This window comes from Hypanus sabinus, chromosome X2 (genome assembly GCF_030144855.1).
Source record: "Hypanus sabinus isolate sHypSab1 chromosome X2, sHypSab1.hap1, whole genome shotgun sequence".
In the NCBI taxonomy this organism is placed as follows: domain Eukaryota; kingdom Metazoa; phylum Chordata; class Chondrichthyes; order Myliobatiformes; family Dasyatidae; genus Hypanus; species Hypanus sabinus.
Genome location: NC_082739.1, coordinates 6,147,744 through 6,269,639, shown reverse-complemented (window position 1 = coordinate 6,269,639; position 121,896 = coordinate 6,147,744). Strand labels below are relative to the sequence as shown.

General features: G+C 41.7%; 1 protein-coding gene across 3 annotated transcripts; it reads right to left on the bottom strand.

Annotated features, from left to right (window-relative positions):
• Positions 1–3,781: 3,781 nt before the first annotated feature.
• Positions 3,782–71,032, bottom strand: LOC132385103 (transmembrane protease serine 5-like). Of its 3 annotated transcripts, none has more exons than XR_009509081.1 (15): positions 70,780–71,032; positions 60,572–60,681; positions 60,412–60,493; positions 46,752–47,196; positions 40,308–40,406; positions 27,538–27,654; positions 26,468–26,603; positions 23,265–23,378; positions 21,805–21,848; positions 15,097–15,259; positions 11,013–11,191; positions 8,102–8,200; positions 7,876–7,972; positions 7,620–7,772; positions 3,782–5,026 (listed from the first exon to the last, which is right to left on the bottom strand). XR_009509081.1 is itself a non-coding variant. In XM_059956842.1 (15 exons), exons 3-15 carry the CDS (start codon positions 60,481–60,483, stop codon positions 5,009–5,011), a joined length of 1,782 nt encoding a protein of 593 aa, XP_059812825.1. In that variant the 5' UTR covers positions 60,484–60,493; positions 60,572–60,681; positions 70,780–71,032; the 3' UTR covers positions 3,782–5,008. The 3 variants fall into 3 exon arrangements, 2 of the variants coding, with proteins under 2 accessions (XP_059812825.1, XP_059812826.1); XM_059956842.1 differs by having other exon boundaries at positions 7,876–8,018; XM_059956843.1 differs by lacking the exon at positions 60,412–60,493 and having other exon boundaries at positions 7,876–8,018.
• Between the last annotated feature and the right edge of the window lie 50,864 nt (positions 71,033–121,896).

The window sequence follows — 121,896 nt, the reverse complement described above, 5'->3', positions numbered from 1 at the left end:
GATGCATTTTTGTTCGGTACAGATTCCAAGAGCTTCAGGACCGAAACGATTTACTGGTACGAAGATGCAAATAAACCATGTTCCAGTTGAATGGTCTCACTATATTGACATCCGTCCTTGTATTTCACTGTTCTACTGGGAATGCCAGAAAGAAAGTGAATTTCAAGTTAGTAGATGGTGACATATATGTACTATCATAATAAATTGACTTTGAATTTTGAACTTTAAACTTGGGAGTATAGTCAGTGTGGAGACAAGGAGTCAAATTCCATTCTCAAAATGCAGATGTCAAAATGCTTTCTCCAAACCTGCATGGGTAAAATCTTAGGCCACGATCTTCCTACTGTTCTTTGTTTTTTAACAGCTTCCAGGACCCATCCAATGAAACTCATTCCTTCTTCTCTGTGCTTCACTTGTAATTTCTGATAATCTGACAAACATAGAACATGCTTTGGATTTATGTACTAATAATCAGGTAAATGACTGTTCTCTCATAAGACCATAAGTCATAGGAACAGAATTAGTCCATTATGGCTGATTTATTATCTCTCTCAACCCCATTCTCCTGCATTCTTCTCCCTGTAACCTTTACCACCCTTACTAATCAAGAACCTGTCAACCTTCACTCATGAAACGTTGATCCCATTTCCCTCTCCACAGATGCTGCCTAACTAGCTGACTACCCCCAGCTTTTTCTGCTTTCCTTATGGATCATATTAAATGTCAAAGTGGCCTCAGGGTATTGCATTGATCTATCCCTGCATCTGTTCCTTACATTCTTATTTTTTTTATCGTAGGATGTAGGTGAGACCCCACTGATTCTAGAAAGGAACTGTTGCAGTCTCTAGTGGAAAGAAACATCAGTAATTTGAAGAGAATATTCAGAAAAATGCATGTTGCACTGAACTATGTGGAAGACCACACTTTGACGCACCTACCTCTTTTGCTTGTTTTTTTTGCGGGAAGAGGGTCTTGAGGGTCGATGATTGCTCCGCCTTTCTTTTCTTTCTTGGTTTCATGGCAACCTGAAGAATTGAAGCATCTCAGAGTTGTATGCTTGGATAATAAAATGATCCCTTGAACCTTTGAAGTCCTTACACAACTGGGTGCCACTACTTTGCTGCTTTGAAAGGTCAAATGACAGATGTATGACTCCTGATTGATAGCTTATCTGACCTGAATTTCAGTGGGGCACTGAGTGGACTCCTTTGCACCTGGCATCCTGCTACAACCGAGAGGGAGGTGTCACTGAGCTCCTGGAAAGACGCGCTGATCCTAATGCCACTGAAGAATCTAGATGGACACTTGCTGTCCATAAGGGCAAACTCTGCTGTCTTGTGCATTTGCTTGACCACAAAGCTAATGTTAATGCTGTCATTCAAATTGGGTAGACATCACTGCAAATGGCAGCTCTGAGTAGCTGTGTAAACACTGTCTGGATGCTGATTGGTCATGGCACTGACTTGAAGGCTAGGGATGAGAATCAGAACACTCCCCTTCAGTTGGCTGTTAAGTGTCAGAAACACAGGGTGTTCAGTGTGCTCATAACTGAACAATTGACAATCGCTAATTTATAACTTACCTTGTTATGTGGCTGTTCTCAAACTCAAAAGACTTTGAGGTTAATAACCAACATGTTGGGGATATTAACTTTATTAGAGGACAGATCTTCCATATCAAGAATCTCGGCTTGACTCCAGAGTGCTAAGTTAATCTTCCTCATGATGCCAGGGTTCCTAATGTTTGGACCTTACCGACATTCCATTTTGCAATCTAATGCTGAGTTCATTATTTCAATTTTTAAAATTTTACACAGAGTGATTGTGAAATCATTCCTGTTCCAGATTTCAGGGCAATCCCGCTAAAGCAGGGGTTTCCAACCTTTTTAATGCCATGGATCCTTACCATTAACCCAGGGGTCTGTTGACCCAAATTGGAAAGCCCTGCATTAATTCCATTCTCCCACTTATTATCCAATTTCTTCCTCACACAATCATTAAATCCACCCCCTGAATCTTCCATTAGTCATCCATACTGAGGATAGTTTACAGTTGCCAGTTAACCTATAAAACATGACACCTTTGGGATGTATGAGTAAACTGGAACACTGGGGTGGGTGCAGAGTTGATGCAAGTTTCATATAGAGTGCATCTGAGGTCAGAATCAAACCTGTGTCACTGGAGCTGTCCCACATTCTGTTACAGACAAACTAGTAACGGTCGGAGCAACCTTGTTCATAGGCCTTTGAAAATTCACCCTTTCTTTATCTTCAGACTCTCTGTGCTGCTGCACTCTATTCTCTCTCTGAACATCCTCTCTGGGCAGCATAGTGGCAAAGTTGGATGAACCATTGTATCTCAGCGCCAGAGAGCTGGGTTCAGTCCTGACCTTGGCAGCTGTCTGAGTGGAGTTTGCATGTTTTCCCTGTGTTTCCTCTGAGAGCTCCAGTTTCTTCCAATATTCCAAAGGCATGCAGGCAGGCAGGTAGGTAGGTAAATTGCCCCTGCTGTGCGGGTGAGGGGTGGGATTTAGAGTGAATTGATGGCAATGTGAGGAGGTGGGATTGATGATCTGTGAGGTCTCATGGACTGAAGGGCCTGTTTCTGTACTAGACCTCTCTCTCACCTGATGACCAACACTCAGTGTAAAGAACGGTCTTATCATTAAAAAAGTTTCAATTATTGGGTTGAGTTGTTCTCTGATCTTGGCAATTTAGTTGCAGATGTTTTGTCCCCATACAAGAAGATGTCCAAGATCCATGTAAATTGCCAAGATTGGAGAACAACTCAACTGAATCCTTGACCACTCGAGCTACACATTTTCTGAATTGTTTCCAACAACTTCAATTGTCTAGACACCTTTTGGGGCTGGGGCGGTGAGGGGGGAGGATGAATTTAATAAAATCAGATCTCCTCCTAAAATTGTACCTGCATTGATTATGTCATCATGCCTATTGTAACACATCTACTCTTTTCTGGCAGAATCAGCATTGACAAACTTCACTCACATATTCTTACATTCACAAAGACCTCAACTAATTTCATTAGTATTTAGTGATTTATTTTGCCTTTCTGATAACGACCCTCTTCTTCTTGTTCTGCTTAGAGTAACATCTGGTGCCTTTTTGGGTAGTGTAGCATCCACAGGCATTCACAGAGGTGTTATCAAACAAGGCTTGATACTGAGACTCATATTGTAGCTTTTGGGGATTGTTACTGAGAGAAGAGGTAATGTAAGTGAGTTCCATGATTGAGAGCCTCAGCAGCTGAATTTACAGCCATCACTCATAGAACAATACAAGTTAGTGAGTGCACTGGACTGGACCCAACATAATAACACAAGATTAATTTTTCACCTACATTTTCTTAGAATGTATGATTCAACCAAGGTTTTCCTTGTACAGTACTGTGCAAAAGTCTTAGGCACATGCATATAGTTAGGATGCCTAAACATTTACATAGTATTATATTTGTCAATGTGGAGGGGAGAGCAAATTTGTAAACCTGGTGGGAAGGAAGGATGTTGGGAATGGTAAGGATGGAGTGCCACGGGAGGGGTGTGGGACAGGTGGCAGGGCAGGGGGTAGGGGCTGGCGCAGGTGTAGGCACAATCAGCCCCGAGACACCAGGCAAGGTAATCTGATTCCAAAAAATTAGTTTATTGATCATTACAGAATGTCTTTTTGGTGCCTCCCACTCTCTCCCCTCTCTCTTCCCCTTTTCCCAACCATGATTCCCCTCTCCCTGCCCCCCTCCCATTCCACAATAGAGACCCATATCAGATCATATCATCACTTACATATATCATGAAATTTGTTTTTTTGTGTGGTAGCAGTACATAAAATTACTACAGTATTGTGCAAACTACATGTGCTCAACTGTAGTTAATGGCCTAGGCTGCAGCTGTCTTTCAAGAACATGGCAATTTGAAAGACAGTATTTAGTTTGCAAGCTCTTGTATCTTTGCAGCAAGATCTATCACTGCAGCAATCCAAATTGAAGTGAAATGTAAACTAAAAAAGATAATTTTAATCTTATCTTCAATACTGCTTTGAACAATTCTAGGCAAACCGGTTTGAGAACCACTCATAAACAAGAGAAAATCTGCATATGCTGGAGGAACTCAGCAGGCCAGGCAGCATCGATGGAAAAGAGTAAACTGTCGACATTTTGAGCTGAAACCCTTCATCTGGACAGGAAAAATAGAAGAGAAGGTGGGGGTAGGGGGAGGAAGAAGTGCAAGGTTATAGGTGATAGGTGAAACTGAGAGACGGGGAGGGTTGAAGTAAAGAGCCGGGAAGTTGATTGGAGAAAGAGATAAAGGGCTGGAGAAGGGGGAACCTGATAGGAGGGGGTTGAAGATCATGGAAGAAAGAAAAGGGGAGGAGCCCCAGAAGGAGGTGATGTGCAGGTGAGGAGATAAGGTGAGAGAGAGAAACAGGAATGGGGAATGGTGAGGGAGAGGGGGGACAATTACCGGAAGTTCAAGTTTGAGAACCGTTCATCTTATTTTACAAATTTGACTCAAAACAGGGTCAGGTTGTCAAACAATGGATTGCGTCACAAAGTCAGACTGTTATAGAGCATGGAAACAGGCTCATCTGCCAGCTTATCATGCCAACCAGAAATTAATCAGGATTAAAGAAATTTGTAAAACGATGCTACCCAGATTGGTACACTTAGACCAGAATAGCTGCAAATAAATGATTTAATGAGGAGAAACCTCTTTTTACAACAGTTACTGACACAACGTTCACACAGGCTGTAAAAAGTCCTCTGACGTTCCATCTGGGAAAAACATTTTCTGGAGAAAAAACAATTGATGGTCCACACTCGGTGAGTCTGATGCAACAATTATCATTAACCTTCCTTGCACAGGGTATAATTTCACATAGGGTCGTAAAGTCTGATATCCAGAGACAGTGAAGATATAAAACCATCAGGTCTGCTGCTTTCTGCTTCTAGGCAAAACATGCTTCTTGTTGTTTCAGAAGATTGCAGAACGTTTTCTAAGAGATAGAGTTGTCCTATGCATAAGAAAGAGAAAAAGTTACAGGATCAAACTGATAATCATTTAGGCACAAAGGAACAAGTATAACTCTTAGCTACACGAATGAATCTGCAGATGCTGGAAATAAATAAAAACACAAAATGCTGGCAGAACTCAGCAGGCCAGACAGCATCTATGGGAGGAGGTAGTAACTCTTAGCTACATCTTATAGGAAATAGGATCAGGAATGGGTTTTATTCAGGAATCTATTCAGATATTAAACAATATTATTGCATTTTTAAACTGTCCATTCCACTTTCCTGCATGTTTCAAGAGCCATTGATAATCCTACAGTCTAAAAATCTATGCCCTGAGGATATTTCAGGGCAACTTCTGAGGGTGGAGAAACTGTGGAATTATTGTCACAGAACGTGGTGGCGACCAATTCAATATGTGTATTTAAGGCAGAAGTTGATAGGTGCTTGATTGGCAAGTGGATTAGTGGTGAAAGGAAGAAGGCAGGGGAATGGGTTTGAAAAACTATCAGTCTTGATTAAATAGTGGAGCAGATTTGATGGGCCAAATTGCCTAATTCTACCTGAATATCTATGGAGGAATACTGGGCAAACAGGGGATAGTGTATGTTAAGCAGGTATGAATGGACCTATCATGGTATGCTACAAAGAAGGCCACCATTCAGCATCTCTTCCTGAAAGGTTGTTCTACCTGAATTTGGACAAAGTACCCACGTTTCTCTGAACAACATTTAATGATCTCATACCGGGCAAATAATATGCTTTTCTATGAAAGTGGATAATGCGCCTTACCTTGTTATACCACATTCGCCAGCTTTGTGCCTATTCAGTTATCCCTATCCTCTTTCCCTTAACTTACTTTTTCATCATTTTTGTACTATTGGTAAGTTTGGGGATGTAGAATTCTGCGTACAATATCATTGATACATTGATGGTTAAGTTATGGTTTAATTAGTAGTGACATAATTGCTCAGTTTGAGGTATACACTGCATGAACATATTAATTATGTAATATAATAACACTGTTATCACTTATGCAAATTTGATGCTCCCTCAATAAGCAGTGTTTAGTATAAAGTGGTAGTGTTAATATAATAATCAACAAAGTTGTTGTGGATTCCAATTAAATATAAACCAAACAAGGCTTGACTGGAATGCAACCTGTTTTTATTTAAAGCAAACTAGAGAGGCTATGATGGGTTTAGTTATACAAAAAAAGAACAAACTCTAAACTCTGGGATTTATTCCCTGTTGTGCTTGTGTCTCTTTCACCATTAGACTCTCCTTCATCGTCGGTGCTTTTGACAATCTGCCTTAATAGTCCAAGGTCTGTTCAACACACACAAAATGCTGGAGGAACTCAGCAGACCAGGCAGCATCCACGGAAAAGAGTACAGTTGACATTTTGGGCCAAAACCCTTCAGCAGGACTGGAGGAAAAAAGCTGAGGAGGAGATTTTAAAAGGTGGAGCGGGGAGGGGAGAGAGAAACACAAGGTGATAGGTGAAACCTGGGGGTGGGGAGGTGGTGATGAAGTAAAGAGCTGGGAAGTTGATTGGTGAAAGAGACAGAAGGCCATGGAAGAAAGTAAAACGGGGGGAGGAGCACCAGAGGAAGGTGATGGGCAGGCAAGGAGATAAAGTGAGAGAGGGAGAAGGGGATGGGAAATGGTGAAGGACAGGTGGGTAGTGTTTAAGGAATCAAAAGTTGGCACTACATGATGAAAGCCAACAAAATTTGCATGTGCCATCTTGGGCACCCATGCCATAGGTTCACCACCCTGTTTTAAGCTGATAAGTTACAGTTATAGCAGGTTTTGTCAAGTCCAATGAGTATTACTGTAATGCCCTGGTTCATATTTTTACTGTTATGCTGTATGTATTTCACTTAGAAGTTCTGTAAGAGCAGTCTGTTCTGTTTTCAGCCTGTTTGGGTTATTGTTGAAAAGAGATGAGAAGAAATGTCTGACATCCAATAAGGATGGTCGAATCAAGAGGAGCTTTCTCTGGTGAGGGACACTAAGGCTGGGCTTGGGGCTTTTGTTTATGAGGAGATGAAAAGGGAAGACGCAGGAGAGAAGAGGCCATAGGATTTGACCCAGAGCGGGACCGTGATTCAATGAGGCCAGGGGTGAGATTGATTGAGGATCGGTGACTATGGAGGAACCATGAGTTCCAACTTGTGCACAGTTGACTGTTTCAATAAAATGGGCCCTTTTCTTTTTTTTGTTCTTTTCTTTACTAACCCTTTAGTTAAATTAAGGTTCATAATGCGGTGTACTGTCTGTTATTTTGAGGCACTGATTTGTAACAGGGTTGCAAATTACACAGCATCCACACAAAGAGAGCTGTCTTGATCTTACGAGATTGGCGGGGTCAGAGATTGTCTTACTTAGACTTACGCAGCCAAGGAAACCAGGGGTATCACTACCTTGTAAGTGTGGATGTGTTAACTTATGGGGATTGCATGAGAAAACTAATGTTGCTCACGTGGCTAGACAGAGAATAAGATTAGATACAACTGAATTTATCTTTCGGTTAATGGAGGATACAATTTAATATACTGTCCACTTATTCTGTAGGAATGTGTTCCTTACCTCAATAACGCTGTATATCCATTCTCGGAGCTCTGAAATCTTTGCATAAACTCCTGGGTGATTGGCTTTGGCGCATCCGATCCCCCAGCTCACCACGCCGGTCAAATGCCAGGCACTAATTCCCTCACATACCAAAGGGCCACCACTGTCACCCTGCAATGCATATCCACGTTTGTCATACAGTATCTTGTGCATCGGGATAACTGCATCAAACTGTCCACAGCTTAAGTATTGGATCCAACATTGCTGCCCTCACCTGGCATGCGTCAACTTTGCCCTCCCTGTATCCAGCGCACAGCATTCTGGGAGTAATGGCACCATTGTACATGCAGCTGCTGTTACATCTCTCGGTGCTGATGAGAGGGACAGAAGCCTCCTTTAAAACATTTTCTGTGAAGTCTGAAAGATGAAAAGTCTGAATAAAACACATCCACGCATCCCCCTGCATGAACTCCCTCAAACCCACTCTGCCTAATACTCACCGGCATCTTCACTTGTTTGTCCCCAGCCTGTTATCCAGCACTTTTTACCCGGTATGATCTGCTGGTTGTACTTTGGCAGACAGATTGCCTCCACAGTATCTGTAACAAAAGCAATGACATGAAGATCCTCACAAGTGATGAAGATGTGAAATAATGCGAAGAAAGGAGCAGACTGCAATGTGATATTATCAGTGAATTAAAAGGTAGCTCAGTGTCTGCGGACCTGCAGCCTGAACAATGACCTGTCTTGTTTTAATAGATGCAGAGAGCTCTTCTACACTCAATGCACTGATTGTTTGTTCGATGTCTTCTGCTGCTGTAACCCATCCAATTCAAGGCACAACATGTTGTGCATTGAGAGATGCTCTTCTGCACACCACTATTGTAATGTGTGGTTACTTGAGTTACTGTCACCTTCCTGTCAGACTGAACCAGTCTGGCCATTCTCCTCTGACCTCTCTTGTTAACAAGAGATTTTTCCCACAGAACTGTCACTCACTGGGTGTTATTTTTGTTTTTTGCACCATTCTCTGTAAACTCTAGAGACGGTTGTGTGTGAAAATACCAGGCGGTCAGCAGTTTCTGAGATACTCAAACTACCCCATCTGGCACCAACAATTATGTCACAGTCAAAGTTGCTTAGATCATATTTCTCCCCCATTCTGATATTTAGTCTGAACAACAACTGAATTTCTTCACCATGCGTGCACGCTTTTATGCATTGATTAGATATCTGTATTTATGAGAAAGTTTGCAGGTATAGTGGCTACTGAATGTATGTACTCGTATCATTTTCTGTTCTTTTTTATGAAAGAGGTTTGTACTGAAGTTGTTTCAGTGACTTTACATTTGATCCACGTTTATGAAATTGGTTGAAAAAGGCACCACACAGAAAATGCTGGAGGAACTCAGTAGGTTAGGCAGCATCAATGTTCATGGTGAGGGCCTTTATCAGTCCTGATGAAGGCTCAGTTCTGATAACGAGTCTTGGCCTGAAATTTCCAACTCTTTATTCCCCTCTATAGATGTTGCCTAACTTGCTGAATTCCTCTAGCATTTTGTGCCTGTGACTCAAGAATTCCACCGTCTGCAGAAACTCTTGTGTTTGAGAAAGGCATGTTGTCCAGGTCCTGCTACTGTTGGAGCCTGTGATCTATGTTTTGGTGGTGTGTTTTTAGGCTGATTGAGCGATCTGGTGCTTGGCTGTCTCTGAAAGAGTTTGTTGAGTCTTTCGAGTGAAGTATGTGGCCTAGAGGCCAAGAAGTTTGGAGATGGGGCACAAGTCCATAATCAACTCTATTTCTCACCAATCTCACTGATTAAAGCATCAGGGAAGACTGAAATCATTGAGGCAAGAACAGAAAATGAGCGGGTGAAAGGTGTCTGTACGTGACGCTCTCTCTCTCTCTCTCTCTGTCTTGTCCTCTGCTCCTGGAGAAAGTCCCTACATTCGAATGGTCTATCTCTCTTGCCCTCTCTCCCTCGATGTTGTTGGAGAATGGTGCTGGAGTCCTGGGTCTTGGTCAAGGTTTAATTGATGCAGTTTGTGGGTTGGAATCTGTAGTTTTTCATGTTATGATGTGCTTCTAGTTGCTCCTTTTTATTGTTGCTATTTTGTGCGATTTTGATCGGAGTAGCGTGCAGATAATGAACAATGCAACACTAGATTGAACTAGAACTGAGCTAAGCTGAACATGCCTGGGCTCTTTTGATTTGCTGTTTTATTTTCTGTGTTTTTCGCTCATTCTTTTGCCATTTGCGCAATTTGTTGTTTTTATTTGCGCGTTGGGGGTTTGATGTTTTTCTTTGAATAGATTCCATGGTGTTTCTATCTACGTGAAGACAGATCTCAGGGATTGTATACTGCATAAATACTTTGATAATAAATGTACTTTGAATCTTCGATATGTTGCTCCTGTGAAAGACAGGATGGATATGGTTCAAAGGAAAACAGCAAAGAGCATCTGAGGCCATTTACTTTGAAATTGGCCATTTAGCGCCTCAGATTTAAGATCTTTGACATAAAGCATTAGCTCTATTGCACCCTGACCTCGATGAGTGCTCCCAGCACTTCCTATTTTTTTGCAGGGTTCTAGCATCTGCAATGTTTTGCTCTATGCATCCCAACTCTATTGTTTCAACCCTTCCTCCAGCCCCCCCCACCCAAACTCTTCATACAACAACTTCAGTTAGTAAAATTTTAATAAATTCCCATTATCATTACCTCCCTTGTGGGGGTGGGGGGGGGGAGGGAGAGAGAAAGAAATTTGTCGAATAGGCGTTCATAAAATAATCTTGGAAGTACAAGTATGGGTCCTTTACTTCTAGTGTGATTGAGGACGTCAGCATCAGAAAGGCCATCGTTTGACCTCCTGTCTGTGCTGAGATGGACAACACAAGACAACAGAATTGGTTCATGCATCTGATGGAAAAGTAATAATCAAGCATCAGAAAATTCATTCTAGAAGCCAGGCATCTATGTTTTCCAAGAATGAACCGGCTCAAACATTTCTGCGGTGTGTTCTATTGTTAAACAACTTGTCGATGATAACAACGCAGTTGAATATTTGATGCATGTGCACAGCCCGCACATATTAACGAGTGTTTGGGAGATTCGCAGGTGGATTTGCTGGCCACTGTGGGGCTGCAGGCACCCTCTGTTGTGTGGGAACCCAGTTTGTGGCAATGTCGTGGCATCTCGAAGAGAAATCTGAACAGTTGAGTTAAATACCCTGGTTTAACTCTACATTGTCATTGCTTAACCAATGTTTTCATTTAAATATATTGCCGAAGGAGCTTACTTCTGGCTTGCAAACTGTTTGGGTTATGAACTGCTGTCAGGAATGGAATCTTTTAGTAACCTGGGGAGGACGTTTACACTTCAGGCACACGCTCAAACTAAAGTTCATACCAGTAAATGTAATTGGTTTCCTCAGCTTCATGAGCGCAATGTCATAGTCGTGAGTGTCATCATTATAGTCATTGTGGTAGATAATTTTGTCGACCACGTAGGTGGGAATGCTGGTGAATAGAATGATCTGTCTGTCCACAATCCCAGCATACACGCGCCAGTTGTGAGCAATTGATAACCTACAATGGAGAGAGGCCATTAGCAACGTAACAAATAATATCAGAGATAGGATCACTGAGCTCAGAGGTACACTGTACAACAATAAGGCCTTAAAATATAGGAGCAGAATTAGGCCATTTGGCCCATCGAGGCTGCTCCATCATTTCATCATGCCTGATCCAATTTTCCTCTCAGCCCCAATCTCTTGCCTTCTCCCCGTATCCCTTCATGCCCTGACCAATCAAGAATCTATCAACCTCTGTCTTAAATATACATAAAGACTTGGCCTCCACAGCTGACTGTGACAAAAAAAAATCCACAGATTCACCACTTTTTGGCTAAAGAAATTCCTCCTCATCTCTGTTTTAAAAGGACACCCCTCTATTCTGAGGCTGCGTCCTCTGGTCTTAGACTCTCCCACCATAGGAAACATTCTCTCTCCACATCCACTCTACCAAAACCTTTCACTATTCGATAGGTTTCAATGAGGTCACCCCTCATTCTTCTGAATTCCTGTGAATAATGTATCCTGTACCTCTCGATCCCACAACTCCCCACTCCCAAGTATCCACTGATTCTTTAGGTATCAGCCTTGAATCTTAATTGGCATGGTAGTGTAATGCTTCTACAGACCAGTGACCATGTTTGAATTCTGCCACTGCCTGCAAGGGTCTAACTATGAAGATTTAGTCTTCTTCATTTTTTCCTTAGTCACCTTGACTGAGATTTTGCTTTCCATTACTCTGTGGAAAATGAAGTGCTGATCTTCAAAAAATATAGCCCTTAAAGTGGCAGGGTAGCTTAACGCGATTCCAGAATCAGTAACTTGGATTCAATTCTCTGCTGGTTGTAGGGAGCTCCTATGTTCTCTCAGGTGATTGTGTGAGTTTCCTCTGGGTTCCCTGGTTTCCTCCCACATTCCTCATGTGTACAGGTTAGTAGTTTAATTGGTCTTATGGGCGTATTTAGGTGTTGCAGGCTCGTTGGCCCAGGATGGCTTGTTATTATACTGAATCTCTGAATTAAAATATATGCAGTTTTTGTACCATCATTGGTAGAGAATTCTGAAAATTTGTAACTCTCTTCATAAAAATATTTGTACTATATAATTGATCTCTTTTCTTGAGGCCCTGCAGTTGGAAGACCACCTAGTCTGTTAATCACTTTCAGAATCTGATGAAACTTTAATTTTTCTAAGCTTCAAAGTGGAAGAGTTAAGAACTTTGTGAATCTAAAAGTCTGTCATGTTGCCTGTGAACAGATTCTTATCCTAGTGGTATGTAATTCTAGGAACTTAATCGGTAATTGTGAACTGCTGAAATATGTATATTTTTTTTCTTCCACTCTCCAAGTATTCTGCACTAATTGTCACATCTCCTCACTCATTTATCCTCTAATGGGTGGGAGCAAAAACGTTTCTCAACCATATCTCTTAATAAGGTTAAATAATAATAAAATTAATGATAATTCTCTCAGATCAGGAAGTGCCTTTGGAATAAATTTCTTTCTGGCTTCGTGACTCTCAATTAGGACAATTAGGATGCCCGAGTGTATAATATGGAAATGTGAATTTGTGCACTAAAGTTAAGGTACATTGTTGAAGTAACCAAGTATTAGGCTGCTAAAGCAAAAGATATGGCTCTGAAACTGAGTGACTAAGATACTTTTTTCTCAGTACTCAGGTATCTTTCATTGAAGAGGAAAATAACATTAAAGTAAATAAATAATATCTGCCAACATCTGTCAGATAGATAATTGACTCTGATTGCTTTTTCTAGCAGGGCTCCATGGTTTAGGCTTCACATTCACCATCCCACACTGCTTCTCCTCAATAGCTGGTTCCACTAAAGCCATTGGAACTGAATAATGGAAAACCAATGAAGTGCACAACCTGATTACCACCAAAGACCAAAGACAAATATTTACAATGTGCTGTAGGAACTCAGACAGCATCTATGGATTGGAATAAACAGCCGATATTTCAAACCAAGACCTTTCACCGGGATTCATCGGGTCCTGGTGAAGATTTTTGGGCCGAAACTTCGACTGTTTATTCCAATTCGTAGATATTGTCTCTCCAGCATGTTGTGTGTATTGTTCCAGATTTCCAGCATCTGCAGAATCTCTTGTGTCTAGGCAAATACTGACATTGTAGTCTATTGATACTACAGTATCAACTGATGTTCTCATAGTGAGAAATGAATTCACAGCAAGCAATCTATATAGCAGGATCAGATTCAGAATCAGCTTTATAAGCACTGAACATCATGACATTTGTTTTGCGGCAGGAGTACAGTACAATGCATAAAATACGATAGGTTACAATAAGAAAAATAAAATAAATAGTGTAAAAGGAGCACAAAATAGTGAGGTAGTCTTCTGATGGCACAGGAGAAGTAGTTGGTCCTAAAATGGGCAAATGATGCTTGCTAACTCACTAAACAGAACACTACAGCTAACAGTCTACAGAGCCTCACTAAGATGCAAAACCATAACATATTGGAGTCCTGATGTACATCAGGTAGAAGTAAAATGATTTTATCAGAAAAATGCAGATTATAGAATAGCTACAGTTGCATAAAGTCGATCCTCAGTCACCAACAGTGCTGTGACCTCCAGACGTGAATGATGAAGCCAGGAGTTCTTTCTGTCATCGGCTCATCTGGGGATCAATACCAAAGGTTGATCAGAAGTCTGGAAGTCAAAGACCAGTGGTTGAAGCCTGGATGCTGGATGCTGGAGACTGGAGGCTCAGCGGCCTGTCCTTGTTCTGCTGAACATTGTGGACATACTATGCTGGCACCAGAATATGTGATGACACCTGCAGGCTGCCCCAGCACATCCTTAGTTAATGCAAGTAACACATTTCATTATGATAGATAAATCTGAAATTGATGTGAAAACCTTTTGGAATTTCATGGAGTTACTTGTTTGTTGGATTTGATGTCAGGAAAGAGGCACAAAACTTGTTGCTTCATGATGGTTTTAAGTGTTGATAGAACAAAGGAAAGTTGGACAGACAGCGATGGAGATCTACTAAGCAAAGAGAGAGACAAAGGGACTAAGAAGATATTGAGATTAAGATGGCACTGCTTTGTGTTTAGCTATTTTATACCCACAGATAAAGAAATTTCCATTCAAACCTATAGGTTAGAATTAACCAATGAGAAAGACATTATTCATCTTATGTGTCCAATGACATTACCTAATGATTTTCCATCTCTTTATGCATTTCTAATGATGGTCTATGTGCTTCTTTATTCCATGCATATTAGAATAGCTCTGATGTTTGTCCGATTTTGACTCCTCACCCAAAAGGTCAGGTTTTTCTGAGCTGTGCTGGATTTTAATGTTTTAATCCAATGTTCTTTTAGAAGTCAGGAAAGAGACACAAAACTTGTTGCTTCATGATGGGTTTATTAAATGTTGATAGAACATGTTAAAGGAAAATTGAACAGTCAACAATAGATGTCTACAAAGTAAAGAGAGAGACAAAGGGACTAAAATTTTGCCTAGCCTAGAAGAGTTATTTTTATATCACAGAGAAAAGAAAATTCAGTTCAAATTTATAGATTGGAATTAACCAATTACAAAGCTACTATTCAATACTGCAGTACCAAGCTAACCAATGAGAAAGTACTTATTCAAATAACGCAGAACAAAGACTTCCAGAATTATATTTAGCATAGCTACTAGAGGCACATTAAACTGTTACATACTGTATATATAAGAACTATTTAAAATACAAGTAGATAATTAATTGTTAAACTGCAAAGAAAATTAACAATTAAACAGTCTAATCTAAGAATTAAACTGTTGGATCCAATGTGTCAAAACATTAAACTAACAGACATGCTCTGGAATTTGTAAGAAGAGTGATGCTCATGCAGAGAACATCAGTCTCATGGATCAAGGGTTGACTTACCTGTGCACACAGTGAGCTGCAGTAATGAGCCAGTACTCATCGAGGATGGACCCCCCACACGTGTGCTGGTAGTTATAGTACAGCGTCACCTGCCAGGGCCAACTTCCCAGTGTGGCGTCCTGTCCTCCAACAATCATGGAAAAGTCATGCCTCTCCCCGCATGCTTCATAATGAGGAAGACAGTAAAGTTACAAGTTAGAGACTGAGTAAACATACTGTATGTTTGACTTAAACTGCAGGTGGACGCGATGAGAGACAAGTGCTCTGGGTGCTGGTTGTCTACGGTGGAGATCATGGGAACATTGCTCATTACTCTTGCTTCACAAAGAAACCAATATTGCCCCAGTACCTTAATGAACACAATATTACTGCTTCTATGTCCTTATTTAATGGGGGAATGAGATTTTTTGCAGTTGTGATACCAAGCCATGATGCATCTGAATATGATGCTTTCTATGGTGCATCAATAAAAATTGTGATGGTCAAAGAGGACATGTCAGATATCTGTGGCTTCCTGAGGAAGTAGAGGCACTGGTGAGCTTTCTTGACCATGGTATTCATATGATTGGATCAGGAAAGGCCATTGGTGATGCTCACTCCTAAGAACTTGAAGCTCTCTGCCCTCTCAACCTTAGCACCATCGCACTGCCCCCCACCTCCTTCATGAAGTCAATCACCAGCTCTTTTGTTTTGCTGGTATTGAAGGAAAGTTAATTGTCATGACACCAGGTCACTAGGCTCTCTGTCTCCCTCTTGTACTCTGACTCATCAATATTTGAGACACAGTCCACTATGATCACCTACAAACTTGTAGATGGAGATAGATCAGAATTTGGCCCCACAGCTGTGAGTGTACTGGAAGTGGAGTATGCAGCTGAGGACACTGTGTTGAGGATAGTCACGGTGGAGGAGTTGCTGCCTATTCTTACAGATTGCAGTGTGCTTATTTGTCGTGGGATGGTAGAGGCAGGTTTGTATTCTTGAGTCTTCAGTAAAAATGTGAAATGTGGAGCTTAAACAATGAATGTGTTTATGCCGGCATCTCTGCAATGTGTAACAAGGAGACAAGCTTGAGCAAATTCTAAACCATCCCTGATAATTTTTTTCACTGGTTCTAAAATGGAGGTGACACAAGATGAAAGTTTCTCATTTGTCCTGACCAAACAAACTTATTTCAGTAAAGACGGAACATTATGTGATGGAAAATTTAGAAAATTACCGGGGCAATGAATGCAGCCCTTCCCAGTAGAGCCAGTATGCACTGAGATTAGGTATGTCGTGGGTCCGTTGGTTCAGATGCTGGTCTGCATGACATCATGTAGAGTTTAAAATGGAGACATTACAAGATTTTGCGGCAGCCAGTTTTTAAGAAGATCCATAATTATTTTAGTTTTGTCTCTGATCAATTTTAAATTTGTTTGCTGATCCTATCAAAGTATTAAGAAGTTTGACTGCCTGTACTAGATCTCCTATTTATCTGTTCAATGTTAACAACAATCCCAGATGCGTTCCAACTTCATATAGGTAGGGGTGAATCGTTTGAAAGATCAGGACAGTAATAAACATGATTTTAGTTCTGAATCCTTTTTGTAAATATATAGGAAGCTGCTGTCACTATGGAACACACACAAAATGCTGGAGGAACTCAGCTGGCCAGGTAGCATCTATGGAATGTTTCAGGTTGAGACCCTTCAACAGGACTGGAGAAAAAAGATGAGGAGTAGAGTTAAAAGGCGGGGGGCGATGGGCAGGCAAGGAGACAAGGTGAGAGGATGGGGACTGGTGAAGGGGTCGGGGTGGGGGCATTACCAGAAGTTTGAGAAACTGATGATCGTGCCGTCAGGTTGGAGGCTACCCAGATGGAATGTAAGGTGTTGCTCCTCCAACCTGAGTGTGGCCTCATTGCGACAGTAGAGGAGGTCATGGATAGACATGTCGGAATGGGACTAGGAAATGGAATTAAAATGTGTGGCCACTGGGAGATCCCGCTTTTTCTACGCTCCATCCACCAGGTGCTTGGTGAAGCTTTAGCAATGTGGCCGCACTCAGGTTGGAGGAAGAACACCTTATATTCCATTTGGGTAGCCTCCAACCTGATGGCATGAACATCGATTTCTCAAACTTCCAGTAATGGCCCCCCACTCTCCTTCACTATTCCCCATCCTCTTTGCCCTCTCTCACCTTCTATCTTTGCTTGCTCATTGCCTCCTTCTGGTGCTCCTATCCCCTTTTCTTTCTTCCATGGTCTTCTATTCTCTCCTATCAGATCCCTCCTTCTCCATCCCTGTATCTCTTTCACCAATCAACTTCTCAGCTCTTTACTTCATCCCCCCTCTCCTGGTTTCAGCTATCACCTTGTGTTTCTCCCTCCCTTCCCCCGCCTTTTAACCCTACTTTTCATCTTCTTTTCTCCAGTCCTGCTGAAGGGTCTCAACCCAAAATGTTGACTGTACACTTTTCCTAGATGCTGTCTGGCCTGCTGAGTTCCTCCAGCATTTTGTGTGTGTTGCTCGGATTTCCAGCATCTGGAGATTTTCTCTTCTTCGTTTGCAGACTCACTCTGCCACCAAGTGGGGAGAGTCAGTATAACACTTAAGGCTTCACAATTGGAACCAGTAGTGGATCTTCAACAACTTTCTGGAATGTTCAAATAGTTAAATATGCAGGGTAGAGTGAAGAAAGGAGGAATGTTGATTGTGTGGGGTATTAGCAATGGCACTAAACAGTTACCTTTGCTGTAAATTTTGCCTTATTCCATCCATGTATCTATTTTCTAAAAGCCCATTTCCTATGTGAGGAACATTTCACAATAGATCTAGGATGTGCAGAAATCAACCAGTGGTGTAATGTAACTTGGAAGCACTTTTCTTCAAAATCTAATTTCTTAGTGATCAGCAGTATTCTTCTGTATCTGAAAGTACTTGTACCAGTTCATGCTGAAATGGGGTTCCTAATAAGTCTCTAAAGCTAACCTCTTCCTCTTGTGAGTGATACTGAGATGCACTGGGACACATCATCAGTGATGTAATCAGGGCTCATCGGGTGTTTTGGGTCTTTAAACGTCAGACACTCTTACTGAGGCGACCCAGCCAGGGCTGATCAGGCCCTGGTTTCTCTCCCAGCAGCACTGGTCCATGGGTCACACCTCTTGATCTACAGCTATCTGGAGACTCCCTCAGCAGCCCCTGTGATGGTCCTGAGGGCTCTTTTCTTTGCAGCCTCCATAATGCCAAGGAGAGAGTAGGTTCTGCAGAGTGAGCAGCCAGCAAAACCTCTACACTCCACCTCTATAGGCTCACATTGTACCCTCCACCCCTGTCTCTGGCACTGCTCTACCTGCTCCTGGACCCTGTCTTTCTTACACTCAAATGCCTCCTCGATCCTGTTTTCCTAAGGTACTGTCAGTTAGACCATGACCATCTGCTTTGAGGTTTCTGAGAGAATGACCATGTCAGGCCTCAGGGATGATGATGCAATGAATAGACAATAGACAATAGTCAATAGGTGCAGAAGTAGACCGTTCGGCACTTCGAGCCTGCACCGCCATTTTGAGATCATGGCTGATCAACTACTATCAATACCCGGTTCCTGCCTTGTCCCCATATCCCTTGAATCCCCTATCCATAAGATACCTATCTAGCTCCTTCTTGAAAGCATCCAGAGAATTGGCCTCCACTACCTTCCAAGGCAGTACATTCCAGACCCCCACAACTCTCTGGGAGAAGAAGTTTTTCCTTAACTCTGTCCTAAATGACCTACCCCTTATTCTCAAACCATGCCCTCTGGTACTGGACTCTCCCAGCATATTTCCTGCCTCTATCTTGTCCAATCCCTTAATAATCTTATATGTTTCAATCAGATCCCCTCTCAATCTCCTTAATTCCAGCGTGTACAAGCCCAGTCTCTCTAACCTCTCTGCGTAAGACAGTCCAGACATCCCAGGAATTAACCTCGTGAATCTACGCTGCACTTCCTCTACAGCCAGGATGTCCTTCCTTAACCCTGGAGACCAAAACTGTACACAATACTCCAGGTGTGGTCTCACCAGGGCTCTGTACAAATGCAAGAGGATTTCCTTGCTTTTGTACTCAATTCCCTTTGTAATAAAGGCCAACATTCCATTAGCCTTCTTCACTGCCTGCTGCACTTGCTCATTCACCTTCAGTGACTGATGAGCAAGGACTCCTAGATCTCTTTGTATTTCTCCATTACCTAACTCTACACCGTTCAGATAATAATCTGCCTTCCTGTTCTTACTCCCAAAGTGGATAACCTCACACTTATTCACATTAAACGTCATCTGCCAAGTATCTGCCCACTCACCCAGCCTATCCAAGTCACCCTGAATTCTCCTAACATCCTCATCACATGTCATACTGCCACCCAGCTTAGTATCATCAGCAAATTTGCTGATGTTATTTTCAATGCCTTCATCCAAATCGTTGACGTAAATTGTAAACAGCTGTGGTCCCAATACCGAGCCCTGTGGCACCCCACTAGTCTCCACCTGCCATTCCGAGAAACACCCATTCACCGCTACCCTTTGCTTTCTATCTTCCAACCAGTTTTCTATCCATGTCAATGTCTTCCCCCCGATGCCCTGAGCTTTGATTTTACCCACCAATCTTTTATGTGGGACCTTATCAAATGCCTTCTGAAGATCGAGGTACACTACATCCACTGGATCTCCCCCGTCTAACTTCCTGGTTACATCCTCGAAAAACTCCAACAGATTAGTCAAGCATGATTTACCCTTGGTAAATCCATGCTGGCTCAGCCCAATCCTATCACTGCTATCTAGGTATGCCACTATTTCATCTTTAATAATGGACTCTAGCATCTTCCCCACCACCGATGTCAGGCTGACAGGTCGATAGTTCTCTGTTTTCTCCCTCCCTCCTTTCTTAAAAAGTGGGATAACATTAGCCATTCTCCAATCCTCAGAAACTGATCCTGAATCTAAGGAACACTGGAAAATGATTACCAATGCATCCGCAATTTCCAGAGCCACCTCCTTTAGTGCCCTAGGATGCAGACCATCTGGACCTGGGGATTTGTCAGCCTTCAGTTCCATCAGTCTTCTCATCACCGTTTCCTTCCTAATGTCAATCTGTTTCATTTCCTCTGTTACCTTATGTCCTTGGCCCATCCATACATCTGGGAGATTGCTTGTGTCTTCCTTAGTGAAAACAGATCTAAAGTACTCATTAAATTCTTCTGCCATTTCTCTGTTTCCCATAACAATTTCACCCAATTCATTCTTCAAGGGCCCAACATTGTTCTTAACTATTTCCTTTCTCTTCACATACCTAAAAGAGCTTTTGCTATCTTCCTTTATATTCCTGGCTAGCTTGCGATCGTACCTCATTTTTTCTCCCTGTGTTGTCTTTTTAGTTAAGTTCTGTTGTTCCTTAAAAACTTCCCAATCATCTGTCCTCCCATTCACCTTAGCTCTGTCATACTTCCTTTTTTTTTAATGCTATGCAATCTCTGACTTCCTTTGTCAACCACTGTGGCCCCTTTCCCCCCTTTGAATCCTTCCTTCTCTGGGGGATGAACTGATTTTGCACCTTGTGCATTATTCCCAAGAATACCTGCCATTGCTGTTCCACTGTCTTTTCTGCTAGGCTATCCATCCAGTCAACTTTGGCCAGCTCCTCCCTCATGGCTCCATAGTTTCCCCTGTTCAACTGCAACACTGACACCTCCGATCTGCCCTTATCCTTCTCAAATTGCAGATGAAAACTTATCATATTATGATCACTACCTCCTAATGGCTCCTTTACTGCAAGATCGCTTATCAAATCCTGTTCATTACATAACACTAAATCCAGAATAGCCTTGTCCCTGGTTGGCTCTCGTACAAGCTGTTCCAGGAATGCGTCCCTTAGGCACTCTACAAACTCCCTATCCTGGGGTCCAGCACCAACCTGATTCTCCCAGTTCACCTGCATGATGAAATCCCCCATAACTACTGCGACATTACCTTTGCCACGTGCCAATGTTAACTCCCTATTCAACTTGCACCCAATATCCATGCTACTGTTTGGTGGCCTGTAGACAACACCCATTAGGGTCCTTTTGCCCTTACTGTTCCTCAGTTCTATGCAGACAGACTCCACTTCTCCTGACCCTATGTCCCCCCTTGCAAAGGACAGAATCTCATTCCTCACCAACAGGAAACTTCAATTGCTTGCTAAGATCAACTTTCAGTTGCCACTCAGATGCTGTAGTGAGCAAGCCTGCTGGTGATCTGGGCTAAGGCTGTGGTTGCTCTCCAGCTTTGACAGAGGCTATGGGTTTTTTGGGTTGCCGAGGAGATACTTTCTGCCACTGCCTTCAGCACCTGGTCATGGCGTCAGTGAAAGCGGCCTTCTCCCAGGGCTTTTGGGCAGCTGCTGAGGATTTGTTCCAGAGTCCCTCTGCCAGTGCAGAGAGGACATGATGGTGCCTCACTTTTACCCCAAGCACAAAGTTTCACTGGACCAGGCAGTGCAATTAATAGATGCAGAGTTGTGAGGGGGTTAGAATATAGGGTCACTTTAGTGTATTGGAAGAATATAATGATACAGTATACATAGCTCTGTAGATGATAGTTGAACAAGTGAAACAGTACCTGTCTTACAGCTGCTCTATGTTCCTTAGTTTAAGTTTACTGATTGGAAAACAGTGATTTTAAAATGCTCTATTTTAAGCAGATGTACTTACCAGAGCACTTCAATTTTACTACTTTTCCAGATGTACAGTTAGTCCTGGCAAGAAAGAAAAGAAGAAACTATATTCACTGAGATGCCAGGAGGATTGCACCAAAAGAAAACTATTGACTAAGTTGATGGTGGGTGGATTTTCTAATTGTTTTGGTGATTTGCAAGAGAGACAGTTTCTTAAGGAGGACAATCAGTTCTAGAGTGCTTCCGCAGATCTGTGCCTTCCCAAGCTGCTTAACAATTAGACAATTTTGATGGATAGTCTCTATTGTAATGAAGCAGCACAGACACAGGGCTGAGTTAATAACCTGATAAATCTATTTTAGTGAAGATGTTTAGGGAATAAGGATATAGGAGAGAACTCTATTGCTCCTCTCACATTCAATTGCGTAGGATATTTTATCTTTGTCTGAGAAAGCAGATGAGCCTCAGCCTAGCATCTTATTCAGATAACAACACTGTGCCCCTCACGAGAGCACTGATTAACTCTATGGGAAGTGATGAATTGGCTGATGAGTGTAGCTGACAGGTTTGCTTCAGGCGTGCAAGAAGAACTTTTGTAGGTAACTGTTCCAGACTCCATGTTGAAAGCTCTTATTTATGCTGTTGGTTGAAGGAGTCAAAGAAGTTGGTGGATACAGCCCAGCCCATCACAGGCAAACCCCCCCCCCCCCCACCATTGAGCACATCTGCAAGGAGCGCTGCCACATGAAGGCAGGATCCATCGTTAAGGACCCCCACCACCCAGGCCATCTCTCTTCTCACTACTACCATCAGGCAGGAACTACAGGAACCTTACGTCCCTTACCAGCAGGTTCAGGGTCAGTAATGACCCTTCAACCATCAAGCTCTTGAACCAGTGTAGATAACCTCATTCACATTAATGCTGAACTGATTCCACAACCTATAGGCTCACTTTCAAGGACTCCACAATTCAGTATTATTTATTTGCTGTTTTTTAATTATTTGCACTATTTGTCTGACATTGGTCGTTTGTCAGTCTTTATTTATAGTTTTTCATAAATTCTATCTTATTTCTTTATTTTCCTGTAAATGCCAGCAATAAATTACCAGACAGTATATGGTGACAAATATATAGTTTGATCATAAATTTACTTTGAACTTTTTAAACCTTGAATATATAGTATTTACTTAATATGCAAATAACTAATATGAGTGTCAGTCATTAGCAAACTTTATTCTGATTTCGCTTGAGAATTCTGGTAAGTAGGCATGTATTTATTAAAGGACTTCATCACAACCTCTATCTACAGTGACATGTATCACTGTGTTTAAAGCACATGTGATTATGTTGAACCTTTGTGCTGTCAGTTAAAAGGAGGAACTAGAATTTTTAGGAACAACAAGACAGCCTGTTTTAAAAGGTTGAGTCCAATATTTTGGCATTCTAACCCTGTCATGTGATTATACATTGTATAAGTCAAAGGAAATGTGGCAAACCTGTAGCCCCAGATGTTTTCCAAATTACTGTCCTGCCCATTAGCAATCTCAGCGAATCCCTGTGCATAATTGCGTTCAATCTCACTCACACTAACTACATCAGAACTCAGGTATCTGTGGGATAAAACACATGATAAGATTCACATTTCACTGTCTGCACTTGCAGACATAACTACTACTTCTCCTGTTTGTTTAATGTGCATCGCTGCCACAAAATAAGCCTTCCTTTCCAATTCAATGCGTTTGATTCTTAGAAAGTGACATTGTTAGAAGATCCTCTAGTGAACATTTGAGATTGGGAGATTGATGTAGCTGGCTGAATAATGTCACAAACATAAGAGATTCTGCAGATGCTGGAAATCCAAAGAAACACTCATAAAATGCTGGAGGAACTCAGCAGTTCAGGCAGCAGCTATGGAGAAGAATAAGCAGTTGACATTTCAGGCCAAGCCAAAACCTTTCTTCAGGACTGGAAAGGAAGGGAGAAGACGGTTCTTCCTTTCTGCATAGTGCCCCTTATTCTTCCCTTTCTTCCATGGTCCGCTCTCCTCTCGTATTAGATTTTTCTTCTTCAGCATCTTTCTTCATTTCCCCCTCCCTCACCTACTGATCTTCTCCCTCACCTGACTTCACCTATCACCTGCCAGCTTGTATTCCCTCCCCTCCTCCACCTCCTTATTCTGACTTCTTAGCCCCCTCCTTTCCCATCCTGGTGAAAGGTCTCAGTCCAAAATGTCAACTGTTTATTCCTCTCCATTGATGCTCGCTGACCTGCTGAGTTCCTCTAGCATTTTGTGTGTGTTAATCTGAGTAACTTCATTCATTAATTTCATTATTTATACATCACAGGCAAGGATAGCATTTAACTGTCCTCAGGAAGGTAATGGTGGCAACTGCTACAATTATTAGAGTGAAGGACATTTCATAGTGTTGCTGGGTAGGATGTTTCAGGATGATGAATTTTTAAAAAAACATTGTTTCTCTCCATGCCATGTAGCGCATCAGGCAGCAATTGCCATTTCTTAAGCATATTTATCATTTTTTAAACGAGGCTGAGTTTCTATCTCAATGCTTCACCCAGCATGGATGGAAAGCATGCAAGGAGTCGGCTGGATTCGAACCTGGCACCACTTGCTTCAAGGACCAGTGCGGCATAATGGATGATGAATGGATGTTGATATATTTCCAGGACTGATGGGGATTTTATTTGGAAGGGAAACTGTTGATAATGACATCATTCATGCAACTTTTAGGTGCCTGTAGGGAGTTTGTATGTTCTCCCTGTGACCGCGTGAGTTTCCTCTGGGTGCTCTGGTTTCCTGCCACAGTCCAAAGATGTACTGGCTGGTAGGTGAATTGGTCATTGTAAATTGTCCTGTGATTTGGCTAGGGTTAAATCGAGAGATTGCTGGGTGGTATGGCTCGAAGGGTTGAAAGGGCCTGTTCTGTGCTGTATCCCAATCAATAAATAATTAAATGCTCCTGAATATGATACCCTATGATGGATACTGCTCTCTGTGTAACATACATAATTTCCCTTTTATCATACTCTGTTACTGAATGGTGTCCTACAAGTTGCAGATTTATGTAGTTTTCTTTATGCTACAGCAATTGGCATCAACAAGGCTGCTGAGGTGTAGATGGATTGAATTTTGTCTGGAGGCAGCTTTGTTTATAAGATCACTGCCATGTCCCAGTGTAAGGTGAGGGATCACTGGAGGGGTTTGCCTGGTGAGGTCAGTTCAGGGTCCAAACACACCACTGTGATAGAGGGGCCAGCTGTAAATGGACAGACTGCAGGACTGGGAATGTGAACAGCTCCAAGGAAAAATGCAACAGTATTTATAAAAAAAAGCTTGCAAACTGTTCTTACAAGCAGGCGGAGAAGATACTAGTTTAGTTATTTCAGTAATGGTGGTGAATTCTATGCGGGCAAGAACATAAGTCTGAGCCATATACTCCCTCTCTTTTGCCCCTCAGGTGCCACTTTTCCGAGCATTAATGCTCATAGGTCCAATGATGTCTTTGGAGCCACATCTACAGTTCATGTGCACTCTGCAAAAGAGGATGCACAAGATGATAAGAGGCAAAGATGAAGTGGACAACCAGAGACTTTCTCAGGGCGGAAAGGGACAGTTTTAAAGGGATTAGAGAGAAGTATCGGGGAGATGTCAGAGGTAGGTGTTTTACGCAGAGTGATAGGTGCACTGCTGGGGGTGCCAGCAGAGGAAGAAACATTAGGGACATTTAAGAAGTGCTTTGATAGGCACATTGATGATAGAAAAATATGGGCTATGTAGGAGGGAAGGGTTAGTTTGATCTTAGAGTAGGTTAAAAGGTCAGCACAACACCGTGAGCCTAAGGACCTGTACTGTGATGTTCTATGTTAACTGAGGAGCCTTCCCCAAATCCTGTGAATGGGGAAAGCGGGAGTGGAATTGCAGGTGGGTAGACCACAGCAGTATAACAGTGCTTAGCTGTTTGGATTTTGAGGGCCTTTTACAGCATTTTAATATTAACGATCTAAATATAGAGGATGAGAGGGATCTAGGGAAGCAGATACAGAAACCATGCAAAGACGATCAAATTTGACAAGATAAATGAATAGGGATTTAATTAATATCAGAGCTTTAAGTAATAAGATCACAGTTCATACTAAAATATCCACCCTACCTTAACTAATATAACAGCAACTCAAGTTAGAAAACCAACATGCCCAAAACAAACCCTGGGGTTCATTTCTAAAGAGACAGGACTGAAAAGCTAAACAGTTATGTTAACAATTGGTTAGACCTCCTAGAATAATTGTGAATTACACAGTTGATAGAACAGAGAATATATAATCAATAGAAAGATGGAGAGGCCTAGGACACTTGGGGGTCTTTAAAATTATGCAAGGTTTTCATGGATGATCTTAACTGGCTTCTGACATGGCCTAGCAAACCAGTTAGCTTAAAGGTGATTTAGCATTATATCATTGAATAAACAAGAAAGGATACAGGGAAGCAGGTCTGAAAAGAGGATAATATAGCAGATATAAACACTAACAGAGAATGGTTGGACAAAAAGGCTAGCTTCTGTGCTGCATTTTTCCTGTATTTTTCCAATGAATTGGCACCAAGACATTGTGAAAAAAGGTTTAACTCCCAGATGATTCAATTAAAAAATTCTCAGTGATAATTGAGTGTGGAAACACAGCATACTTGATATGTCCCATGTATCTGCACATCAGTTCACCCAGAGAGGAATTCCACTTGGTGCCACATACAGGAAGCCAGCCTTGCCATGAATGGTTACGTATCTCCAATAGCAAGTTCTCAGAATTAACTCTGAAAGAAACTAGATACAAAGTACAGGTCATTACAAACCAATCAGACATCACATTCTCAGCTAGGATGCGAGTTTCTCTGTTTCATCCCCTCCCTCAAATGGGGCATTGAAGAACATTCTCAGAACACATCATCTCCAGGCGCAGACTACCATAGATCAATACCAGATATATTATCTCTTGGGCAAACCGACTACAGGAAAGATTGACTCTGGGACAAGCTAGAATTGAAAACCAGTTCCAGAAGAAACTTAACACAAGTAATGTAACTGCAGGAACAGACAAATATCTGGAGTTTTACTTCTAGGACCACTCTATCATGGTGTGAAGATCAAACTAATACTAAGTGTAAATTATGGTTGCAGTTTGGCAGTAGAACAGTGTGACAACAGGAATTGACCAAAGATAGAAATAGTCCTGATGAAGAATTGCAGCCTGAAATGTCGACTGTTTACTCTTTTCCATAGATGCTGCCTGGCTGTTGAGTTCCTCCAGCACCTTCTGTGTGTTGCTCTCATGTTAATGATAGAAATATGCTTCGTGTGGAAACACCAGTGCCCAGGAACGGAAAAAACATATTTATGTATGTATGTTTGTATGCATGTATTTGCACATTCATTGCTTGTCAGTCTTTGTGTGTAGTTTTTCATGGATTCTATTGTGCTCTTTTGTTCTACTGTGAATGCCTGTGAGGATATGAATCTCAGGGTAGTCCATGGTAACATATATGCACTTTGATAATAAATTTACTTTGAACTTTAAACTTTGATGTTAGCTGCAGAAGTTGATTAAGTTTAGTATGTGATTAACGCCAGGAGTTATCCAACTCCAGAAGCAACCTAACCTCTACCTTCTTGAGATCACAGTAGCTCAAGCTTTGTTCAAGCAATGGCGCTTTGCAAATTGGCCTAGTACTTCCAAAGAGCTGTACAATATATCACCAACCTGTGATTGGAGCTGTGCTGCTGAACTCTTGGTCAGTTGCATTGCAGTTGGTTGTGGGAGGATTGCCTCCCGTTGGAATCAGGTTTTTCTTTTCAATGGGCCTCTCCAAGTGCCTCACTAATGCAAAACATAAAATTGAAGTGAAAAAGGCTTTTATTAACGGCTCATCAGGTGAGGATCTCCACCTCTTTCATCATGCACATGGGCATTGTTGGAAAATGGAGAGTACACCATGTACATGATGACATTCCAAAATCATCAATATGACACTTAGTATTCTTATCTGCAGTCACTCTCATAGAAAAGCTACCATTAGCTGAAAACTAGAGCCTTCTGATTTACCACTGGAACTACAATGAAGAAATTACAACCTTCATGGAAGTTTAGAAGTGATATACATATAATAGTTTGTGTGTAATACATACATATTATGTATTTCTTGTAATATTTCACACATTAAGAATTGCATTGAGGTATGTTGGGTTGCCCACAACCCAGCCTGTACAGTAATTTAAACTAGCCCAGGCTCTGAATTGGATTCAACCAAAACCCCAAAGCATAAACAGAACACAAAATTATCCCGAGCCAAACATTCACAAACATAATTATCTCAGACCCAATCTTAACACTGACAATACTTATTTTTTCCCAGATCCCAACTCCTAATCCAGTTCCTCGTTCTAAAGCCAAGTTAATTAAACAGGGCAAAATACTGTATAATTATGATGATGCTGGTTCTTCACTTGTGAAGATCAGGAGGGAAGAAGAGTCCTCAGGAGCGATGGCATGATTGTTGGTGACTGTAGAGGCCAATTCTGGATCTGCCCACTCTGTAGCAGTAAGGACACGGCAACAGCTGGGATGCAGGTGCTTCGATAGTAGGATCTTACCTTGTGTTTCCTCTTCTCTTCAGTAGTCGCTCTTCTAGACTCCCAAAATTCTTGGCTGCTTCATGGATCAGCGTTGTCCAGTGGTTTCTGTCACAAGCCAGCCGCTGCCATTCATTGACCTTGACACTTGCCTGTGAGAACTGCTGCTTAAGTTGGTCTTTGTACCTCTTGCACAGGGCACCACAATCTCTCTTTCGCTGAGAGAGTTCTCCGTAGAGTACTGCTTTTAGTAGCCTGGAGTTGTCCATGCGAGACATGTGGCCTGGCCAGCGGAAGCTAAGCCCTCTCCAGGACCTTACGGTACAAGTCTCAGGCTTCAGAGCCGTATGGCAGTGTTGTGATGACAGCAGCCCTGTACGCCTGGATTTTGTGGACAGATGCAGCTGGTGGTTCTTCCACACATGTTTCTGGTGGTGCCCAAAGGCACTGCTGGCTCAAGCGAGTTGATTGTCAACATCTCTTACTATCGTGGCTTCGTTGGAGATGAGGCTGCCCAGGTAGGTGAACTGCTCAACTGTGGGAGAGGGTGGTCATCAAATGATGACCAATGTATATGCATAATTCAGAATGATATAACATCGTGGATCTGGACCAATCCCATGATACTATGTCCAAATATTTACAGAGTAACAGGACAAGATCTAATGAGAGGAGTGTAGTCTAGCTGTGGTTGGCTCCAGTTATAGGAAAATCTATCAGTGCAAGGGAATATGACCATTGCACTTACATCTACATGTCCAAGAATTGAATCCATGTATCCTGTGTGTTTGATACAAACTTTGTTGCTTGACTCTAGAGGTGTACTACTATCTGTTGATATAAATCCCATAAATACAGAATCAATTAGATTAATAAGCAAGTATGCATTTATGCAGCATTATTCAAAACATCAGGAAGTTCTGAAGAGTTAAATAAAGAACTTGTCCTCAGCAGTGACTGTAACAAATACAAAATCCATTAACCATTTGAATTGAATGGATTGCCACAAATAAGAATGTCAAACCAGTTAAATGGCTGGAAAATTCAGCCCCATTAGTTGTACTAAATGTAATATTAAATAGCATTGATACGTTCACATAATGAAAAGGATTTCAGAAGCGAAGTACAATAAACTATTGATAGCAGAAATTATGGGGGACGAGCTTCCAGCTAAATCTACATTGATGATGTTTGCTGAGATGTAATTAATCAGAATCAGGTTTAATATCACTGGCATATGTTGTGAAATTTGTAACCTTAGCAGCAGCAGTACAATGCAATACATGATAAATGTAGGAAAAAACTGTGAAATGCATTAAGTATATAATATACAAAATAGTTAAATAAGTGGTGCAAAAATAGAAATTAAAAAAGTGGTGAGGTAGTGTTCATGGGTTGAATGTTCACTTATAACGGCAAGATACTAAGGACTTTGTTACTTTTTAAGTAGGGCTAGAGGATTCTGGAAATCCAGCTGGGGCCTTGGTCAGAGATTAAGGCCACGTTCCAGCTCCACCCTGGCAGTTTATGATTCAGAATGATTGCCCTTAATGCTCAGGGTGAATATATAAGGATAAAATATCAGGGTAGTATATGCCTTTGATAACCTCCTGCTGGAAAGTATACATTTAACTGTTGGGTAAGAATGATTGATTCAAAAGTGTTAATTCTTGAATTGTACCCACTGAGAAATTCTGGATAAAAGAACTTTTTTGATTGGAATCCCTTCCATGTTCAGTGCCATCACTACATAGTGGCTCGGTATTCCATCTGAAAAATTCGCTGTAGGAACTTGACAACCCTTGCTCAATAATACCTCCCCAACTAATATATCATCCATATCAGGAGCAGCAGGCACTTGGGAAGACCACTATTTCCAAGTTCCCTTTGAGGTCACACAATGTCTTAAGTTATGAATGTAAAACCATTACTGTATAGTCATTGGCTTTACAAGTCTTGATGAGTTGGTAAATTGGTTTATTGTCACATGTACTGAGGTATAGTGAAAAACTTGTCTTGCATGTTGTCAACAGTTCATTGAAGTAGTACAAGGGAAACCAATAATAGAGTGCTGAATAAAGTGTTACAGAGAAAGTGCAGTGCAGACAGACAATAAGATGAAGACCATCTGAGGTAGATTGCAAGGTCAAGAGTTCTTCTTATCTTTGATGGCTCTGGAGCATTTTTTTTTTGGGGGGGGGACCTCATTGAAACCTATCGAATATTGAAATGCCTAGATAGAGTGGAGATGGAGAGGATTTTCCTGTAGTGAAGGAGTCTGCAACCAGAGGCCACTGAAAGGAAGGACGTCCATTTCGAACAGAGATGAGGAAGAATTTCTTTTTCCAGAGGGTGGTGAATCTGTGGAATTCATTGCCATGGATGACTGTGCAGGCCATATCATTGGGTACGTTTAAAGCGGAAATTGATAGGTTCTTGTTTAATCAGGATGTCAAAGGTTATGAGAAGAAGGCAGGAGAATGGGGTTGAGGGGGGGATAATAAATCAGCCATGATGGAATGGCGGAGCAGACTCGATAGGTTGAATGGCCCAATTCTGCTCCTATGTCTTATGATCTTATGGACTTATTGTACAAAGACCAATCAATAGTCTTATAACGCCAGAATAGAAGCTCCCTTTGAGCCTATGGTATTTTCTTTCAGGCTTTTGTATCTTCTGCCAAACAGGAGAGTCGAGCAGAGTGAATATCTGAAGTGAGTGGGATCTTTGATTATGTTAGTTGCTCTCAACCCTCTAAAAATGAGAACTCTTGATGTAAGCAGAAGTGACTGCACCCCCTTCCTGAAGTCAATGACCAACTCTTTTGTTGTGCTGACATTGAGAGAAAGGTTCTACCATGGCACCATATCTCAAGGCTCTCTATCTCCTTGATCTCTACTCAGGTCTTGACCTCTACTCAACAGCGTTGCCCACGATAGTAGAAAATGGCTTCTCTCTAATTTGCTAGGAGCAGTTGTAGACAGACAATAATTGCTGTCCTTTTCAATGATACTAAAGACTAAAGTGCATGCTAAATATTAAGTAAACCAACATGACCACATATCTGAGTTTAAGATAGACTGTTACACAATGACTATTTTTACCTATACTCCTCCCTGACATTACTCATCTAATGAAAAGAGACATGATAAATAGAATTTCACTGAGTTGGCATTTTGGTTACTTTACTAAAGGGTGGAATATGTGATTGCTTTGTCAGTCACTTGTGAAATATTGAACTTGGGCGGTCTTGAATTAGATAACTGAAGGCTTTTGCTGAATTATATTTTTTAATTGAATGGATATTACTCGAACTCGGTGTGATCTAAGACTACACTTGAAACAATTTAATTGTGATGTGAGTAATTCTAAAAACTACATTCTGGGAATCATATTCCTTTGAAAGTAAAGACATTCTTTTGCCAGTAGCACTTATAATGGATTGCCATCTATTTACTTTTCACCTCAAACCCAGACTTCACTTTGCCGTGTGTCACTACTTTCAAGTCAAAAGTTATGGATTCCTGTCCTTGTCCATTATTCAGAGTGACTGACGGTGTCCTGTCTTTTAGAGTTCCAGTGTGCTGGGTGAGATGTTAAACTGATGCCTTAGCTGACCTGCATCCCTGTCTCTAATTCAAGAGGCCAAGTAATTTCTCAAGTTCAAACCTCTCTAAATTATACAGATTTTGCCCTAATGTGGCACAGTAGAAATGGACACAGGAAGCAGACAGTGTTTACGAATGAGCCACAGAACATTTTCTTTTAATACAAGAATGATTTCTTGTATTAGGGGAATATCATTCACCTCATGATTTGTACAATTATCCTTCTGTGCTTATCTGGACAATAATGGTCATTGAACTTCAGGCTAATTGTAAATGGAGTGCTTTGAGCTAGTTGAGGGCTATCTTACGTAGATTAAGAATTTTTTTCAGTTGACTTTTCATTCCAAATTTCTTTCAGTGCTTTAAATCCCCAAAGCAATCAATCAATGATAATCATTTGTGCCTTATTTGAGACCTGGAACATGTTTTCTCTCCTATAAAAAAGACTGTAAAGATACTGTACAGCTTAATATCTGAAAACTGGTTTAACCAGTTTACTAAAATTATGTATAATAAATTTCATATATGGTTGCAACCCATTTGTGTAAGTTAAGTAAATTCCTTTCCTCCCTGCCCACACATCAGTAGTCACTTTATTAGGTACGCCTGTACTCTTGCTCGTTAATGCAAATATCTAATCAGTCAATCAAATGGCAGCAACTCAATGGATAAACACGTGCAGACATGATCAAGAGGTTCAGTTGTTGTTCAGACCAAACATCAGAATGGGGAAGTATTGTGATGTAAGTGACTTTGAATGCAGAATAATTTTTGGTACCAGATGGGGTGGTTTGATTATCTCAGAAACTAAGGATCTCCTGAGATTTTCACACACAGCAGTCTCTAGAGCTTACAAAGAATGGTGTGAAATTAATAAAATAAAACATCCAGTGAGCAACAGTTCTGTGGGTGAAAACACTTTGTTAATGAGAGAGGTCAGAGGAGAATGGCCAGACTGGTTGAAGCTGCCAGGAAGGTGGCAGTAACTTACATAACCACACGTTTCAACAGTGGTGTGCAGAAGACCATCTCTGAATGCACAGCATGTTGAACTTTGAAGAAGATTGGCTACAGCAGCAGAAGAACACAAATGTACACTCAGTGGCCATTTTGTTCGGTACAGGAAGTATCAAATAAAATGGCCACTGAGTTTATATTAACAATTCCCCTTTTATAAAAGTCCTAACTTGTACACCTAGACTGAGATTTTAACTTCCTTTCTGAACTTTGCTTGTAATGAGCAATAACTCAACCACAGGCAGTATGTGGAGTAGTATCAAACATCAAGGTGTGGTATGGTTAATAAATAACTTGTGAGTTATCCATGCTTTGTTACCGTGGAAACAAAGGGAGGAAGAAATTAATGTACCAGCTACCTTGTTAAATGGCTTAAAATGAACAAGTTTAGAGGCTGGGTCATCTAGACTTGATATTTAAAGGTTTGGAGCTTGTTCTGAATTTGTGGTGCCTTTTTTTGTGACAATGCTTCAGAAAGAACCAGGGAATGAGACTGAAGGGATTGCTCCACCAACAGCCAGCCTAAAATCAATGGGCTGAATGGTCTCTTGGCAGTGCCTAAATAAATACATCAAATTACTTTGTTGATTTAAAGTTCCTTGGGATATCTTGAAGTTGTGAATAATACTCAAAATATTTTTTCATGCTCCTGCTTATAGAATTTATATTGATTTTATTAGTTCTCTTGTGGGAACTAAGGAGTCATTCCTATCAGCAGGTTTATCTTCTAGTCCCCATCCAGCATGAGATAGTTCTCTCCCAAATGAGTCAGTACAATTATTGGTAGTTTTTGGGAGGACTGATAAGAGATCAGATTAAATTGAATCACCCTTCCCAACCTGAATCTTCACACTAGTAAATTAACAGTTGTAAAGCTGCTTTTCATGATTTGTTCATTGGGTATGGGTTTTGGATCTCACTGAATTAGAGAACAGAGAATAAGTATCACAAGAGATTCTGCGGATGTTTGAAATCAAGAACAACACACATACAATGCTGGAGAAACTCGGCAGGTCAGGCTGCATTTATGGAGTGGAATAAACAGTTGACATTTTGGGCCAAGACCCTTCATCAGGACTGGAAAGGAAGGGGGAAGAAGCCAGAATAAGAAGGAAGGTTAGGGGAAAGAGTACAAGCGGACAGATGATCGGTGAAGTCAGGTGTGGTGTAATATTGTGGGCAGGGGAGGTGGGTGTGATGAAGTGAGAAGCTGGGAGGTGATAGATGGACAAGTGAAGAAGGAATCTGATCAGAGTGGAGAGTGGACCATGGGAGAAAGGGAAGGAGGAGGGGACCCAAAGGGAGTTGATGGGCAGGTGAGGAGAAGGGAAGGGGTAAGAGCAGAGCCAGAATGGCAATGGAAAAATAAAGAAGGGGGAAGGGGGATACATCATGGAAATTAGAAAAATCAATGCTTATGCTGTCAGGTTGGAGGCTACCCAGAGAGAACATGAGGTGAGAGTGGCCTCACTGCGGCAGTAGAGGAGCCCATGGACTGACATGTCGCGATGGGAATGGGAAGTAGAATTAAAATGTGTGGCCACTGGGAAATCATGCCTGTTGTGGTGGATGGAGTGAAAGTGCTCAGCGAAGTGGTCCCCCAGTCTATATTGGGTTTTATTGATGTAGAGGGGGCTACATCAAAGGCACCGGATACAGTAGATCACTCTGACAGACTTGCAGGTTGCCTGACCTGGAAGGACAGTTTGTGACCCTGAGTGGTGGTGACAGAGGAGGTGAAGGGGCAGGTGTAAACGTTTGTCCCACTTTCAGGGATAAATGCCAGAAGGGATATTGGTGAGGAGGGACATGTGGACAAGTAGAACAGCCTTAAGCACCTCTACATACTTCTGTTTACAGGAGGACCTCTTCCCATAATCTTATGCATAATTAATTTCTGACCATTAAAGGCAAAGCTAGACACAAACGTAAAGGGCATATTTTGTCCTGCTTTATCTGTTGCTTTGTGATTCCAGACAAGAATCCAAAGGTCTGGACAACTGATCTGGAGACGAGCCTGAATCCGAACACAGCGGCTTAAAACCAAAATTAGTTGATAAATAGGATCACCCATTCCTAGCTACCACCTTGTGGGGCAATCCTGTCAAATATTGTCGATTGTTCCTCTTATGTGCTTACCCAGTTCCGTTTTGAAGTCACTGATTGACTCTGTTTCCATTTTGCCTCATGGAAATGCATAAAATATTTACAGAGCTGGAGTGCATTAGTGAAGGGGGGTGGGGGCGGTTGGGGTGATATTTCGTCAAAGTGGGTGTCCGAAACCATTCTCAAAACTAGGGGTTGGCTCTTCTGAACTTAGACGAGAGGAAATTGCTTCACACGGAGAGAACTGAATTTTTACAACTGTCTTCCCAAGAGAATATGAAGGTGCAGCCAGATTATGTTCAATACTGACATCAATTGATACTTGGATATTGGGAAAATCAGGGGTTAGAGGATAAGAGGGCAATAGCACTGAGATAAAAGACAGGCATGGTATTGATAGAAAGAACAAGTGTAATTAGCCAAATGTCCTACTCTTGCTTTCATTTCTCATGTATTTTACTGACAATTAGCCTTAATAGTATCGAAATCCAGATCCTAGCTACATGGTGAACCCCAAACTAAACATGCTCATGGGAGCAATTTCACTCTATCTAGCATACGTAGAACAGCTGCACTAACTTTCCTATCAATCTCCTTTGGCAAAAAGCAAACAGTCTAGTTTCTCCTTTTTAATGCACGCAAATAATATATAAATAAAATGATGTCATTAAATCCACCTGATTCACTGATGTTTGAAAGGAAAAGTTATCTACTCACCTTACAGCATCTAGCCTAAAAACCTCTAACACTGCCACAAACGTTATTTCCCTTTCTCACTCTCAACTTGAACTAATGTTATCACGCTTATTTTGTCTTGTTAGTTGCTGGAGTTCTGGGTCTTAGGGAAGGTTTAATGGAAGTGGTTTGTGAATGGGACTCTGTAGGTTACGTTGTGATGTGTTTCTGCTTTCTGGCCACTCCTTTTCTTGTTGCTATTTTGTGCGGTTTCGATTGGGCCAAACTGGCTCTGCAGCCTGCAGTCAATGAACAACATGGCGCTAGAATGAACTAAATTGAGCTGAATTAAATAGGCCTGGACTTTTTTGATGGATTTGTGGTTTGATGTTTTATATTCTGTGGTTTTTGCGCTTTTTTCCCATTTGCATGATTTTTTTTTGTGTATGTGTTGAGGGTTTGATGTTTTTCTCTGAACAGGTTCCTTGGTATTCTTTGTTTCATGGCTTTCTCCGGGGAAGACAAGTCTCAGGGTAATATACCACATACATAGTTAGATAATAAGAAACTTGAATCAATGTTATTTTAAGTTTATGTTAACTTAAGCATGTCATGTTTGTAATTACTGTGTTGCTGCATATGCAAAAAGCTAGCATATATACCCTGTGTACGTATGCTTCACTGAACTTGACTTTGAGTCACAGGAAGATGCAGCAGAGAAATAGGCCCTTCAGCCCATCAGGTCCATGCCAGCCACCAACTACCCTTTTTTATTCTCTCCCCCCCACATTCTCCCCTGATTCTACACAGTAGGGACAATTTATAGTGACAAATTAACCCACAAATCTTTTTGTATTGTGTGAGGAAGCTGGAGCACTCAGTCATAGGGAGAACTTGCAAACTCCACACCTGCAGCAGCAGAGGTCAGGTTTGAACATGGGACAGCACTTCCACTAACAGTGGCCATAGAAGCCACCAAATTTACACCAATACGGCCAGGCAGCATCAATGGAAAAAAGTACATTCGATGTCTCAGGCTGAAACTCTTCGGCTGGACTGGAGAAAAAAGAAGCTGAGAAGTAAACTTGAAAGATGGCGGGAGGGCAGAGAGAAAGGCCAGGTGATAGGTGAAACTTGGAGGGCGAGGGATGAAGCAAAGTGCCAGTGAGTTGATTGGTGAAAGAGACAAACAGCCGTGGAAGAAAGAAGAAAAATTGCTTCGCCGAGCATCTACGCTCTTTCCACCTGAACAAGCAGGATCTCCCAGTGGCCACCCATTTTAATTCCACTTCCCATTCCCATTCCGATATGTCCATCCATGGCCTCCCCCACTGCCGGGATAAGGTTGGAGGAACAACACCTTATATTCCGTTTGAGTAGTCTCCAATCTGATGTCATGAACATCGATTTCTCAAACTTTCGTAATGCCTCTACCCCACCTTCACCATTTCCCATTTTCTTGTCCCACTCTCATGTTATCTCCTTGCCCACCCATTGCCTCCCTCTGGTGTCCCCACCCCTCTTTCTTCTTTCTTCCATGGCCTTCTGTCTCCTTCCCCAATCAACTAGCTCTTTGCTTCATCCCTCCCCCTCCGAGTTTCACCTATTGCCTGGCATTTCTCCCTCCCCTCCCCCCACATTTTAAATCTACTCCTCAGCTTTTTTTCTCCAGTCCTGCTGAAGGGTTTCAGCCCGAAACATTGAATGAATTTTTTTCCGTTGATGCTGCCCGGCTTGTTGAGTTCCTCCAGCATTTGTGTTGCTCGTATTTCCAGCATCTGCAGATTTTCTCTTGTTAGTGACTTGATTACATCAATAAGGTTACCTCTGAATGGGGCAATATTGGATGCAGGATAAATACTGGCTGAGATCATGGTATCTGCATTCCATGAATGAACAGGCAAAAACAAATAAGCTAGGCCCTTACTTATAGTGACGCCATGTTCATATGCCAGCTCTTATGGCGGTACTTTTTCCAAGCTGGGTTCTAGCACAAGCTCACATAGAGTCATAGAGCACTACACAAGCCCTTTGGCCCATCTGGTCCACTCTAACTCAGGTCCTCAAGTCACAACATTTGTTAAACTTTCTCTGCACTCTTTCAAACTTACTCAGGTCTTTACTGTAGGCCAGTGACCAGAAATGCATCAAATACTCACCTATAATAGTACATTTTGGCATTGACTTAACTTCAAATGTCATGCTTAATGTAAGTGCTCAGCCAAAGAGAGATCTTTGAAAGTTAGGGCATGAGAAGAAGCTTTGCTCATGTGGCTGACTCCAAACATGAGATTATAAGAACAAGAAGTCAGCAGCACATTGAATAACAATTCAGGAGGGTCCTCTCTACCAGGTTATGACTGGAATGTGCAATTCACTACTAGGGGGAGTTGAGCAATAAGGATTTGATGCAGTTAAGAGGATGCTGGATATGGAAATGCAGGATGTGTTGAAGGGGTTAAATGAATGAGGGAACAATAAGGTTCCTTGGGGATCTGTGTGAGGAGTAGATCTGTTGGGGTGGAAGAATTGTTCTTGCGCTCAGCAGCAATTATAGAGCTAACACACGCCCGAGTGTGGATGCACTTAGCCAGTAAGGCAGGTGTTTGTGAGCAAAGGCATGTTGCTGCAACCGCATTTAGGGCGTGTAAACATCACCTGATATGTTAATCCCTGCCCTTGGGTGGTTTCTGGGAGGACTGAATGCTATGAAAAGATTTAAGCGCATCCTTCACATCCAACGTTCTCAAGCTGAATCCAGGGAATAATTTCATAATTTAGGTGGGAAGGAAGACAAGATTAGAACCCAACCCTAATAAGATCAAGATTCCAGCATTCACGGTCTCTTGTGTCTCCAAACGGAATTATTATACAGTATTTGATATTGAACTCACTGAAATCAGACTCAGGCTTGTCACCACTGACATAAGTCATGGAATTTGTTCTTTTGTGGCAGCAGTGAATATTTAAAAAAGATAGTGCAAACAGTCAGAAAGTAGTGGGGTAGTGTTCATGGGTTCATGCACCATTCAGAAATCTAATGGTGGAGGGGAAGAAGCTGAGTGTGCGTCTTCAGGCGCCTGAACCTCTTCACTGATAGTAGTAATGAGAGGAGGCGGGTCCTTGATGGTAATGATGGATAGCATCTTCTTGAGGCCATTCCTTTGGAAGGTGTCCTCGACATTGGGGAGGTATGTGAGGACACGAGGAACCCTATCCTTGGTGTGGCAGGAGGATGCCGTGAGCGTAGATATGTGCAAATCAATCAAAGTTTCTGTTTCTGTCAAACTGAGCCACTGCTGAAAACGCTTTCTACTGAATAGTAAATTCCCAAATTGGTCCCTGGATGCCACAGAGGTAAGCGACCCCAATTACGTAGGCAACAGTGGTGGGGAGGACAGGTTGAAGGCACACTGCAACCAACTTTCATCCTGGTCTGGCTTAGGGAGGGGAATTAAATTCAGCAACAGTCTACAGTACTGTTTAGCTACACCTACTCCTATCTTGAGGAACGACATTCAAAAACACAGGCCATTTATGGGAGCTGTAATCCATCACTTCAAGAGAGCAGGAAAATGCTTTTCATCTGTTCACTTATTGCTTTATACTGAGGATCAATGACTAACCCTTTAATATGTTTTTGACCAACACGCGTAAAGTGCTGGAGGAACTCGACAAGTCAGACAGCATCTGTGAAGGGGAGTATACAGTCGATGGTCTGGGCTGAGACCCTTCATCAGGACTGGAAAGGAAATGGGCAGAAGCCCATTTAAGAAAATGGAAGGGGGTGAAGTAAGAAGATGGGAGGTGACAGGCTGAAGAGGTAAAAGGCTGAAGGAGAAGAAATATGATAGGAGAGGAGAGTTGACCATGGGATGAGGGGAAGGAGGAGGGGCACCTGAGGGAGGTGAGGAGAAGAGAAGGGTGAGAGGGGAAGTAGAATGGAGAATAGAAAAAGAGAGAAGGAGGAGAGGAAACAAGTTACCAGAAGTTAGAGAAATCCATGTTCATGCCAACAGGTTGATGGCTACTCAGATGGATTATGAGGTGTTGCTTTTGGCATGAATATTCTGGTTTTTGGCCCTTTCCCTTGTAGGCCCAAAATAGATGCTGCCTGATTTCCTCCAACATTTTGTGTACATTGCTTATAGATTTCCAGCATCTGCAGAATATCTTGTGTCTGTTTTTGACAAATGTTTTGGGAACCATATTGATGGTTGACAGAGGAGATGAGTGCATTAGTGACTCAGCTTATTCTGCAACATTTCACAGAACTGCATTCTTTGCTGCAGCTGCATTTCCTACTGCTGTGTGAAAACATGTAATGCTGTTGTGATGCACGAGATGGACAGTCACTTGGAGGAAGGAATGCCTATTGTGGAATAAATGTAAGAATTCACAACTGATTAGTTGTTGAATCAAAATTCTAGATCAACCCTTCAAAACTTTCCACAGTTATTTTATGTTCTTCAGAACAGTATTTTAGGAGTCTTACCAATGAAGTAAATTCCAACTGCAATCATAGCAAGGATGGTCACTAAACACAGGATTGCTAGGATTTTCTTGGTTGCACGTGGTGGCCTTCTATGGGGTCCTGTAGGGCAGGAGCACAAATGGATTTACGGTTACCTTCAGCGGATCAATAATTCTTGGAATGTACAACAAAAAGCTGCCTTTATATAGCACCTTCTCATCATAAAGCAGCACGAAGTGTACTCTGTGAGTGTTATCAGACTAAATTAGGCATCCATCCACTAAGGAGATATTAGGTTGTGACCAAACGCTTAGTCAAAGAGGCAGGCTTTAGGGAGAGTGTTAAAACAAAAGGGTGAAATAGAGAGGCCAAGAGGTTTTGAGTGAAATTGAGGAGCTCACGGTCTTTGGATAAAGACATGGCCACCAACACTTGAGCAGTTAAGAAGATATGATAGATGGTAGGTGTAGTGGTTTGAGAAAGCACTGTTAATTTGGACTTAGTTCCAAAGACATTCTACTCTTTGATATTTCTTTATCTTCTGTCTGAAACTGTGTAGATTCCATTAAGAATAAACTCTTCTCGGGCCTCCAGCTGAGTACAGGTATCGATTTTAAATGACATTTTGATGACAAACTCTGCCATCTTCATCAGGGATAATACCTAGGGATGTCTAGTGTGGTGGTATTTATACCCCCGATGTCCTTCCCTCCTGATTGGTTAGTCCTCATCCAACCAGTTTTCTGCCTATCCCACCTTACTTACCATCAAATTTCAATTCTTACTTAGATCGAGACCTCTGTCTCTGTTAAAGTTCTTTAGGTTTCATTTCAATGGCATCCTTCACCAGGCAGTCCCAAAACCCATTGGCATGGCACAATAGTTTTGTGCCATCAAAGTCAATCCTATGACCATTGTGAATGCAATGTTCTGCTACCACCGCTTTCTCCAAGTAACCCAAATGGATACACCTCCTGTGCTCCTTGATAATGGTTTCCACTGTGCATCCCATCTGGCCGACATACACTGCTCCATGTTCACAGAGAAATCTGTAAATGCCAGCCATCTTGAGTCCCAGGTCATCTTTGACCCGCATAAGCTGTGATTTGAGCTTTGGCAACTATCACTGGATACCACGGAGGAGATAAGATAAAGGTTTGCATGGCCCTCAAAAGGGCTGTTTTGCTGAAACCAAACATTACAAAAGGAGAGTGACTGGCCTTCCAGGCACTATGGTGAAACCAAGACATCATGATTTTACCAGCGGACAAAGGAAATGTGACTGTCCTGATGTCCTCGGAGGAATAGCACAGGAAAGTCCAACAGATTCTGGACGATCCTGTGTATAGAGTTGTATAGCAGGATCCCATGGATTCAATTGTGAGGATGACCTTCGCTTACTGAAGAAATCTGAACTGCCAGCAGATATATGCAAGACATTTCTACCTCAGGCGCCACTATCACCAAGACTTTATGGGCTCCCTAAGATACACAAGGAGGGTTCTCCCTGAGGCCTGTCATCAGTGCAATTGATTCTCTGAGTTACTACCTCACTAAGCATTTAATGACCATGCTGTCTCCCTTTGTTGGGGGCTGTAAGCATCACGTCACAAATTTGACCGATTTTGTAAAAATGATAACCAACATCCAGCTGAATGCGGTTGACATAATGGTCAGTTTTGACGCGGTGTCCCTTGTCGTGACTGTTCCCATTAAGGACAGCTTGGTCCTCCTGCGGTCAAGGTTTGATGAGGGTTCCATTGACCTTTCTGAACACACCCATACATCGACATACTTCCTCTATGAAGGAAACTACAATGGACAACAGATGGAGTGGCTGTGGGATTGCCCTTGTCATCAGCTATTGTTAATTTCTACATGGAGTACTTTGAGGAGCAGGTACTGAGTTCATCGCCTTTATGCCCAAATACTTCTTCATGATTAATGATTAACCATATGAAAACTATTTTGGACCTGGAGAATCTCCCAGAAGAAATAAGATGATTGCACACAATGTTCCTACAGAATGGCTACAAGATGAAGGAAATCAATCGGGACAAGGGAAAAGCCAGGAAACCTGACAACGAGGAGGAACATGTCAGCGGCGGTTATTTAAAAAGGAAGTTTGGAAAGCATTTGTCCACTGTACGTGGCCTATCAGAGGCTATAACGAGAGCACCAATCGTGAGTTAAGTAGCAGGGAAGGTTCAGCCATAACAGCAGTCATCGATGGAGTGATCTGAGGCAGAGGGGTAGGGCTTTGGTTCAATGGGGCTTCAGCAATAACGGGTCAAGGCAAGGTAAGTTACCTGCGAGGAATAGAAACAGGAAGTATGTCTGTGAGGCCGGTGTTCTGTACTGGGTGTCAGATGTGGGATGTCCGGGAGACTCCCGGCCTCCCGGACAGCCACATCTGTGCCAGGTGCATTGAGCTGTAACTCCTCAGAGACAGTGTTAGGGAACTTGAGATGCAGCTCGATGACCTTCGTGTGGTCAGGGAAAGAGAGGAGGCGATAGAGAGGAGCTATGGGCAGGTAGTCACACCAAGGCCTGGGGAGACAGATAAGTGGGTAACAGTCAGGAGAGGGAAGGGCAAAAGGCAGATACCGGAGAGTACCCCCAGTGGCTGTCCCACTTAACAATAAGTACTCCTGTTTGAGTACTGTTGGGGGGTGGGGGGGATGGCTGACCTGGGGGAAGTAACAGTGGCCGTGCCTCTGGCACAGAGTCTGGCCCTGTGGCTCAGAAGGGTAGGGAGAGGAAGAGGATGACAGCAGTGATAGAGATATAGTTAGCGGGTCAGACAGGCGATTCTGTGGATGCAGGAAAGAAACACAGATGGTAGTTTGCCTCTCAGGTGCCAGGGTCTGAGATGCTTCTGATCGTGTCCACAATATCCTGAAGTGGGAGGGTGAACAGCCAGAGGTTGTGGTACAAATTGGTACCAATGACATAGGGAAGAGGTCCTGAAAACAGACTACAGGGAGTTAGGAAGGAAGTTGAGAAGCAGGACCTCAAAGGCAGTAATCTCGAGATTACTGCCTGTGCCACACGACAGCGAGCATAAGAATAGAGTGAAGTGGAGGATAAATATGTGGCTGAGGGATTGGAGCAGGGGGCAGGGGTTCAGATTTCTGGATCATTGGGACCTCTTTTGGGGCAGGTGTGACCTTTACAAAAAGGACAGGTTGCACTTGAATCCCAGAGGGACCAAAATCCTGGCTGGAAGGTTTGCTAAGGCTATTGGGGAGAGTTAAAACGAGCAAACATGAGGAAATCTGCAGATGCTGGAAATTCAAGCAACACACACAAAATGCTGGTGGAACACAGCAGGCCAGGCAGCATCTAGAGGAAGAAGCACTGTCGACATTTTGGGCCGAAACTAGAATTGCTGGCGGGGTGGAACTGAATTGAAGTGACGGAGGAAGGAGCTGTTGGCTCACAAATAAAGAAAGCTTGGAGACAGTGCGAGAGGGAGGACAGGCAGGTGATAGAGAAGGGATGCGCTCAGACCAAAGGTTTGAGATGTGTCTATTTTAATGCAAGAAGTATTATGAACAAAGTGGATGAGCTTAGGGCGTGGATCAATACTTGGAGCTATGATGTTGTGGCCATTACAGAGACTTTGACGGCTCAGGGACAGGAATGGTTACTTCAAGTGCCAGGCTTTAGATGTTACGGAAATGACAGGGAAGGAGGCAAAAGAGGTGGGGGTGTGGCTCTGCTGATCAGGGATCGTGTCATGGCTGCAGAAAAGGAGGAAGTCATGGAGGGATTGTCTATGGAGTCTCTGTGGGTGGAAGTTAGAAACAGGAAGAGGTCAGTAACTCTACTGGTTGTTTTTTATAGACCACCCGATAGTAACAGGGACATCAAGGAGCAGATAAAGAGACAGATTCTGGATGGTGGGAGATTTTAATTTCCCCAATATTGATTGACATCTCCCTGAAGAAAGGGGTTTAGATGGGGTGGAGTTTGTTAGGTGTGTTTAGGAAGGTTTTCTGACACAATATGCAGATAAGCTTACAAGAGGAGAGGCTGTACTTGATCTGGTATTGGGAAATGAACCTGGTCAGGTGTCAGGTCTCTCAGTGAGAGAGCATTTTGGAGATAGTGATCACAATTCTATCTCCTTTACCATAGCATTGGAGAGGGATAGGAACAGACAAGTTAGGAAAGCGTTTAATTGGAGTAAGGGGAAATATGAAATTATCAGGCTGGAACTTGGAAACATAAATAAGGAACAGATGTTCTCAGGGAAATGTATGGCAGAAATTTGGCAAATGTTCAGGGAATATTTGCATGGCATTCTGCATAGGTACGTTCCAATGAGACAGGGAAGTTATGATAAGGTACAGGAACCATGGTGTACAAAGGCTGTTGTAAATCTAGTCAAGAAGAAAAGAAAAGCTTATGGAAGGTTCAAAAACTAGGTAATGATGTGGCTCATTTTGGTAGGTCAAATATGATGGCAGAATATAGTATTAATGGTAAGAGTCTTGGCAGTGTGGAGGATCAGAGGGATCTTGGGGTCCGAGTCCATAGGACACTCAAAGCAGCTGCGCAGGTTGACTCTGGTTAAGAAGGCATATGGTGCATTTGGCCTTCATCACCCGTGGGATTGAGTTTAAGAGCCGAGGGGTAATGCTGCAGCTATATAGAACCCTGGTCAGATTCCAGATTACAGTACAATTCCCATTTGGAGTACTGTGCTCAGTTCTGGTCGCCTCACTACAGGAAGGATGAGGAAACCATAGAAAGGGTGCAGAGGAGATTTACAAGGATGTTTCCTGGATTGGGGAGCATGCCTTATGAGAATAAGTTGAGTGAACTTGGAGTCCTTTTCTCCTTGGAGTGGAGCGACGGAGGATGAGAGGTGACCTTTTAGAGGCGTATAAGAAGATTAGAGGCATTGATCGTGTGGATAGTCAGAGGCTTTTTCCCAGGGCTGAAATGGCTAACACAAGAGGGCACAGTGTTAAGGTGCTAGGGAGTAGGTACAGAGGAGATGTCGGGGGTAAGATTTTTACGCAGAGAGTGGTGAGTGCGTGGCATGGGCTGCTGGCGATGGTGATGGAGGCAGAAACGATAGAGACTTCTGGATTGGTGCATGGAGCTTAGAAAAATAGAAGGCTATGGGTAATCCTAGGTAATTTCTAAGTACATGTTCAGCATGGCATTGTGGGCCGAAGGGCCTGTATTGTGCTGTAGGTTTTCTATGCTTTGTGTTTCTACGTTGCTTCTGCCTGTTTTCTCTATATTTCCATGGTTTCTGGAAGGATCACCAGGGTCCTGAAGAAATACTGGATTAATACCATCCATAAACCTGTAAAGAAGCTCAAATCACAGCTTATGCAGGTCAAAGATGGCCTGTGTCTCAGGACAGTGGGCGTGTACAGGATATCTTGTGAATGAAGAGCAGCAGTGTATATCCTCCAGGTGGGACACACAGTGGAAACCCGCATCAAAGAGCACAGGAGGTGTAACCGTTTGGGTTACCTGGAGAAACTAATGGTCACTTAACATTGCATTTGCAATGGCCATAGGATTGATTTCGATGGCACAAAACTACAGTGCTGCGCCAATGGGACTGCCTCGTAAAGGAAACCATTGAAATAAAACTAGAGAAAAGAATTTTCACAAAGACGAAGGTCTTGCTCTGAGTAAGAACTGGAATTTGAAAGTAAACAAGGTGGGGCAGCAGAAATGTGATTGGATAAGGTCTAACCAATCAGGATGGAAAGATGACAGGAGTGTATATGCTGCTGGACTGGACTTGCCTGGGCATCATCCTTGATGAAGATGGCAGAGTTTATCATTGAACCGTTGCTTAAAATTGATACCTGTACCTGGCTGGAATGCTCAGAAGAGTATATTTTTCACATAACGCTGGGAAAGCACTAGATCCTTTTTCAGATTCTATTATCATTATGCCAGAAATTGGCTAGGAAGGGTGATATATTCAATGGGGTTGTCCAATACTTTGCATCCATTCCATAGAGTATGGAATCATTTTGTTTTGTTTTAGTTTAATTTAGTTTAGATAAACAGCAGAGTAATAGGTCTTCTGGCCCAACAAGCCTGCACCGCCCAATTACACCCATGTGACCAATTAATCAACTGACCTGCATGTCTTGGGAATGTGGGAGAATACTTGAGCATCCAGATGAAACCCACATGGTCACGGGGAGGATATACAAACTCCTTCCAGACAGCAATGGAAATTGAACCCCGATGTCTGGTGGTTTAAAGCATTACACTAACCTCAACACTACCATGCTCTCTTGGTTGTTAATCTTAATGAAGAGAGTAGACATGAGTACTGTATAATGCGGAGAGGATGCTCTTCAGGTTTGTAATCTGTGGCAGAATTATCAACCCATTAGAATAAAGGACTCCAGGAGCCCTGTGGCCCATCAGCTGGTGTGTGCAATACAAACACAAGATTGGTTTTTCTATACTTACTGTACCGATGGCGCCAGCGTCTACGGCGGACTGATTCTGAAGGACCTATGGATGTTGCTACTGGTGGCACTTCAGAAACTGTTCTCTCTAACAACGGCACTTCCACCTCCTTGGGCTCGTTGGGTTCAATGGTACAAACAACATCATTCTTTAAATCTGATAAGTTTGGTTCAGAATCCTGGGTGCTGTTTTCAGAGCAAATTTTGGGTGGTGCTTCTAAACTCTTCCCTTCTAATGTGGGCAGTCCCAGCTCTTGTATCTCAGTGGTATTGGCAACTTGGGGAGATTCATCTTTTGAATGCACCGGTACTGATTCAGAACTGTAGCTGGGATCTGCTGAAGACTGTACAGATGGTGCATCAGTTTTCATTAGCTCTATTAAAGGTACATCCTCTTGCTGTTTTTCCACAGGTCTTGATGTCCCAGGGGACTCTAGGTTCAAATCCTGCAGTGGTAATTCAAAATTTTAGAAATTCAGAGTTCAAGGTAAATTAATTATCAAAGTACATATATGTCACCATGTACAACGCTGAGATTCATCTTATTATTTAGTTATTTTGCTTATTGAGATACAGGGTGGAATAGATCTTTCTGGCCCTTTGAGCCATACATGCCCTGATGTATCCCTATATTTAATACGGGAAATTTACAATGATCAATTAACCTGTCTCTTTGGACTGTGGGAGGAGAGAAAACCAACGTGGAGAATCATGGGGAGAACGTACAAACTCCGTACAGGCAGCTGTGGGAATTGACTCCAAGTCATTGGTACTTTAAAGCATTGTGCGAACCACTACTCTACTGTGCCACCCCAGTTTTCTTGTGGGCATACTCAGTAGGTCCAAGAAACAAAATAGAATCAATGATAGACTGCACCCCACAGGACAGGCAAACAACAAACATGCAAAAGTTGGGAAACAGTTTCTTCCCTCAGGCCATTAGGCCTCTGAACTCCCTGCTGCATTGCATTCAAAGTGTCACTGGTTAAACTGTTTTGTACCTGACAGTATTTCATGTATGCACTTTAGTGTGTTTATTTATGTGTAATCTCTCTGTAGATTTCATCCATAAGTTATTGTGTGTTTTATGTACTATCGTGCTTTACACCCTGGTTCAAAGAAACATTTTTGACGGTATACATGTATATAGTTAAAATGACAATAAACTTGACTTGAAATAAACAAATAAGCAATAATTATCGAGAACATGAGATGAGAAGTCCTTGAAAAAGAGTCCATAGGTTGTGGGAACATTTCAAAAATGGAGCGAGTGTGTCACGATCCCGACTGTTAATTCCCCATATTCTCTTAATTCCCTTTGATTGCAGCACGCCTGATTCTCATCTAGACCTGCAGCGTAAATACCCTGGCTTTGCACCCACTCATCACCAGCTTGTTGTTTCAGCCAGTGTGGTAATTCATGTTCCCAGCCGCTTAGGATTATGTATTCTAAGTTTTACTTCAGTACCAAGGTTTACCTGTGTAACTCCGAGTCAAGGTAAGTGTTGCCTGCCGCTTGTCTCCTGTTTACCGTTCAGCTCCAGCAACGCCCTGTGCCAAGAAAAGTTTTGCCTGCCTCCTGCTTTTCTGTTCACCCTCCTGTTTGTCGATCAGCTCCCGCCACGCTCGCGTCCTTGGCTGCACCCTAACTCTATCTCCGTGCTGGTGTCCTGTGTTTGGGTTCGCCCGTTCTTTGCAACAGAGTGAAGTTGTCCCCTCTGGTTTAAGAGCCTGATGGTTGAGGGGTAATAACTGTTCCTGAACCTGGTGGTGTGGGTCCTGAGGCTCCTGTACCTCCTTCCCAATGATAGCAGTGAGAAGAGAGCATATCCTGCGTGATGGGGGTCCCTGATGATGGATGCTGCTTTCCTGGAACAGTGCTCCATGGTGGGGAGGGCTTACCCATGATGGACTGGGCCATAATCACTACTTCTTGTAGGATTTTCCATTCGAGGATATTGGTGTTTCCATGCCAGGCTGTGATGCAGCCAGTCAACATACTCTCCACCACACATCCATAGTATTTCGTCAAAGTTTTAGATGTCATGCTGAATCATTGCAAACACCTCTGGAAGTAGAGGTGCTGCTGCGATTTCTTCGTAATTGCACTTGTATGCTGGGCCCACGATAGATCCTCTGAAATAATAACATCAAGGAATTTAAAGTTGCTGACCCTTTCCTCCTTTGACCCTCTGATGAGGATTGGCTCATAGACCACCAGTTTCCTTCTCCTGCAGTCAATAATCAGCTCCTTGGTCTTGTTGACATTGAGTAAGAGGTTGTTGTAGCACCATTCAGTCAGATTTTCAATCTCCCTTCTATATGCTGATTTGTCATTATCTTTAATTCAGCCGCGGGAGAGTTTCTTTCTCTGACTTCTTATATTTTTTCCAGTCCTTTTGAAGGGTCTCGGACTGAAACGTTGACTGTTTACTCTTCCACAGATGCTGCCCGACCTACTTGGACTTTATTGATTAGTTTTGAGGGGATGACAGTGTTGAATGCTGAGCTGTAGTTGATGAAGAGCATCCTGATGTGTGCATGCATCTTCACTGTCCAGATGTCTAAATTAGTAGGTACTTTCAACTTTGCCAAATCTTTGGACAACAAGGATTTTGTTTCCTGAATATTTTTGGGTGTATCTTTTGGACTTTGGGCAGCTGATCATGAAAATCCCCATGAGATTTCCCTGTCATGCACCACTTATTTCAATTCATAATTCAAGTCAGAATAACTGATGCCAAGATTAAGGAAGGCATTTTTGTTGGTCCACAAATCAAACAGGTTATCAATGACAGGTAATTCGAAGAACTTCTAGTGGGACTGGAAAAAAGTCACGTCGAAGCCATTCACCGATGCCGTTGAAATTTTTTGGGGGAGCTACAGAGCTCCAGACTACATACAGCAGGTTGACAATATGCTTCTAGCATACAAAACCATGAAGTGCAACATGTCACTAAAGATTCATTTTCTGTATTCACATTTAGATTTCTTCCCTGCAAATCTTGGCACTGTCAGTGCCGAGCACGGGAAAAGGTTTCACCAGGATATTGCAGTCATGGAGAAACAGTATCAGGGCAACTGGAATCCATCAATGCTGGCTGATTATTGTTGGAAACTTAAGCACGACCCTTCAGACACTGAGTAGAAATAAAAATAAACGAAGCATTTTTAGCTTAGCTGAATTGTTGCTAAGCATCAGCACAATTATGCAATTAAATGCATTATATTCAATAGAAGTTAATTTCTTCTTTCTCCAAATTCCTACATAATACAAATAGCCTGAAATTATATTTGTGTTCAGCTTCAAGTGGTCTTTTTCGACAAAGAATTTTTGACAAAGCAGTACTTTCAAAAAATTTGTTGTCCAGCGATATATATTGTATTTCAACTCCAATTTGCAACCAATAGTTTGTAAAACGGTAAAGTGTTCCAAGATATTTAAAAACAGGCAAACAGTCACAGAGTTAGACAACACTTCTGGGGCCCAAGTCCATGCTGGTGATCAAGTCAGCCTATTTATCAGCACTTGCTTTGTTGAATGTGTCCAGATACTTCTGAAATACTTGCTTCCATCTCTTCATGCAGTGCATTCCAAATTCCATCTGTCCTCTGGGTGAAAGATGTTTCCTCGGATCCCCTCGAAACCAATTAACCCTTGTCCTCTTGTTTACAAACAAGAGAATATCTGCAGATGCTGGAAATCTGAGCAACATGCACAGAATTGCTGAAGGAACTCAGCAAGCCTTGTAGCATCTATGGAAAAGAGAACAGTTGAGATTTCAGATGTCTTGCCAAAGGGTTTCGGCCCGAAACATCGACTGTACTCTTTTCCATAGATGCTGGCTGGCCTGCTGAGTTTCTCCAGCAGTTTGTGTGTGTTCCTCTGGTTTAGTTATCTTTGCTATTGTTAGATGTTTTCTACTCTCCACTTATCTATTGTATGTCCAATATGAGTTTCCCACTCAATTTTCTCCACCCCAAAGGAAGCAAATAGTGTTTCTACAGTCTCTCCTCATTTCATTCCAGGCACCATCCTGATGAACCTCCTCAACACTCTCTCCACTGTAATCACTTCCGTTCCATAGTTTGGTGACACAGTTCTCCAGCTATGCCCTGATCAAATGTACCATAACCTCCTTGCTCTTATATTCCATAACCTGCCTAATGAAAACAAGTATCTCATAAGCCTTCATCGCCTATGCTACTAATCTTCAGGGATTCTTGGACTTGCACACCAAGGTCCCTTTAAAACATAGAAACATAGAAAACCAAGAGCACAATTTAGGCCCTTCGGCCCAAAATGCTGCGTCAAACATGTACTTTAGGAATTACCTACGCTTACCTAGCCCTCTATTTTTCTAACCTCTATGTACCTATCCAGGAGTCTCTTAAAAGATCCTATCGTATCTGCCTCCACCACTGTCACTGGACCTCACCACTCTCTGCGTAAAAAAAAACTTACCCCTGACTTCTCCTCTGTACCTACTTCAAAACTGTGCCCTCTTGTGTTAGCTATTTCAGCCCTGGGAAAAATCTTATCCACACGATTAGTGCCTCTCTTATACACCTTAATCAGGTTACCTCTCATCCTCCATTGCACCACTCCAAGGAGAAAAGGCTGAGTTCACTCAACCTATTCTCATAAGGCATGCTCCACAATCCAGGCAACATCCTTGTAAATCTCCTCTGCACCCTTTCTAGGGTTTCCACATTCTTCCTGTAGTGAGGTGACCAGAACTGAGCACAGTACTCCAAGTGGGGTCTGACCAGGGTCCTATATAGCTGTAACATTACTCTCGGCTCTTGAACTCAATCCCATGGTTGATGAAGGCCAAGGCACCATATGCCTTCTTAACCACAGAATCAACCTGCACAGCAGCTTTAAGTATCCTATGGACTCAGACCCCAATCCCTCTGATCCTCCACACTGCCAAGCGCCTTATCATTAATCCTATATTCTACCATCATATTTGACCTACCAAAATGCACCACCTCACACTTATATAGGTTGAACTCTATCTGCCACTTCTCAGCCCAGTTTTGCATCCTATCGATGTCCCGTTGTAACCTCTGACAACCCTCCACACTATCCACAACACCCCCAACCTTTGTGTCATCAGCAAATTTACTAACCCATCCCTCCACTTCCTCATCCAGATCATTTATAAAAATCACAAAGAGAAAGGGTCCCAGAAGAGATCCCTGAGGCACACCACTAGTCACTGACCTCCATGCAGAATATGACCCATCAACAACCACTCTTTGCCTTCTGTGAGCAAGCCAATTCTGGATCCACAAAGCAATGTCCCCTTGGATCCCATGCTTCCTTACTCTCCCAATAAGCCTTGCATGGGGTACCTTAACAAATGCCTTGCTGAAATCCATATACAACACACCTACTGCTCTACCTTCATCAATGTGTTTAGTCACATCCTCAAAAAATTCAATCAGACTCGTAAGGCACTACCTGCCTTTGACAAAGCCATACTGACTATTCCTAATCGTATTATGCCTCTCCAAATGTTCATAAATCCTGCCTCCCAAGATTTTTTCCATCAACATACTAACCACTGAAGTAAGACTCACTGGTCTATAATTTCTTGGACTATCTCTACTTCCTTTCTTGAATAAGGGAACAACATCCACAACCCTCCAATCCCCCGGAACCTCTCCCATCCCCATTGATGATCCAAAGATCATCACCAGAGAATCAGCAATCTCCTCCCTCGCCTGCCACAGTAGCATGAGGTACATCTCATCCGGTCCCAGAGACTTATCCAACTTGATGCTTTCCAAAAGCTCCAGCACATCCTTTTTCTTAATGTATATATGCTCAAGCTTTTCAATCTGCTGTAGATCATCCCTACAATCGCCAAGATCCTTTTCCGTAGTGAATACTGAAGCAAAGTATTCATCTGCCATCTCCTCCGGTTCCATACACACTTTTCATTGTCTTACTTAATTGGTCCTATTCTCTCACGTCTTATCCCTTTGCTCCTCACATACTTGTAGAATGCCTTGGGGTTTTCCTTAATCCTGTTTGCCAAGGCCTTCTCATGGCCCCTTCTGGGTCTCCTAATTTCATTCTTAAACTCCTGTCTGCTAGCCTTATAATCTTCTAGATCTCTATCATTACTTAGTTTTTTTGAACATTTCATACGCATTTCTTTTCTTCTTGACGAGATTTTCAACGAGATTTTGTACACCACGATTCCTGTACCCTACCATCCTTTCCCTGTCTCTTTGAAACATACTTAATGCAGAACCCCATGCAAATATCCCCTGAACATTTGCCACATTTCAGCTGTACATTTCCCCGAGAATATCTGTTCCCAATTAATGCTTCCAAGTTCCTGCCTGTAGGCTTCATATTTCCCCTTACTCCAATTAAACACTTTCCTAACTTATCTGTTCCTATCCCTCTCCAATGCTATTGTAAAGGAGATAGAATTGTGATCACTATCTCCAAAATGCTCTCCCACTGAGAGATCAGACACCTGACCAGGTTCATTTCCCAATACCAGATCAAGTACAGCCTCTCCTCTTGTAGGCTTATCTACATATAGATAAAGGGTGGAGGCGAGGTAAGTTACCTGGGTAGAATAGAAACAGGAAGTATATGTGTGAGGCCGTTTTTCTGCACTCAGTGTCAGATGTGGGAGGTCCGGGAGACTCCCAGCCTCCCAAAAGGCCACATCTGCACCAGATGTGTTGAGCTTCAGTTCCTTAGGGACCGTGTTAGGGAACTGGAGATGCAATTCGATGAGGTGATAGATAGGAGCTATAGGCAAGTAGTCACACCGGGACCTCAGAAGACAGTTAAGTATGTCACAGTCAGGAGAGGGAAGGGCAAGAATCCGATATTAGAGAGTACCCCTGTGGCTGTCCCCCTTAACAATAAGTACTCCTGTTTGAGTACTGTTAGGGGAGGAACAGCCTACCTGGGGGAAGTAACAGTGGCCTTGCCTCTGGCACAGAGTCTGGACCTGTGGCTCAGAAGGGTAGGGAGAGGAAGAGGATGACAGCAGTGATAGAGATATAGTTAGCGGGTCAGACAGGCGATTCTGTGGATGCAGGAAAGAAACACAGATGGTAGTTTGCCTCTCAGGTGCCAGGGTCTGAGATGCTTCTGATCGTGTCCACGATATCCTGAAGTGGGAGGGTGAACAGCCAGAGGTTGTGGTACAAATTGGTACCAATGACATAGGGAAGAGGTCCTGAAAACAGACTACAGGGAGTTAGGAAGGAAGTTGAGATGCAGGACCTCAAAGGCCATAATCTCGGGATTACTGCCTGTGCCATGTGACAGTGAGTATAGAAATGGAGTGAGGTGGAGGATAAATGACTTCACTGGGTAGTTTTTATAGACTGCCCAATAGTAACAGGGACATCGAGGAGCAGATAGGGAGACAGATTCTGGAAAGGTGTATTAATAACAGGGTTGTCGTGGTGGGAGATTTTAATTTCCCCAATATTGATTGGCATCTCCCTAAAGCAAGGGGTTTAGATGGGGCAGAGTTTGTTAAGTGTGTTCAGGAAGATTTCCTGACACAAAATCTCTTTGTTCCTCATTATTCCACAGGACCTTCCATTTATTATGAATGCCCTACCTTTATTCATCTTCCCAAAGTACATTGTCTCACCAACATTCACACCTGGCCTCAGAAGCTATGTTAAGATTGGTGCCGAAAAGCTAAACATTAACCTCAGTCTGCATTGAAAATAGGGATTTTAAATATTGACTCAGATAGATTATAAATCAGATCTTAAAATGCACATAAGCCTCCCAGGTTGTGGCTTTGAAGGCTTAATATTTTAGATGATTCCAGTCCTTGTTTCAGAGATAAACTCTGCACCCTGAGGAAGTGCTGTTTTACTGCATCATAGAGGCCAAATTTAGGCCAGCATGTCGGTTTGAGCTGAGCTTCGGCATTGGCTATGTACACTGCTGCCTACTCAAGGCAGCTTTATCTACTGCAAACTGCAATGTCAATCTTAAATTAAAATAGAAAATGCTTGAAATCCTCAGCAGCTCAGGCGGCCTTTGAGGGAGAAATTGAATTAACACTTGAGATTCTGCAGATGCTGGAAATCCAAAGCAACACACATAAAATGCTGGAGGAACTCAACAGGTCAGGCAGCATCTATGCTTTCCCACCACCAAGCATATCTTTACCACCCTCCCACCCCCGCTTTCTGCAGGGATTGCTCCCTCTGTCCATTTTGTAATCCCCATTAATCTCCCTCCCGACACTTATCCCTTCAAGCAGCCAAAGTGCTACACCTGCCCACTCACCTCCTCCATCACCTCCACTCAGCACTCTAAACAGTCCTTCCAGGTGAGGCAACACTTCACCTGCAAATCTGCTGGGGTTGTCTATTGTGTCTGGTGACCCCCGACGCGGCCTCCTCTACACTGGTGAGACCCAACATAAATTGGGGGACTGCTTTGTCAAGCACATCCGCTCCATCCGCCAAAAGAGGTACTTCCCGGTGGCCAAACATTTTAATTTTGATTCCCATTCCAGTTCTGACATGTCAGTCCATGGCCTACTCTTTTGCAAATGATGAGGCCACCATCAGAGTGGAGATTATATTCTATCCAGGTAGCCTCCAACCTAATGGCGTGAATACTGATTTCTCCTTCCAGTAAAACAAATTTCTTCCCCTCCCCGGTTCTTTTCCCCACTCTAGCCTCTTACCTCTTCTCAACTGCCTACTCCCAGCTTAAAGAAGGTAAACGTAAAAGAGGCGGGCAACAGAAGAGATTCAAAGATGTCTTAGGAGCCAACGTGAAGAAATGTAACATAGACATCAACAATTGGGAACCCAATGTCAAGGACAGGAAACTCTGGCAAGCCATCATCCGAGAAGGAACAGCAACTTTCGAAGCCAACAGATGTGCAGAATTAGAAGAAAAGAGAAGAAAATGGAAAGAGAGGCAGCAACAACCAAAGCCCGATCTGCCGTCTGGAACTACCTGTGCTGAATGCGGAAGAACTTTCAAAGCCAAGATTGGACTCATAAGCCACTTGAGAGCCCATAAATAGATCAACAGAATGAAGACCATCATCCTTGACCTCGAGGGATAGCCACAATGACAACGACCTGCTTATCACCTCTGCCTGGGTCCCCTCCTTCGCTTTCTCCTGTGGTTCACTCTCCTCTCCTATCAGAATCCTTCCTCTCCAGCTCTTAACCTATTCCACCCATCCGGCTTCACCTATCACCTTCTTGTGACGCTCCTTCCCGTCCCCCAACCTTCTTATCCTGGCATCTTTCCCTTCCGTTCTAATCCTGATGAAAGGTTTTGGCCCAAAACATCAACTGTTTATTAATTTCCAGAAATACTGCCTGACCTGCTGAATTCATCCAGCATTTTGTGTGTGTTGTATTGAACTAACTTTTCATTAGAACCAAGATGATAAATCATAATTTTAAAATGATATACTATCTCTCTTCCCACAGATAGTGCCCGATCTCTGAGTTACACTCAGCCGTCCCTATTCTGATCTCAGTTTTCAGTTTTGCTTTTCAGCGATGATCTTATTTGTTTACCTCTATCCTATACCATCAAGGTCAACTATTAACACTGTTAACTATTGCCTGAATACATCTTAATGCAAATATATACAAATAATTCATTATTTATGGAACTATACCTGCTTTTGGACTTGAATTAATAATAATAACTTACTGAGAGCACATTTCTTGCAGACAATGTAGTTTGAAGTGTTTTAGAATGGGAAAAAGTGTAAACATAAAAATAAAAGACAAAATGACGTTAGTTAAAAGCAACGTTAAATAAATAGGTTTTGATTCGGCATTTAAAAAGGTCAACTGTATCTGCTTCCCTTATCGTTTTAGGTATTGAACTCCGTAGTTTAGGAGCTAGCTTAGGATCTGGACAGTCATGAAATCTGCTCAGCAGCCACTTTATTAGGTGCACCTACTCATTAATGAAAATATCAAATCAGCCAATCACGTGGCAGCAACTCCATGTATAAAAGTATGCAGGCACGGTCAAGAGGTTCAGTTGTTGTTCAGACCAAACATCAGAATGGGAAAGAAATGTGATCTACGTGACCTTGACCGTGGAATGATTGTTGGTACCAGACAGGGGGTATCTTGAGTATCTCTGAAACTGCTGATCCCCTGGGATTTTCACTCAGAACAGTCTTTAGTGTTAATAGAGAACCATGTGCAAAGCAAAAGAAAAACATCCAGTGGCAGCTCTGTGGGTGAAAACACTGTGTTAATGAGAGAGGTCAGACTGGTTCAAGCTGACAGGAAGGTGACAGTAACTCAAATAACCACACGTTACAACAGTGGTGTGCAGAAGAGCATCTCTGAATGCACAACACGTCGAACCTTGAAGTGGATGGGCTACAGCAGGAAAAGACCATGAGCGTACAGAAGTACACACAGTGGCCATTTTATTAGGTACAGATCTGTTTCTGTTAAACAAGCTTGATACACATTAATGTGTTGAATTCTTTTAGCTCTCACAATTACTTCTCTAAAACTTTACAATCCACAAATTCAAATAGGGTAAATCAACTAAATATGTTCAAGTCTTGAATATATTTCAAGATTCAAGTACATTTATTGCCAAAGAATGTATAAATTATACAACCTTGAGATTTGCTTGCTCACGGGTAGCCACAAAGCAAGAAACATGAAAGAAGCAAATTAAAGAGAAAGAAGAATAAAATAAAAAATAAAAGACCAACACTCAATGCACAAAAGAAAGAAAAAAATATAAATCATGCAAACTATTGAAGCAAACACCAACGTCATAAAATATATAAGACTATAAAATATGCAGTCTTATGTAGGGAAGATGTCTGAACCAGGGAGGTGAGAGAGGTGGAAGACGAAGCAGGGTGTGGGAGAATGGGTTTGGAGCGAGAAAAGGGCTGTTGGAAAGGAGGGATTGAGAGTGTTTGCATAGGGAATAGAAGGACAAAATGATGGGTGGATGGGTGAGAATGAAATGGGAAAGAGAAATAAGGTTGGGAGAGGTGAACAAGTGGAAAAACATGGCTGAGAAGGGATGGACCAGAGAGATGGAGGAACCAAGGAGTGTTAGAGAAATAGTGGAGAATTGAGAAGGATGGAGAGCACTCTGGACATTCCTACTGTAAAGTCATAGAGCCATATAGGAAGGGATTAGATCCTCTGTCCAACTTATCTATGCTGAACAAGGTGAACCATCTCATAGGCCAGTGTTTAGCCCATATGCTCCTAACCAATTCTTATACATGTGCCTGTAGAAATGTCTCTTAAATGTTATATTTGTTTCTAATTCTACCTCTTCATCTGGAAGCTCATTCCACATCCCTACTATTTTCTGTGTTAAGAACCTGCCCCTCACTTGCCCCTTTCACTTGAAGTGTATGACTACTGTTTTTATACTCTCCTAGCCTGGGACAAAGACTGTGACCATTCACTTTATCTATACCCTCATGATTTTATAGATCTCCATAACATTACCCCTCATCTTGCTTGACAGAAAACAGGCCCAGTCTATGCAGCCTCTCTTCATATTTCAATCACTCCAGTCCCAGCAACATCAATATGACTCCTTAAAGCAGCCATTCCAACTTAATGACATTTAGTCATAAAGTTTCACAACGTATGCTGGTGATATTAAACCTGACTCTGATTAATGAAGGCCTTCATATAGCTGGGTGAGCAGAACTGCATACTTGTTCCAATTTTGAGCGAAGCTATTTATCATAGTGTGTGCTGAATATTCACCAGTCATTTTATTAATTTCTGCTCTGAATCTCTGTTCACAGATCTCTGCTTATTCGTCATCCCTCATCCTGGTGGGCCACACGTCCCAATCATTTCCAACCTCACCCATTCATTCATACTCCCACTTGCTGCACGCCTTCTCCAGTTTCATTCATTCTCTGGTTTCTGCAGCTGGCTGCAGCACTAAATGGCATATTGAAATGAGATGGATTGGATCCTTCGCTTCAAGCAAGTGATATTTGCAAATAGGGAGTGCCTGTTAGTTAAGTTAAGCTTTTCCCTGTTGCTCTACAATATACAGTACAAGATTAGACATCCTGAACATCAGAAATCACGACATTCTAAATACCTTTAACTCGTGCTCAACAAGGACCTTTATTTATTTAACATCTTTAACATAGTGGGACATCCCAAGTTATTTTTTGCACTTTCTACAATGTTCAAATCACACAGGCTTTTGTATGATTGCTTATACTAGGACATTCTATCTTGTTGAACGATGTTGGAATTAAAGCTTTACATAATCCTTCTGCCACACCTTCCCTCATTACCATCTCACCCTCTCATGTGCTTTGTCTAGCTTCCCATTAAATGCATTGATACTGTTCCCTAAGTTTACCCTGTGCATTTACCCACAAGTCCGACAGGGTTACCATTAGCTGACAGTTGCAGCAGCTTATAACAGAAGTAAAAGTCATATTAGAAAATATTGTATTAGACTGAATGTCTCCACATTTTAAATGACAAACTATTTAACCATATTTGGACTGTATGCAAATAAATCCATTAGATGTTGCTGCTTTGGGAGTGCATGGAAATTGCCAACAAAATTCAACAGGGCTGATTCTTCTGCTCAAAAAGTGTCAGAATTCTATAATATCGTGTATAGTAAAACCCATGCGCTCACAGGAGAAAATACAAACTCCTTAGACGCAGTGGTAGGAGTTGAACCCAGGTCACTGACACTGTAACGCGTTGTGCTAACCACTGTGCTACCATGCTGCCCCAAATTGATGTGTGTTATAGAAGCAAATTCCATTTATAGAGCACCATTCATGATCTCCGTACTAACAGAAACATAGAAACATAGAAAACCTACAGCACAATACAGGCCCTTCGGCCCTCGAAGTTGTGCTGAACATGTCCCTACCTTAGAAGTTATTAGGCTTACCCATAGCCCTCTATTTTTCTAAGCTCCATGTACCTATCTAGCAGTCTCTTAAGAGACCCTATCGTATCCGCCTCCACCACTGTTGCCGCCAGCCTATTCCACACACTCACCACTCTTGAGTAAAAAAACTTACCCCTGACATCTCCTCTGTACCTACTCCCCAGCACCTTAAACCTGTGTCCTCGTGTGGCAACCATTTCAGCCCTGGGAAAAAGCCTCCGACTATCCATACAATCAATGCCTCTCAATCATCTTATAGACCTCTATCAGGTCACCTCTGTATGCATCAAATTGATTTAATGACAATGAAGTACTTTTATACTTATAGTTGCACTGTTGGACACAGAGAAATCCAGATAATCTAATTCAGTGACAGAGGTTGTGGAAGAAATGTTGGCCGAGGTACTTTTTCAAATGAGGTAATTTAAGGACGCTCACATTTACAGAACAAAAGGAAGCTTGGTTTAAAATTTTATCGGTATGATTCACACAATATTGCATGAAAGCCGTTTAGTTTAGATATTGTCCTTAACTTTGGGGGGGGTGGTGCTAAAGGCTTGAGCCCAGAACTTCTGACAGATAAGGGAAAGATTATTCACTGTAACCAAAATGTTTTGACTTGAAGTAAGATCACTCTACAATATTGGAAGTACAAAATAGATTGAGAGGCACTCAACAGGGCAGCTTAACACTATGAAACACCATTCAAAACGGGAGATAGCACCTGATTGAAAGGATGGCTTGTCCAAACTCTTTCAAGAATTATTCTGCAAATCCAGCCACTGCATAAATCCATATTTAAGCCACTGCAAAGGAAAGTACTTTTGTAAAGTATTGTAATTAACCGTGGAGTTACACACCAGTTAGTAATTTTAAATGCTTACCATTATAGGTTTCAGTACACGCAATTCATGGCTGTCAGCTGTTCTTGTGTGGAAGTTCTGAACGTTTTTTGGTTTGCGATTACAAAGCAAGCGTCTATACCTGTGTCATTCTGAGAGATAATAATATTATCATTACAATACAGGATGAGTTTTGTTTTCAAAGAGAAACTCAAGAGTTACTCAGCTGGTAAAACTAGTTTTCAAATATCAAGCTGTAGACGCAAGCATAGCTCAGTTTCTGCTTGGCAACCACTTCATTTAACTTCAAGTTTTCTAAATGATTCAATATATTAATTAAAAAAAAAAGAGTTGACCTAGTTATAAAGACCAAAGAGACTGGTAGAAAACACAAAATATTCCAATTTTTATATCTTAGTCGCTGATCTCTCCCACAGACATTTGCAGGATGACAGAACACTCTGAAGCACTTGACTCCTAGGGATATGCAGCACATATGAAATGTAAGGTGAAATGATTGGCCTCTGACTATGGCAACAAGATTTGGGTGCTGGTTGCAATCTACAGTTCAGGATCAGAATCAGAATCAGGTTCATTATCACCGGCATGTGACGTGAAGTTTGTTAACTTAGCAGCAGCAGTTCACAGATATATTCATGTAATCTGCCTGAAGTCACAGTGAATAGTCTATACAACAGGACCAGGTTCAACATCGTTAAGAGAAGGATCTGTTGCAATATGCAGGAAAAACATATCCATTGAGTTGCCAACTAGAATTTGCTACACAATGTTGTGTTTTGGAAATAAATTATATATTCTTTTCTGGAGGGAATATGCCAATGCTCAGAATCAGAATCAGAAATCTATATATGTTAAATTAGACCAAAAATAATGAGGTGGTGTTCATGGATTGGTTCATTGTCCATTCAGAAATCTGATGGCAGAGGGGAAGAAACTGTTCATAAAGCATTGAGTGTGTGTACTCAGGTTCCTGCACCTCTGCTCTGATGGTAGTAATAAGAAGAGAGCATGTCCTGCATGCTGGGGGTCCTTACTGACATATGCCAGCTTTTTGAGGTATTACCCTTTGAAGATGTCCTCAATGCTGAGGAGGCTAGTGCCCATGATGGAGCTGGTGGTGTTTGTAACTTTCTGCAGCTTTTTCTGACACTGGATGAAATGGTAGAGATGTAGGGGAATAGTAATAGATGATGAGGTGGAGGAGAGGGTGCTAGCTGTTTCAGAAAACCAGCCTGACAGAATCAATGGCCTACTTCCACGGTGTATCATTAACAGACCACCATAGGAGCCCAGCTACTCTAATATCACAACAGGGGAGGAAGTAATTGCCAAGAAAATGATTGAAGAAGTTAGAACTGCTGCTTGGTTATGAGAAACGCTAATAAGTGTGAATACTGTGAGGGTGAAGTGACTGGATGTTTGAACATTGCTTTGTGTAGCCCAGCTGCTGAAGGCAAAAACATGGTGTTCCTGATCACCAAGAGTTGTAGTATCAATGACTTTGGCAGTGTTTCAAAATCAAAGACAAAATAAATTTATTATCAAAGTATGTATATGTTTTGCTATTCTACTTTGAGATTCATTTTCTTGTAGGATTCACAAGGGAAATAAGGAAATACAAAGTAATTTATGAAAAACTATATATAAACAAAGACTAACAATGTGCAAAAGAAGAAGAATTGTGCAAATAAAAAATAAATTAATAAATAAAAATAATACTGAGAACATGAGTTGTAGAGACCTTCAAAGTGAGTCCAAAGGGTGTGGAATCAGTCAAGCATTGAGATGAGTGAAGTTATCCTCGCTGGTTCAGGAGCCTGATGGCTGAAGGGTAATAACTGTCCCTGAAGCTGGTGGTGTGGGACCTGAAGCTCCTGTAGCTCCTGCCCGATGGCAGTAGTGAGAAGAGAACATGGCCTGGATGGTTGGGGGGGGGGGGGGGGTGTCCCTGATGATAGATGCTACTTTTCTTGTGGCAGTACTCCATGTAGATGTGTCCTATGGTGGGAGAGTTATTCCCACCCACCCCCGCCTTTAGTAAATGTACTAACAGACATTTCTCAGAAAAGAAACTTTATTTCAAGGAGTTACATATTAGGAATAAACAATAGGGCATTTGACAATCGTTCAGCAGTGAATGTATATATTGTACTGTAGATATGGTGCGTTGTATGGCATCAGCTTTTAAAAAAAAAACTATTAATGGGATAGTACTATTAATAGCAAGGGTACTCATTATGAACAATTCCTCATTACTTGTGAAATGGCACTGATGAATTACCACACTGAACACGCGGTCTGTATGGTGTATTTACTCCAACTCTGTGTTCCTGAATTCAGCCTAGTGGTAGGTCAACTGCTTTGTGAGTTCTGTTTCCATTTGTGTTAGCACTTCGCAGTAAAAAGCAGCTTTAAAGTGGACCTTATACAATAAATCTCTGGAGGAAAACAGCATTTAGGAAGAATTTGACATGCACTATCCTCCTTCACTCAGTGTTACTAGCAGCCAATCCCAAATCAAGTGGAACAGAATGAGGTAAATTCCAAAAAGTAATTTCACTCTGCCCCAGTAATCTGCTTTAGCGTTAGAGATTATTGTCTAGTTATCTTTTCTTACTCACACAGGGCTCTCTAACTGAAATTGGCAACTTAATGGCAGTTACAAGAGAGGAGTAAATATGGACTTCGAACAAAAATTTAGGAAGTGAAGTTATTTCCATAGCTCTAAGAGCTAACGCTCGTGTTTAACCCTTGCAATCAATGGAACTCTCAGCCAATTTATTGCACTGAAGTTACCTTGTCAGGGGTAAGTTCATTATCAATGAGTAATCGATAATGTACTCCAAATACTGATAATTGCTTCAAAACCATGAGAGATCCTGCAGATAGTGGAAATCTTCAGCAACACATACAGAATGTGAGGGAAACGCAGCAATCAGGCAGCATCTATGAAGAGAAATAAACAGTCGCTGTTTTGGGCTGCGACTCTCCATCAGGACTGGGAAAAAGGGGAAAGAAGCCAGAATATGAAGGTAGGGATAGGGAGAGGAGCTGGGAGGAGATAGGTGAGACCAAGTAAGGGGGAAGGTGGGTGGGCAGGAATGAAGTAAGAAGTTGGGAAATGATAGTTGGAAGAGGTAAAAGGCTGAAGAAGCAAGAATCTAATAGAAGAGGACAGTAAACTATGGAATAAAGGGAAGGAGGTGGGAAACCAGAGAGAGGTGATGGACAGGTGAGAAGAGAAAGGGTGAGAGGGTAACAAAAATGGGGAATGGAAAAAGAAGGCTGGAGGGGGTCGTTACCGGAAGTTAGAGAAATCAATGTTCATGCTTTAGGTTGAAGGTTACCCAGACAGAATTTGAGATGTTGTTCCTCCAACCTGAGTTTGGCCCAATCGTGTGCTCGTCCATTATACCTACAAAATAATATCTGGAAGTTTGTTTGTATTCTAGTTCTGTTCTCATCTATTTGTCTGAAGTAAGTTGCAAGGAATAAAAAAATTGTCTTCATGTATTCAGTGAAAGCTGGATCCATAGCTTGAAGCCCCTGCTAATAATATTTAATTGTGACCATAAGGATGTATAGCACATTTATATAATAAGTATTATATTCCAAATTAAATCATTTTTGGAATCATTTAACAAAATGCAATTCTCAATGGATATGTTACTTTCTAATCTATTATTTAAACCAGCAGGATATTGACTAGATATCGATTGAAGAATTAATGTAAATAGGGAAACACAATTAAAATTCTAATTGAAGGGATTAAATCTCTCTCTTTCCTCTGGATATTTCTTCAGTCTGTGTGTATACTCTCTCTCCACTGAGTATTTTTGTGGTTTGAGATCCACCCTCTCCACTGGATCTCTCTGCAGTCTGACATTCCACATCCTTTATCCCTGCTTAGAATTAAACAGTTAGCCTCTAGTAGAGGTTGATTCTGAAATCTTCCATCTTCAACTCATCCTGTGTGCGTGGGGTAAGCTTGAAGCCTTTGTCTTTATTGGAGGCACTAGGCAAATGCCAACTTTCCAAGATTATCCCAGATTTAAGAAACAAAGTTTCATGGATATTGTTGTTGCCTAGTCCTGAAAAGAAAATTATTTAATAAGTGCCTTTTTCTTTTTTTCTTCTTTATTTAGAACTATATTGAAGATAGCTGGGGAGAAAAGGTCCCTGGACTCAATTTATGAATTATCCAATCATGTAAAATTGAATCTATTTTGTAATTGTTGGAAGAAGTAAAGCATTGTTAGAGGGCCATTTGAGTAAGTTTACCCTACAGACCCTTTTAAAATTGTCATCTTACTTTGGTCAGAGAGGACTCTTGGGATCTTTCCAGGTGAATTGATACGTGGAAGGATTGGATAAGTTAGAGTTTCTCTGGGATGGTAGCAACTGAGTGGTGACTAACTTGAGATGTATAAGATTGGCAGAAGAAGAGAAACAGAAAAAAAAGTAAAGCCTGTTTCTTTCAACAATGGATCAAAAACTAAAAGGCAGAAGTAATGTAATTGATAGGCAGATGAATCAAGAAAAAAGTAAATGTCTTTTCATCCAGAGGGTGGTCAGGGTCTTGAAGTCACTTCCCGAAAGAGTGATACTGACAGAACTTGTCAAGCTTAAACCAACTGTGATCTTCAGGCTAGAACCAAATGCAAGGAGGTGGCATTGAGTCAGGAAAGCTTTCTTGCACCAACACAGACACAATAGACCAATTTCCTTACAGCCTTGCCTGTTTTGAGGTGACCCCTCCTGATTGAAAGGATGTTGTATTTGCTGAACATAGTATGATGGATTCTGCAATGCCACATACTATTATTTGCAATCAATAGTGTTTTAGTTATTTCTGTCTAATTTCCTCTTAAAAGAATAATTTTACAGATGGGTTGCTAAAATTGTAATAGATTGAGATAAGCATTGGAAACCATTGGGAGAATGCCCTGTGGTATTTTTTATACATAATTTGATGGGTTTTTTTTGCTTTCACTAAGAAGGCTGCCATTTATTACCCATCAAATGATCTGATCCCTGTAGATCTGCATTTACTTGTCCAAGTCTCATTGGAAAGGCAGTTCTAGGATTTTGATCAAGGCTTGAAGTGGTTGATGTATGCCTGAATTGGGATGACACATAATTTGAAAGGGATTTGGAGGTGGTGTTTCCTTGCTGCTCTTGTCATTTGCGGCAGGCGTTGTCACAGATACTGCCACATCATTGCCATCAAAGTTCGATTTATGCATGAATATTTCCTTCTATCAGTGTCAAACTTATTTTTTCCATTTATTGTTGTGATGGATATTCATTTCTCAGGGCACGAGAAGCTTATTGGCACCACAGTATGATCTTTCCAAAATTCTTTTGCTACCCTTCTTGTTGTAAACAAGTAAACAGTGAGGTCTTGTAGGCCCATTTTTAATGAATGCAAGATAGCGGGGTTAAGCTAATTGGCCTGCATCAAACCAGACAACATTAGCTAAACTATTTGTGCTATTGTGACTGAATTCAAGTAAGCTTGCAGTCCAGGCTTATTCTGTCACTTAGTATATCAAAAATGGTCACAGGTATACTAGATTAATCAATAATTGTGATATTTAGGTACTCATATATTCAGCATTAACTTTGTGTGTTTGGGATTTCTGTCCCCTGAAGCTTTTAGACCATCTGTGTGAATTATTTTGTCCCAGCAATGGTATCCAGAAAACATCACATGCAGATGGTGTCAACTATTAGTAGGGCAGTATAAATGTTAGAAAGCTTTGGGGATTGTTAGGAATGCCAAGGAGAATGACAGAAAGAATGGGATGACAGAAAGAAGAACTGGAATTCATTCCTCACCCTTCAGTTTCTGCGATGGATAACTCATCTGTCTGCAATTCGTTGGTATGTTCTTTTAATTCATAAGAATTGTGTCTGTGTTAAGAAATCCTTTGTAGTTTATAAATCTTCTGTAATTTGGAAATCGTTTATAGATCAGAAATCCTCTGTGAGATATAAATATGTATAAAACACTGTTTGTCTAAATTTAAACATGTATCATTAATAAACTGTGTTTAACCTATTTCATTAGCTGGAAGTATCTCCTTCTTGGTGAGGAGGGGGAACACATCACTCAGATAGAGGGTATAGCACTAGACCTTGCCACTGATTCTAGACCGGGAAATAAGCTAGTCTCTGAAGAGTAAGTTAATACAGTATAATCTCCCTATAGTGAAAATACCTGTAGATACCTATATTGGATAAGGCTTAAAATCTCCTTTTGAGTTAGGGATTTGCAGATAGGAAACTCAATCCCATCTTTGGAGATTTTAAGCTCTATCTGATATAGTTATCTACAGATATCCTCGCTATGGGCAGGTTTTACCTGCTGAATTTCTCCAGCATTTCTGTGTGTAACTATTACATTGTAACAGTATTGTTAGCAAGTATGAGAGTACTGAGCAATGATTGAAGAGAGACCCCTCTAATCTTCCTATGAAGAATGCTTGCCCTGGATTTTGGAAAAATGCCGTTCTTAAGCATGATTGAAAACTGACGATACAATTTGCAAAGGGAATGAAATGAGAGCAAAGCTATCAATAGTCCAGTGGGATAAGTTGATATTTACCCTCAGGAATGATTGAAGCATCTATTTTCATCTTTGGTGCAAATACTTAGTTTTGATGGATTAATGTGATGGTGTGTTGACTCTGCAGCTGCAGAAGTTGTTTATATGGAAGGAAGCCAGAGATCCCTTTGTCAGGAGGTTGCTTTAAGTGTAAGCAGAGGGGATTAGTTTAGATGACCATTTGATTACTAGTTTATTTGGTTCAGCACAACGTTGTGGGCTGAATGGCTTGTTACTGTGCTGTATTAAGATACTCTCTATCCCATCTTCAAGGTTTGGCAATCATTCCATCAATACTGCATCAAAGCACTGGAATGACATAGCAAACTATAGGAGAGCCTTTAGTATTGTGATCCTGTGATTCTAGGCTACCTTTAATATTCCAAAAATTATGGCGAATAGAGATTCCTAGTGTATCTGATTTCTATCATTTTAATTTTAATTCTGTATTACAGTTATATACTGTGATCTTTCTATCCTAAGCCTTCCACACAATCTCACCTATGGTAAGGTCCATTTGTCTTCTGATATAAAAATTAAATTCAACATTGGCAGTTAATTCTTTTCTAGAACCATTACTTATTTTTCCCTTCACAAAACTGTTAGTATTTTATCTGCCAGTATTGCCATTTACTACCTCCTCTCCTTAAAACTTTACTTTTAACTAGAAGATGATAGTTTGTTGACTTGAAGCATTACCTCATTTTCTTTCTCCATCGATGCCACCTGAAATATTGAGTATTTCCACCAATTTTAGTCTTTTATTTATTTTGCAGTTTAATAACTGAATGCAGCAGTGTTCGGAGGAGATCAGAAAGAAAATTTTCAGTTACCTTTCACAGATACACTGATATGCATAAGTTGTACAGAAACTGGAGCCTAAAAACTTTTGTTAATTGCCCAAAGCTTATAGTTAATTGAAAATAACTGTGATACTGACATATTTAAACTTTAGACCTGGATATGAAACTTAGATCTTTAGAAATTTCATATAGACAGCACAATAAACCAAACTATTTACATTGAAAGCCTTAGCAACATCCAGACAATGCTCACTTTGTTATGCAGGTAACAAGAGACACAATGTTTGCATATCTAAATTCCATTTACTTCAAGTTGTTACCTTTTCATGTTGGAGGGTTCAGATCTTGTAGGGCATTGTTTGTAGAAATTAGTATTGCTCTCCAGACACCCAAATATATGTTTGAAAAGTTAATTAAATTTAAAATCTTGAAGAGATTCTCAGTTAAACAGAATTCTACCCTGTGCGGACTCCCTGGACTATAATCTGTTTCTTTGGTCAAGTGTCTAGTGTCATAAGTCATGACAGATAATTCATTGACATGAAAACATCAGAAAAGAACAGTTGATTGTGGTTATGCTCATCCAATCATCAGGCACAATACAGAGTTAATTGCATTAGCTCAACGAATGGCCAATGTCCCCTAGGCAGGCTGCAGCTTCCCTCCTTTGAACTATGAATTAATTAACTTTGTGCTTTTTCAATGCTAACTCAAAATATTAATATGTCTACATCATTTTTCATGAAGGCTCTGGCTAATAAGCTTAAAATTCTATAGTCAGAGTAAACAACTTTTCTGCAGCACGGAGATGCCTTCTGACCAATTCAGTCCACCTGGTGTTTACGTCACGTAGAAGTCTCCTTACCATCAAGGTCCATCAGTAATACTATTCATCTCTCTACTTTGATTTAAAGACATCCACCCACTTCAGCTATTATTTCACACAATGCAAATTCCACATTCTACCTGCTTTCTGGGAAATGAAGCTTCCTATTATAGAGTGTCTTCGATCTAGATGTGTAGTGGAGAGTATCCTGACTGACTGCATCGAGCCTGGTGTGGAAACACCACTGCCTAAGAATCGAAAAGCCTACAAAGGTGGACACAGCCCAGTTCATCACAAGCATGCCCCCTTCTACCACTGGGCTCCTGAACTAGTGTGAATAACTTCACTCACCTCAACTTGAACTGATTCCACAGCCTATGGACTCATTTTAAAGAACTCTGCAGCTCATGTTTTCAGTATTATTTATTTATTAGTGGTATTTTTTTGTATTTGCATTTTGTCTGCTTTTGCACATTGATTGCTTGTCAGTCTTGCTTGTGTGTAGTTTTTTCTTTGATTCTGTCATAGTTCTCTGCTCTACTGTGAATGCCTGCAAGAAATGAATCTCGGGGTTGAAAATGGTGACATATACATACTTCGATAATAAATTTACTTTGAACTTTTAACTTTTTAAGTGAAAACTTTCTCACAGGAATTTCTCTTCATCCTTGCTTACAGTTGCACAATGTTAAAAATGGTTTTATATCTATTTTTATACTTTTTTATATTTTCTGGAGAAGAAAGCCTTGGTCTTTTCAGGCAGTTACAACCTCCCATTTCTGTTAACAACATTCACTTGTATATATTTTCTTTTTCTACAGTGAATACTGGAACTGAGAAAAGGGAAAATGCAAGTAGAGAGGCCACAGTGGTGAAGTTGGCTATTTTTTCCAACATCAGAGAACCTAAAACCAATTACTGCATTGTTTTAAAGACCTAATAATAATTTGTGAATCTTTCCTTATTTTCAGTAAATTAGCAGACACATAACAATGCATAGATAAATGGAAAATAATGGAAACACTCAGCAGGTTAGACAGTAACTGTGGAAGGAGAAATACAATTAATATCTTGTCTGAACCCTCCGTCAGACATTCTAATGATGAGTTTTCCTACTGAAATATTAGTTCTATTTCTCTTTCCACACATACTGCCTGACCTGCTGAGTGTTTCAGTTTTAATTTTAGATTTCCAGCATTTGCAATTTGCTTTTTCATTTAGTAAGGATGCACGTATTTTCCTTGACATGTGCAAAAGCTCAAAATAGTTTTGAGAAAGCTGGTCTATTACTACATGCTAGCAATTCACAACATAACATTGAAATCAGATAATTCGAACTGCTGACTCGGCTAAGGCAAAGCAAGGAGGCATGTGCTTTATAGTCAAATCTTGCTGCTGCTCCAACGTGGTGGTATCTTGAACTACACTCACTTATCTTTCAATTCAGATGTTTCCACAACCAATGATTGCACTTTAAGGACCCTTTATCTTGTTATTTCATGTTCTCGATACTTATTGCTATTTATTTATGTTTGCATTTGCACCATTTGTTGTCTTCTGCACTCTGGTTGATCTTTCATTGATCCTGTTACAATTCTATAGATTTGCTGAGTATGCCTGCAGGAAAATGAATCTCAAGGTCGTATATGGTGACATAAATGTACTTTGATAATAAAATTTACTTTGAACTTTTTGAACTTTAAGGCAGATAATAGATAAATATTTGGAAGAACAAGTCATTGAGAGGTATGGGGAACTGGCACAGAAGAGCTGAGGCCAGCACAGATCTGCAAGTGGCACGCATATTTTGGCATCAACCTACATGTCCACCATGTTCACAAAACACACAAGCAACAACATTTATAATGCTTCAATCACTGTATAACTTTTTGATGCTGCTGTAATTTAGAAGCAATAGCTGTTTCTAGTCAAAGCAATGTTAAAGAAGACAATGAGTTACTCTATCATAAAGAAAGATGGGATGACTTACAATGTTGACCTGATCTGGTCTCTCTCCCCAAAGATCTCATCCACTCTGGCACGCAGACAGCTGACGGCACAAAGACAAAGTAGATTGTGATTGAAGCCTTGCATCTGGGAGTCACATCATCATTTGGCAGTGGAGTCACCATCTGCATGCATGTATACTTTTGATTTGGATTGACCTACATGTAATTGGACTGCTAAAGATTGTGAAGGGCATTTACAAAATCCACAAGATCTTTGCTGGTGATATAAACCTGATTTCATGCAGGTTTAATATTTAACCTTGGAGGTATTTATTTTTGCTAGACTCCTTGTGGCTAAACTTCAGTATCACTTCTAACTAATCAGAAATTAATCTGTAAAATGCTACACTTTAGCAACACCTTTGTTTACACTGCACTGTTTGTCTCAGATCCCCTGGTAACAACACATTCCATACATTCAGCCACTCAGCAGCTCATAGCACGTCACAGTTTTATACCGGCAAGTCTCCAGTTGTCAAGAAGACCCTCAGTTTGGCGATCATCTCTTTTCAAATGCATTTTAAATTGTTCCTTTCAGTGTATTTAGATAGAACTTAAATCAGCAGCTGATTACAAGCATGCATTCGCAAAACTGCATGGTACTGTCTGTAAACAAGAAACAGCCTATCCTAACGGATTTCAAATTATATTTGGTGACTTTAACTAGGCCTGTTTGAAGAAAACCCTGCCCAATGATCACCAGCATATAACCTGTTGCACCAGAGATCCCAACACACTAGGCCACTGCTACACTATGATGAGGAATGCCTATCGTTCCTTCCTGAGAGCACATTTTGGCAAGTTGGGTCATTTGGCTGTATCCTACTACCTGCATCCAGACAGAGCCTAAAGAGCAAGGCTCCAGAGATCAAGACAACTAAGAGGTGGTCACAGGAGGCAGAAGAGCAGGTACACGATTGCCTTGAGTCAGTGGACTGGGCTGTGTTCAAGAACTCATCCGAGGCCCTGTATGACTATACCAGGGTTTTAAAGACTTTATTAAAACAGCTGTGGATGAGTGTGTCCCCACAAAATCATTTAGGGTTTTCCCCAATCAGAAGCCCTGGATGTGTAGTGAAATCCAGGACCTGCTGAGAGCCACATCAGAGGCTTTCAGGTCTGGAGATCAAGAACACAAGAGGTGCACGTATGATCTCTGGAAGGCCATCTCTCGGGCAACGTGGAGATTCTGGGCTAGACTGGAATCAACGAGAGATGCTCGACAGCTGTGGCAGGGTTTGAACGCCGTAACCTCCTACAAAGCTAAAACCTGTGAATATGGGGACAGCAGAGCTTGGCTTCCAGATGAGCTCAATGCCTTCTACGCTCGGTTTGACACAAGAACAGGGAGGAACCATTGCGCACCCCCATGTCTCCCAGTGATCCTTTGCTCTCAGTATCTGAAGATGATGTGCAGGCTGCCTTCAAGAGAGTGAATCAAAGGAAAGCATCTGGTCCAGAGGAGTACCTGGCCGAGTACTGAAGACCTGTGCCAGCCATCTGCCTGGTGTATTCACGAATATCTTCAAACTCTCGCTCTGGCAGTGTGTGGCACCCAGTCGTACCGGTGCCCCAGAAGAGCATGGTAACCAGTCTCAATGACTATCGCCCAGTGGCATTTACATCATCAGTGATGAAGTGTTTTGAGAGGCTGCTGTTGAAGCATATCAGCTCCTGTCTGAGTGGTGACTAGGATCCACTCCAGTTCACCTACCGAAGCATCTGCTGTGGACCTTTTGCTATCTTGTTGGCTTTTCACACAACCCTGGAACATTTGGACAGCAAAGATGCATTCATCAGGATGCTCTTTGCCGATTACAGCTTGGCATTTAACACCATCAACCCATCAAACCAGTAAACTCCCAAGACCTGGGCCTCAATATCTCCTTGTACGATTAGATCCTGAATTTCCTCATTTGCAGACCCTAGTCAGTTTGGATTGGCAAAAACATCTCTTCCACAATCTCCATCAGCACAGGAGCACCACAGGGATGTGTACTTAGCCCCCTGCTCCACTCACTTTACACCTAGGACTGGGTGGCTAAGTACAGATCCAACACCAGCCTCCATGTCCAGCACATAATTCTTTGAAAATTCCACCATCTCCAATGGGATCCCACCACCAAGCACATCTTTCCCTCACCCCCAACTTTCTGCTTTCCACAGGGATCACTCCCTATGTGACTCCCTTGTCCATTTGTCTGTCCCCACAGATCTCCCTCCTGGCACTTATCCTCGCAAGCGGAACAAGTGCTACACCTCCTCCCTCACTACCATCCCCCCCATCCCTCCCCACTGATCTTCCTCCTGGCACTTATCCTCGCAAGCGGAACAAGTGCTACACCTCCTCCCTCACTACCATCCCCCCCATCCCTCCCCACTGATCTCCCTCCTGGCACTTATCCTCGCAAGCGGAACAAGTGCTACACCTCCTCCCTCACTACCATCCCCCCCATCCCTCCCCACTGATCTCCCTCCTGGCACTTATCCTCGCAAGCGGAACAAGTGCTACACCTCCTCCCTCACTACCATCCCCCCCATCCCTCCCCACTGATCTTCCTCCTGGCACTTATCCTCGCAAGCGGAACAAGTGCTACACCTCCTCCCTCACTACCATCCCCCCCATCCCTCCCCACAGATCTCCCTCCTGGCACTTATCCTCGCAAGCGGAACAAGTGCTACACCTCCTCCCTCACTACCATCCCCCCCATCCCTCCCCACTGATCTTCCTCCTGGCACTTATCCTCGCAAGTGGAACAAGTGCTACACCTGCCCTTACACCTCCCTCCTCGCTACTGTTCAGGGCCCCAGACAGTCCTTCCAGGTGAGGTGACACTACACCTGTGAGTCTGTTGGAGTCGTATACTATGTTTGATGCACTCGGTGTGGCCCCCTGTAGACATGACGTAGATTGGGAGATCACTTTGCCGAGCATCTACACACCGTCTGCCAGAAAAAGCGGGATCTCCCAGTGGCCACCCATTTTAATTCACTCCCCATTCCCATTCCGATATGTCTATTCATGGCCTTTTCCACCAAGGCCACACTCAGGTTGGAGGAACAACACCTTATATTCCATTTGGGTAGCCTCTAACCTGATGGCATGAACATCTATTTATCAAACATCCAATAATGCCCCCCCTCCTCTCCTTCACCATCCCCTTTTCCCTCTCTCACCTCATCTCCTTGCCCTCCCATCGTCTCCTTCTAGTGCTTCTCCCCCCTTTTCTTTCTTGCATTGCCGTCTGTCTCTTTCACCAATCAGCTTCCCAGCTCTTTACTTCATCCCTCCCCTTCCAGGTTTCACCTCTCACCCTGTGTTTCTCTCTCCCCTCCCCCCACCCTTTAAATCTACTCCTCAGCTTTTTTCTGCAGTCCTGCCGAAGGGCTTCAACCCAAAACATCGACTGTACTCTTTTCCTAGATGCTGCCTGGCCTGCTGAGTTACTCCAGAATTTTGTGCATGTTGCTCAGATTTCCAGCATCCACACATTTTCTCTTGCTTGTGAGTGGATTTAGCCCAGTACGTCACGGATAAAACCCTCCCGACCATTGAGCACATCTACATGAAACGTTGCTGTAGAAACGCATCGTCCATCATCAAAGATCCTCACCACCCAGGCCATGCTCTCTTCTCACTGCTGCCATCAGGTAGAAGGTACAGATGCCTCAGGACTCACACCACCAGGTTCAGGAAAAGTTACTACCCCTCAACCATCAGGTCCTTGATAAAAAGGGGATAACTACACTCATTTACTGTGAGGACTGTTACCTTATTATTTTATGCTCAGTATTTATTGTTATGTATTTAATACCTGCATATGCAGTTTGTTTACAGTTTACAGATCCTGTTTACAGTTACTATTAAGCGTTGAGATGAGTGAAGTTATCCTCGCTGGTTCAGGAGCCTGATGGCTGAAGGGTAATAACTGTCCCTGAAGCTGGTGGTGTGGGACCTGAAGCTCCTGTAGCTCCTGCCCGATGGCAGTAGTGAGAAGAGAACATGGCCTGGATGGTTGGGGGGGGGGGGTGTCCCTGATGATAGATGCTACTTTTCTTGTGGCAGTACTCCATGTAAATGTGTCCTATGGTGGGAGAGTTATTCCCACCCACCCCCGCCTTTAGTAAATGTACTAACAGACATTTCTCAGAAAAGAAACTTTATTTCAAGGAGTTACATATTAGGAATAAACAATAGGGCATTTGACAATCGTTCAGCAGTGAATGTATATATTGTACTGTAGATATGGTGCATTGTATGGTACTCTGGGAGAGCCACCACTATTTTGATTCCATCTATCTGGTAATTGCAATTCAATAACACTGCTCAGTAATGAATTCCAGAATTTTGACCTCATGATGTAATGTCTAAGAGGAAGACAGCAGGTCCAAGACTGCAGTATTCTGTCAATAACATGTCTGTTGTTGGTTTTGCTAATGATTTTGTCTGATTGTGCACCTGTGAAATATGGTGAGGTTTCACTAAATTTAAGCTGCTTTATGAGCTCAGGTTGTTGACTATTTGTTCCTGAAGGTTGTTATAGCCAGGGTAGTCATGGGAATAAGCTCTCACTACCGAGTAAATGCTCCCAATGGCATGCACCTCAAATAGCCTCTGACAACCACATCCAGCTCCTGGCCTTCACATGTGACTTAACTACAAAGTCTGGTGGAACCGTTTCTACTGACATGAGCCTTAAAACCAGTCACTCTGGGAAGATGGGGCTCATCAGCCGTGGTTGGCAGCTCATTTAGGAGAAGGAAAACTCTGATCTCAAAGCTCCTCCGCCTTGCTACTGTACCCACTCATGGGGAAGGCTTCGGGAGTGAACCCCGAGGGGAAATTCCAGAGCCGGAGTCCTTAAGGCAGTCTTACATTGAGTTCCAAGCTGATTGGTAACCCCTGGGACGCTGCTGGTACCGAACTACATCAGTCTCTGCCGTTCCTTTGGGTTCATCAGATGTGTGGAGAGGGGGAGCTTGTTACATGGGCAACATTTGCTCTCCAAATCGTACAGCCCAGGCTTCTGCACCTAGACAGCTAGAACACAACATCCACGGTCGACCCTGACCGATGCAGGCCTCATCTCATCTGTTGACTAAATGCCCTCAGGTCATTTCCTATTTTTTAGGCATATTGAAGGAAAACTACAATGAAGTTTCTTCGCTACGCTGGTTCTGTCACCTTTGCTTGAGTTATATTCAATAGAGTTTATTGAGTATGTATATATCACTGCTGGCAAAGCATAAACTGGCAACACAAAGCAGCAGTGTTATTAATGTTGGAAGTGGGCTGATCATTTTACATTCAGTATGGTCCAATGTTATTGCGCTTGTGTTCACTGATAGAATGACAATAAAGGAGAGAAACTAGGATCATAAGGATCCAATAAAGCCCTTGATTATGTTCGATTGCATAATTACGATCCCTGCAAGTCAACATTTCTTTTTTCCAATCATTTAACAAAGATAACTTTTTATTTACTTAATGGTGTGTTACAGTCTAGAATATACAGTCTGAAATAGTTGTAGAAGCAGGTGTTATAGCATCTTCCGAGTGAGAAATGAGTAAATATTTGAAGGAGGAAATGTTACAAATTGCAGGGCTGCTTGGGAAAAAGCAAGATCTAATTGGCTCCTTTAATAAGCCATTACAGGCACCAAAGTTCAAATGGTCTCCTTTGTGTGTGTACTTCTGTGCTTCAGTTCCTGGAGCACAGCAGCGTAGAAAACACATCAAAAAGCTTGCTGCTTGTTAGCTTCCTTAACAATGTATTAAATAACTTGAGCTAATCATTTCTTCATTTTAGCAGTCCTGTGAGGCTGAAATCATCAATTATTTCAGCGTGACCTCTGAACACTTCACTGAAACGTGGAGGTGTCCTAATAAGTCAGTGACTTGCCCCATACCCACAGAATGTATATTATGTATCTGCTTGTTCCTGCAGTTAGATGTGCAGGCAGTTTTTCACAAGCCCTGCAGATGAAACAGTGTGTGTAATGATCTCTACCTGACATTTAATTTGTCTTCTTCTATGGCTAATTCAGTGTTTGGTGGTTAAAATCAGCTTAGCCTCCTGAGAAGGCATGGCCCTACAGTCACGTTCATTGCATCAGAATCGTCACACTTGCAGCAGGCAGGATATGTCAGGCAGAAAACTGAACGCAAACAGACATGCACTTACATTGTACCATGCATTTGCAATCCTGCAAGTTGCAAAGTACTTTACAATTAAGGAAGTACTTCTGATGTGTAATCATGTTTGTGGTGTAAGAATATAGAGTCATAACACAGAAACAGGTCTTTGACCCAATTGGCCCATACTAACCAAGATGCCCATCCAAGAAAGTCCCATTTGCCCATGTTGTGCCCAGACCTTTCCTATCCATGTACCTATCCAACTGCCTTTAAAAAGTTATTTTAGTAGCTGCCTCATTCACTTCCTTTGGCAGCTTATTCCATATACATGTGAGATACCCTGGTTTCCTTGGCTGCGTAAGTCTAGGGAAGACATTCTCCGGCCCCGCCACTCGTGAGATTGAGGTGCGCTCGATCCCACCCCAAACCTCGGTTTGTGTGGATGCTGTGTCATTGCTACCCTGTTACAAATTAATGCCACAAAGTAACAGACAGTACACTGCACACAATTAAAGGAATTATATGTATGAATCTTAACTAAAGGGTTAGTAAAGAATAACAAAAAGAAAAGGGCCCATTCTAATTAAAATGTCCAATGGGCACAAGTTGGAGCTCATCTTGAACTTCTCTGTCACTCACGCACTGGACCCTCGGTCAACGTGAAAGAACACCACCTTTCGAGTATTGCTCACAATCCATCTCTAACAAACGGGTCTCCCACCAGGTTATATGCTATGACTGGTTCCAAAGGTATACAGGTTAGCATTATTAAGTAGTGGGCATGTTAAGCTGGCACTGGAGGAATGGAGAAACTTGTGAAATTGTGTTGGTCATCGACACAGAGTGATGCATCTCACTGTATATTTCAATGTGCATGTGCAAGCTCTCCCTCTCCCTCACACCCTTCTTTTCCCCTTCCCCCTCCCCCTCCCTGTGCCCCTCCCTTTCCTTCTCCCAATCCCCCTCTCTGTTTGCCTCTCTTCCTCACGATCTCCCACATCCTTTCTATAGGGTAAACAAAAGTGTACACAGTACTCCAAATGCAGCCTCGTGCAACTGCAATATCTCAGTTGTTATATTCAGTGCCATGAGTGATGGCCAGCGCACTAAATGCCTCTTACCCTGTCTATCTGTGATATCGCTGTTACAACGTGTGTACTTGGACTCCCAAGTCCCTTTGTTCTTTAACACTTTCTAGTGCCTTACCATTCATAAAATAAGTCCTTTGCTGGTTTGATTTCCCAAAATGCTCCTCCTCACACTTATCTCTAATCTATGATAGCCTTCTGTATTATCAAAAATGCCTCGCAATTTCCTGTCATCCACAAACTTTTATTGAGCAATGTGCATTCACATCCAAACCGTTTATATGAATATTGAATAACAAGGATCCTAATACTGACTCCTGTGGCACATCACCAGTCACTGGCCTCTGTTCCAGGGGGAGAAAAGCCATCAATCATCACACTTTGCTTCCTACATCTGAGCCAGTTTTGAATCCACCTAAAAACTCTTCCTGCATTCAATGGGCCTTCAAGATCAGTCTACCATGCAGGACTTTGTTGAAGGCCTTGCTAAAGTCTACATAGACACCATCTACTACCCTACCGTCATCTGCCTTTTTAGTTTCTTCAAAGAACTCTTAAATGAATTATAAAAGGCTCTCATCCTTCTTGCATGTGGATTTTCTTTGATTGTAATTAATATAAATTATATTAATAATGAATGAAATTAACCCCCGCATGATAAAACCTTGTTTTACATGAGTGTTGACAACTTGGCAGCACTGTATGCTTCCCATATGCCATCTCTGGGTCTGTTGTAGAATCATTCAGAGAGATTGATGGTTTATAATTAACAACATTTCATTATCAATGCCTCAAGCAATTACAGGATGAGAGGACATAAACCAAATGAGCATGTTTCATTGTCTTGAGGTTTTAATGATGTTAACACACCTACATCACTGAACGGGCAGCAATTTGAGTTTTGATTTAGTTTTGGTTTTACCATTACTTGCGCATGGAGATAACTCTTGAAATATTTTCTATATACTCTGACAAGTGAGATCTTTTCCACATTTCGCCAAATGTTATGAATTTATCTTCTTGCCCATTCTCCACTCCTCAGTTTATTTCTTACCCCATGGCACAGATTGTACACTGTACTGGAAGATGATTTGTTTAATGTGTCCACTCCATACTATGCTGTAAAATTCCTTTTATTCTCTCTGGTGGGAGAGGGCGGGGGACGGAGAGAGATGTATTTTAGCCAGCATGGACATCATTGACTGAATCCATTCTTCTGTGCCATGAAACAAAGTCTGTTGAATTTTCCATTAATACTGTATATGTGACTCAAAAATGCTGTGTCCTGCATACTACAGTGTACCTCACTCTGCAATCTAAAATTCACTCCTCAATGCACCAATAGAAAACTCACATGCTCTGCCCCTATCATTCTTTTAATTTACTGCATTACTGTGTTACACTTCTCCAGGCCTGGCTTGATAAGAACGTCCTGTCTGAGAAGAACTGCCTGAATGGAGGAGTAATTGGCTGGAGAGTTCGGAGGTCTGTGTAGGCAGGATACAAGAAGGCCAATGACTCATAGGTCAGCAAGTCAGTAAGTCTGAAGTTCGAGGCCTGGAATTCAGGGTCCTGTCATCAGTGAACCTGGTGTTCAAGGCCTAGAGTTTGGGGTCACGTCATCGGTGAGTCCTGGGTTTGAAGACTGAGGTCAAAGGCAAGTCTGGAAGTCAAGGAACAATGGCTGAAGCCTTGAGTCTGCAAGTGTGCAATTAAATTAAATTAAATTAGTAGTGCAAAAGAGAGCAAAAATAGTGGGGTAGTGTTCATGGGTTCATTGTCCATTCAGAAATCGGATGGCAGAGGGGAAGAAGCTGTTCCTGAATCACTGAGTGTGTGTCTTCAGGTTCCTGTACCTCCTCTCTGATGGTATCAATAAGAACAGGGCTTGTTCTAGGTGATGGGAGTTCTTAATGATAAAAGCTGCCTTTTTGAGGCATTGCCTATAGAAGATAGACAATAGACGATGGGTGCAGAAGTAGACCATTCGGCCCCTCGAGTCTGCACCGCCATTCTGAGATCATGACTGATCATTCACTATCAATACCCAGTCCCTGCCTTGTCCCCATATCCCTTGATTCCCCTATCCATCAGATATCTATCTAGCTCCTTCTTGAAAGCCTCAATGTCCTCAATGCTTGCTAGCTAGTGTCCATGATGGAGGTGGCTGAGTTTGCAAACTTCCACAGCTTTGTTTGATCTTGTGCAGTGGCCCCTCTATACTAGATACTAGTGGAACCAGTTAGAATGCTCTCCAGTGCATTGTAGAAATTGGCCAGAATCTCCTTCAACTCTAAATGAAATATGGCCACAGGCGTGCTTTTTTGTAAATGCATCAATTTGTTGGACTTCAAAAATGTTGACATCCAAGAACTTGAAACTGCCCAGCCTTTCCACTGCTGACACTTAGATGAGGACTGGTCATTCTGGCCATTATTTTTTTCATACTTCTTATATACTTTATGCAGATCTGTCAAATCTCTACCCTGTTCACTGGTTCTAAGATTCCAATAGAATACGTTTCATGATTGTTGAATGGTTAACTGGATAACTAAATTTTGGAAAGCTCCCCAATGTTTGCAGTGTGATATTTACACACCGAGAGTAATGTCAGGCAACTCTATAAATGTGACATGAAGCCCATTGAAGCACTTTTCAGCAATTGAGAAAAAAGGTTCAACAGTTTGGTTGTTTTCTGTTCTCTTTCTAAATGTGCTAATGTGTAATGTACCAGAACACAGATGGGAATTTGTAGCATCTTTTTGTGGAAAACTATCGCAGTGAGATCCTGCAGCCTGGACTGAAATAAACACTCCCTGCTCACATTCCAAAAGCACTGTGTGTTCTGAAGGGGTTCAGAATCAGAATCAGGCTATTATCACTGGCATATGTCATGAAGTGTGTACAATATACAGAAGTACTACAAGTTAAAAACATATATATACACATATGTACACACAGTGGATTCCAGTTAATTGGGCCATTCATTAATCAGGAAAGTTGCTTATCTGGGCCAACTCTTAAAGAACAAATACGAATTGAGTAAGTAGCCAGGATTCCCTTCATTTATTGTCTCTCTGTGCCACTTAATTGGGGCCGCAGACTGTTGCAGACAATTTCTAGCTAGTGTCAGTCACGTGCACTTGTGTGGCTGTTAGACACTATACCATGCCTCGAGCTAAGATTTAAATAGAATCACTTGCGTATGTTTGTGTTCAAAGAGCGGTGAGTTTTGTCACTGGTAGTTGGTGTGAAATAAGCAGCAAGACAAATCAGAACGGTTTTGCTCACTACAGTTTCAAGCATTTAGACTTGGAGATACCATAACGGTCATAAGTGAAAATGAAACTATTTCACCAAGGGGCTACAAAGAATTTGAAGGTATTGACAGTCACCTTGAATGTTACAATGAAAATGAAGATTTGAAGGATGCAATAATCAAATATTGCTTGAAGGCAGTCCATTATCTACACTAGGTTAATATTAATGTTGTTAAATAAGTAGAACAAAAAGAGAGGAAAAATAGTGAGGTCATGTACAGAAATCGGATGATGGAGGGGAAGAAGCCATTCCTAAAGCATTGAGTGTGTGTCTTCAGGCTCTGTATCTCCCCCCCCCCCCCAACAAAGGTAGCAATAAGAAGGGAGTGTGTCCTGGGTGGTGGGGGTCCTTAATGATAAATTCTGCCTTTTGAGGTATTACTTGTTGGAGAAGTGCTCGATGGTGGGGAAGCTAATGCCCATGATGAAGCTGGTTGTGAGTCAATCCCTAGATGCGGGTGCAATTGAAAAGGTGGCATTTATTTTCCATCCCACACCATTGTCAGATAACGTTGGGGGAGGCAGGGTGATGCAACAGCTTGTTACCATGATTTGGAGATTAAATATCAACTACATTTGTGTGGGCTTAGAGTCACATGGGCAGGATGATGGGTTCTTTCCCTACAGGTCATTGGTAAATCTATTGGTTTTGGCTTCGTTTTTCTTGGAGCCTTTCCTGATGCCAACATTCTATTTAATATATTTTTAAAAGTATTCAAGTTCAAAAGTAATTGGATTGGAACTCACACTCTTGAAGTTATTTGGACTGACCACAGCAGATCGCTCAACCTTAGGCAGTCCAGCCTTTAGCTTTTGGAGATAGCAACACAGGGACAGAGTCCCCACTGGACTTTCAACATCATGACTTCGGTGATACTCAAGTCAAATGTAGATTTTATTGCTATTTTACGCAAAGGGTTGAAACATTGCTTAATGAAGTGTTGTTGCTAATGTACAATAAGGTTCTGCCAAGAAACCAATGACAATGTCAAAGTTTTCATCTTTTCCAGCCTGTGTTAGGATCAGAGATGCTTCAATTGCCTGGGCTTATTTCATTCAAAGATATTATGGCTGATAGGTACATAATGCCCTAATGACTATCGCCCGGTAGCACTCACATCTACAGTGATGAAATGCTTTGACAGGTTGGTCATGACTAGACTGAACACCCACGTCAGGATGCTGTTCATCGACTATAGCTCAGTATTTAATCCCATCATTCCCACAATCCTGATTGAGAAGTTACCTAACTGGAAGACCACAATTTGTGCAGATTGGTGATAATATCTCCTCCATGCTGGCAATCAATTTTGTATACCTCTTTAAGATCTCCCCTCATTCTCCTGCACTCCAGGGAGTAAAGTCCTAATGTATCCAGCCTTTCCATATAACTCAGGTCCTCAAGTCCTGGCAACATCCTTCTCTGCACTCTTTCAAGCTTATTAATATATTTCCTGTAGGTAGGTGACCAGAACTGCAAAAACAATGCTCTAGATTTGTCCTAATCAGTGTCTTGTACAATTTCAACATTACACCTCAACTCTTTGTACACAAAGCCTTGATTTATGAAGGTCAAGGTGTTAAAAGCTCTTTTTACAACACTACCTACCTGTGATGCGGCTTTGAAGTAATTATGGATCTGTATCCTTTGTTCTACCTCACTCCTCAGAGCCCTACCATTCACTGTGTAGGTCTTACCCTAATTTGTCCTCTCAAAATACACTGTCACACACTTGTATACATTAAATTCCATTTGCCATTTTTCAGCTCATTTTCCCAGCTGATCCTGATCCTGCTGCAGGTTTTGATAGTCACTGTTCACTTTGCCCCCTATCTTGATGTCATCTGCAAATTTGCTGAAGTGGTTTACCACATTATCATTTAAACTATTAACGTAGATAATAAACAATGACAGACACAGCACCGATCCCCACGGAACACCCCGAGTTACCAGATTATAAGTTGCAAGATATTAAATATCTGCACATTTTAGAAAACAGCAAGCACAGGGGAGGTGATATTTTTGTTTAATTTCCCTGTTGTACTTGGGTTCTGAGTGTATGTTATCTGGAGTTGTAAAAATGATTCTCTGGAGTTTAGACATTTATTAATATGAATTACACAAACCAAGAGCAATCATAATTTTTTTCCAAAAAGATATTTTCTAATTAAATTCTAATGCAAATGTAGATTTTTGTGTCATCTCTAGCAACCCAAAATTTATTGGATCTCCACATTAAATAAACATTTATTTAAGTTTCATTTCTTTTTACCATTGCCTTCTTTTCTTCGCTCAAACCCACTCACACCCCCTTCATAAGGCAGACCAAAATTCCAAAGAAATATGTTTAAAGGCAAGAGTTAGGATTGTTTTCATTCTTCCCGTTTTAAGTGCTGCCTGAAATTAGGGATTACTCTTCCTAATTGCTGAAAATTACAATAATTCAATAGGCTGGTTCCATATGAAAACAGTGGAAGCACAGGGAATATTGTGTGTGGCTGGAAGGGGGTCAAGGGGCTTGTTATTGTTTTGTTGCTTGTTGAGTTTTGTGTTGCTCAGCTGAGTATTGTGGCACTGGGATGTTTGGCAACCTTTTTGAGCTGCCTACAGCACAGCATGTTGGTTGTGAACACAAACAGTGTACTTCACTGCACACAGGACAAATAAGCTTGCATCTTGAGTGTTGAATATTTTAACCTGGAGATAGTGGTGGGTCTGGAGCATGGTGATTGAAGGTACCAAAGAAAACTAGAAAAAGGAGAGTCTTAACTCCCTAGTCCCAGCCCAAAACTGGGTTAGATATGTTTCACTTCAAGGGGAAAGAGTATCTGAAGGTAGTGGATTGATGCTTTTTGTATCACAGACTTCTTAAAAAAAAGAAAAGCTTCAATTCATCACTCATTCACTAGTATTTTGTCAAATATGGCTCCTCTGAGGGGTTGATCATGGGGAAAAGGGGGCCACGGTGCACAGCCGGCAACTCTGAGGTTCTTTAGTTTTTTGTTTTTTTTTAAATTTTGAGATATAGTACAATGACAGACCCTTCCAGCCCAATATACCAATTACACCCATGTTACCTATTAACGTACTAAATTGAACGTCTTTCGAATGTGGGAGGAAACCAGAGCACTTGGAGGAAACTCATGTGGTCATGGGGTGAACATACCAACTTCTTTACAGGCGGTGGCAAGAATTGAATCTGGGTTGCTCACACTGTAATCGTGTTACGCTCACCTCTACACTACTGTGCCACTTTAAGGACTGTGTGTATGAACATCAGCATCTCATTTCCCACAGAGTAATGGAAAAAGAGATCTCTGTCAAGGTGACTAAGGACCAATTGAAGAAGACTAAATCTTCACAGTCAGCCCCCTACTCGGATTTCTGTAATACCTATCTCAAGGAATGAAGAGAGACTAATGAGTTGATGTATTAGGACACTTCTGCTGAGAGCAGAAGGGAGAAAAATCTGAGGAATGGTAATTGCATTCAGTTAAAGGGAGTCAGGCACAGTCCTTCACAAGGGTGTTACTGGAACTGGAGTGTTTGTGTTATCAGGAGAGACTGGATAGGCTGGGGATTTTTTTCCCTGGAGTGCAAGAGGCTGAGAGATGACCATATAGAGTTAAATAGAGTCATGAGGGGCAAAGGTAAGGTGAATAGTCGCTGTTATTTTCCCAGAGTAGTGGAGTCTAAAAATAATGGGCCTAAGGGGCAGAGAGGGGAAAGACACTGGAGCTCAGGAATCTGTGAGGACTGACCCGGAAGGATAACGCGTTGTTCCTGGTATCTAGCAGGGCTTGTGACATGGAGACCGAGCACTTATTCTGGATGCCCTCAGTTTTCTTTAGTACTTCATATTTATTGTCTATTCCTTAAAGAATATACCACGTGACCAAATACTCCACATGTACATTGTTTATATTAAATTTGCTGGAACAGATGTGCTGTCTTGTAGTGGGCACTCAAGTAAAGAATTTGCTTGTTTACAAAGGGACAATTGAGGGCTCAGTGGCCTAATTTATCTATTTTTGGAAATGCCAGTGATGTATAATGTGAGTGGAAGCTTATTAATGTTCATTTCAAGTCTGCACCTGAGATCACTCTGTGCCCCAACATCCTGTTCCTATGAATTTACTCTGTAAGATAGCAGTTTAAAATAAATCTTGCCTTGCAAAAAGCATGGAATTGATGAGATTGTGTCCTGCAGAGAGTTATATTACAATCTTTGGCCTGTTTATGGTTCAGAGGCTTTCAGGGAAATTTCTACAGATGTACCGTAGAGAGCATTCTAACTGGTTGTATCACCATCTGATATGGAGGGGCCACTGCACAGGATTGGAAAAAGCTGAAGAAAGTTGTAAGCATAGCCAGTTCCATCATGGGCACTAGCCTCCCCAGCATCGAGGACACCTTCAAAAGGTGGCATCCATCATTCAGGACCACATCACTTAACTTTGATTCACAGATGACACATCTTTGTTCAGCTTCATTTCTAGTGGTAATGAGACAGAGGAGAGGTTGACACCTTGACACAGTGGTGCCAGGATAACAACCCCTCCCTCAATGTCCAAAAAAACAAAAGAGCTGATCATGGATTACAGGAGGAACGGAGACAGGCTTTCCCTGATCAACATCAATGGGTCTGCAGATGAGAGGGTCAGTAGTTGCAAGTTTCTCGGTGTACACATCACGGATGATCTCACGGATGATCTCACCTGTTTTGTGGTTTAAAAAAAAGCACAACAGCATCTCTTCCACCTCAGGCGATTGAAGAAGATCTTCTACAGGGGCGCCATTGAGAGCATACTGACTGGCTGTATCACGGCCTGGTACGCGAACTGTACCTCCCTTAATCGCTGGGCACTTCAGAGAGTGGTGAGGACAGCCCAGTGCATCTGTGGATCTGAACTTCCCTCCACTGAGGACATTTACAGCGGCAGGTACATAAAGAAGGCCTGGAAGATCATCAGGAACACCAGTCATCCCAACCAGAAACTGTTCCAGCTGCTTCTGTCTGGTAAACAGTACCAGAGCATTAAAGCCAGGATTGACAGGCTCCGGGACAGCTTCCTTCTACAAGTCATTGGACTTAAATTCACGTGTCTGTACATTGCGACGGAGTCATAACGCAAATATTTTTACTCCCTCATGTTATGGGATGTAAGATTTAAATAAATTCTAATTTCTAGATTAGAATACAAAGGAGATTTACTAGAATGTTACCTGGGTTTCAGCATCTAAGTTACAGAGAAAGGTTGAACAAGTTAGGTCTTTATTCTTTGGAGTGTAGAAGGTTGAGGGGGGACTTGATAGAGGTATTTAAAATTATGAGGGGGATAGATAGAGTTGACGTGGATAGGCTTTTTCCATTGAGAGTAGGGGAGATTCAAACAAGAGGACATGAGTTGAGAGTTAGGGGGCAAAAGTTTAAGGGTAACATGAGGGGGAATTTCTTTACTCAGAGAGTGGAGGCTGTGTGGAACGAGATTCCAGTAGAAGTGGTAGAGGCAGGTTCGATATTGTCATTTAAAGTAAAATTGGATAGGTATATGGACAGGAAAGGAATGGAGGGTTATGGGCTGAGTGAAGGTCGGTGGGACTAGGTGAGAGTAAGTGTTTGGCATGGACTAGAAGGGCCGAGATGGCCCGTTTCCGTGCTGTAATTGTTATATGTTTATATGGTTAAATACTTTTCATTGCTACCATCAAGGAGGTGGCACAGGAGCCATAAGATGCACACTCAATGTTTCAAGAACAGCTTCTTCCCCTCCACCATCAGATTTCTAAATAGATAGTGAACCCATGAACACTACTTCATTATTTTTCCTCTCTTTTTGCACTAATTTAATTATATATACTTTTACTGTAATTTATAGTATTATTATGCATTGCAATGTACTGCTGTCGCAAAACAACAAATTTCATGACATATGCCAGCGATGTTAAAGCTGATTCTGATTCAATGAACAAAATATCTCAAATGGGTAATTCTTGAAATTGTTGTCCTTCAGCTTTTTAAAATAACTATTTTCTCTCTCAGGAGGTGTACAATTATAAACATCTTTGGAAGCACATGCTATTATTTCTGAACTTCCATATGCGCTGCAAGATTAATGATGAACTTTAATTGTCTCAGCACATTGTTTATCTTCTGTTATTAAAGTGAATTAAAGATAATGAGTCAAATAGATGCACAGACCAAAATACAAAAGCATTTCATATACTGGAAGGAAGAATTCGCATTAGGGAATCTTTTAAGACATTAATATATCTGCCTCTACCACCACCCCTCTTAGGCACACGGAACATAGAAAACCGGAGGGCTATGTAGGAGGGATGCGTTATATTGACCTTAGAGCAGTTTATAAGGTTGGCCAACGAGCTTGTACTATGCTGTATATTCTATGTTCTGAATTTTTTGTGAAGCAATGGGTCCCTTCTGCCATTTATGTAAAGTTTCTGTATGCTCCCCATGCATGGACTCCAGCTTCCCAAAACCATTCCAAATGCTCCTTTTGTACTTTGAGCGGTCATCTGTCAGGGATTCCCAAGTAATAGTGAGGATGTTGCGATTTTTTTTCAAGGAAATTTCAATCATGTCTTTGAATCACTCCCTCTGACAAGTTTATTGTCATATGTACAACTGTGGCAAAGTAAAGATTCAATGAAAAACTTGTTTGTAGCAGCATCACAGGCACATAGCTGGAGGTAACAACTACAAAACATAATTTATAGTGAATAAAAAACTTCAAAGCAAGACAATAATGCGAGAAAAAAGAAATTCAATTAGAGACAAATCCATTGTAGTGCAAAATGATCCTTGGCTGATGTAGGTTTATGGTTGTGCAGGTTGTGTGGGACTTTATGTTCCTCCACTTTCTACCTGATGGTGGCAGGGAGAAGATGGTGTGACCCAGATGGCAGGGATCCTTAATAATAGATGCCACCTTCCTGAGGCAATGCTGCCAGTGGTAGGTTCCTGTATGCCCATGACAGAGATTGGGGACTGATATATCCTGCTCAGCAGAGCCATTTGAATAGAACTGCAGTGTCACATTGTACGCTCACAGGACTGGACACACGTGTGGAGGAACGGCAGACTCTTCCTGTCACAGTGGTCACTCAAACCAAGTGCAAAGGATGGCAGACTGTCACGGCGAGCTCCAACAACAACTCAGCCCAGGAGCGGAGGGATAGCGGAATCCCTATGCAGAGATGGAAACAAAAGGTTCGAGGTAGGAATGCCAACAGGGCCTCGGAGCACCGAGCAACACCACAAGGCAAGTCGCTCTCCACAATCACATGTGGGTTTTTGCAAATAAAGTGAAGTGAGGTGTTTTATGTTTAATGAACCCTGTAACACATTTTATTGAACTCAAAAACCTAAATACAAAAGTGTGCTAAAAGTCTTTAAATAACAATGCCATCACATCAGACCAACCTCTTAGACACTCCACACAGGCGGCAGTCCAACCACATATGTCCTTTCTGAGGCCGTGCCAAGCAAACTTTAGTGCGATCAGTTTCTGTGAGGCTTTCTGACCCAGATGTGAGAGGCCATGTATAGAGTTGAAAACAATCCATCTCCAGTTTGCGGGCATGATGGGGCGAGGCTGATCGGTTGAGATCCCTGAAGGATGGTTTGACCATGTCAATGATGTATCAACCACAGTCCAATGGCTTATGTAGGTGATTTTACTGTTCCTTAAAGGCCCATGACTACTGTTCAGTAAGCCTGGACCTCTGGGTCAGCTGCCATGCCAGCATAGTCAACCCCTATGTGTACGGCCTAGATGACTGGCCATGAGAGGCCATCAGCCACAGCATTATTTTTCCCCTTGATATGTTGTATATCCGTTGTGAACTCGATATGGTCATCGTGCATGAGGGTTTGTGGTCAATGAATACTGTGAAATGGCGACCCACTAGAAGAACACAAAAATGGCAGACAGCCAGATAGAAACTAAGAAGCTCACAATCAAACGTGCTGTACTTACCAAGTGAGTGTGGTAAAAGCACAGACCTGGTGTTGGTTTTTTTGCAGCCGAGTCAGGGCGCTAGAGCAGGGATCCAATCGCAGACCCAGTACTGTGCACACAGTGATATTAATTGAGTAATAAATCCCAGGGCACGAGTAAAGTCGGCATCAAAGTTCAGGCAGAGATCAAAACATCCAGAGAAATCCACAAACCAGAATCAGCAAACAGGCAGGGTCGATACTCAGAAGGACAGAGTTTAGATACGAATGCTGAAAAGGCCCAGGAAAACTCACTGGCACAATCTGGCAACAAACAGGTGAAAACTCAGGACTGAAATACACTGAGCAATAAACAGAGAGGCAGATGATAGGTGGAGCACAATGAGACAGAGGTGGCAGCAAAACCGGTAATAATGAGAAACAGATGAGAGACGGAGTACTCAGTGATACAGGGGCCGGAGTAGAGCAGGAGCGGGGACAGGAGCACATGGGGCATGAAAACAGACAAGATCACCCGGTAATACAAAACCACAGACTGATGGCTAGGGGGATAACACTCAAAAAAACAAAGTTCAACTGGAGGTACTGACAAGTCGTGAGTGTCCTTATGTTGGGAGCCTTGCTGACTGGGCTTATTGAGGTAGAGAAAGGAGGAGGGATGATGCACCGCTGACCAGAGATGATCAGCCATTTTAGCAAGCTCCCTATAGTCCTTCATGGGTGCATTAACAAGGGCTCTGCAAACTTGCTGAGGCATTTGCTGCATGATGAGTTCTTTAAAACTAAAACAAGGATGGTGATTTCCCAGGAGAGACAGCATGTAGTTCATTAGCTCCAAAGGCCTAGTGTGACTAAGACTGGGCATGGAGAGCAACTGTTTGGTGTGCTTAGACTCCGATAGTCCAAAAGTCTGTAAAAGGTGAGCTTTCAGCGATCGGTATTAATAACTCTGGAATTGTCCTAAAGCATTGGGGTCACCAACATAGGTTTGCACAAATAAAATGAAGTGAGGTGTTTTACGTTTAATGAAACCCGTAACACATTTTATTAAACTCCAAAACTTAAACACAAAAGTGCACTAAAAATCTTTATGTAACAATGTCATCGCGTCAGACCAGCCTCTTAAAGCAAAAGCCCAACTCAATGTTGGTGGTTGTGAATTACTGTATGGACATTTCTCCCTATTACATTACCCTATACACAAAGCACAACAAGAGTCCCCTTTAAATAATCATAGAAAGGGGGAAAGCTGTGCTGGTCACAATTCACTTGACACCATAAGACTGAAAGCACCTGGGCTTAACAGCTCTAACAATTAGTAAATAGAGGTGATCGAGAAAACTGGTAGCTCAACGCTCTATGGCATGCTGTAGGGGCCCACAGTGGCTTTACTTCAGGGTATGATGGTCAGGGAGAGGCCATCAGAGAGCCTGCCAGGGAAGCTGGAGAAGTTTGGGGAGATGCTTTCCAATGCTTCGAGTTGCCTGTTACAGGCAATCGATATAGGAAGTCAGGCATTACTGCTGCATGGTATACCATATGTTTTATGCCAGATCCGAGACTGATTTCCAAGTACCCATTGTCTCCATCTCCAAAGGTTTTGTTAAAAAGTGAAGGGTGAATTTTATCATTGATCACCATCTTTGCTCAGAATTGGTTCCTAAGTTAGTGGTTAGTGTAACTGGGTTCAATTCCCGCCACTGTCTGTAAGGGGTTTCTACATTCTCCCTGTGACCGTGTGAGTCCTCTCTGGGTGCTTGGGTTTCCCTCGGGATCAATAAGGTATGTCTGTCTGTCTGTTTCCTGTCACATTACAAAGACATACTAGTCAATTGGTTATTTATTTACTTATTTATTGAGATTCAGCCCGGAATAGGCCCTTCCAGCCCTTTGAGCTGCACCACCTCACAACATCCAATTTAACCCTAGTCTAATCATGGACAATTTACAATAACCAATAAACGTATGAACTGGCATGTCTTTGGAAAGTGGGAGGAAACCCATGAGGTCACGGGGAGAACATACAAACTCCTTACAGACAGTGGCGGAAGTAGAACCCAGGTCGTTGATACTGTAAAGCGTTGTGCTAACCACGATACTACCATGTTACTCCCTATGGTTAGTTGATCACATGGATGTATTTGGGCAGTGTGGGCTCGTTAGTCTGTAAGGGCCTGTTAATGCGCTGAATCAAGAAATAAACAAATAAAGTTGCTTTCCAGGGACCTGCAATCAACCTTTATTGTCAGAGTAATGTTGTACAGTGGGTGGCAGTATCTTTGAGGACCCATGTCTCGTGAATGTTGAATGCAGAGCCCATCCTTTCACTAAATGTGTCAACGATGGCTTGTGGTTTGACATCTGAACATGGGCAGTTGTAAATGGTGTCTGCATCCTGAAACTCAGCCTTTGAGGTTTGAGTGATCTGGGTTCTGGAGTGGAGTGTCTGCAGACTGAACATCTCCCATTAGGTTTAGAGTTTGTTCAGTCCAAAGCTCACACTTGGTGTGCCAATGGGATCTGAGGTTGCAAGCTGCAGTGTAGCTGCGAGCAAGGGCAATGAAATGCTTTGTAACTCTAAAACATAAAATTAATTGGAAGGAAAAGATAAGAGACTGAAATGTGCATCTAACTTTGTGGTTTACTTCAAGTGAGGTATGCACGTATCATGTGTTGGTGTGATGATGTAAGCCATTTACGTACTTTTATATTTAACTTGCTATGCATTATTTAAATGAATTAGAATGCTTAATCAAATGATATATTCACAATATTACTCAATTATTACTGAAACACTAAATACACAATAGGCAGAGGGTGTGTTTGTGCACTGAGAAAAGAAGCAGGAGGCACTGAGGCAAAGGTTTCTGTGCCTGAACCCCCACATTTTGTGTGTATGTGTGTGTGTGCACGCGCCCGCCCGCCCACCCAAGCACAATACCAGAGAGTATCAAAAAAGTTATTCTAATTGCATAATGGGTTTACTTTGACTGAGCAAATTAATCCTATTTTTGTATGCTGTTGAGATTGCCGGAGGTTTTGATGCAGCCAGCACAACAAATTAGTCTATAATTAGGATAAATAGTTGTAAAATAAAATTCCATTGCCATTATTTTTAAGAAGTGAAGATGAATTGCCAAGATAATGCTTTGAAAATACACACATTCAATGCCCTATATTTTCTCAATTACACAGGGCTGTGAGGAAGTTCCTCATGTTATTTGCTTTTGGGATTCAGGCACTATTGGCAAGCATTGCCCTTGAGAAGGTGCGATAATCTGCTGTATTCTGAAATACTGTACTCTCACACTGCAGATGAAGAGAAATCTAGAATTTGAATACAGTGGGATGATATATTTCCAAATTATGATCTAGAGTGAAACCTGCAAATTGTAACATTGCTACATAGAACCAATCGTTAAGCTTTCATTTTGTATTTTCCTCTCTGGTGCTATAGATCACAGGCTTGGGAATTGCTGTCAGAATAGATCTAGAGATGAATTTTGTTGAAAGTGTACATTGTTATGGTTCTGATCGAAAAGCTCCAGAACCTGGGTCTCTGTACTTCCCTGGGTACTCTCACCCTATCAGGGTCCCTGAGAAGGCACAATGCTTGGTTCCCAGGGCCTCCTTTGGGAGCCCAGCCTGACAATGCGGAGGAGGCATATCGCTTAATTCCTTGGGTCTTAAGGTACTCCATCCGATGTTGTAGCTCTTCAATCTTGCCGTCAATTTCTAATCCCACTAGTGACACCAATGTGGCAAACATTCTGTCCGTGATGACAGACGAGAAAAGCTCATTTATCTCAACTGACATCCTTATTGTGACAAGCACAAAAACAGGCATCAAGTCCTGATGAAAGGTCTTGGTCTGAAATTTTGACTTTTTATTCCTCTCCATTGATGCAGCCTGACCTCTATTATAACCTGCCATCCATTTTGTGCGTTACTCTGGATTTCCAGCATCTAAAGAATTACTTGTGTTAATGGAGAGTATTCCATTATGCTCCTGATTTGTGCCTTGTAGTTGGTCGAAGGCCTCTCAAAGTCCAATTCTACATCCACGTCGTGAGAGGTGGAAAAGGGTAAGACCGGCCAACAGGGCTCTGGTGAAGCTGTATAGGCCAATCCCCTACACAGTGGATACAACGAATTACAGAAATATTGATGAACTCCAACCATAGCATTGACTTCAGAAGACAATGGAGACGAGAGGTCATCAATGGCCTATGCCACTAGAAGAGAAGAAGATGGTAGAAGGAGTATGTTGTAACAGGTGGTGAACCATTCACTACAAGATACCCAGCTTTTGATCTGCACTTACAGCCACTTTATTTATGTGGCTGATCCAGCTGTTTCTAAGAAGGGATGCCTGCAAGGATTTTGATGATGAGAGGGTTGTCTCTTGCCATTTCAATATTATATCCTTCACCTGGTGACAATTTCTCAACTGGAAATTCCAGAGTGTATATAGGTAATAATTATTACCATATTTTAACTTTTGTCTTTGCTCCACACCCTCAGATGGTGTGGGAGAATATGCCAGGGGATACCTTATAAAGAGTGTTGGAGAAGAAAGGAGGGACTTCTTTTTGGTTATTTACCTACAGAAAAGATGTAAATAAGGTTGAAAGTGTAGAAGGATCTTGCCAAGTGTGGTGGACCTGAGTTACAAGGAAAGCTTGAATAGGTTAGGACTCTATTCCTTGGAATGTAAAAGATTGAGAGGAGATTTGTTAGAGGCATTCAGAATTATGAGTGGTATAGAGAGGATAAATGCAATTCCACTGAGATCGGGTGGGTCATGGCTTAAGGGTGAAAGGCGAAAAGTTGAAGGGAAACATGAGGAGAAACATCTTCATTCAGAGGGGGGTCAGAGCGTGGAATGAGCTGACAGCACAAGTAGTGCATGTGAGCTCGATTTTGATGTTTAAGAGAAGTTGGGATAGGTACATGGATGGTAGGGGTATGGAAGGCTACGGTCCTGGTGCAGGCCAATGAGAGTAGGAACTTTAAATGGTTCAGCACAGACTAGGTGGGCTGAAAGGCCCATTCCTGTGCTATAGTTTTCTATAACTCTATGGCTGCAAAAGGAGCAAAGTACATGGAGGTACAATGAGCTACTACGTTATGATCATTTGTGGACTCTCGGTTTGTTTTGTTTTCTTATTATTGTTACGCATATGGAAATACATTGAGAATTCTTTTGTTTGGGTGCATTTCTGTCAGACCATGCCATACATAATTACATTGAGGTAGCAAAAGGAAAACAGAATATAGAATTATAGGTATGCAACCACCAAGAGAGAGTGCAGGTAAACAGGTAAAGTACAAGGACCACAATGGGATAGATTGGGAGATATGATATTCAGTGTACGAATTCATCTTTAGCGAATGTGTTCATCAAGATGAGGCTTTTAGCAAGCTGTTTGAAACAGATCCACTCATATTGGTGTTTAAGCCTCAAAACTTTAACATCAGGATTCCAATGTTGTACAGATGAATGTCTGAGGTTCTTTTCTGATACTCTTAATTCAATTGGCAGATGATTAGTTCCTGTACGGTATCTTTACTATGGGCAGCATGGAAGTGTAGAGGTTAGCACAATGCTTTACAGTACTGGCGACCTGGGTTCAATTCCCGCCGCTGCCTGTGAGGAGTTTGTACGTTCTCCCTGTGATCTTTGGCTGCTCCGGTTTCCTCCCACATTCCAAAAGTGTACCAGTTGGTAGGTTAATCAATCATTATCATTTAGACTAGGGTTAAATTGGGGGTTGCTGGGTAGTACAGCTCAAAAGCCCAGAAAGTCTGATTCTGCCTTGATCTCAATAAGTCAATAAAGTAGATATATGACCATCTTCTACTGCATAGATCCTTGTAGTTCTTCCAAATATGGCTGCCAAAACTCAACAACAGAGATCAAATCAAACGATAATAGAACTGATCGCTCGTCTAAATTACCTTATGGTTGTTTACTTGAAGCAATTGCAGATTCTTGTTACTTGCAGACTCTGGCAGAGCTTAGTTTCATTTCAATCATATCCTTTCAGAGGAATGTCAAGAGCACTTTTGATAGAAGTGTTCAAATTTACAAAAGGATAGAGGCGATGGAAACAAACTTGTCCCAATCACAAATAGGTCTGGGTGAGAGAAAAACAGAGAGAAGCTTAAAAGAAAGTGATATCCAGCCAAGGGAAGGAGAAATGTTGTTGCTTGGTGATGTTAAATTGTAAAATTCTGGCATGGATTGAAATGCTGTAAATGTTTTAAAGATGGATTAGTTCTTTATGGGCTGGGATAACCGCAAAAATTAAGGCCTTTTATTATTTGGAAGAAAAACATTGTTTAAGTTAAGTGTAACTACCTCCAAATGAGGGTGAAAAGAGAAAATTGAAAATAAAATGCTTCAGGATAAAAATTGAATTGGTCAAGCATTATAAGTACTGTATTGAAAATCTCCCAGGATACTCTGTTGTCTCATACCAATTTTAAAGAGTGGTAATTTTGTGTGCTTTATCAAATTGAACATGACTTAAACTGATTGACCAATTTGGGTCTATTTTGTGGAGAGAATGGAAATCAGTTTAAAAATTCCAGCTGCAGGCAGCTTGGACATTACAATTGAATGTGTTAGTGAAGGATGTTATTAAATTCCAACTGATCTCCAAAAACAGAGGCAGAAAGTTTTGTCCTTTCAACATTCGCTGAGGGTTGAGAATGGCTTTCTTCCAATCTAATTCTGGGACTCAAAATTCAAAGTAGATTTATTATCAAAGTGTGTATAGGTCTCCGTGTGGTCACCCTGAGATTCATTTTCTTGCAGGCATTCACAGTAGAACAGCACAATACAATGGAGTCAATGAAAAGTCTGTATACAAAGACCGACAAACAACTAATGTGCAAAAGAAGATAGACAATGCAAATTAAAAAAGAATGAATGAATAAATAAATAGATACTGAGCATATGAATTGTGGAGTCCTTGAGTCCATAGGTTGTGAAATCAATTCAGAGTTGAGGGAGCTTGATTGTTGGAAGGTAATAACTGTTCCTGAGTCTGCTGTGTGGGTCTTCAGGTTCCTGTACCTCCTTCCCAATGGCAGCTGTGAGAAGAGAGCATGGCCTGGATGATGGATTGCCTGAGTGGTCCTATGAGGGATCTACAGAACATACAACTGGCTGGGAAAATTGTGCTTGCTGAAGGTGGGGGGGTTTGAGGTTTGGGGTTGCGAGTGGGTGTAGTAATGCTGAACACTAGTTTACAACATTTTATGCTGTTGTGCTTGGCTTCCATATTAGAGTCTTGAAGCGTTCAGTGCCTCTCTCAATAATCCTTCTCCATTCTGAGGTTGTGCTATTTTTACAAAGAAACTTCGAGCAGGTCCATCAATTTTTTTCTCTGTCCTCTTGAAATTGTCATGCTGTGACAGGGCTCAGAATATGAAGTTTATTCAAGAGTCTGGTAGCAGGCACATAGATAATGTGGAGCAGGTTGAGGGTAATCATTTCCCCATTGTTGGCCTAGGAAAGGATGTTGAAATTATTCACTGTCTCTGCCTGTAGATTTGGAAGATTTAGTGGATACTGCAATGGTAATTCTTCTCCACTGTTCTATAGTGCCTGCAGTAGATGGTCTCCAAAGCCAGGAGAACACCAGAGATAGACCATGAGTTTGATGCTGATTTCAAGTCATTGGTTTTTTAATTCTGTCTGCTGGCAGACTGGAAGCAAAGTTACTGTTAATGATAATCAACCTTTACTGAGCAATGAAAAGTGATCCATGTTTTCTAATCTCTTGCCATGAGTCTTGGTTACAAGAGGCAGTGTTGTGTGGGAGCAGAAGGTACTTTTCAAAATTCAGCCCAGTCCATCACGGGTAAAGCCCTCCCAACCACTGAGCACATCTGCATGAAATGCTGTCGTAGAAAAGCAGCATCCATCACCAGAGATCCCCAGCACCCAGGTCACTCTTTTCCTGCCACTGCCATCAGGTAGAAGGTACAAGAGCCTCAAGACTTGCACCACCAGGTTCAAGAACAGTTGCAGCCCCTCAACCATCAAGCTCTTGAACAAAAGGGGATGATTACATTCATTTGCCAATGATCTCACTTTAAGGATTCCTTGTTTCATTATTTCATGCTCTCATTATTTATTGCTGTTTATTTATATTTGTATTTGCACAGTTTGCTGGGAGCCACACTCTACATCAGCTCATCTACATCAACGGAGCTGTAGTGGAGCATGTATCAAGCTTCAAATTCCTTGGTGCCCACATTTCCAATGATCTCACCTGGTCCCTGAACTCCTCCATCCTGATCAAAAAGACACAATAGCGCCTTTATTTCCTGCGGAGCATCAAGAAAGCTCACCTCTGTCCCAGGATACTGACGGACTTTTACCGCTGTACCAGTGAGAGCATACCCACCAACTGCATCTCAGTGTGGTATGGCAATTGTCCCATATCAGACCGCAAAGCACTCCAGTGGGTGGTGAAAACTGCCCAGTGGATAATAGGCACCCAATTGCCCACCATTGAGAAGATTTATCATAAACTCTGCCTGGGCAAGGCAAAAAGCATTATCAAGGAAACATTTCACCCTAACTACTCCCCTCCCATCTGGCAGGCGCTACAGGAGCCTCCGCTCCCGCACCAGCAGGCACAGGAAGAGCTTCTTCCCTGAGGCTGTGACCCTGCTGAACCTCACATCACAGCACTAAGCAGTATTGCACCCATATTGGACTGTCTCAGTACTTCTATATTTGTGCGCAGTAGCACTGACTTTTTATATGCAGTTATTATATAAATAAAAATATACTTTGCATTTCTGGTTAGATGCTAACTGCATTTCATTGGCTTTATATCTGTACTCGTCACAATGACAATAAAGTTGAATCTAATCTGATCTAATGTTCTGCACTCTGGTTGATCTTTCATTGATCCTGTTATAGTTACAATTCTATAGATTTGCTGAGTATGCCCACAATCTCAGGGTTGTATATACACACACTTTAATAATAAAATTTACTTTGAACTTCAAATTTAATTGCCATTCAACCATACACATGTACACAGCTAAATGAAAAATGCTTACATTGTGGCATGGTGTTGTTTCTACTCTCACTGCGAACTATCAAAGAAGGATTCTCATATCATTCCCATTCTCCTCCCTCCCTCATCTGCCTATCAACCTGCAGAGTGCAAAACTGATTCTAATTTCCCCTTGCCTTCTTTATATAACAGTAGTCTTTACAGAATATAGTTCTGAAATATCAGCACTATGTGGGTACCTTCACCCCATAGTTCATATGTGAAGATGAATTCTTGATCTCTCAATCGACCTTGACTACTTTCTGAGTAACTATATTCTGTGTTCTGTTTCTTTGCACTACCACTAGAATGATCTGTTTGGATGACATGCAAATGTAAGCGTTTCACTGTATCATGTGACAATAATAAACCAATTACCAGTTACTAATTTGCCTCACCGTCACCATCTCTCAGGGTGAAGGGATGACATTAAAGTCCAGAAGCTCTCAGGTTTCTTGAGAGATTTTAAAAAGAGCTGAGGATTCTAAGTTTGATCAGTCTTGTACAATAGGAATCTTTTTCCAATGTTGCTGAATCTTTTCTAAATTTAACTTCTATTGTGCATATCTGTGCATATTAGAAGAGATGGTCAAATATATGTATATATTATTAAGCATGATTGTGCAATCTTGCCAGCTCATTTCCAGTGATGCAAAATATCCTGTTACATCAGTTCGAAGAGAACGGGGAGATATCCTAGCCAACACTTTTCTCTCAGTTAATATTTCTGAAGCTGGTCAGAAACTTGGGTTTGTCAAAGTCAAAAAGAGGATTACCAGGTTCATGACTGCAAGGATGGAAGCTGCTATCACAAGGCACAAATGTTTCTGTGAATTATTTCAATATTTGAGACAGATGTTTCCCAGAATAACTGATGCAAAGATTATGGAAGGCATTTTTCGTTGGTCCACAAATCAAACAGGTCATCAATGACAGGCAATTGGAAGAACCTCTAGTGGGACCAGAGAAAATCGCATGGAAGCCATTCAAGGATGCATTGAATTTTTTTTTCTTGGCAAGTACAGAAGAAACTATATTCATCTGGTTGACGACATGCTTCAAGCATACAGAACCATGAAGTGCAACATGTCACTAATATTTTCTGCATTCCCATTTCGACTTCTTCCCCCCCAAATCTTGTCACTGCCAGTAACGAGCATGATGAGAGGTTTCACCAGGACATTGCGGTCATGGAGAAATGGTATCAGGGCAACTGGAACCCATCAATGCTGGCTGATTATTGTTGGACACTTAACTGTGAAGCTTCAGACACTGAGTGCAAGTAAAAATCAACAACAAAACATTTTTAGCTTCATTGAACTCTTGCAAGACATCAGCACCATTATGCAATTAAATGCATTGTATTTAATAAAAGCTTATTTCTTGTTTCTCTATATTCATATCTGATACAAGTAGTCTAAAATTATATTTGTGTTCAGCTTCAAGTAGACCATTGTAACCAAAAAATAAAATTTTTGAGGAAGTAGCACTTTCAAAAAAAATTGTTGTCCAGTGCTATCTGCTCATTAGCTCATTTATGATTGTGAGGTCTTACTTTGCTCTCAAACTCTTGTTTTTGATCAAGTCTCCAAATATTCCTTTGTTCCAAATCTGCATAGCATTGACAATTCATAGACTGTGGAATTGCAATCCTTCAGGTTTTGATTTTTTAGTACTGGTCCTTTACCAGTAAGTTGTTAAATTTCTCCTTTGCAAAATGACATTTCTGCCAGCATACAGTGTCCAGTTAAAAGAACAGTTACAAACATTGCCAATAAATGAATATTGTGTTTCACTTACCCATCTGAAATATTTATTTGACAATATCTGCCTTGATTTATTACCTATGCCCATCTCCTTATCACCCTATTTTTCTACTGACACCTTGCTCAAACACCTTTCAGTTGTTTGATCATGGGATACCTCACACGGAATCTAATCCTCCTTATGTAGGGCCTCAACCTAAAATGTCAACTGTTATATTTCCCTCCACAGATGTTATCTGGCATGCTGAGTTCCTCCAGCAGTTTGTTTTTTACTCCAGATTCCAGTATCTGCAGTCCCTCATGTATCCATCTAATTTTCCTCATGCTTTGTAGGAGGTGTGCACTACCGTCCTGGGCTTAACTGATCCATACTAAGGTCACAAAAGCATTTCTTATGCTACTTAAGCTAGAAACTTACAGTTCAGAACAGTCCAGGGAATTTTGGTGTGTTTGTGTCACTTAGAGTCTTCTGTCACAGAGCTAGTGAGAGAATTTGTTTTCTCTTTTATGTCAAATAAAACTTCCAAGATTGAAAAACTACAGTGTCTTCAGTCTGATGTTGACATAGCTACTTGATATGTTAGTGACGGTACTTGGATCTCCCAGTTCAATTGCAATAGAGACAGACTGAGTCATGGAGACTGACTGTCCACTCAGCTGCCACTTCTTGGAACTCAAATTCCAAGTGATACTGGCATAGGGAAAGGTCAGGAATGTAATTTTATTCTCTCGTTTCCGGCCCTAAGGCCATCAAATCAGGGAATGTTTTGTGTCTGGAAAGCAGAGAATCTGAAAATTAGGTTATGGTTAATTGGATTGTGGTTTTGAGCAGGGCTCAAATTACAATTAGAGTGCAATTTCCAAGCATTAGTTCTCAGCCAAGTTATTTTTCCTGACACATAATTGGAACACTCATTTCAATGTTGATATAGCTGGACAGCCAGAGCACAATTAATAAAATACAGCCTGTGAAATGAGTCAGTTGCAGAATAAAATCTCTCAGAACATTGGCGTGAGTCTTTTCACAAAGATGTCACAGTCTTTTCAGTGCAGTGGCAGATTGAAACATTTGGAGAGGTTACTTACTGAATGTTACAGATCTTGTTAATTATCAATGATATGATTAAACTAGTGCCTTCTTAACTGCAAAACTAACTTTTCTGCATATTATCTTTCAGATGTTAGACTTTAGACAAAGGGGCAATGGATGATTTGGTAGATGGTGCAGGATAAAGATCACGCACAATTTATGACTGCTGGCACAAGGGTCACACCTTCCCATATTTACATACTTCACAATGCTCAGTGCTTTGAGTTCATACTCAGGCACACAGCGACCCAGGTTCAATTCCCACTGATGTCTGTAAGGAGTTTCTACGTTCTCCATGTGACCACGTGGGTTTCCTCCGGGTGCTCCAGTTTCCTCCCACAGTCCAAAGTTACATGAATTAATAGGTTAATTGGTCACACGGGTGTAATTAGGTAGTGTAGGCTCGTTGGGCTGGAAGGGCTTCTTACTGTGCTGTATCTCCAAATAAACAATAAATCAAAATAAGATGGCATGTTGCAATTGATTTTTCATGTACTATTCAGTCAAACCTAAATGAGGTGTTGATGGTGGGAACATCTCACCTCAGAATCCAAAAGTCCCATTTTCAAGAAATTGGATGTGAAGTCCAGGCTGTCGCATGCTAGAGAGTTAAGGCAATGCTGCCTCTTGGTTCTTTGTAATTATCCAACTAGTGCTCCCTTCTTAATTACAAAACTAACTATTGCATAATTTTCTTTCAGATGTTGAACTTTTAGACAAGGGGGAAGTCAAGCTTCAAGTTTCAAAGTACATTTATTATCAAAGAATGTATAAATTATATAACCTTGAGATTTGTTTGCTTACAGGTAGCCACAAAAATAAGAATCCCAAAAGAACCCAAATAAAATAAAGACCAACACCTGATGTACAAGAGAAAGGGGAAATAAACAACAAATCATGCAAACAATAGAAGTGAGCAGTGACATTCTGATCTAAGGACTTTGAGTCCTTATATGGAAACCCCACAGCAGGCCCAAAGCCTTGGTATTAGTTCATCATATTAGTGTTCTCTCAAAAGAGCCCATTATGCCATTAATATATTCTTTTGAGGTTGATTATTTTGTGGATTGAGACCAAAACTGCACACAGTGTTCCACAAATAGCATAGTGCGACATGGTGGTGAAGTGGTTAGCACAACACTTCACAATCCCAGTGACCCAGGTTCAATTCCAGCCACTGTCTGTGAGGAGTTTGCACATTCTGCTCCGTGACCACGAGGGTTTCCTCTGGATGCTCTGGTTTCCTCCCACAGTCCAAAGACGTACCGGTTGGTAGGTTAATTGGTCATTGTGAATTGTCCTCTGATTAGACTAGAGTTAAGTAGGTGGTTGCTGGGTAGTGCAACTCGAAGGGCCGGAAGGTCCTGTTCTGCACTGTATCTCTAAACAAATAGACATAAAGTATTACGACAAAGGCAGCAGGTGCTCACCTTCCGCATTTGCCTCGATGCTTTAATATCCCTCGTGGCTTTAATTGACATATGTCCTGAAATTTGTTAACTTGGCAGCAGTTGAATAATGCAATATATGATAAATATAGAAAAAAAATTACAGTAAGTATATGTATGTATATTAAATAGTTAAATTAAAAATAGTAGTAAAAACCCAGAAATAATAAAAAAAACATTTGGGAGGAAACCCACATGGTCACTGGGAGTATGTACAAGCTCCTTATAAACTGATGGGAACTGACTCTGGGTCGCCGATGTTGAACGCTATGCTATCATATTACCCCCATTCTGGCCAATGACAGCACTCAACCAAGAATGTTGAAGAAGAGTGTCAGGCAATCTTCACATTGTTGGTTGGTGGAGCCTGCAGCATATCAATTACGGCACCGATTCCCAGCTTGCAACAGAGAGGGGCTGGAGAGAGCATTGAGGTATCTTCAGGCTGTGGGAATCTTTCCTTCTCGTCACTTCTCATGTGCTAGTTGGTCAACTCTGAAAGGCTGTTGATGGTTCTCAAAAGTGAGAATTGGCTTCTCTGAATAAGAGCTGTAAGCTGTTGCTGCTGGGTACTGGCACCGGGGCTTCAGTATTGATTTTGGCAATGCGTTATGTCCTGGAGATGACTTGATACTTCTCAGAGTTATATTATCTGCACAAAGAACGGGAATGGTCTTTAAAACTGTCCCCAGCACATTCCTAGGCTGTGTTGGTTGTGAATACAATTGATGCATTTTACTGTATGTTTCCACGTACACGTGGTAAATAAATCTGAATCTAAAACTCGGGAACTGTAGTGTAGCTATGAGACTAGCATCCAGAATTCTGAACTATTGATTGCATGAATTTAAATCCCACTTAATTACAAAGGTATTTAAATAAATATCGAATTTTGAAACACAGCTTTTCCCTTTGATGATAGCATTGGTTGGGGTCAACTGTGGATGTTGCGTCCTAGCTGTCAATGTTACTGTGAGTTGATATGAGGGTCAGGACAGAACAATATGGAGAGCAAGTTGTTGCCCATGTAGCAGGCTTCCTCTCTCCACACAGCTGACAATCCAAAGGAACGGCAGAGGCCGATACCGTTTGGCACCAGTGGTGTCGCAGAAGTTGCCAGTCAGTGTTGAACTCAACATAAGACTGCCTTAGGGAATCCAGCTCCAGATTTTCCCTTGTAGTTTACTGCTGTAGGTATAGCTGCAAGGCGGTGGAGGTTTGATATCAATGTTTTCCTTCTCCTAAATGAGCTGCCAACCACAGCTGTCGAGCCCCATCTGCCCAAAATAAAAGCACTGAATTGTTGTAAAATCATATTAGGCTCAGTATTGAGCCTTAGGGAACAAAATGTGGCTTTTATGTAACTGCAGGATCGTCAATGTGGCTAAAGTTCACCAACAATCAGACAAGGCACCGACAAACTTTACACAAGTAAATTAATTTATATTGCATAATGCTACAACATGTCACTGCAAAAATCGAACCACCATCGAGGACATCTTCAAAAGTCGATGCCTCAGGAATGTGGCATCCATTAATAACAGCCCTCCCCATCCAGGACATGCTCTTCTCATTGCTACCATCAGAGAGGAGGTGCAGGAGTCAGAAGACACACACTCAAATGTTTTTGGTACAGCTTCTTCTCCATCGCCGTCAGATTTATAAACGTTCCATGAACCCATGAACACTGCCTCACTATTTTTGCTTTCTTTTTGCACTATTTATTTATTTTTAAAAATATATTTCTTACTGAAATTTGTAGTATTTTTTAGCTATTTCACTGTACTGCTGCCACAAAACAAATTTTATGTCAGTGATAATAAACCTGATTCTGATTCTGAAATCATTCATTCTCACTTGCTTGTGCCAATATTTATGTTTTCTCCTCAGATTGCCTCATTCATTCAGAATGTTCTCCATTCTTCTTATGTATCTCTTTAAACTTTCCTTTAGTTTTCCAGAACACTTCAAACTAGTTTCCACTGAAAAACAGACTGCCACTTATTTCAGTTAATTCCAATCATTATCGGATGATATATTAAACTTCAAGAAAGAAGTCTGCTATTTATTGTATCTGCTGCCTTATTTAATATAACAAAATCAATGAAAAGAAAATGAAAGTTAACAAATACTAAATTAAATCCATTTTTCGTACACATCTTTTCTTATGATTTAAAGTTCAATCCTTTCCGTTGCTACTGGTATTCAGAGCAATTTTATCCATTCCATTCCACATATTTCCCTGTAAGCTACTCACTGTCACTCGGATTTCCTATGCCAGCCAGCCTCTCTCGAGATAATTCACAGCAGCCAAATAATTTTCCCACTAGCTTATCATCAGGGTGTAGGAAGAGAGCAGAACACTAGGGGAAAGGCTGTGGTCACGGAGAGGATGGACAAGCTCCTCATGGACAGCACTAGAGATCAGGAGGGAATCTGGGGCTCTGGAGGTGTGAGGCAGCAACTTTACATGCTCCACCAGTGTGCAGTGGAGCTAAGGAATTATCATGACTATGGTAAACACAAGGGCTTTCAAACCATTAAGCAGGCAAGAAAAGTAACATGGGAAAGAGTTTGCTTACATGATATATGTTTAAAACTGTGGAATAATCAACACAATGCATAGTTAAGAGGTGCTGAATAAAAACTGCCTTAACTGGAATGGAGTGAATTCTACTTGGAAAGCATTAGCTTGGGTGTTTGCTTTAAAAAGCAGCAAAGCCATAAGTTACTGCATTGCATTTCTGAATCTAGTTTTCATTCTTCTTCCTGTCAGCGCTGTGGCCTCTACAAGACTCCCTTTGGTTTATATGCTTGCTTAGGATTCAGTTCCTGGCACTAATGAACTCGCATGGGCCACAGGGATGTACAGCTTCTGCCTTTTATCCATCTATGATCTTTCTGATGTCATGCCCTGGTTTGTGAGAGATTCACTAGTACGGTCAGCTTTTCATGGTTTCCTTGTTCTGGTCTTGCTGCCTGAGTACAATACATAGGAACACCTTCCAAGTGATAAATTCAAAATGCAGACTTGTCAATCATTCTAATTAACACTGCTTTGTCTTTGTAAATCCACAAGAGTTTCCTCCACTGTTGAATATGGGAGCAAAGCAGGAGGGAATAAAGGGGTAAGGTTTCATCTTTATTGTGCTGGAGGTGATCAGAAGATGCAATAGGATAGATATACTTCATCTTAGATTAGTGAAATATAAATAACACCGGCTTGAATTCTGCAAGGATAGAGCCCAATTAATGTTGAAATAGGAAATAAAATGCCAGAAATGGTCAAAGAAAGTCTATTAGTTTCAGAAACTCAGGATCTCACAAAATTGCTCTACAGTCAAAAAAGCAATTTTTGAATAGTAGTCAATGATGTAGGAAATTCAGCAGCCAATTTGTACACAGTGAGCTCCCACAAACAGAAAGAGCATAATTATCAAATAATCTGTTAAGTTGGCCAGAACACTTGGCCTACTTCAAATGTAGTACCATGGGAACATTGCATCCAAGGCAGGGAGCAGATGGGGCTTCATTTTTAACGTTGGCACCTTGACACTACATGCTCAGCACTACACTAAAGTAACAGTCCAGAATTTTCAAGTCTCTTCAAAGCCCAAAACTCATTCACTCACACTCTTCTCTCACTTATAAATAAAATAAATAAATAAATAAATGCTATTACAAATAAAATGAATAAATTGTATAAAAAGTAGTGAAGTAGTGTTCATAGGTTCAATGTCAGAGAAATATGATGACAGAGTGGAAGAAGCTGTTCCTAAAACTTTAAGTGTATGTCTTCAGGATCCTGTACCTCCTTCCTGATGGTAGCAATGAGAAGAGGGCATGACATAGAAACATAGAGTATAGGTGCAGGAGTAGGCCATTTGGTCCTTCGAGCCTGCACCGCCATTCAGTATGATCATGGCTGATCATCCAACTCAGAACCCTGTACCTGCTTTCTCTCCATACCCCCCGATCCCTTTAGCCACAAGGGCCATATCTAACTCCCTCTTAAATATAGTCAATGAACCGGCCTCAACTGTTTCCTGTGGCAGAGAATTCCACAGATTCACCACTCTCTGTGTGAAGAAGTTTTTCCTCATCTCGGTCCTAAAAGGCTTCCCCTTTATCCTTAAACTGTGACCCCTCGTTCTGGACTTCCCCAACATCGGAAACAATCTTTCTGCATCTAGCCTGTCCAATCCCTTTAGAATTTTATACGTTTCAATAAGATCCCCCCTCAATCTTCTAAATACCAGCGAGTATAAGCCTAGTCGATCCAGTCTCTCTTCATATGAAAGTCCTGCCATCCCAGGAATCAATCTGGTGAACCTTCTTTGTACTCTCTCTATGGCAAGAATGTCTTTCCTCAGATTAGGGGACCAAATCTGCACACAATACTCCAGGTGTGGTCTCACCAAGGCCTTGTACAACTGCAGTAGAACTTCCCTGCTCCTGTACTCAAATCCTTTTGCTATAAATGCCAACATACCATTTGCCTTTTTCACCGCCTGCTGTACCTGCATGCCCACCTTCAATGACTGGTGTACAATGACACCCAGGTCTCGTTGCACCTCCGCTTTTCCTAATCGGCTACCGTTCAGATAATAATCTGTTTTCCTGTTCTTGCAACCAAAGTGGATAACCTCACATTTATCCACATTAAATTGCATCTGCCATGAATTTGCCCACTGACCTAACCTATCCAAGTCACCCTGCATCCTCTTAGCATCCTCCTCACAGCTAACACCGCCGTCCAGCTTCGTGTCATCTGCAAACTTGGAGATGCTGCATTTAATTCCCTCGTCTAAATCATTAATATATATTGTAAACAACTGGGGTCCCAGCACTGAGCTTTGCGGTACCCCACTAGTCACTGCCTGCCATTCTGAAAAGGTCCCGTTTACTCCCACTCTTTGCTTCCTGTCTGCCAACCAATTCTCTATCCACATCAATACCATATCCCCAATACTCTGTGCTTTAAGTTTGCACACTAATCTCCTGTGTGGGACCTTGTCAAAAGCCTTTTGAAGTATACCACATCTACTGGTTCTCCCCTATCCACTCTACTAGTTACATCTTCAAAAAATTCTATAAGATTCGTCAGACATGATTTTCCTTTCACAAATCCATGCTGACTTTGTCCGATGATTTTACCTCTTTCCAAATGTGCTGTTATCACATCTTTGATAACCGACTCCAGCATTTTCCACACCACCGATGTCAAACTCACCGGTCTATAATTCCCCGGTTTTTCTCTCCCTCCTTTTTTAAAAAGTGGGGTTATATTAGCCACCCTCCAATCCTCAGGAACTAATCCAGAATCTAAGGCGTTTTGAAAAATTATTACTAATGCATCCACTATTTCTTGGGCTACTTCCTTAAGCACTCTAGGATGCAGAACATCTGGCCCTGGGGATTTATCTGCCTTTAATCCCTTCAATTTACCTAACACCACTTCCTAACATGTATTTCCCTCAGTTCCTCCATCTCACTAGACCCTCGGTCCCTTACTATTTCTGGAAGATTACTTATGTCCTCCTTAGTGAAGACAGAAGCAAAGTAGTCATTCAATTGGTCTGCCATGTCTTTGTTCTCTATGATCAATTCACCTGTTTCTGACTGTAAAGGACCTACATTTGTCTTGACCAATCTTTTTCTTTTCACATATCTATAAAAGCTTTTACAGTCAGTTTTTATGTTCCCTGCCAGCTTTCTCTCATAATCTTTTTTCCCTTTCCTAATTAAGCCCTTTGTCCTCCTCTGCTGGTCTCTGAATTTCTCCCAGTCCTCAGGTGTGCCGCTTTTCTTTGCTAATTTATATGTTTCTTCTTTGGACTTGATACTATCCCTAACTTCCCTTGTCAGCCACGGGTGCACTACCTTCCCTGGTTTATTCTTTTGCCAAACTGGGATGAACAATTGTTGTAGTTCATCCATGCGATCTTTAAATGCTTGCCATTGCATATCCACCGTCAACCCTTTAAGTATCATTTGCCAGTCTATCTTAGCTAATTCACATCTCATACCTTCAAAGTTACCCTTCTTTAAGTTCAGAACCTTTGTTTCTGAATTAACTATGTCACTCTCCATCTTAATGAAGAATTCCACCATATTATGGTCACTCTTATCCAAGGGGCCTCGCACGACAAGATTGCTAACTAACCCTTCCTCATTGCTCAATACCCAATCTAGAATGGCCTGCTCTCTAGTTGGTTCCTCAACATGTTGGTTCAGAAAACCATCCCGCATACATTCCAAGAAATCCTCTTCCTCAACACCCTTACCAATTTGTTCACCCAATCTATATGTAGATTGAAGTCACCCATTATAACTACTGTTCCTTTATTGCACGCATTTCTAATTTCCTGTTTCATGCCATCCAAAACCTCACTACTACTGTTAAGTGGCCTGTACACAACTCCCACCAGCGTTTTCTGCCCCTTAGTGTTATGCAGCTCTACCCATATCGATTCCACATCCTCCAGGCTAATGTCCTTCCTTTCTATTGCGTTAATCTCCTCTCTAACCAGCAATGCTACCCCATCTCCTTTTCTTTCCTGTCTATCCCTCCTGAATATTGAATATCCCTGGATGTTGAGCTCCCATCCTTGGTCACCCTGGAGCCATGTCTCTGTGATCCCAACTATATAATATTCATTAATAACTATTTGCACATTCAATTCATCCACCTTGTTACGAATGCTCCTCGCATTGACACACAAAGCCTTCAGGCTTGTTTTTACAACACTCTTAGCCCTTATACAATTAGGTTGAAAAGTGGCCCTTTTTGCTTTTTGCCCTGGATTTGCCTGCCTGCCACTTTTACTTTTCACCTTACTACTTTTTGCTTCTACCTTCATTTTACACCCCTCTGTCTCTCTGCACTTGTTCCCATCCCCCTGCCACATTAGTTTAAATCCTCCTGAACAGCAGTTAGTCCTGGATAGTGGTTGGGGGGGGGGGGGGGGGGGGCAGGCGGGGGGCCTTACTGATGGATGCTGCCTTCTTGAGGCATCGACTATTGAAGATGTAGCTCCAGGAATTCAGGTTCCATCCTTTGCTGTGGTGAGAAATGGATAGTGAGATTAATGTGATTGCTCACTTGGGAGTCAGCACAGACCCAATGGTCTCCTTCTGTGTCAGATGTATATGACCTGATTACAATATGGTCGATCTTGTGTAAGTTGTCACCAGTTAGACTGTAGTGCTAATCTTGCAAGTAATCTACTAAAATTAAAAATCACAGTGAAAATGTTCCAGTTGGAAAAGGTTAATTGAAGTATCTTTATTCACACTATTTGGTCCAAATTTCCACCCCAACAAAATGCATGTTCTTATCATATTAATTTGCAACATAGAACAGTACAGCGTTATAGGCTCTTCAGCCCACAATGTTGTGCTAATCTGTGTAAATCTATTTCACGGTCAATCTAACCTTTTCCTGCTGCACAGGCCATAACACTCCATTCTTCATACAGCCATCTAAAATTCTTTTAAATGTCCTTGTTGTCTCAGCCTCTACCATCAACCCCAGCAGTGCTTTCCAGGCACCCATCATTCTTTGTGTAAAAAATTACCCCTGACAATTCCCCTTAGCTTCCATTCACTCATTTTAAATGAATGTCCTCAGGTTTTGGCCACTGCCATCCTGAGAAAAACATGCTGGCTGTCCACAATTCAAGGACTATTCACCTCATGTTTTTGATATTTATTGCTTAACTTCCCCTTGGACTTGAAGGCAATCTGAGGTAAGGTGAGGTGACGGGCCTGTCGCTGAGAGAGATGAGGACCCAAGGTTCAAGCGATTTAAATGTTGTGCTGAAGGCTGAATCAAGGTGGCGAGGTTTGGGCACCACAGCGTACCGATTCAACTGAGCTTGATGCTTTTGGTGGAGACTTAAGCACCATGCTGAATTGGAAAGCTTTGTTACAGGCTGAATCAGGGAGGTGAAGTCCAAGCGATTAAACCTGATGTTTGGTCATCGATTTAGGCACGGGGCCAGGTTGAAAAAGTCAGGGTGTTGAGGCACGAGACAAGGGACTGGTCGGTTCAGATTGCTGTTCCATGAGGTTTACTTGGCTCTGCATTGAACTAAGGGAATCTCTTGTGGATTTTAGTTCAAAACGTTATTTGCTTGCGTTGTCTTCCCTCTGCATATTGGGTGTTTGACAGTCTTTTTTTAAATATATGGCTTCTTTTTTTTATGGGCATGATGTTTTTTTTGAGTGTTTGATGGTTTTCTATTTTTACTGGGTTGTTTTGGGCTTCTTTGTTTCGTGGCTGTCTGTTAGGAGATGAATCTCAAGGTTATATAATGTATTCATACTTTACTTTGATAATGAATGTAATTTGAACTTGAACTTCTTGAAGTTATTTATTTAGTTATTATCAGTTATTTTTTCTTTCTTTTTGGATTTGCACAATTTTCTGTCTTTTGCACATTGGTTGTTTGCCCTTCCTGTTGGGGGCAGTCATTCATTGTTCATTTATGTTTCTTTGATTTACTGTAAATGCCCACAAGAAAATGAATCTCAGGATGGTATATGGTGACATATGTGTACTTTGATAATAAATTTACTCTACGCCTCTCATAATCTCGTACATCTCTGTCAAGTCACCTTTCATCTGTCACTCTAAAGGGAAAAACCCTAGCTCACTAAAACTTTCCACCTCAGACAGACTTTACTTAACCAAATATTGCAAAATGCCTCAATGTTCCAAATGGATTAGCAGGTAGTGAACCACGGCAACGTTTTGTGGGCTGCTAAATCTGAACGTTGACCATAAAATCCAACAGCCAGAGATATCCAGGCTGACAATAAATAGAATTCCAAATTCAAAGTAAATTTATTAGTATGTCACCATATACTATCCTTAGCTTCATTTTCTTGCAGGCATTCACATTAGAACAAAGAAATGCAGTAGAGTCAATGGAAAACTACACACAACCAATGTGCAAAAGAATATAGACTGAGCAAATACAAAAAATAAATAAGTTAATAAACAATATTTGAGAATATGAGTTGCAGAGTCCTTGAAAGTGAGTCCTCCCTCCCAATGGACCCACCACCCAGACGTATGGTCCTCACCTGCCCTGACACTATAATTCCCATGTCTATCCAGTGCTCGTCTGGGTGGGTAAAACCAATCAAAGGTCACAAGGCAGTAGAACTCAAAATGCTCTTAATTATGTGTGGTACTTACAAACACTAATCTGCTATTCTCTTAAACAGAGCATTTCTTCAGCATTAAATAGTGCTTACTTGCACAGCTCTCTTTAAATGATTCTGAACTTGTCCCCAGTAATCACTCAGAAGACTCTTTCCACATGAGTTGTGATGATTTCTCCTGCCAATTCCCCAAAACTTGCCAGTTTGTCCTAAACACACCTTTTCAATTCAAACATCTCACCTGTGAAACTTTGATTGGCACAATTATCTCCAATGATGCTCCGGGTAGGTTCATTGATCATTATAAATTGTCCCATGATTAGGTTCAGATTAAATTGAGGTTATCGGGGGCAGCTTGAAGGGCCAGAAGGGCCTATGCAGAGCTCTCACTCTAATTACTGTTACAATAAATAAATAGAATTTGATACAGTCTCATGGTAGGCTCATGCAGAGCAACATGAAGCAAGGACTCCATTGAAACCTGGCTGTGTGGGTTCAGAGTAGGCTTATCCTCAGGAGACAGCGGGTGTAGTAGACGGAGTGTTTTCTGCCTGGAGGGCGGTGACCTGTGGGGATCTGCAAGGATCTGTTCTGGGATCCCTGATCTGTGAATTTTTATAAAGGACTTGGATGGGAATGTGGAGGGCTAGGTTAGTAAGTATGCAGATGGCATGAGGATTGCTGGTGCTGTGAATAGCGCAGATGGAGTCGGAGGAGATAGCAGAGGTATTTAATGAATACTTTGCATCAGTATTCACTATGGAAAAGGATCTTGGCAATTGTGGGGATGACTTACAGTGGACTGAAATGCTTGAGCATATAGACGTTAAGAAAGATGATGTGCTTTCAAAAAGCATTGATAGATAAGTCACCGGGACCGGAAGAGATGTACCCCAGGCTACTGTGGGAAGTGAGGGAGGAGATTGCTGAGCCTCTTATGATGATCTTTGTATCATCAATAGGGACGGGAAAAGTACCAGAGGATTGGGGGGTTGCAGATGTTGTTCCCTTGTTCAAGAAAGGTAGTAGAGATAGCCCGGGAAATTATAGACCAGTGAGTCTGACTTCAGTGGTGGGCAAGTTGTTGGAGAAGATCCTGAGAGGCAGGATTTATGAGCATTTGGAGAGATGTAATCGGATTAGGGATAGTCATCGTGGCTTTGTCAAGGGCAGGTCATGCCTTATGAGCCTGATTGAATTCTTTGAGGATGTAACAAAACACACTGATAAAGGTAGAACAGTGGATATAGTGTACATGGATTTGAGTAAGGCATTTGATGAGGTTCCCCATGCAAGGTAATGAAAGTAATGAGGCATGGGATCCAAAGAGACCTTGCGTTGTGAATCCAGAATTGACTTGCCCACAGAAGGCAAAGAGTGGCAGTAGATGGTTCATCTTCTCCGTGGAGGTCGGTGACCAGTGGTGTTCCACAGTGATCTGTTCTGGGACCCCTCCTCCTTGTGATTTTTATAAATGACTTGGATGAAGAAGTAAAAAAGTGGGTTAGTAAATTAGCTGATGATACAAAGTTTGGGGGTGTTGTGGATAGTCTGGAGGGTTGGCAGAGGTTACAGCGGGACATTGATAGGATGCAGAACTGGGCTGAGTAGTGGCAGATGGAGTTCAACTCAGGTAAGCGTGAGGTGGTTCATTTTGGTAGGTCAAATATGATGGCAGAATATAGTATTAATGGTAAAACTCTTGGCAGTGTGAAGGATCAGAGAGATCTTGTGGTCCATGTCCATAGGACACTCAAAGCTGCTGCGCAGGTTGATAGTGTTGTTAAGAAAGCATATGGTGTATTGGCCTTCATCAACTGTGGGATTGAGTTCAAGAACTGTGAGGTAATGTTACAGACCCTGGTCAGAACCTGCTTGGAGTACTGTGCTCAGTTCTGGTCACCTCACTACAGGAAGGATGTGGAAACTATAGAAAGAGTGCAGAGGAGATTTACGAGGATGTTGCCTGGATTGGAAGGCGTCCTTATGAGAATAGGTTGAGTGTATTTGGCCCTTTCTCCTTGGAGCAACGGAGGTGACCTGATAGAGGTGTGTAAGATGATAAGAGGTATTGATCGTGTGGAAAGTCAAAAGCTTTTTCACAGGGCTGAAATGGCTAACACAAGGGGGCATAGTTTTAAGGTGCTTGGAAATAGGTACTGAGGGGATGCCAGGGGTAAGCTTTTCACACAGAGAGTGGTGGGTGCATGGAATACACTGCTGGCGGCAGTGGTGGAAGTGAATACAATAGGGCCTTTTAAGAGCCTCTTAGATAGGTACAAGGAGCTTAGAAAAATAGAGGGCTATGCGCTAGGGAAATTCTAGGCATTTCTAGAGTTGGTTACATGTCGGCACAACATTGGGGGCTGAATGGCCTGAAATGTGCTGTAGATTTCAATGTTCTATGATCTAAGGTTGCCAAGGGTTACAACAGGACATTGATAGGATGCAGACTGGGCTGAGAAATGTCAGATGCAGTTCAGTCTTGAAAAATGTGAAGTGATTCACTTTGGAAAGTCAAGCTTGAAGGCAGAGTGTCACACCATAGTTTCTGGTGAGGGTCACGTGCCCTCATGAAGGTGTGGACTTTAAAACTCGGACGGCAGTCTGCAAAAGCACATACAGTGCAAAATTGTTAATGGTGTGCCAGGGTAAACATTTCAGAAAAAACTCAAAAATATTTACAATGCAAATTAAAAGGAAAAATGGCAAAAATGTCAAAAAGAGAAAATACAGATGTATTCCATCAGACTTTTAGGACTACAGCTCCTAACCATCCACCTGAAGTAACACACCTCACCTCACCTTACCCTCTCTGCCCTCACCATTTACACCAAAATGAACCTTTACACCTCAAACAGATTCCCACCACCAAGCACATCTTTCCCCCCCCCCCCCACTTTCTGCTTTCTGTAGGAATCACTCCCTATGCGACTCCCTTGTCCATTCATCCCTCCCCACTGATCTCCCTCCTGGCACTTACCCTTGCAAGTGGAACAAGTGCTACACCTGCCCCTACACCTCTTTCTTCACTACCATTCAGGACCATAAACAGTCCTTTCAGGTGAGGTGACACTTCACCTGTGAGTCTATTGGGTCATACACTGTGTCTGGTGCTCCCAGTGTAGCCTCCTGTATATCAGTGAGACACGATGTAGATTGGCAGACTACTTGCCGAGCACCTACACTCTGTCCACCAGTAGAAGCGGGATCTCCCAGTAGTCACCCATTTTAATTCCACTTCCCATTCTGATATGTCCATCCATGGCCTCTTCCACTGTCATGATGAGGCCACACTTAGGTTAGAGCAACCACACCTTATATTCCGTTTGGGTAGCCTCCAACCTGATGGAATAAACGTTGATTTCTCCAACTTCTGGCAATTCCCCCCACCCCTCCTCCTTCACCATTTCCCATCCCCTTTTCCCTCTCTCACCTTATCTCCTTGCCTACCCATCACCTCCTTCTGGTGCTCCTCCCCCCTTTTCTTCCTTCCATGGCTTTCTGTCTCTTTCACCAATCAGCTTCCCAGCTCTTTACTTCACCCTTCCCCTTCCAGGTTTCATCTATCATCTTGTGTTTCTCTCTCCCCTCCCTCCACCTTTTAAATCTACTCCTCAGCTTTATTTCTCCAGTCTTGCCGAAGGGTTTTGGCCCAAAACATCAACTGCACTCTTTTCCATTGATGCAGCCTGGCCTGCTGAGTTCCTCCAGCATTTTGTGTGTTGATGAAACTTCCAGTCGGTTTTCCAAACTGCTGATCACATATTGCCAATTTATTACTTGTTGCAGTCTCTGCTGGTGACTTGAATGAGTTTTACCAATTTCTCTTATGGGACATCACTCATTCTGTATTGGGGGAGGGAGCAACTAAATTTGCCGAAGTAGCTTAATATCCATCCTTATTTCTACTGAAAGTTACGTTGTGTTAAAGCATGGCATTTTCATCTTCCCCCTCCACTACATTTATGTAATTTTCCCTTAATTAATGTCTGCTATCCCTAATAGATTCACCCTTCAAACATCAAGAGACAATAAGAACAATAATATTTGATTAACTGAATTCTGTAGACTCAAAATTTCCATTTTGTCCTAGAGGGATGACATAATTGTTCAGCAGTCAATAACTTTGAGATTGCTCAATCATTATAAGCCAGGCTAAACCCGCACTCTCAGTCACCTGCTCCATAATATTTGGGTTAGTTCTTCAGTTTTCAGGTAAGTCTACGGTCTACAGTTATCAATAATTACAACAAAGTGAAAATAATAGAAAACTAAATGCAATCTAAAAAGAAAAAAAGGAAGATTTATAAAAATACAGATCTTGTTACCTCAATAATCTCAACCTGTCTTCCTAATCTTCAAAACCTCAATGGTCACCATGGAATTGCTTCTGGCACAGATGTTCATGGAATTGCATTGGCACAAATGGAGGACTTCCAGCTCATCATCAGTAATAAGCTTGGTTCACAGAGCACTTATCTTCAGTTAATACTAGCAGAAGGAGCTGATTATGTAAATGAACCATTAGGATTTTCAATAATTAGCTATGATTCTTCAGAAAACAGAGCAGGAGTTTCTTCACAGGTGCTAATCATTTTTCTTCTTCTTAAGACCTGAAACAAAGCAGTCTGAGATATATATCTGGCCAGATAATGATTAACCCATCAGGTCTCTAGTAACCATTTTCCATATGACTTTGAGCTTGATAAACTAGTTGAGCTGGAATCCAATTTAGATTTCTTCTCTATAACTACAGAGGTCAGTTTTATCCCCTGAATTTAGGGTGGTGTATTTCGGGAATTCATTGCCACAGTTGGCGAACAAGTTGTTGAGTATATTTAAAGTGGAGGTGGATAGATTCTTGATTAGTAAGGGCATCAAAGGTTATGTGGAGAAGGCAGGATAAGGGGATTGAGAAGGATAATAAATCAGCCATGTTGGAATAGCAGAGAAGACTCGATGGGTCAAATTCCTTAATTCTGCTCCTTTTGTCTTACGGTCTTCCTCTTATTGTCTTGTGATCTAACTCTAATCCTCAGTGTACAAAATCATGAGGGGTGTGTACAAAATCATAACATACATAGAATTCAGTCTTTTTGTTAGGGTTGACCGTAGTAGTGTAGAGGTTAGTGCAATGCTATTATAGCTCAGGGCATTGGAGTTCAGAGTTCAATTACTGTGTCCTCTGTAGAAGTATCCAGGCTAATTGCAGGCAAATGGCACTAGTTTTGATTAGCATCTTGGTTGGCATGGATGTGCTGGGCCAAAGGGCCTGTTTCCATGCTTTAAGACTCTATAATTCCATGAGTAGCAAATTGTCAACTGGAGGGAACCAATATGAAACTCTTGTTGGTGAGCTCAACTCTGAACAACAGAAACACCAAGGATGGCTACAGCTCTGAGCACCTGCACCTGCAGTAATTATCTTCTCATTTTGATTAATCCCACAATGGTAGTTATTGGCATAGGTGTGGGAGCAATTCAATATTTTATATGCTTCTTTGAGCATATTCACCGCTCAATAATTTAGAGGCACCATGCCACATTACCCTGAGAAATAGAATGACTTTTATGAATGGGCATATCCGATGATATTTTCATATACCAGCTGATAAATAACTAAAGTTGATAAATTTTTGAAGTAAACATTGCTTTGGGTCCAGTGTTACCAGTCATGAATGAATGATATTGAAATAAAGCTCATTAAAAAGGGACCTTACTGAAATTACCTTCTGCACCCAGGCAACACTTTAATCAGTGCAAGGCAGGTTTCAAATGCAAGGAAGAATTTTACAGTTACATGCATAATTGTCCAGAAATCTGCTGTTTACACAATAGACACAATATTTATACCTAATGATGAGGTTTACAATATGTTTCAATTGTATTATGCAGCAAGTTATTGGGTTGTGCAATATAAATTTTCAGCCTCTTTTAAAACATATAAAAATCAGTTTACAGCACAGAAATGGACCATTCAGCTCACCATATGTCAACAACCACATGAAGACTTCTATAATGTCTCTCCTCATTTTCACTTTTCTAAAGCCTTAATCTATAACTTTTGCATAATTGGAAATAATGTTTGAATTGTTTTCAGTTCCTCCATAACCTTTGCATCTTTGCATCATTTGAAGAATTTGCTAGCATTGTGGGTAAATTACTGGATAGGAGCCAGAGTTTTGGACCATCGATCGACAATCGCAAGTTCAAATGCCACCAAGGTAACTTTAACATTAAGGAACTAATAAATAAGTATAATAAATAAACATGTTTTGGTATCAGAATCTGGTTTGTTATCGCTGACATCATGAAATTTGTTGTTTTGTGGCAGCAGTACTGTGCAATACATAAAGATTACTATAAATTACAATGAGAATACAATTAAAACGTGTGCAAAAAGAAGGCAAAATATGAGGTAGTGTTCATGGGTTCATAGTCCATTCAGAAATCTGATAGTGGACAGGAAGAAGCTGTTCCTGAAACATTAACTGCAGATCTTCTGGCTCTTGTACATCTTCCCTGATGGTAGTAATGAGAAGAGGATAAGGGTCATGATGGATGCCACCTCGTTGAGGTATCGGCTTTTGAAGATGTCCTTAGTGTTGTGGAATCTAGTGCCCATAAAATTAACCATGAAACCAATGGACTGCAGCAAACATTCTCCTTGTTCACTATTGTCCTTCATGGAAGAAAATTGGTGTCTTTACTTGTATGTCTTGCAGGTATCTTTAAATCTCTTGATGTAGTTGACTCCTTCGTTCCAAATCAATTTGGGAGGGCAATAATGTTTAATGTATGTTTGGTATAATTTCTTTACTTTTCAATTCTATCCCTCTTGAAGTAAGCACTAGTTTTTGATTTGTTCTTGCTATGGTGTTATCAACCTACTTAACAACCATAAATGATTTGCCTATTTCACTCTCAGATCTATTTGATCCTGTTAGATTTTTATCTTTGAAGTAATGCTTGTACTTATCAAAATGTAATGCTTCACACTTGTAGATATTGAAATTCATTTTCCAATTATAAGCCCATACTTTATTGTTGTTAATATCTTCTACTGAAACCTGATATTCAGGGCAGAAACCAGATGCAGTAAGGAAAATTGAGAGGCAAGGGAGGTCAAGGATGACAGGGAAAAAACTATAAAACCTGTTATATCTCATTCAGTTGAAGGCAGCTGCTTTAGTTTGATCTGAAAAGGCAACATTTTCTTTTATCTTCACAGTGAAATGAAATGAGGTTAGCAATATGCCTCACTTTACTGATTATAATATCTAACATTTCACACAGTCTTAACAACTGTGCAAGTGACTCACAAAACATGCAATATGGAACAGAGAAGTATATAATTAGAATCATTCAATTCCCTTTGCTGGGGGAAGTGATAAGATGGGGAAAAGACGTTTTTGTGTAACTAATGGCTCAAGTGTTGGGTGGGACTGTGGTAGTTGAGCTAATGACACCCTTGGAGATTTTTCCCAATGTTTGGCCACTACTGGAGTGCATTTGGAGGCAATTCAAAGCAGCAGAACTGAGGCGAGGCAAGGCTGATTCGAAGTGGTGTGGTCTGGGTCCAAGAGCATGGAAAAAACATTGGCCCATTTAAGTGTTGGGCCAGGGTGTGGGGGCTGGAGGAGAGGGATGGGCTGGTGTTCAGCTCGCTGCTCTGCAAGGTTTACTCATCTCTGAGCTCAACTGGGGCTGTACCCTGTAGCCAGCAGGTTGTGGCTGCTTTCGTAGCTTTTATGAACTTCTGTTCTGAACATTATTTGCTTACTTTTATTGTTTGCTCAATTTTTTGTTTCTGCACATTGGCTATTTGATGGACTTTTTTTTAAATGGGTTCTATCGGGTTTCTTTGTTTTGTGGCTGCCTGCAAGGAGACAAATCTCAAGGTTGTGAATAGTATACATACCTCAATAATAAGTGTACTTTGAACTTTTGATTACATATCTCTATTAAGATGGTGAAACATTCCAGCATTGTATCTTATTGACAAATCTTCACGTCAAGCTTATAAGGAAATAATGGGTCCAATGCTTGGTCATGTGCACGGCTTCAAATGAAAAGATCTTACAGGAGGGATGAAATATAAAGTCAGTCGTGAGAAGTCCAGATCTTAGGGCCTAGATAACTGAATAAGTAGAATGGTAATCAAGCATGCTCATACAAAAACAGAGAATCATACTTCTAAAGTAAAAGCGAAGTTTACACACATCTCTCAGGCTCGCCTGCATTTCTTTCAATTAGTTTTATGTTTGGTGTTAACATCCCTCCCCCACACCCAAAATTTTCAAACTACCCCTGCCCACCCAGCACTGAGATCACCAATGATTAACCCTGGTCTCGACTGCCTACAGGTCTTTCTAATGCCTTGAGGTTGTAATACTTCAATCCCTCGCCAGTTCCTTGACAGAGGTCCTCCCCCTCTGACACATGCTCCATTGTTTTTTCAGGCCCTGATGCTCTTGTGACCCATTGACCTAGGCACCACCCTGGCCTGATTAAAGTACATACATGTCATCATATACAACCCTGAGATTCAATTTCTTGTGGGCATACTCAACAACTCTATAGAATAATAACTATAACAGAATCAATAAAAGACTGCCCAACTTGGACATTCATCCAGAGTGCAGATGACAGCAAATTGTGCAAATACAGAAAGAAATAATAATAAATACATAAACAATAAATATCGAGAACTTGAGATGAAGAGTCCTTGAAAGTGAATCCATCGGATGTGGGAACATTTCAATGATGGGGCAGGTGAAATTGAGTGAATTTATCCCTCTTTGGTTAAAGAGCCAACTGTTCCTGAACCTAGTGGTGTGGGTTCTGAAGCTTCTGTATCTTTGTCCAGATGGCAGCAGTGAGAAGAGAGCATGGCCTGGGTGGCGGTGTGGGTCCTTGATGATGGATGCTGCTTTCCCGTGACAGCGTTCCATGCAGACGTACTGACTGGTGGGGAGAGCTTTACCTGTGATGGACTGGGCCATATCCATTACTTTTTGGTGGATTTTCTGTTCGAAGGCATTGGTGTTTCCAAACCAGGCTGTGATGCAGCCAATCAATATACTCTCCACCACACATCTATAGAAGTTCAATAATCTGCTCTATGTTCCTGAAATCTGAATGCAACTTCACCCAATGCATTTTCCTTTCTGCACTCTGCTGCTCACAGAGGATAAAGTACAATGCTGATCGAGCTGAGAGTGGGTGAGTATTCCTGAAATTGATACAAATAAATTGACAACTGAAATGATTCTTGATGCTTTGGGCATTGACCACATAAAATGGTCGTTTCCCATCTTGTTATATTTTTTCACTTGTTGGTGAGCGCTTGATATTTACGAAAGGGTTATTATCAAGCTAAATTGGAGCACGTTCTTTTGTTTTGCCTTTCTTTCTTCTATCATCTAGAGGCACATTTGAGGTTAGCATCTAACCTTACAGGAGTAGGTCCTACATTGCTCCATATGCTCTGCCCTGACAATGGGATTTCTGACCTTAACTTCAAGGCTGTACCGTGGAGCAGCTTGTAGAACTGTGGCCTCAGAGCTACAGTCCGGGATCAATCCTAACTCCCTGGCCCGGTCTGTGTGGAGTTCAAATGTTCTCCCTGTGGCCATCTGGGTTTCCACTGTGTACACTAGTTTTTTCAAACAGCACACAACGTACAAATTAAATGCCCTCAGCATGTCAATGTGTAGCAGAGTCTTATGTGGAGTTGATATGAACGTGGGAAGGGTAAGATTAATGAAGGAACGAGTGCCAGCCTGCACAAACCTCTATAAATGGCTGGCTGCATTACAGCCTGGTATGGGAATACCAATGCCTTTGAGTGGAAAATCCTACAGAAGGTAATGGATTTGGCCAAGTCCATCCCAACCATTGAGCACAAAGCCACAGTTGGAAAGCAGCATCACAGATACTCACCACAAAGGCCATGCTCTTTTCTCACTTCTGCCATCAGGTAGAAGATACAAGAGCAGG

Coding starts and splice junctions, on each gene's coding strand:
- LOC132385103 (XM_059956842.1), bottom strand. CDS start 60,483: ATGGATTTATGCAGTGGCTGGATTTGCAGAATAATTCTTGAAAGAGTT. Junction 47,197..60,411: donor CAAGCCATCCTTTCAATCAG/GTGCTATCTCCC, acceptor TTACCACTGCAG/GATTTGAACCTAGAGTCCCC. Junction 40,407..46,751: donor ACGCTGGCGCCATCGGTACA/GTAAGTATAGAA, acceptor CCTGCCCTACAG/GACCCCATAGAAGGCCACCA.